The sequence below is a fragment of the Henckelia pumila genome, chromosome 3, assembly GCF_033568475.1.
Source record: "Henckelia pumila isolate YLH828 chromosome 3, ASM3356847v2, whole genome shotgun sequence".
NCBI lineage: Eukaryota > Viridiplantae > Streptophyta > Magnoliopsida > Lamiales > Gesneriaceae > Henckelia > Henckelia pumila.
The window spans coordinates 36,801,501-36,904,315 of record NC_133122.1 but is presented as its reverse complement, the minus strand read 5'-3'; the positions used below and the strand labels follow the sequence as shown (position 1 = coordinate 36,904,315).

At 36.6% G+C, this 102,815-nt stretch overlaps 4 protein-coding genes and 2 pseudogenes across 8 annotated transcripts; 4 read left to right on the top strand and 2 right to left on the bottom strand.

The window, feature by feature from the left end:
- Positions 1-10,631: 10,631 nt before the first annotated feature.
- LOC140888475 (uncharacterized) lies at positions 10,632-12,929 on the top strand. The gene is made up of 5 exons (XM_073296165.1): positions 10,632-10,700; positions 11,343-11,519; positions 11,888-11,986; positions 12,095-12,337; positions 12,492-12,929. The coding sequence occupies exons 1-5, from the start codon at positions 10,632-10,634 to the stop codon at positions 12,927-12,929; spliced, it is 1,026 nt and encodes a 341-aa protein (XP_073152266.1).
- Positions 12,930-13,972: 1,043 nt separating this feature from the next.
- LOC140886155 (phosphatidylinositol N-acetylglucosaminyltransferase subunit A) lies at positions 13,973-18,497 on the top strand. Of its 3 annotated transcripts, none has more exons than XM_073292658.1 (9): positions 13,973-14,145; positions 14,251-14,387; positions 14,715-15,250; positions 16,001-16,155; positions 16,641-16,731; positions 16,889-17,005; positions 17,409-17,512; positions 17,992-18,082; positions 18,171-18,497. In XM_073292658.1, the coding sequence occupies exons 2-9, from the start codon at positions 14,363-14,365 to the stop codon at positions 18,264-18,266; spliced, it is 1,215 nt and encodes a 404-aa protein (XP_073148759.1). In that variant the 5' UTR covers positions 13,973-14,145; positions 14,251-14,362; the 3' UTR covers positions 18,267-18,497. The 3 variants fall into 3 exon arrangements, with proteins under 3 accessions (XP_073148759.1, XP_073148757.1, XP_073148758.1); XM_073292656.1 differs by having other exon boundaries at positions 14,678-15,250; XM_073292657.1 differs by having other exon boundaries at positions 13,973-14,387; positions 14,678-15,250.
- Positions 18,498-21,640: 3,143 nt separating this feature from the next.
- Positions 21,641-24,447, top strand: LOC140886154 (protein DETOXIFICATION 24-like; annotated as a pseudogene).
- An 11,968-nt stretch (positions 24,448-36,415) lies between these two features.
- LOC140888474 (protein DETOXIFICATION 24-like) lies at positions 36,416-73,847 on the top strand (annotated as a pseudogene).
- A 637-nt stretch (positions 73,848-74,484) lies between these two features.
- LOC140892280 (uncharacterized) lies at positions 74,485-87,672 on the bottom strand. Its single transcript, XM_073301122.1, has 8 exons — positions 87,463-87,672; positions 83,605-83,720; positions 81,404-81,651; positions 80,209-80,382; positions 79,970-80,126; positions 79,587-79,726; positions 79,156-79,191; positions 74,485-75,566 (listed from the first exon to the last, which is right to left on the bottom strand). The coding sequence occupies exons 2-8, from the start codon at positions 83,681-83,683 to the stop codon at positions 74,793-74,795; spliced, it is 1,608 nt and encodes a 535-aa protein (XP_073157223.1). The 5' UTR covers positions 83,684-83,720; positions 87,463-87,672; the 3' UTR covers positions 74,485-74,792.
- Positions 87,673-89,051: 1,379 nt separating this feature from the next.
- On the bottom strand, positions 89,052-92,418 carry LOC140892655 (uncharacterized). Of its 3 annotated transcripts, none has more exons than XM_073301602.1 (6): positions 92,157-92,418; positions 91,184-91,354; positions 90,779-91,012; positions 90,397-90,486; positions 89,764-89,883; positions 89,052-89,526 (listed from the first exon to the last, which is right to left on the bottom strand). In XM_073301602.1, the coding sequence occupies exons 1-6, from the start codon at positions 92,346-92,348 to the stop codon at positions 89,485-89,487; spliced, it is 849 nt and encodes a 282-aa protein (XP_073157703.1). In that variant the 5' UTR covers positions 92,349-92,418; the 3' UTR covers positions 89,052-89,484. The 3 variants fall into 3 exon arrangements, 2 of the variants coding, with proteins under 2 accessions (XP_073157703.1, XP_073157704.1); XR_012152875.1 differs by having other exon boundaries at positions 89,502-89,526; positions 89,764-89,901; XM_073301603.1 differs by lacking the exon at positions 90,397-90,486.
- Between the last annotated feature and the right edge of the window lie 10,397 nt (positions 92,419-102,815).

The window sequence follows — 102,815 nt, the reverse complement described above, 5'->3', positions numbered from 1 at the left end:
GTTTGAGATATGATATAAGTAATATAATTTAATAAAAAATAAATAAGAAATGATAGTTAAAATAGTATTGAATTTGATTGATAGATTGTTTGTTTGATTTGATTGATTAAATTTAATATAAAAATGTTAAATGGCTATTTTGTCCTTTTAACAATAAATAAGATAAAAATTATATTATTTATAAGGGGTAATATAGTAATTTGAATTCAATGATTTGATTGATGTGAGATAAATAATTAATTATTTGATTGATATAAAATAAATAGTTAATATATGTATAAATAATATGATGAAAAGAACGTAAGATGAAATGAGATGAATTATACATATATTAGTAATATGATGAAGAGAACGATGCCTTAATTGATAAAATGTAAAATGGTTTCCCTACAAGTATTAATTACATAGCATATATTCTTCAAAACCGATCTGAATCTATATAACTCCAACATGCGTTTTTATGCTACACAAACACGCAACACGTACAGTGAAATACTAATAATGATTAATGTAATATATATGTCACACTCACATCGACTCTAAGCTACACAAGCTAACAAAAATCATTATCTACCAACATGCATGTTATTTTCACCTGCGGGACAAAAAACAACTTGGGATAAAAAAAATTATTTTAAAAATATCGGAATCCATATATTAATTATGCATTTATTTTTAAAAAAAGATTCAAAAATTATAGTGACTCTTACCCGGTTCACCTACTAAACAGAACTTATGCATGCAATAAACTTAATTAAACAGATATCAGAATGAAACTGCGGAAACCATAAATAAAATACAATCCCAAGAAAAGGAATTTGTAATTAATCCAAATAATATACAACCAAATCGAATAGCTGTATAAACCCAAACAACAGTGATAAAACCTAAGCGAAGCTCCAGCTGGCCAGCCACTGACTAGCCCCTCCTGGATACACCCTCCTCGTCCAATCGCAAACCTGCCCCATGGAATAGGGTGTCCAGAAAACACAGAGTACGAGACGTGAGCATAAAACGCTCAGTGCGAGAGTATGAGTATACATGCATGCAAAGTGAACTCCCTATAGACTCGAGGTCAAGGATCAGATAACAGAGACAGACCGGGCCCTGGTATGTAGCACGCTGTGCCGTCGCTTCAGGAGGTGGCTCCCATACCGAGATAACCGTGGATACGCCGGACCCAAATCGATGGAAGTTCATCCACTAACAGGATAGAGTACAACCCTACTAACAGACATCTCGAAAGAGATACAGCAAGATGCAAATGAATGCAGCATAATATCATGGCATATAAATCATGCAGTCACATAATACATGCATACTCAGTCAGGATATCTCGAACAGTACTTTCGTACCTCAATACAGTGCAAGCTCTACCAACTCTAGGTCCACGCCTATAGTCTGCTCTACACTGCCAAATGATACTACTATCATTAAAGTGCTCTAAAAGCCTTAACTAAGCTATTGCATACTCCTAAATATTTATAGGAAGCAAAAGCTATACCTTCGTCCGTCGTTAGCCCTTTGATGTCGATGTCTCCTGAACTTGGGCACAACTCCGCTACGACTACCGAACGCCTTGCCGACCTCCGGACCAAGCCTAAGAAGACTAAAACAGCTCCAAAAGGACTAGAAAGGAAAGAAGAACTCGAAATTGGCAAATGAAAGTGAAGTCTCGGCCTTCTATTTATAGACATCGATCGGAACTTCCGATCCTTGATCGGAACGTCCGAACCTCGATCGGAACGTCCGATCCTGCCATCGGAGCTTTCGAAGATCCTGATCTGCCACGTGTCAAAATATCACTTGTTGACTCCGGATAGGGGTGATCGGAGCTTCCGGTCCTGATCGGAGCTTCCGGTCCTGATCGGAGCTTCCGATCTTGCCACACGTCATGCCTGACGTAATATTGATCGGAGCTTCCGATCCTGATCGGAGCTTCCGATCTCACCTTCGGAGCTTCCGAACTCTACCCAAGTAATTATGATTAATTCCTTAATTACTGATTTGGTTACGGGCTACTACATTCTCCCCCACTTAAGATATTTCGTCCTCGAAATCAGATCTTAAGTACCGAATGCAAATACAGAAATCAGAAACATTCTTTATTCAAATCAAACGTTTACAAAGTTTGCAACTGAATACAACTTTAAAGAATGAAATCAAAACAACTCAGGATGGTCTTTACGCATCCTGTCCTCAAGCTCCCAAGTAGCTTCCTCAGTGCCTCGGCGCTGCCACTGAACTAAAACCAAAGGAATGACTTTGTTCCGTAAAACCTTATCCTTATAATCCAGGATACGAAGAGGTTTCTCAACATAAGTCAAATCCTTGTCTACCTGAACCTCAGACCGCTGCAGAATATGAGATTCATCCGCCACATACCGTCGCAACAGAGATACGTGGAAAAACGTCGTGAATACTGGATAGATGCGGTGGCAAAGCTAGTCGATAAGCCAAATCGCCAATGCTCTCCAAGATCTCAAACGGACCGATAAATCTGGGAGACAACTTGCCCTTAAGGCCAAATCTGAGAATCTTGCGGAAAGGTGACACTCTCAGAAACACTTTCTCCCCGACCTCGAACTGCAAAGGCCTACGCTTGATATTAGCATAGCTGGCCTGACGATCCTGTGCAGTCTTAATCCGTTTCTTGATTTGATCAACAATGTCTATCGCTTGCTGGATAAACTCCGGTCCCTCAGCATGTCTCTCTCCCACTTCTTCCCAGAAGAGTGGAGTACGACAACGTCGCCCATACAACGCCTCAAAAGGTGCCATCCCAATACTAGTGTGATAGCTATTGTTGTAAGCGAACTCGATCAACGGCAAATGATCCTGCCAGGCTGAACCAAAATTCATGACGCACGCTCTAAGCATATCCTCTAACGTACGGATAGTGCGCTCTGACTGACCATCAGTCTCCGGATGATAGGCTGTACTCAAAATGAGAGTAGTACCCATCACACGCTGAACACTCCCCCAGAATCTAGAAGTAAACCTGGGGTCCCGATCACTGACAATGCTCACAGGCACTCCATGAAGTCGGACGATCTCCTGAATGTACATCCGTGCCATGCGATCCACAGAGTACTCTCGGCTATAGGCAATGAAATGCGCTGACTTGGTGAGTCGGTCCACCACAACCCAGATAGCATCACAGTTCTTCGGGGATACCGGCAAATGGGTCACAAAGTCCATAGTGATAAATTCCCATTTCCATTCAGGAATAGGCAGACTGTGAAGCAATCCTCCAGGTCGTCGGTGCTCTGCCTTGACCTGTTGACACACCAAACATCTCGAAACAAACTGATAAACATTGCGTTTCATTCCCTTCCACCAGAAACGAGTACGTAGATCCTTATACATCTTGTTGCTCCCAGGATGAATACTCAACTTAGTGCGATGCGCCTGAGACAAAATCTCCTATCGCAACTCTTCATCCTGCGGAATCACAAGCCTACCAGACAAACACAGAAAGCCATCTGACTGATAATAAAATCCAGACGAGCTACCCTCGTTAGCTAGACGATCTAAACGCTGGGTCTTCGAATCAGACATCTGAGCATCTCGGATCCGCGAATACAAGGCTGGCTCAGATAATATCGCAAACATCTGGATACTCTGCATACCTTTCTTATGCTTGAAGGTAAAACCTGAAGTACAACAGTCACTGATCGCACTAGACATCGAACAAGTCTGAAGTGCGGATAGTCGCACCTTGCGACTCAAAGCATCAACGGTGAGATTAGCAGCTCCCGGATGGTACTTAATCTCGCAATCATAGTCATTAAGCAAGTCCATCCAACGTCTCTGCCTCATGTTCAACTCTGCCTGAGTGAACAAATACTTGAGACTCTTATGGTCGGTGAAGATCTTAAATTTCTCGCCATACAGATAATGACGCCAGATCTTCAAAGCGAACACAATGGCTGCCAATTCCAAATCATGGGCTGGGTAGTTGTCCTCGTGAAGCTTCAGCTGTCTAGAAGCGTATGCGATCACATGCCCATTCTGAGTCAGGACACAACCTAACCCCTGAAGAGAAGCATCCGTGTATACCACATACCCCCCAGATCCTGACGGTAATGCCACCACCGGAGCAGAAGTCAACCTCCGTCGAAGCTCACGGAAATTCTCCTCACACTCGGAGGACCACTCAAAATCCACACCCTTGCGGGTAAGTTGCGTCAACGGTCGAGCTAACTGAGAGAAGTTCAGAATGAAGCGACGATAATACCCTGCTAGACCCAGAAAACTACGGATCTCAGCAACCGTCGTCGGACGCGACCAATTAAGTACCGCTTCAATCTTGCTTGGATCAACAGAAATCCCTTCCCTGGATATGATATGGCCAAGAAAGACCACTCTATCCATCCAGAACTCACACTTGCTCAGCTTGGCGTACAACTGCTCATCTCGAAGAGTCTGTAGTACTAACCGCAAGTGAGAAACATGATCTTCCATATTACGCGAATAAACCAAGATGTCGTCAATGAAGACCACGACAAACTTGTCCAAGTACTCCCTGAAGACACGGTTCATCAAATCCATGAATATAGCCGGCGCATTAGTCAAACCAAATGGCATCACTAGGAAATCGTAATGCCTATAGCGAGTACGTAATGCAGTCTTGGCTACGTCCTGATCACGGACTCTCAACTGATGATACCCAGATCTCAAGTCAATCTTGGAGTAAACTGACGTGCCCTGCAGCTGGTCAAACAAGTCATCATTACGAGGCAACGGATACTTGTTCTTCACAGTGACTCGATTCAGCTGCCGATAGTCAATGCACAGCCGCATCGACCCATCCTTCTTCTTCACGAAGAGAACAGGAGCTCCCCATGGAGATACACTAGGACGAATGTACCCCTTGTCCAAAAGATCCTGTAGCTAATTCTTCAACTCACGCATCTCTGACGGAGCCAGACGATACGGTGCTCTAGAAATAGGTGAAGTACCCGGCATCAACTCTATGCCAAACTCGACTTCCCTAGCAGGAGGAAAACCCGAAATCTCATCAGGAAACACATCTGAAAATTCATCCACAACAAGAATGCTCTCTATGCCAATACTCTCAGCGGACAAATCAACTGCATAGATAAGGTAGCCTTCCCCGCAAGATTCTAGAGCTCGACAGGCTCTCAAAGCTGATACCAAAGGCATCGGGGGTCGCGCTCCCTCACCATAGAAAAACCAACTCTCACACCCTTCCGGATGAAAGCATACTAATATCTGATAGCAGTCCACTGAAGCTCGATAGGTAGTCAACATATCTATTCCCAGAATGCAATCAAAGTCGTCCATCGCCAGGACCATGAGATTCGCCAACAGAATGTTCCCTTCGAACTCTAAAGGGCAACCCATCACTAGACGCTTAGCCAAAGCAGATTGGCCCGTCGGAGTAAAAACAGACATCACTACGTCTAGTGCAATGCATGGTAACTTATGCCTCTTAACAAAACGTGCAGAAATGAAGGAATGAGATGCACCAGTGTCAATAAGTACAAGAGCAGGTATACCATAAAGCAGAAATGTACCTGCGATGACTTTCTCATTCTCCTCCATAGCCTGATCATGTCTCAGGGCAAACACCTGGCCAGAAGCTCGTGGCCTCAAATGAGAACTCCCAGCAGACTGTCCCTGCGACCTCTGCTGTACGGTGGTCTGAGAGCCCGATCCTGAACCAGAACCAGAACCGCCTCCCCCAGACAGTGGACAATCCCTCCGGATATGACCAGTTTCTCCACAACGGAAACAAGCTCCAGAAGCTCTACGACACTTGTCGGATGGATGGTTCTTCCCACAGTGATCACACTTGTCCTTCTTACCGTAACGGACAACACCTCCAGAACCAGAGGAAGAAGAAGATCCAGACTTCTTGAAAGTTTGGGCACGGGGACCCAAAGAACTAGCAGGCCTCGACTGAGGGAAAGACCTATTCCGCCGAATGCTGTCCTCCGCCTGGTGACAACGGCTCACCAAACCCTCGTAGGACATGTCGTCACCAACCGCCACACGGTCATGGATCTCAGGGTTAAGGCCCTGAAGGAACAGATTATACTTCATCTTTGAGCTATCAGCAATCTCGGGGCAATAGGATAACAGATCAAAGAACCTCTGCTGATACTCATCGATAGACATGGCTCCCTGTCGCAGACTCAGTAGCTCGTCCGCCTTCGACTGTCGGAGTGCAGGAGGAAAATACCGCTTTTGGAAAGCTGTGCGGAACTCGGCCCAGGTGGCCACTCCTCTCGCCGCAACAAAAGGTGCAGAAGTAAACCTCCACCACCTGCGCGCACGCCCATCCAGAAGATAGCCAAGGGTCTCCACCTTCTGCTCCTCGGTGCATTGGAAAGTCTGAAAAGTCGTCTCCATGCGGTCTAACCAGTTCTCCGCATCCTCCGGAGACTCACCTCCAACTAAGGGCTTAGGACCCAAAGCTAAGAATCGACGCACAGTGAAACGCTCGTCGTCATGATGACGATGACGCCGTTCTCGACGAGGCTCCCGGTCGACATCACCCCAACGCCCACCAACACTGCCATGAGAACTCCGGTCGTCACGATTTGACATCTACAAAAATACCTCAAGATGAGACTAAATCCCAAGAATTCTTTTGCATGCTCTGATACCATAAATGTAGTGACCCTTACCCGGTTCACCTACTAAACAGAACTTATGCATGCAATAAACTTAATTAAACAGATATCAGAATGAAACTGCGGAAACCATAAATAAAATACAATCCCAAGGAAAGGAATTTGTAATTAATCCAAATAATATACAAACCAAATCGAATAGCTGTATAAACCCAAACAACAGTGATAAAACCTAAGCGAAGCTCCAGCTGGCCAGCCACTGACTAGCCCCTCCTGGATACACCCTCCTCGTCCAATCGCAAACCTGCCCCATGGAATAGGGTGTCCAGAAAACACAGAGTACGAGACGTAAGCATAAAACGCTCAGTGCGAGAGTATGAGTATACATGCATGCAAAGTGAACTCCCTATAGACTCGAGGTTAAGGATCAGATAACAGAGACAGACCGGGCCCTGGTATGTAGCACGCTGTGCCGTCGCTTCAGGAGGTGGCTCCCATACCGAGATAACCGTGGATACGCCGGACCCAAATGGATGGAAGTCCATCCACTAACAGGATAGAGTACAACCCTACTAACAGACATCTCGAAAGAGATACAGCAAGATGCAAATGAATGCAGCATAATATCATGGCATATAAATCATGCAGTCACATAATACATGCATACTCAGTCAGGATATCTCGAACAGTACTTTCGTACCTCAATACAGTGCAAGCTCTACCAACTCTAGGTCCACGCCTATAGTCTGCTCTACACTGCCAAATGATACTACTATCATTAAAGTGCTCTAAAAGCCTTAACTAAGCTATTGCATACTCCTAAATATTTATAGGAAGCAAAAGCTATACCTTTGTCCGTCGTTAGCCCTTTGATGTCGATGCCTCCTGAACTTGGGCACAACTCCGCTACGACTACCGAACGCCTTGCCGACCTCCGGACCAAGCCTAAGAAGACTAAAACAGCTCCAAAAGGACTAGAAAGAAAAGGAGAACTCGAAATTGGCAAATGAAAGTGAAGTCTCGGCCTTCTATTTATAGACATCGATCGGAACTTCCGATCCTTGATCGGAACGTCCGAACCTCGATCGGAACGTCCGATCCTGCCATCGGAGCTTTCGAAGATCCTGATCTGCCACGTGTCAAAATATCACTTGTTGACTCCGGATAGGGGTGATCGGAGCTTCCGGTCCTGATCGGAGCTTCCGATCTTGCCATACGTCATGCCTGACGTAATATTGATCGGAGCTTCCGATCCTGTTCGGAGCTTCCGATCTCACCTTCGGAGCTTCCGAACTCTACCCAAGTAATTATGATTAATTCCTTAATTACTGATTTGGTTACGGGCTACTACAAAAATAGACTTCGAGCCAAACTCGAAAAACATAAATAAAAATTATGCCAATGAAAGCGAATCTCTGTCTAATTAGCCTCGACGAAGAAAGATCCACAAACCACAATCCAAGATAGAAATTTGTAGCCTCCATGCCTAATTACACATTAATTGTGGTCCATTGTAATTTATAATTTAGAGAGTGTTTACAAAAAATTATGTTTTTTTAGAAGTAATTAAACTTATAGATTATAAAAACGTTATGAAAAATCAAAAGTTGGTGGTGTTTGAAAACAAATTAATATAAAAATCTAAAAATCAAAGTTGAGTAGTGTTTGATAAATAAGTTATTAGAGTGATTTTAACACGATTTTTTTATTAGAATCACTTTAGGAGAATCATAATTAACATATGACTAGCTTTTGGATTTTAATTAAATTAAGCATAAGCTAACACATAATTTTGGTTTAAAAAACACACAAAAATAATTTTTTAAGCCAAAATCTAACAATCATTATAAAAAAGTTGATTATTTTATAGATTATAAAAAAGTTAAGAAAAATCAAAAGTTGATAGTGTTTGGAAACAAATGTGAAAATTTAAAAATCAAAGTTGAGTAGTGTTTGATAAATAAATGATTAGAGTGATTTTAACAATGACCTTCTTATTAGAATCACTTTTGGAGAATCATAATCACCACATGACTAGTTTTGGATTTCAATTAAGTTAAGCATAAACTAACACATAATCTAGGTTTAAGAAATACACAAAAATGATTTTTTTAAGCCAAAAACTAACAATCATTTTTTTTAGTGATTGCAAACACTCCCTTAATATTTTTTAGCCAATGCTATTGTTTGGACTTATTTATCACAGAAAATTATTTTTATAGATAACAAATTTATTTTACGAAGATTGTGCTCACGAAATGAAGGCACGCAATTTCTTATAATATCCTGCATAAATGGTTTGATATTATAAAAATAATTTGATATATTTTTACTATTTTATTAAGTGTGCGGTAACCCTATTCTAATTACTTTTGGTGTCATGGTCTGTTTTTCCAATTTTTTCTTTTGACCCCTTCACTTTTCTCTCTCCAACTCACTTATCTCACATTTTCTCTTAACTGCTCACATCCTCTAATTTTTTTATTATATATTTTTTCATCAATTTAAAACTAAATTTCATTCATGACTAATTTTTTTATATTTGAAAATAAATAAATAAACAAGTACTTTAAAATTAATAAATTATTCAATAACAACATTATATTTTATATAATATTTACACACACAATGCGTGTGCTCCGTCATTAGTACTAATTAATCGTGAATGCACGCTGCTTAAGCATAATATTTATTATACAAAATAAAAATTTTATTATAATTTTTAATAATTTATTATTTTATTTTGGATGAACAAATAACATAAATATAGATTTGTAACTATATTGAGTATAAAATAATTTGTATTATTTTAATAGTTATTGATAATTAAAGATATAAAAGTAATATAAATAGAAAATTAAAAAGAGAGCGAAATGTGAGAGAATTTAAAGGGATATTTGTGGTATTTTCAAAAAAACTTCATCAACATATACCACTAAAGGGTTAAACTTTATTTTTATTTTTTGAAAGGAAGGGTTAAACTTTATTAATAGAGTAGTAGATACCTTTCACCTGTAATGTTTCACTATCATAAGAAATCAAATGATGCGATGTAAAATTATTGTTAGTAGAACGTGATACACTCGATCTTACAATCAGAATCAAAGCTAATATCACTTGTTCGATTATTATATATTTCGAAAAGTTTATCAGAAAAAAATTGCCATGGTTCCATAATCTCCCTTACTACGAAAACGATTAATACTTAATTTTTAAATAATTGCATGACTTAAAATATTCCGAGTTATGCTGTTATTAAAAACTATAAGTTTTTGAAAGTCCGTAAAAATGTGACAGATACCGAATTAAAAGCATTTTTGGTGACCAAAGTGCAAATTTGATTTATAGAGTAGCCAGCTGCCAGAGGTAAGCTTAACTGCCGCAACAACAAAACTGTCTCATGGTAACGACACATACTCCATTTCCAAATTCCTTTCTCCTTCGTTTTCTTCTCATTTCTTCGCGATCACAATCAGGGGATTTTCACCTCACTTCAAGGTTTTTCTGCATTTGGGTACGAATCTTTCCCTTTGTTCGTTCAAATACTTGATTTTTATCGTCGCTTGTGACGTCCCTTCTCCGGATTATTACTACCATCGCATGCATTCCTCTGGGTTTCATCGTAAAACGATGGCTTTTCGGCTTGAAGTAGCGCGCAGAAGCGTTCGATCATGCTTTCTTGTTTGTGAATGTGGGTTCTTGGTGGGTTTCGAGGGTGGATTCGATATTTGGAATGATTTTGACATAAAATCACTCGCAGACACACACACACATGACATGACACATCAGTCGTTACTGAAAGTTTATTTTGATTTTTGCGTTCTTCAACCAAAATTGAAAGGAGATTAACGATTCTGAAATAGCGGGAAGAAATGTAGAAGGATGTTATTTATAATATTTTTTTTCCCATTGAGATTCTGTGATACATGGTTAGTTTTGAATGTCTACTGCTTTGAGCAAGCTATCTTTTGATATGTTCAAGATTTATGTATTCTTCAGATAATTTTTGCTGAAAGTTGAAGAAAAATGTCGCTGAAGAAGCTGCGAGCGAGTGGTTCTGAAAAGGCTCTGTCACATGCAGAGGAACAACACAAGGTAAGTGATTCTTTTACGTGTTATAGTGTACGTGGCTGGTTTTCTTCATAAATCTGATGATTCTTGCTTGTTTTCACACCAATGGTTTAGTGGGAATAAAGGTTACTAACTTACTATCTTGATAATAAATCATCGTGAAAATCAACAATGTATGGCGTTGACATGCATGTTTTTTGTTAAGATGACAAAAATGTGCGATTATATTTGAATCCCATTATAATTTTATTTCTTTGATTAAATGGAGTTCACAGACACACCTTTTGATCAGTTCAGTTTCCATTTAAGAGAAGTTGAAGTGCAGATATGATTAGTAAAGAACTTGATTGGGAATTCGATATGGATGATCTCTAAAAAAAAGAAACTGGATCAAGATGGTGTAGATTATTTCGAGTCTAAAGATTAATGAAACTTTATTCGTGAGTCATCATATTCAACCGACGTGTTTGATGCTGTGTACTGTTTTGCAAGTTGAAAACTGAAAAAGCTTCTCTGTTTTTATTTTCTACTGTTTTCAATTTACAAAGTTTTCTAAAAATATTGGGATTTGGTCCTTACTGATATTTTGATCGAGAAATGCTCTGAGATTCATTCATGCTCAGAAGTTTCCTGGAGCTGGTAGATTGATTGCTACTGTGAATGCAGATCAATGAGATTAGGAAAATACTGGGCCCTATTGCAAGCAAAATTCCGATGCAATGTTCTGATGCATCAATATTAAGGTTCCTTGAAGCAAGGAACTGGAATACAAAGAAAGCTAGCAAGATGTTGAAAGAGACCCTGAAGTGGCGTCTGGAGTACAAGCCTGAGAAGATCAAATGGGTACTGCTGCGGCTTACTTCTTCACAATTCAATATCACTTCAATTATACTTGGGTAGTGTTTGGGATTGCTTCTAGAAGACACTTTTGAGCTGTTACTTTTCAAGAAATCCCAAACACTACCTTAGAAAGCTTCCAAATATGGATTAATAACGTTTCAGAGGAGGTCACATTATCGAAAACAAAAATATTATGCTGGATCAAAGTGTGTCTGCTGGATGCTTGGTTAAACTGATACTTTTGCATTAATGTTATCTGCGAGAAGTTTGTTTTTGCTTGTTGTATTCTTGTTCGTGTATCATTTGGTTGAATAATATTTAAGGTTCCTTATTGTACGTGTTGGCGTTCGGAATCATTTTTGTTGATTCAGGAGGATGTTGCTGGTGAAGCTGAGACAGGGAAACTCTACCGAGCCGACTATCTTGATAACTTTGGAAGGACTGTGCTTGTCATGAGACCTGGATTTGAGGTAAAGAATTCTATTAAAAACTATTGTGGTGCTATAGCTTCTATTATATATCCTTCTATAAAGGTCTGCTTATCTTCTTCTTTTGCCATGATATATCCCATATATCAGAATACAAACTCTGTAGAAGGGCAAATCAAGTACTTAGTTTATTGCATGGAAAGTGCCATATTGAGCATTAATGGAGGCGAAGAGCAGATGGTATGGCTAATAGACTTTCGTCGGTGGAGCATGGGTAGCATATCAGTGAAGGTAACTCGAGAAACAGCACGTATATTGCAGGACCGTTACCCTGAAAGGCTTGGCGTTGCCATTCTCTACAATCCACCAAAAGTATTTGAATCCTTTTGGATGGTAAGTTCCAGCATTCTCATCGTGCATGTTTTGTGTTCACATGACATTTGTGTCTGTATCCTGTGTATCTTATCAAGTCTGTTACATGGTTTGTGAAACTGTGGTGAAACACACTTTATTATATGGACTCATTCGTTTTAAATTCAAACTGCAGATGGTGAAACCATTTCTCGAGCATAAGACATACAAGAAAGTAAAGTTTGTGTACTCAGACCAACCTCAGAGTACAAAGATAATGGAATCACTATTCGACAAGAAGAAACTGGAGTCGGCCTTTGGTGGGGATGGCGCGGACGACTTCAATTTCGAAGCTTATGCCAAGCGCATGATCGACGCAGAGAAGCAGAGATCTGATGCCAAGAGTCTTGATGATGCATCACCATCTGATCAAATAAGCATCACTTCTGAATCGCAGCAGTCGGATTTGTTGTCAGACATTGGTTCAGAAGCGTCCGACGAAGACGATCCATCACCATATGACAATGAAGCATTATCTGAGTTGGAAAATCTTGATCAAATGAAAAGTTTGAATATCCAGAGCAAAGATGAGCATGATGATAGCCAAGGAGCACAAACTGAGAAGATGAAGTGATGAAGGTTTCTTGACACAGCACACAACCCGCACCGACGGTATAAACTTTCGTTACTACTTACTCTGCTCGTGCAGGAGGCATAGCTTAGGTCCATCTTTTGTACAAACCATAGTCATAGACAGATGATACAAGATACTTCTGGTTTCCAAGTTTCCCTTTTATAAACGTTGAATACATTTGCCTGATCATGCTCCTTTTGTTCTTCCATCCTTGAGGCCTCAGACTTTGGCTTCTTTTGCACTATCTTCTAGTATCTTGAAGGAAAATTTAACATACCAAAAATGTTGCATAATATGATATTTAAGACTATATACTATAATATATTATATTATTAAAGAAAAATCTCATAAAGTAGTTGATTTTGGCATTTATGGTATGTTTTTCTTCACCTGCCATATTGCTCCAATTTCAGTCAAAAAGAATAATTTTAAGGCTATTTTTTATATATTATTTGGTATTGATAAAATACATTATATAAGCATATTAATTTACTTGGCATTTTACATTTTAAAATAAAATAATTTAATTTTTATCTAACTCAATCAACATTTTTACATATAATATAGTCTTACAAAAAAATATATCTAATTATCTGAAAACATATCAGTTATTTAATAATTTTATATCATTATTTAATTAATTTTAAATTAGGTTGATGACAGCTATTTTGGAAACAGGAATTATGCATTTTAATTTAGGTTGACGTATTCTAACTATATTATTATTATAACATTAAGCTTTTAATTAATTGATAAAACTTAAAAATAAAATTATCGTATCTCTCAACAAAACAAAAATTATCAGGTAATTAATTATTTATATGATCTCCTATTTTTAGCCATCACATATTTCTTTATTACAAAATACAACTCACTTGGTGTAATTGGTGTTCCCCTTATTTTATTTACGAAAATGAAGTTCATATTACATTACCATTTATTTATTTATTTATTATTTTCGTTAAAAAAAACGAATTATACAAATATGCAAATCATACATCGAAAATATTAGTAAATTTGATAAAAACAGGATCACAGTTAGTTTGGGGTATAAACGAATAGAAAATTTTAAAGCTTTAACTAAATATATTTGAGCTCAAGCTCAATTTATAGTTTAAAATTTGTACTCGGATTTGATTATTAAGCTGAGCCGATCGTAACCCCCACAATCGCCGACGACTTCCACCGCCTGGCGGCTCCCACTCTGCGATTTCCAGTTAAACCTGATTTATTTGGCTATTCTTGTTTCAGATTAACTTTCTTTCAGTGCTGTTCTTTTCAATTCTGCATTTACTTTGTTTTCGCTATTTCATTCTTGTAGGTGAACAATCGGATAAAATGGACAAACGTGAAAAGCACAGAATTTTGATGGTGTCTGATTTTTTCTATCCCAACTTTGGTGGCGTTGAGAATCACATCTATTACCTATCTCAATGCTTGATAAAACTTGGCCACAAGGTTGGTAAACTCGTTTGATTTCCAAATTCGTGTGTTTTTTCTTTTCCAGGTTATGATGGTGTTGATTAGGAGTTTTGAAGGGAGCCTACCTTTATAATTCTTGAAATGAAAATGGTTCAAATTTCATGTTTGAGTATATATTTTCTTTTTTGACTAAAATGATATTTCGTCCCTCTATAATCTTAGCAAAATTGCCTGCGGTTGGAAGTTTTGGCTGCTTTTTTTTTTTCCAGATTAGTTGCAAAAATATTATAAACAGTAAGAATATGTAAGCTTTTATTGTTTGCCAGGTGTTTGTTATGACTCATGCTTACAAAAATCGTTCAGGAGTGAGGTATATGACGGGTGGGCTAAAAGTTTATTATGTGCCATGGAGACCATTTCTCATGCAGAATACGTTGCCTACATTTTACGGGACTTTGCCGATTGTGAGAACAATTTTGATACGAGAAAAAATATCTTTGGTCCATGGACATCAAGCCTTTTCAACTCTGTGTCATGAAGCTCTAATGCACGCCCGTACAATGGGGTACAAAGTTGTGTTTACTGATCATTCTTTGTATGGTTTTGCTGACGTGGGAAGTATTCACATGAACAAGGTTTTACAGTTTACCCTAGCAGATGTAAGCCAAGCTATATGTGTTTCTCATACGAGTAAGGAAAATACAGTTTTGAGGTCTGGATTGCCACCTGAAAAGGTTTTTGTAATTCCTAATGCTGTTGATACTGCTGTGTTCAAGCCTGCTCCAAAGCGACTTAGCAGTCATGAAATAGTTATTGTTGTGATCAGTCGATTGGTTTATAGAAAAGGGGCAGATCTACTGGTTGAAGTCATCCCTGAAGTGTGCCGTTTGCATCCCAATGTAAGTATGGTTTCCCGTTTGCCTGTCATGCCTTAGAAAAGCAGTTTTACTCTTCAGATAGTGTTGTTGTATGAATTGTATTTTTAGCATGTCTTGTAGTTGCAGGCTCTGATATGCCGAGGCTATGGCTGTTGAAGGAAATGATTTTAGGCCTTTCCTGATAAAATGCGGCATTGCAAAATCAAACCTTTTTCTGCTCATGAATTGCAAAAATACAATCTTCATTTAACCATCTCTTTTTTCTGCTGTGCTTCCTTACCAATCTTGGCACTACTGAAATTTACCCATCATGAATACGTGAGAGCATATAAATTGCCTATGAATAGCATGACCGTTCATTTGTTTATGAGCTTACATGTGCAAAAGATCCGTAGCATTTCAAGAGTATCGCCGGCATGTTGTGGAAATATTTGGGTTATTCTCACTTAAAGTTGGTGGTTTGATGCAATAAGCAACTATGCTAGCTCCATTAGGTGAGATCTTGGCCATTTTCATGATCTAGTCTTAGCATTCACCCCAAACACCTGTGCATCAAAAGTACCCTTGTTATTTATCATGTAAAAAAACTTCACCAGAAAGTGTTATGCCAAAAGATTTTTTTTTCCCCCTATTTTGTAGTTGTGAAATTCCAGGTTAAACTGGCCCTATTGTTGTTTTGTTTTACACAATCTTGAACTACCGATGGGATAGTGAGTATATGTCTGCGAATGCTCCCTCACGCTGTTCACATCCTTTGTTAATTTTTTTAAGGTTCGGTTTATTATTGGTGGAGATGGACCTAAAAGAGTGCGGTTGGAAGAAATGAGAGAAAAGCACTCTCTTCAAGATAGAGTTGATATGTTAGGTGCTGTCCCACATTCTAAAGTACAGTCAGTTTTAATAACTGGTCATATCTTCTTAAATAGGTATCGTATCTTTTCATGTAGTTAGTTTGACGGCATTGATTTGATACCTTAAAGTATTATTCTATCAGTTTTTTTTTTACTTTAGTTTAGGCTAATTTTGTTGGTCTTGATGTGGATATTCTGGTTCTACAAGCGTCTCTCTCAGTTTGAACCTCTCTAAATTGGCGAAAACTATTGAATGTACCAGGAGTAACTTTGGGACAATATGCAATAATCATGGGTTTACGGGCATGTAATTCTTAGGGTTTTGAAGCAAAGCCATCTTATTGTAGACAAACCATATAATAAATATATAAAATTGTGTCTCTTGTGGTACAAGCTTGACACGATGTTGGGCATTGTTGTGCACATGCTTTTTAACTGTGACAACTTTGAATATTTGATATTTTCCTTGTTTATATTTATGTAAAGATATGAACTTCTTGTACCTTATGATTTATTTATTTAATTATTGAGAACCAATTATATCTTTATTATTTTGACAGTTCCTTAACCGAAGCATTTTGTATAGCCATATTGGAAGCTGCTAGTTGTGGATTATTGACTGTCAGTACACGAGTTGGAGGTGTCCCAGAGGCATGATCACCAGAATTTTTACTTTGGTTGGAAAATTTGATGACATCATACTAATAATGAGTGGAGATGATATATCCAGTTATACAGGATTTTAATATTTTAAGATGTACTTTATTTCAGGTTTCTCCGTTTCTGAGAAGTTGCCCTTGTGTCATAGGTTCTTCCAGGTGATATGGTGGTTCTTGCAGAGCCCGATCCAAGCGATATGGTACTAGCAATCACAAAAGCAATAAACTTACTTCCCCAAATTGATCCACGATCCATGCACAATCGTGTAAGTTCTATGTAGCTAAAACAGAGAGTATCGATATTCTATCGCAGTGATACTACACACTTATATTTTTTTCTCTCATCTAAAAATAAAATAGAGTGGCTTTATGAAAATTTATGAGCTCTAGATATGAAAATTCTTAAACTCATTACTGCATGTGGTGTGAGATATGGGCATGGTGAAACATGTGCATGTATGGGTGTGACCTTTTTATCTCAAGATGTAGGATTAAGTGCTTGATCAAATGTCATCGTATAATCTTCAAGTTCATCGTCTGCCAATTGCCAAATACTGAGGTTGACTTCAATTTTGTGGACAGTCTCGAAGATGTAGTTTTCTATCCAAGTTGTGTCAAACAAATGATAAACAGAACCTTATTAATTTTGTTTAGTTTATTCCTCTGCAGATGAAAAAACTTTATAGTTGGCATGATGTTGCCAGAAGGACGGTGATCGTTTATGAATGTGCTTTGAGATGTTCCAATCAGGATCTCTTGGAACGATTGCCCAGGTATGCTTATCAAGTCTATTACTATGCAGCCTACATATTTATAAAGCAATGCACTTATATTTTCCCATGCGCTCATTCACTGTTTTGTTCTTCTGAGTTTGATCGATCAACTACCCCCCTCCCCCCTTCTTTTATTGAACTGGCAAGGGCTACTTGTTCATGTGAGGTAAAACAACAAATCCTATTTGATTTTAGCTTCTCTGAAGGTGCTAAGTTTCCTTGGTATGAATCAGTGTCCAAAGTTCGTGATGACTTCGTTGGCAATTACTATTCGCGTGGCTATGTTTAAGGTTTTTGGTGGTTGATATTTGTTCATCACAGGGTTGGTGCCTTTTTAAATGACAAAATATTCAATGCTATGTTGTATTTTCTTTTTATTTTCAAGTTCTCTCTCCAAATAAAGTCTTTGTTAAAGTAATAAGGCTTTGAATTACAATAGTTATTGAGAAAGCATCATAACATTTATTTTACATTGTTAGGTACCTTTCTTGTGGTTATTGGGCAGGAAAGCTCTTTTGTTTGGTGATGATAATTGATTATTTGTTTTGGCTTCTGTTGAAGCTGTGGCAGGTATATATTTATGTGGTGTATCTTCAGTATTTCCACTATTCCTCGATTTATTTGTTTATGTTAACTTTCACTGTCAATATCTATGTAGGCTGATGAGGACATAGAGGTTGCACCTGATGTTCATCTAACCAGTCCCCAGCATGGAGAAGAAATGTGGGATTCTATCGAAGGTGGGAGTTCGTAGTAATATACAGATTCATTGGTTCACCACACGATTATCTGCACTCTATTCTGCGAATCTTTTACTGTTTTGGATTAATTTTAGCATTGTATCAATCCTCGACGCTCGCCATGTTTTATCATGTCTGATGTTGTGACAAAAGTATTGTTGAAGAATTTTTAGGGTCTGTTGTAAATTGGTGAATTATGCTTGTTCGTTACTCGGTTTAATGTCGTCTTGGACAGTTGATGCAATTTTTCGTACGGTAATTTATAATTCAGTCCCCAAATTTAAACATAAATCGGTGATCAGTCCATGTCAGAAAAAACTTTGTTTAAACTTCCTGGGCCCACATGTTTTGTTTCGGATGAAATTTGGTACAAAACATGAAAAATATGGTACAAGTACATGATATTTGAGTATCGACTGTTTCAAATCTTGGTACTAATTTATGATTTCTGAGTACTCAAATATGTAAGCAAATATTGATATAATGACACATTTGTTTTTTTAGATGACAATCGATACAAAATATTAGAAATACGGTACTAATATATGAGATTTTGGGTATCAAATGTGTTAGATCTAGTATAAATACATGATTTTTGAGTACTAAGAAAATATTGATATTAATAACACATTTATCTTATTTGGATGGAAATCGGTACAAAACATTGAAAATATGCTACTCATATGTGATATTTGAGTACCCAATGTGTTAGATCTGATACCAATATATGATTTTTGAGTTCTCAAACATATGTTGCAAGTTCATATTAATAAAGATATTTAGATTTTATACTCAAAATTTTATTTTTTGTACTCGATCTTGAACAATTAGTGCTCAAATATCATGTACTTGTACCATATTTTCAATGTTTTGTACTCAATTTTATCGAAGAAAAATAATGTGGGCTCAGGGAGTGCAAACAAAATTTTTTTTCTGACAAGAGACTGATTCTTAATTTGACTTTGGGTTTAGGGACTGAACACCAATTCACCCTTTTTCGTATTGTATCCTTGGCATTCATTACTTGTCAGCATAAAAAATGAAGCGACCAAGGGCTCGTTTGCTTTCAGTGAAGTTTTTAAAAAATAAGTGCTTTTTTAAATTGGAAGTAAAAACTGAAATACTTTTGTGTTTGGATAAATATATTGAAAGCACTTTTTTAAAGTTGAGTTTTAAAAAAAACATTTGAAAAACTATAAATATGGGCTTTTAAAAAACACTTATTTTAGCTTAAATAAGTGCTTTTAAAAACACTTAAAATTTATCCCAACATATTTGAGTTAATAAAAGCATTTTTTTTAAAAAATATATATATATATTTTAATTGTCTACTGAAACCAAACGGGTGTTTGGCTCTAAGGCTGCAACCGAGTTGAGTTGCTCATGGGTTATGGAGTGGAAACTCAACTTTATTTTTGGATCAATCTTGTTCATATTTAAAATAAAAAGTAATTTTTTTTATGGATGACTTAAATAGGAGATTCATATCATAAAATTAAATCATGAAACCGTCTCACAACATTTCTTGTGTATCATTTATTGAATCTGGTGAATGTGAGTATTATAAATGTTCCGAAAAGCTTGGCATAAGAATTAAATAATGTTTGTATTTTTCTGATACATTACATATTTCACAGCCTATTTTTTTAGGGATGACAATGAGTCGAGTATGGGTAGGATATCGTGTCTCTATCCTCATACCCATTTATTAAATTCATACCCACACCCATACCCATCGGATATTCAATTTCATCCACATCCCCGTACCCGTCGGAGGATCGGATATCCATACCCTACCCATATCCCCATTTATTGTATCTACTCCATAAAAATATTTTTTTTTCAAATTTGAATTATTTTGATAAAATTATACTTGTTTACTAGATTTTTATACCAAATTTTTAAGACAACAATAAAAAAAAATGAAACATAGAAGAAAATCTACAATCTAAGAATTATATAAAAAATAAAACTCCTAAAAAATAGCATTAGTTTTATACTAATAATTTTCATTGTTCCATCTAACACTAACATAATTCAACAAAAAAATTAAATTAGAATTTATTTAATATAAATTAATATGTGTATGTATGTGTGTATATATATATATATATATATATATATATATATAATCGGGTGTCGGGTCGGGTATGGATAAGAATTACTATATCCTCCTCCATCTTTATATACGAGATTCTCATACCCATTTACCTATTTATTTAATCAGATCCAAAAAATGCATCCATACCCTTTTCTATTCGAGTCGGGTATCGAATTCTCTATCGGGTTAGGAGGAAATGACATGTTGGCGCCAACCCCCTAATATGACATTGAACTTGTTTCGCATCTCTTTAGTGGTAGGCTGTGAGGAGTCAGCGTCATCCCTACTCTTTTTCGTAAATGAAACGTACATGTTGGACGAGTAATTGACTAATCAAAAGCATGAAAATATAAAGTCCCTGTCTCGTTATGTCTATAGCTTTTGTCTTGTGTCTTTATGTCTTCGTCTTATTACCTACAAGTAAGGTTGTCATCGGAACCCTGATCTTTTATTCTTAAAATATGACTGGTTTAGTAATAAATGCAAAATGAAAGAAAGTGACAATATTTTTTAAACATACTTTTTGAAACGTTTTGCAGTTTTCTTTCCATAAAAAAATTAATTTGTGCACGTCATTTTATTCGAAAATATGGTTGGCATCAGACACAGGATCCAATAATTAGAGTCTCCCTCCGTCTCATATCAATAAAAAAATTGTTTGTTTTTACATATATTAAAAAAGTGTTTGAAAAAGTAAATTTTAGAAATAAATTTTTAATTTTACTTTTATTTAATGAAAATTTTAATAGAATAAAATAATTTTACAAATAGTTAATGATATTTATTTAATAGGGGTAAATTGGTAAAAAGATAGGAGAAATAAAAATAAATATGGAAACTAGACTATATATTTAGGACAGATGAAAAAAAAACGTAGCCTAAATGAGTGGAACGGATGAAGTATAATAAATTATATATTATTACCCAAAAAATGTAATAAATTATATATTATCCCCGTCTCTTTATAAGAGTCACATTTCTTGTTCCAAATATACAATCCAATTTTCATATTTAGTATTATTTTATCTCCTTTTTTTTTTAATCAATATACCCTCATGCATTAAAATCAAGGTAAAATGGGAATTGTTTTTCAAAAAAATTTACTTTTTCAGTAACTTTATTAATCTATGTGAAAAATATAAAACAACCTTGAATATATTGTATGTATGGAGTGTAGTATATATATAAAACAAAAAAGCCATTATTTTTGTACTGTTACAAGAAGTTGTTCCCTATAATTAAGGAGGTGTACTGTTGAGCTTTGAGTGTGAAAAGGATAGACTTTGGTGGATTAAGTAAAAAAAACGTAGCAAAAAATCTTGGGGCATATGCATCCATGTAAATGACCAATTATTTATCATACCAAAGAATGAAATGTTTTTTATCAATAGAAAAAACTTTAGTTCAAGACAAAATCCCAAGAACAAAATTTGATTTCATTGTTTGCAAAGCCATGGATAGCAATAACGACATACAAGAAAATCTTCTTGTTCCAACAGAAGAACAAAAGGGCCACCCATTAAGGAGAAGAATATGTGAAGAATGCAAGAAAATATGGAGGGTTGCATTGCCAAGTGTTATTTCAAGAGTTACTTCCTTTGGCACCATTGTTGTCACGCAATCCTTCGTTGGACATATAAGTTCCGTTGATCTTGCTGGTTATGCACTCTCTCAAAGCTTGACCCTTCGATTTGCTACTGGGATTGTGGTAATTTTTCATGCCTCATACATTATTTAATGCGTGCTTTGTGTATATATTGGTTTCTCTTTGTTGTTGATTATTTAAAGAAGATGCATGCTTTGAGGTTTATATATGCGGAGCCTACTGATGCAAAGGGTTGTGCTTCACTGCGTGTGTTATATATCCCCGGTGGAGCATAGTCTCATCCCTAACAAAGTACTCAAGAGTTGCAGTTTACTACTATGCAGTTAGGAATGGCGAGTGCAACCGAAACGCTTTGCGGGCAGGCCTACGGAGCCAAACAATACCACATGATGGGCATTTTCTTGCAAAGATCATGGCTAGTCAATCTCGTAACAGTGACAATCCTACTCCCCTTCTTCATATTTGGAACTCCCATATTCAATCTCCTCGGCGAGCAACCAGACATTGCGAAATCTGCGGGATACATCTCCATTTGGTTCATCCCTTTTATCTATAGCAGCGTTTTCTCAACGACCATCCAAATGTATCTGCAAGCGCAGCAGAAAAACATGGTCATTGCTTGGCTCTCGCCTACGCAATTCGCGATCCATGTTTTCTTGTCGTGGCTTTTCGTGTATGTTCTTGAATATGGGATCAATGGGGCAATGGGTGCACTATGCATTTCTTCCTGGTTTTTGGTTTTCGGAGAATTTGTGTACGTTTTTGGTGGATGGTGTCAACATACATGGAAGGGGTTCACCGTCGCTGCATTGAAAGATGTGTTGCCTGTTGTGAAGCTTTCGGCCTCGTCTGGCCTCATGATCTGGTACCTTTAATTGCTGTGAATGAAATCTGATGATTTGTTGAATAGGCATTATGATTTATTTAACTAAAGATGTTCATAGGTAAAAGCTAGTTAAAATCTTGTTCATGTTATTATGTTGTTAGGCTTTATGTGACAAATTTATCACCAACTTATAATTTCCTTGTGAAAAATTGTTTGATCGTAGCTTGGAGTTGTGGTACTATGCCATCCTAGTCTTGTTGGCTGGATATATGAAAAATGCAGAGGTTTCCATATCTGCCTTCTCTATTTGGTAAGCAATCCTCCACGCCAAAACGAGCTTGCCTTATGGTTTTCGGTCTTGATTTCGAGTCTATATACTTACTTGTGACAAAATATTCAAGATGACTAGCTAACTCATGGGAATAAAAATTTTTCAGCCTTAATGTCTCAGCTTGGGAGTTCATGATAAACCTTGGAATTATGGGCGCCGCGATGTAAGTGACTCGTACGTTTACTTTCAAAAACAAATCGCCTACCCCAAGAGGGGCACATGCATGATCTGTTGAGGGGGTGATTATTATTTCTGCTCTTCTCCTGTTAGCTAGGTAAATGCATTGCATTGCTTCTTGACAAATAGCCGTTTCTTGTCAGCGTGCGTGTTGCGAATGAACTAGGAAGAGGAGATGCAAAAGCCGCGAAATTTTCGATAAAAGTGGTGATGATCACCTCATTTCTCGTAGGGGTGTTCTTTTGGATCCTTTGCTTGGTGTTTGGTGATAAACTCGGCTACTTGTTCATGGATGACGATGACGTTGCTCGAGGCGTATCTGATCTTCACATATTTCTTGCTTTCTCAGTGCTGCTCAATAGCATTTTCTCAGTGCTCTCGGGCAAGTTCTCTCCACTTTTCTATATATATACTATGCATTTAATATTTTTGAAAACCAAGAATAGGCATGCATATTTTTTTCTGTCATGTTGTATCACTATATTCTGTAAGGACATCAGGTGTGGCAATAGGAGCAGGTTGGCAAACAAAGGTTGCACTAATCAATCTTATTTGCTTCTATGTGATTGGCTTGACCATTGGAGCTGTGCTTGGATATGTGCTTCATTTTGAAGTCAAGGTAAGAATTATAACACATCAATTTCAAGGATTCATTTCCATGTTTTCGAGTCGACGGTGAAAATGCGTTGACGTTGCACTAGACACGTCAATAATGTTTGGTGTCACGTCATCATTTTCCGGCGTCACATCAACTACGCAAAAATTATTAAAATCGAAAAAAATACAAATAGTGAAATAATTTGGTGATTTTGAAGGGTGTATGGATTGGAATGATGAGTGGAGTTGTGACTCAAACGTTGGCACTAGGCTTCATGACATGGAGAACTGATTGGGATGAAATGGTAATTTTAATTATAAATTTTTTTACTAAAAATTATAAATAATGGTAAATAGTTTATTTATTAAAGTTGACGATGATTTAATGCATGGCAGGTATGTATCACTTCAGCTCGTCTCAAAAGATGGTACATGAAATCTTCAGATGAGCAAAGTTTGGATCAGTAGTAGTCTTCGATCCTCTTCAAATTAATATTACTGTTCCGAAAAGATCAATTACATATTATTTGTATAATTACTCGAAATGAAAATCATCACTTTAATTAAGATCTTATAATATATATATAGATAAATTAATTTATATTGCTAAACTAATTTTTTTAAAATAAAATATTAAATACGCACAATATTTTGTAATATAATAATTAAATAAATGACTTTAATTGATGACCTCACAGATTAGACTTTTTTTTGTGTAAGACTTGTTAAAATTTAAATAATAAAATCCATCTCAAATTGGTGCCAAAAGCCTCCGAAAATGGGAACCGAAATAATATCTAAGCAGTTCGAATCGATCAGGTTCCAATGAAAGGTGAAATCGAAACCAGTGTTTACCGGCCGCGTGATCGAACCGGTCTACCTGAAAAAAACGATCCAACCGGTCGGACCGTTTTAACCAGACGGTCGAACCGAAAAATCGTTTATATAATTTAATATAATAAATAATATATTTTAAATTTTAAAAACTCAAAAATTATATAAATAGACAAAAAATATATATTTAACATATTTTGAAAACTAAATAAACATTTAAATATATTCAAAATATATTATAAATTATTTAAATAATAAATTATTTAATTTTTAAAAAAACAATAATTATTAAAATAATTTTTTAAATGAAGTAAAAATTCTAAATAATAATGTATATATATATATAAATAATAAATTTAAAGTTTTAAAAATAAAAAATCTTAAATTTTCAAAAAAAAATAAAAAAAATTCGAAAAACCGGTCCAACCGGTTGAACCGGTTTTCCCGTTCTTGACCGGTCCAACCGGTTCTTGATTATTTTGACCGTTTGGACCGGTTTTCCGGTTTTTAGAGTCGGTCCGAACCGGAGAACCGACCGGTTCCCGGTCGAAACGGTCGAACCGGCCGGTCCGGTTCCAAAAACATTGATCGAAACCATTAGGGGTGGCAAAAATTCCCGAAATCCCGGCCCTTCCCGATTCCCATCCCATTTCCGTCCCGAAAAAATTTCAACCCGAAATTTTCTCGACCCGAACTTTCGGGATTTTTCTCATCCCGAATAATATCGGGAGCTGGATCGGGAATAAAACCTTATCCTGACGGGATTTCCGACCTGTCCCGAAATAATATAATAATATATTTTATTAATAACTTTATAATATAATAAGCTAAATATTATTAGATTTCAACTCATATAACACTTAATTGTGGACTTAATTCGCATAATTTTTATTGTTGTGACGATCAAATTGTAAAATCACGAAATGTCATTTTATTTTTGTGTATTTTTTTAAAAAAATTAAATTAATAATTTAATTAATCCATATTTATAATTATCTAATTAGAACAAATATGCAGAACAAAACTCAAGAGATTAATTTGAGAATCTATTTAACAAAATTTATTTAGTAATTGTATCCGAACATTTTATTAATAATTATCCGGTACATTTTTTCTCTTAACAAAACTTTGAAACATTATCTGGAATATTTTAATATTATATGTTTTAAGTTGAATATTTATTTTTATTTATAACTATAAGTTTTTAAATAGTATATTTAATAAGATTATCACATTTTTTTTATTTTTTGAACAAAATCTTGAACATAAAAAAAAATTCGGGATTTTCTCTCCCTTCCCGACGGGATCCCGAACATTCGGATCCCGAGTAGTCGGGTCCCGAAATATTTCGGGTACGAGATCGGGAGAAAAAAAAGTTTTCCGATTCTTTTCGGAACGAGAGTTGGGTAGGGGGTTTACGGAACGGGTCTCAACCCTATTCCACCCCTAGAAACCATGATCTCCTAGATTTTATTTTATTATTATTTTATGTTTCAATTTTTTTTGTTTCTCTTTTAAATGATTTGTTTTTTTAATAATCCATCTTCTATTTTTTTATCAATTATGTAGTAAATATATTTATTATTGGATTACAGAATATAAAACTTATTTTAATAAATAATTCAATATTTGTAGTTTATATTTATTATTTAAATAATTTAAAAATATTCTTCATTAATATTGATATAATTATTATATGAAATAATTTTAAATATGAAATTTATATAATTCATATTTAATTAAGGGCAGGCATCCCCAACTTGCCCTTTCAAGATCATAGTTGAGTCCTCTACTTTCCAAAGTGATGTGACGTTGCTCTCACTGGGGTTTTTTTTTTTTTTTTTTTTACAAATAAAAATAAAAGCGAGACATCGAGTTGTTTGGTTTAAAAAGTCAAAAAAGAAAAAAAAATAAAAAAAAATGTTTTTATTGATTCAAAAGAGTTTCATAGATTTGAAGTGCTTTTAAAAATATTTAAGAGGGTGTTTGTTTAAACTTATTAAAAATAGCTTATAAGCTCTATACTTAAGAGGATGTTTGGTTAAACTTATTAAAAACAGCTTATAAGCTTTATGAGCTTATAAGCTATTTTAGGAGCTTATAAGCTGTTAGATCTTATTTTAAAAATAAGTTGTTAAAGTGTTTGGATGAACTTAATTTAAACAACTTAAAAATGTTGATGTGTTTGGTATTATAAGATCTTTTTATTGTGAAAATTACCAAAAGGGTATAATACTATTAATGTAATATGAATAGTTATATATATATATATATATATATATATATAGAGTTCTTTTATGGTGCCCAACAGTATATGTCCACTTCATGCCCACCATGTACAAGTCAACTCATCTATTGTACTGGTCAACTCATATATTGTACATGGTGGGCATGAAGTGGACATATAGTGTTGGGCATCATAAAAGAACTATATATATATATATATATATATATATATATATATATATAAATGTGTTTTATATTTAATTTAGAGAAACTGGAAAATTAAATTAAAATTGTAATGTATCATTAATTTTTCATATAAAAATTGTAGTTTTTTTTTTAGAATTTTAGTTAAGTATTACTCAATAATACGTTGAATTTTTTTAAAAAAAATCCTAAGAAAAAAATATAGAAAAATTTAGAACAAAAACTTGATTTCAATAACAAGCAAAGTGATAAACCAATCAATATATATTTTGAAAACAACCAAGTGGCAATATCAAGCACAAGATCAACTAATTAAATTAAAAACATAAAAAATCCCAATCATTAAAATTATCGTCCACTTCTTGAAATTTTCATAGCAATTGAATCACGCACTGCCATCCAATATGTATTGCCAAGAATATCTTCATTCTACAGCGTAGAGTTTGCAGTAGAAATATTACGTTCAGTAGATGATTGATAATTTTCATACTCAGCTATTCGGAATGCCTCATCCAAAATATTTTTCTTTCTTATATAATTGTGAATGGCCATTGTGTCCAGCACAATTTCTCTTTGAGTATCAATATGATAATAAGGCATATCAGCCAAAATATTCCATCTTTCTTTCCAAACTCCAAATGTACGTTCAACGCAATTCCTACAAGAAGAGTGATAGAAGTTGAATTTATCCTTCAAATTTCTTGGTGCACGTAGTTGCAAGGTCCTAGCTCGACGAAAGTTTTCAAGATGATACCTTATATTTTCACCTTTATACGGACCCATATATCTTGGCATATGTGAATATCAAACATCAACCAAGTAGTATTTTTTTCCTTTAGGGTGAGGAAAATTAAGTTTTGGTCTACGAATAGCTTCTCCAAATATCCTACTATCATGAGCCGCTCCTTCCCATCCAGCCCAGACAAATGTAAAACACATGTTAAAGTCTACAACTGCTAGAATATTTTGTGAGGGAAAACCTTTGCGTCCAATGTATGTGATTGCTTTTCCTTGTGGTAATCGTGCCTTAACATGTGTGCCATCAATTGCTACGATCGATGCAATCCTATTAATTATTTAAAAACAAACACTTTAATATACTACAAATACTAAATAATTTTAATACATGAACATGTGATGTTTATTTGGTTAAATACGTCAAAAAATGATTTGTATCGTTGATGTTGAGGCATGTGGTATCCTTTGCCATCATTATACTCCGGATGAGGTTTAATTATATCTTCAGCTAGCTTCCCAACAACCTTCAGAACTCTATGAAAATGTCTTGAAATGGTTTCACCTGAATGATTAAATATCTCTTGCAGTAACCTATTATCTGTACCATGAGCACAAGTCATCAAAAAAATCCCTACCTCCTCATAGATAGACATTCCCCTAGTAGGGATCAGATCATACTTTTGGGTCAACTCATGACATAAATCCAAAAATACATGTTTTGTCAGACGAAAGGCTTGATAACACCTTATTACATGCCCATTTAATACTTCCTCTATGAATTTATTACCCGTTCGCTCAGATGTACGACATGGAACTTTATCAATATATGTCTCAAAATATGTTAAAATGCCAACTGCTGTTATTTTGCATATAATTAACTGTTCTAGATTGTCGTTGATTCCATCTCCATCTTCAATTTGTTCCTCCTCACAAAATGTATTTGAATCATTTAAAGCACAATGTCGAACATCCCAAGGCTCCATTAAACTATAAAAATCATGCAAGAAAACATGTATGAGATATCAAAACAAAGAAAAAATATTTTTGATTAAGAGGGTGTTTGAGAGAGCTTAAAAGCTCTTTCAAACAGTTTATAAGCTGTTTTAGAGCTTTTAAGCTTTCAAATTTCGTTTGGAAATTTTTTTTTTAAAACAGCTTATAAGCTGTCAAAATAAGCTGTTTGACAGCTTATAAATTGTTTTTAAAAAAGTAAGGGAGGTACTTTTTTCAAAAAGATCTTATTTTAATATTCTATCTCTCTAAAATATCCTTGACAATTTTCATAAATCTTCATCATATCCTCCACTCATTAAATATTAAATATTATTTTTTTAAAAAAATTACAAATCACATAAATTTTTATAAAATAAAATATTAAAATAATTTTATATTTTAATATAGATTTATTCTAAAAATATTTTTGTATATGTATAACTCGGAACATTATTTTCATATAATTATATCTTTTTTGGTAATTTTGACAATAGAAAGATCTTATAATACCAAACATATCAACAAATTTAAGTTGTTTAAAATAAGTTTACCCAAACACTTTAACAGCTTATTTTTAAAATAAGTTCTAACAGCTTATAAGATCTTAAAACAGCTTTTAAGCTCTAGGAGCTTATAAGCTCTTTTTAATAAGTTTAGCCAAACATCCTCTAACTTCAATAAAATATTATATCATGTTTTCCAGTCAAATAACATTAAAATAAACAAAAAAAAGATTAAATTCGTAGCAAAACAACTAATAAAGTCGCAAAACTAGAAAACAAATCATCAACGTGCTTTTTAAAAGTTCATATTTATAGCTTTTTAAATATTTTTTTTATAACTCACCTTTAAAAAAATGTTTTCAATCTATTTATCTAAACACAAAATTACTTCACATTTTACTTAAAAAAATGATTTTAAAAATCAACTTAAAAAACATTTATTTTTAAAAAAACTTTAAAAAGCAAACGGGCTCGTCGTGGCGCTCTCATTCTGTTTATACTTAACTTTAGTCTTGTCTCTTTCATGTCTTTTCTTGGAAATTAAGCATTTCGGAAATAAAATGAAATAAAACGACAATTTTTTTAATAAATTTTTTGAAACATTTTGGATGTATATTTTCTTGAAAAAATAATTTATGTATGTGATCATCAAAGTGTTCAACTACAGTTTGGTTCGGGTTTGGATAAAAATTCGAACCAAACCTTAACGGTTCTACAAAATTTCATACCAAAACATAAGTATTAAGGAACAAACCAAGGATTTGGTTTGGTTTGGAATATCAATTTTAAGTTTTGCATTTTCATACCTAATTAGTGCATGATTTAATACTATTAATTTGTGACGCCAATATGTTCATATTGGCCAAAATACATGTGTAGCTAATTGGAGCTCTCATTGCTAAAAAAAATCTAATAAATCCCTCGACAAAGAAGTTACAAATAACACGTAGATCAAGTATATACGTAGGTCTATCGTTGAATTTATGTGACAAAATTTTGTATTTTTTTATCTTTCTTTTATGTTATCAATTAATACAACAAAATTACACAAAAACTCTTTTATGCGACGCATATTTTATCTGACCTCATGATGAAAAATTATTAGTTTTCACTCCAAATTTTGACCCATGTCACGGATGCGGTCTCACGCAGACGTACTCATAAAATATTACTGATTTTTTTTTATGTTTGGTTGATTGACATCGAGTTTTTAGTTTCATTGGCATTCACTACAAGAAAAACTCCTAAAGACAACATTTTTTTTCAGTTGTTATAGTCTAGTTAAACATGTTGTAGAATCCTATGTTATAAAAATAATCAGCTTAACGACAACATTTTTTAAATGTTGTCTTTTCAGATACGACAATATTTTTATAACGTTTTATAAATATTGTCTATTTGCGCGGTAGACAACATACACACAACATTTTTAAACTGTTGTTTTTAAGAGTGATAGACAGCAGGTTTGCAACATTTTAAAATTGTTGTTGTTTAGCGTGATAGACAACATTGTGACAACAAATTAAAACCATTGTCTTTGAATAAGATATAAAATTATTTGACAACAAAAAAAAATGTTGTCTTTTTAATTAGAATTACAACATTTTAAAACTGTTGTGTTTGGCCTTTTTATATTATTTTGAAAATGTGATCTTATATAATTAATCAATTTATAAACTATTACTTACACCATGTTTAATTAATTAAAAATATAAATAATTGAGCTAATTACAACACTTAAAACTATAGATAAATAAACCTTATGAAAACCATCAATTCAAAATTCATGAAAGTAAATTGATTAATTAAGAACACATGAAATTGAAATCCAAAATAAATATTTATCATAGCTAAACTAGTCACAATATAATCTACCAACAAAAAAACATAAAGTATGTAGTCATAATCCACAAACTCTTGTCACGTCTTTACAAAACTCAAAAGTACACCTATAAATATGACCTAGTGCGCGCAGATGAATTTCAAAACATGTTGGTAGCTTGTTTGATCTAATTTTTATGTCATTACAATTGCCTGCGAAAACAAACATCAGCCATAATTGTTGAAGTGATGTTAGTTTGTTAATAATACATAAATTATAAAAATATTCATTTTGAAGCAACCCCGAAAAATAATGCACATCTTGCATGTAAAAGATATTGATGAATACAAATCCTCCACATGATCCTTCACATAATAATAAACTCCAGCTTCAGATCGTAACATTTTGGGAGATTAAGAAAAGAAGTTTCAACAGACAACCAACCAACAAGACCTGTTAATTTTGTGTATTACATAGAAACTAATTCAACTTCAAAAAACTAAACACACTTCAAAATTGGACACCAGAGAGAAATATCACAAGCAATCTTCATGACACTTTTATAGATTATCCCAGCTGCAATTGAAAATAAAACAAACAAGACTCAACATCAGGAAAAGATCTCACAAATCATGGGTAATTGGAATTGAAACTGTTAGGATGCCAATGACAGAGGACTTATATAATTTACAAATGCATCCAAAATACAAGCCACCAATTTTAAATTTATAAATAATTCCAAACATGAAATACAAAAAATACATGTATATGCATAAAACCAAATTTCACAAACCAAAGGGCCTCAAAACAGCAATATTACCTCAACAGTAAACTCAAAGCATATACCAAATCATATCGATTGCATAAATTAAGAATGTATAATCACAATAAAAAACAAGAGGCTCTGAATGTACATACCTAGTCGTAAATATGATCTTGAATGCATTCGGCTAGCTTAGACTGTACCTCAAGAACATGTCGAACATGTAGATGTTTCAAATATTCAAGTTCAAAGAATATGGATTTTTTTTTCCAACAAGTTTTTCCATCCAGGATATAAAGGTTTCTCGACATCTTCAAGTAGCTTATTGAACCGGTTTGGATTCTCAGCACAACTATCGTATACAGCTTGTACCATATCTATAGGTTCATCGTCACAAGATTTTTGTTCATCTTGCCCAACTCGATCATTATAATTTATTTACCCTGTAGTAGATCTTTCCTCATGCCATATCCATGTATGATATGTCAAGTCTATACCATTGACATACAAGTGTGCCCTTATAGTTTCAACATTTTTCTTCTTTAGATTACCACATCTTGCACATGGGCAAGGTATGACATCAGGATTTTTGGCGTTTTTCAGCGCAAACTTCAAGAAAGACTCTACTTCAACATCATATTCTTTTGATAATCTATGCTTTGACATCCACTCTTTATCCATTCTTGGTACAACTACTCAGCCAACAATGAACAAAATCCCCTTCAAAACAGTTTTAAAAATATAAAAAAAAACTTCTTAATGCAACCTCAAGTTCGAAATAATAATAAAACAGACATAATCAATTTAACTAGCAACTTCATTATTCCTTATAGTGAATCATTGTAATATCATATATATATATACATATATATATATATATATATATATATATATATATATATATGATTGATTTAACATGTAATATAATACGATAATCACGACATGCATAAAACAAACCAGCTGCATAATTTTAAAATTTTGAAAATATTTTAGTATCATATATCTCTAAATTTTTTGACAAAAAAAGGCTGAAAAAAAAAAAATTGGACAATAAAAAATGCTAAAATTTGCATCCCTCTGCCAAGAAAGTAGAAAAATAAAGATAAATAACAATAATTAACATGCAGATAAAAAAAATTAATATCTCAAGCAACTTGATACAGTAAATCACAATTAAAATCACAACTTGGTACATTCAAAAAGCTAATGTAAATGATAAAGCACATCTGGAAGGAGAAAATACTCGATCAATATCCTATTGCACAACTGTATATTTATATACACAATAAAGAGATTTTAGGACTAGGGAGCACAAGCGCACTTTAACCTCTATGCATGGATTCCTGGATTTATTGGAGATTACAGAAGTGATGCAGTATTTAGCATATCACCAGGTTTTTGAATGTATTGTTCACCACTTAGCATTAACTATTTGTACATGAAATATTTACTACATACTTTTGATCACTAAAATATACCACTTCTTTTATTTTTTTTCCCATTCTTTTTAAAAATAAAATAAAAACTCAAAATTTACTTGATGGAAAAAAATGACATCACAATACGTCAACTTCTTCTCAAAACTACTAACAAAATAAAATATAATGAATAACATCTAAACATAAAATTCATATAAAAAATAATTCCAACATTTATATACTTTAAATATAAATCTAGTATAATGTTAACATTTTATATGCACTGTATAAATCTAGTTTGGATATTTAAAACAAAATTGTCCACAAAAAAATCAGGTCTTATTTTGTTTTTGTTTGCATATCCACTGCCACATTAAAAATTTAAAACCAACTATTTTTAAAAATTATATATATCATGAGCCTCACTATCAAATCACATTATTCACACCCCCATTTCCCACTCTCGTTTCAAAAATTAATCAGGTTCTTAATTTTGAACCATGAACTCAAAAAAATCATCACATGAATAAACCTTTCATGAGAGGCGTTCTAATTGTACCAACTCTTATTAAAAATTTGAAGAGATTTGGAATCTTATTTTGGTGTTGTAATCTGTTTTTTAATTTTTTTTTATACTTGTTGACAATGAATTTTCATTTTAATTGTATATCTCCCATTTTATTTTATTTTAGTTTTTCAGTAAAAGTGAATTTTTTTTTTATCCATAAAGCCTATGTGTCTTTTCCACCATTTTTTATAATTAATGAACTACAGAGGGCTTAAAATATTGTTAAGAAATCTTTTGGAGGCATTTTTTAGGGCCAAAAAAGATAATAATAAAGTGTCATGTGTCCCTTTCTTTCGAAAAGTCAAATAAAAATTTGTAAAGATTTTTCATGTCATGTTTAAGGGTATAATAAAGTTCATGAATTAAGCCAATAACTGAAGGAAAGATAGGCTTTTTTTATATAACCATGAGCAAAACTAAACTTAGGAAAATAAGAAAAAAAAAACACATAGGCATGAAGAACGAATTTTGACAACGATACCATACCTTAGTTACAGTTAACATTCTGCTGAGAAAAAATGGAGAAATGACTTCTACTGATCGGCATTCTCCTTTTACCTGAGATAACATAGATAAATAAATCCAACTATAAACTCAGAAATTCCAAAAATACTCGTCCGATTAAAAATCCAAACCTTGACAAAAATCTGTTTGGGCGAACGCATTAATCCTAGCATATTAATCGCATAAATTTGTTTACACCAAAATAAGAACCTAAAAAACTGCTCCTATACTCCGAATCCATGAAAATTCTAACATCTAAACTATATATTGTTAAATATTTTACCTTCGAGTTTCAAGAATGACGCGGAGCTAGGAAAGGGAGTAAGTGTAGTTGAGAAGAAACTAAAAGCAGGGAAGAGGATCTCGAAGGAGGGCGCCGCCGCGGTCACCGCCGCCGCCGCCGAAGATGCTGGAGAGAAGATCGAAGAAAAGGAGGAAGAAACGTTGTGAGAAATTGGGGCTTTAGGTTTACGGTTGTGTTTTTTTATTTGAGCTTCACTTTTTTTTTTAGTGGTCTGTACAAACGTTTGGATATGGTGAGGTTTTAATATTACTTATTTATATAAAATTATTTTAATTAAAAAAATTATTTTAATTAAAAGACATCATTTTTTTACAACAATTTTTTAAAAATGTTGTCTTTAATTTCAAAAAACACTCTCATTAACAACATTATATAAAAACTGTTGTAGGTTGTATAAAAAATGTTGTCGTAGCTAAAAAAAAGGTAAAAGACAACATTTTTTAAAATATTGTTGTCTTTGATACTAAAAAACGATCAACAAAAACATTTTTTAATAAAAATGTTGTCGAAAGGTGGAAGACAACAGTTTTCCCTTAAAAATGTTGTCGATTGACTGTTGTGAATTGATGATTTTCTTGTAGTGATTATGTAGGTGTGACGCCCGGGGCTGAGGAGGCAGGGAGTGATCGCCGGTGCCAAGAGGTTGCACGGACAATGAGCGGCTCCTGGTAGGCTTCTAAGCGGAGGGAGACATGAATGAACCGATCCCGTGCCGGAATGAGAGGGGATTCTGAGACTGTGTAGGTATGGGACTACATGGTTGAGGAGGGCTTAAAAGATTTCATATGTACTATTCATATCAAGAAGGTGCATCTTCTTTTCGGAAGCTCATCACATAAGAACTCCAAAGTTAAACGTGCTTGGCTTGGGGAAATTATAGGATGGGTGACCCCCTGGAAAGTTTTTCAGGGTGCGTGTGAGTGAGGACATAAGCACGCTGAAAAGACCCGTCTTGATACAGTGGGGCGTTACAAATGGTATCAGAGCCGACCTCTCTTAGTACGGTATGGTTCGGGGACGAACCAAGCGGAAGCTGGTGGGCATGTGACGCCCTGGGCTGAGGAGGCAGAGAGTGATCGCCGGTGCCAAGAGGTTGCACGGACAATGAGCGGCTCCTGGTAGACTTCTAAGCGGAGGGAGACATGAATGAACCGATCCCGTGCCGGAATGAGAGGGGATTCTGAGACTGTGTAGGTATGGGATTACATGATTGAGAAGGGCTTAAAAGATTTCATATGTACTATTCATATCAAAACGGTGCATCTTCTTTTCGGAAGCTCATCACATAAGAACTCCAAAGTTAAGCGTGCTTGGCTTGGGGCAATTATAGGATGGGTGACCCCCTGGGAAATTTTCCAGGGTTCATGTGAGTGAGGATATAAGTACGCTGAAAAGATCCGTCTTGATACAGTGGGGCGTTACAGTAGGAGTCAAGGGACCATTGTATATATTCTTTGAAAATTTCTCCATCACCATTTTATTTGAATTGACAAGGGTCGGTCCACACTGTCATCAAGAGTTGGAAGCTTTCAATATCGCTCATTAATGACCATAATTCCTCGTATCAGAGCATGAAAATGTTCTTGAGTAGAAGAAACTTTACTTCAAGACAAAATCCCAAGAAAATATCAGTGTAGATTAATTGATTTCATTGTTGCAAAGCCATGGATAGCAATAGCATACAAGAAAATCTTCTTGTTTCAACAGAAGAACAAAAGGGCCATCCATTAAAGAGGAGAATATGTGAAGAATCTAAGAAATTATGGAGGGTTGCATTGCCAAGTATTATTTCAAGAGTTACTTCCTTTGGCACCATTGTTGTCACGCAATCCTTTGTTGGACATATAAGCTCGGTCGATCTTGCTGGTTATGCACTTGTTCAAACCTTGACCGTAAGATTTGTTAATGGGACTATGGTAATTTTTCAAGCTTCGAATTGTTTCATATGTGCTTTGTGTGTGATTTGATCAGTTTGTTGTTTAGACAAAATATTGGCTTCTTTTTGTTGATGATTATCTAAAGTAGATGATTGGAGGTCTCATTTTTGGGTTAGGCTGATGGGAACTTATGTAATGATGCATCACAATTCACAAACAATTTCTCTTCCTAATGTAAAACGTCCCGGATTCCATGATTATCCTTAACGTACCAAACACGAGTGTTTATTATTTGTGCTTATGTCCTTACTAAAACACACCTGAAGAAATTTTCTCAAGGGTCGCCCATCTATAATTGCTCTAGGTCGAGCACACTTAACTTTGAAGTTTTTATGTGATTAACTCTCGAAAAGAAGATACACAATGTTGATATAAACAGTACGTATCAAATCTTTTAAGAACTCTTTGATCGTATAGTCTCATTATTTCACAGTCTTGGAATCAGTCTTATTTCGGCGTGGGATCGGTTCATGATTCATGTCTCTTTCGCCTAAATGTCTGCCAAGAGCCAAATACTTGATAGTACTTAGGCGCCTTTTGGTTCGTTGGTTCAAGTCTATGATCGTTATCTAGATAAAATCGTAGTGTCCTGGTTCATGACATTTGTATTATGCATGCTAGCTCTAGATAATGGGGTCCCAACATAGTGGTTGTTGTAGATTGTTTGGGATAAACATTTTTGAGTTTTTTCTTCACAAAATTTTCAAATTTATGAAAGAAAAGTTAAAAAATGCTTCCTAAATGCAATCTCAAACACTACCTAAGACTAACAATTATGACTACTGATTCAGCTAATGTCTTTACTACTCTAGTATGCCAAATATATATCCAAGCATGATTTTGAACCCCAAGCATGCATCTACAGAACTTTTTCTTACTTATGGTGCATACATGTAGGTAGGGGTGGGCATAATTTGGTTAAAACCAAAAAAATCGGCCGAACCGCAAAATTTGGTTTTTCGGTCGATTTCGGTTTTAAAATGTATGAAAACCGGTTTTTCGGTTCGTTTTTTCGATTTTATGCCCCGAAAAAGCGAAAAAACCGAACCGGCCGAATTTTGATTAAAATAAGAAATTTATGGATATTGACCATTGGGCTTGACAAATGAGCCTTTTTTTTATCACTTCTATGCTTTTTTCTTACAAGATTTAAGCCTATTTTAATTAAATATGGTTTTTATGGAACTTAATAGTCGCTTTATTATTTTAATTGAAGTCCATATTGTAAATTTTAATGGAATAATTTATGTTTTATAGTTATTAGTTCTCTATTATGTATTACATGCATCAAGTGAGATATCATTTTAGTTCTTAAATTTTTTTTAGTATTAACCTTTTTATATTTTGGTTTTCATTTTAGTTTTAAATCCATAATTATTTTAAACAATTCATAATTTTCGGTTAAGTCGATGCCACCCACAGGGTAGTGCCCTGTGGGTGGCGTGACAAATTTTGATTGGTTAAAATCAGTGGGTCCTACGTGGGGCCCACTAATTTTAACCAATCATGGGGTTACACGTCACCTGCAAGATAGTACCCTGCGGGAGGCATGAACAAAACCATAATTTTCTTTGTCCCTAAACTAATATTTGTAGTCGTGCAAAATAAATTTAATTCATTACATAAACCGTATAAAACCGACCAAAAAAATCGGACCGTATCACAAAAAAATCGGACCAAACCGTAATAAAATGGTTCGATTTCGGACCAAAGGTTTTGAAAACCAAAACCGAAAAACCGAACCGTAATAGAGTAAAACCGAACCAAAAACCGACCGATATCCACCCCTACATGTAGGGATGACAATGGATCAACCCGACCCTACATTAAACTCGCTCCGACGAAGCGGATCCGGGGCGGGACTCGGGTTTGGCCAAATCTGCCCCGGATCCGTCCCGCCAAAATATATGTATATACATGTATATAATAAATATAAAATATATATGCAATATTAATAATATATGATTATATTATTATACTAAATAATTAATATTTTATCCATAATTTGAGTATGTAATATTATTGCATTGAAATGAATTTATTTTATTATGATAGGTTTAGTATAAAAATATATCATTATAATTTTTTTTGGTTAATGATTATTAATTAATTATAAGTTGATAAATTTTAACTAGTGAGAATATTTTTTTTGTCTTAAATATTATCAATATATATTTTAAATTAAATTTAACGATATTTGTTAATTTTTAAACTTTAAATTTTTTAATTTAATAAATTTAAAATTATTTAATTTCTGGCGGATCCAATGGGTCTAGACCGGATTGTACCCGTCGGGTTCGCGGAGCGGGTCCCGGGTTTAGCCAAACCCGCCCCGTTGCGATCCCTACCTACTTGTACTACTAACTTTTATGAAAGTTTCAAGAAAGAGACAAGAATTACATTACCGACTCTAGGTGAGTATGTTACACCGAGAGATGTACTCCCGGTGATTTTGCATAAGATGTTCGTACGAACATCTCATGTAAAATAAAAAATTTCTGATGGACCCCATATTTTTGTTCTACGGTGAGATGTTCGCGCAAACATCTTATGCAAAAACAAAAAAAGAGTGTACTTATTCCGGTGTGGCATGGAGTCATGGACTCACATCACTGACTCTTTCACTCCCTGCTGTACAACCTCGACAAGCTCCTAACAAAAGTTTGGCAGGACTTCCATGCCAAAAGAACTAAAAGGCTTTGCTCGAGCTGAAACTTAAGAGCTAGCTAATGTCCACAGACCACAGCAAGCACCATGGGATCCTTTAGTGCTTAAAATGGGGCTTCGAAACCCTTTCCAGAATATATATGATGTTAGAAAAGAATTTGTATACTTAAGAACTAAAAACAAGTGCATTAGGTATAGGTCGGATTTTTCGTTCCAACATCCGGCTGCATATAATGTAACATTTAAGCTGATGGTAGTATTTTTATCTTTTTCCTCGATCGTTGTATTCATGACCTTAATCTAGCATATGATGTACTATTAAGTACATCCTCAATATTGAGCCGATGATAGACTTTTCCCTCAATATTACCCATCGTTCATCGGTTCTCAATAAGACCGTCAATCCTAAACACCAATCCATGTTTTTTAGTTTGATACGGAATGGGATTTGTCTTAAAATGCCATGCACAGTGCAATGCGGGGATGCTTAAAATGTTTTGAACAGTTATTTCTCATCAGCTTCAATCAATCAAATCTGTAATGGGGTGATAGATGTAAGATAGTTGTTTATAGAGCTCTTTGTGCCTAGATTGTGAGAAGAAGTAAAGTTAATATTTATATAACAAACGGAAGCATTGTCCTTTCTCCTTTGCAGCTAGGAATGTCGAGTGCAACCGAAACACTTTGTGGCCAAGCCTATGGAGCGAAACAATACCACATGATGGGCATTTTCTTGCAAAGGTCATGGCTGGTCGATCTCGTTACACTTACAATCTTACTCCCCTTCTTCATATTTGGAACTACCATATTCAATATCCTAGGTGAGCAACTGGACATCGCAAAATCTGCAGGATACATCTCCATTTGGTTCATTCCTTTTATCTATAGCATCATGTTTGCAACGACCATCCAAATGTTGTTATGGATTTTACCGAAGCGAACATGACGATAATAGAAATTGCGGAATAAAATAATCAACAAGAACACCAAAGATTTACGTGGTTCACCCAATATAGGCTACGTCCACGGAGCTGCTGCAAATCTTTATTACCGGATAAATATTACAAGAGTATACAAAACACTATATCTCTCCACACCCAAGCCTCGAGTATTACCGAGAAAATATTTCTCTAGCTCACACAAGAGATCACCGAAAAAAACAACTCTTTTTTTTCTTCTTTTTATTTTCTTCTCTAATGTCAATACAAAAGAGAATAATGAGATACAATAACTGAAATAAGGGAGCTCTATTTATAGGAGGTCTTCTCATTCAGTTTTGATAATCTTCCGATGTGGGATTTTAATATGGGCCTCACCCTTAACAATTCTCCCACTTGAAGACTTGATTTCAATCATGGCTTCACACAGTCAATGCAGCAGCTCATGCCTCCTCGCTTATACTTGCAATCCAACTGAAGTCGAACATAACTTCAGTTTGTCAGTGGTCACCGCCTTTGTGAACATATCAGCTGGATTTTTACTTCCAGGAATCTTTTCAAGCATCAAGATTCCATCTTCCAAAACTGATCTGATGAAATGGTATCGAACCTGTATATGCTTCGTCCTAGCATGATAAACAGGATTCTTTGCCAAATGAATAGCACTCTAACTGTCACAGTGTAATGTGCTATCCTCAAGCTTCTGACCCAATTCCTCAAGGAATGATCTCAACCAAATCATCTCTTTGCTCGCTTCCGTGACTGCAACGTACTCAGCTTCACTAGTCAAAAGTGCAACAATCTTTTGCAACTTGGACACCCAACTTACTGCCGTACCACCTAATGTGAACACATATCCAGTAGTACTCTTTCTGCCATCTAGGTCACCACCCATGTCGGCATCGACATATCCTTGTAAGTCCTGATTAGTCCTCTTGAAGCATAGAGATAAACCAGCAGTGCCTTTCAAGTATCTGAGAATCCACTTCACTGCTTCCCAGTGTTGTTTTCCCGGATTGCTCATAAACCTGCTCACAACTCCCAATGCATGTGTTATGTCTGGTCTGGTGCACACCATTGCATACATGAGGCTTCCGATAGCAGAGGCATAAGGGATCTTATTCATATAAGCATGCTCCTACTCCGTCGATGGTGATTGAGCTTTGGTTAGTTTAAAGTGACTAGCCAAAGGAGTACTCACAGTTTTAGCTTCATCCATGTTAAATCTGTTAAGCACCTTTTTTACGTACTCTGCCTGAGATAACTTCAAGACTCCGTTCACCCGATCTCTTGAGATCCTCATTCCAAGGATTTGCTTTGCAGCACCCAAATCCTTCATTGCAAATTCTTTTGATAATTATCTCTTGAGCTTATCAATCTCCTCCAGACAAGATCCTGCTATCAACATGTCATCCACATATAGCAGTAGAATGATATAAGAACCATCAATCTTTTTCACATAACAACAGTGATCTGCCTGGCACCTCAGGAAACCGTTGTTATTCATGAATCCATCAAACTTCTTGTACCAATGTCTTGGAGCTTGTTTGAGACCGTACAAGCTCTTCTGAAGTTTGCATACCATTTTCTCCTTCCCTCGTACTTCAAATCCCTGTAGCTGCTTCATATAAATTTCTTCATCCAAGTCACCATGAAGAAACGCCGTCTTTACATCCAACTGCTCCAAATGTAAGTCTTCCTTATCCACTAGTCCAAGTACTGTTCTGATAGTGGTTAACTTAACCACTGGAGAGAAAATCTCGGTGTAATCAACTCCTTCTCCTTGTTGGAAGCCTTTTACAACATGTCTTGCCTTGTACCATTTGATGCCATCAACTTCTTCTTTGATCCGGTACACCCACTTATTGTGTAATGCCTTCTTGCCTTCCGGAAGTTCCGTCAACTTCCACGTCTGATTGGATGACAGTGAATCCATCTCATCTTCCATGGCTAACTCCCACTTGGTTGAATCATCATTTTGCATCGCTTCATCAAAGGTCTATGGTTCACCTTTATCTGTCAGCAAAATATAATGAAGTGTAGGGGAGTACTTATCAGGTGGTCTTATTGTTCTCAAAGATCTCCTCAGTTCAATCACCGGAGTTTGTGGATCAGCTTTTTGTGCAGTTTTTTCTTCCTGGTAACTATCCTTTGACTCATTCATAGGAATATCTATCAATGGCACTTCATTTGTCTTCTTAACTTCAGGACATTTATCTCCAGCTGGAATGTCTGATTTGTCCTTGTACAAAACTTGCTCATTGAAAATGACATCTCTGCTCCGAATGATCTTTCGATTTTGGTCATCCCAGAACCGATAACCAAACTCATTATCTCCATAACCAATAAAAAAACATTTCTTTGATTTCAGATCAAGTTTCGTTCTGCTAGCTGAACCGATGTGAACATATGAGAGACAACCAAACACTTTCAAGAACGAAAGGTTTACTCCTTTGCCGCTCCAGACCTCCTCTGGTATTCTGCAATCAAGTGGTACCAAAGGTCCTTTGTTGATCAGATGCGCTGCAGTGTTAACTGTATCAGCCCAAAATGATTTCGGCAGTCCAGCGTGCAATCTCATGCTCCTGGCTCGCTCATTCAGGGTCCTGTTCATCCTCTTAGCTATACCATTCTGTTGAGGTGTACCAGGAATGGTTTTCTCCATCTTGATCCCGTCTTGTGCACAATACTTCTTGAACTCAAAATCTTCATATTCTCCTCCGTTATCAGACCGTAAACACTTCACCTTCAAGTTGGTCTCATTCTCCACCATGACTTTCCACTTCTTAAATATTTCGTAAAATCAGATTTATTTTTCAAAAAATAAACCCAAACTTTCCTGCTCGAATCATCGATAAATATGACATAATATCGTGAGCCGCCAAGGGATGTCACAGGAGATGGCCCCCACATGTCAGTATGAACCAACTCCAATTTTGATGCTTTTGGTTCCCTACCGCCTTTCGAAAAGCTCACTCTTTTCTGTTTTCCAAGAACACAACTTTCACACAGTTTGTGTTCGATAGTTTTTAACTCCGATAGTTTCCCTTTTGATATTAGCATCTTCATTCCCTTCTCACTCATATGTCCAAGTCTACAGTGTCATAGACTTGAGTTAGCTCCAACATCCACAGCTGCTAACATTTCTCTGCAACTAAAAGTCAAATAAAGAGTTCCAGTTTTTGTTCCTCGAGCAACAATCATGGCTCCTTTGCTCACTTTCCAAGAGCCATCACCAAAGGTCACTTTATGGCCTTCATCATCAAGTTTTCCTACTGAGATCAGATTTCGGGTCAACTTTGGTACATGCCTCACTTTGTTGAGCTTCCAGATAGATCCGTTTGATATTTTCAAACTGACATCACCCATGCCAGCTATTTCCAAAGGTTTTCCATCAGCCAGGAAAACTTTTTTGGAATTACCAACAGTGTAATTATTGAATAGCTCATGATCACCAGTGGTATGAAACGAAGCTCCCAAATCCATAACCCAAGAATCAACCGGGCTTTCCATGGATAGTACTAAGGCATCATGTACATTCTCAGTAACAACATTTGCATTATTCTTGGGTGATTTGCAGTCCTTTTTCATGTGACCAATTTCACCACAGCTCCAGCACTTCAATTTCTTTTCAAATGTATTTTTGTCTTTTCCAGTTCTTGATTTGGATCTGCCACGCCATCGGTTAGAACCTTTTTCTCTACTCCTGCCCCTACTTCTGTTTTCGAGATTTAGGGCAGATATCAATGATGTTGCTTCTCCCAAATCCATCCTGCGAACTTCTTCACCAAGGATTCGATCTCTGATATCATTAAATTGTAACTTTCCTTTTCCAGCAGAATTGCTAACCGCTGCCTGCATCGGCTCCCAAACATTTGGTAAAGACGCCAAAAGAATAAGTGCTTGAATCTCATCATCAAATTTGATTTCAACCGATATTAGCTGGGAAACAATCATGTTGAATTCATTTATGTGTGCCGCCACCGAAGCACCTTCCTCCATCTTCAAGTTGAATAACTTTTTTCATGAGAAACACTTTATTATTTGCTGATGGCTTCTCGTACATGTCCGAAAAAATGGACATCATCTCCTTCGTAGTTTTTGCCTCCGCCACGTTGTGTGCCACGTTTTTTGTTAGGGTCAATCGTATTACCCCTAACACCTGTCGATCAAGGAGCTCCCACTCATCATCCTCCATCTTTTCTGGCTTCATCCCGGATAAAGGTTGATGTAGCTTCTTGCTATACAAATAATCTTTAATCTGTAACCGCCAGAACGTGAAATCAGTACCGTCGAACTTATTGATTCCAGGTCCCGATCCATCATTTCCGGCCATCGCTTCTCCTACCTTAATAAAATTTAAAAAAATCTTTTTTGATGTGGAAAATTAGACAAAGTTGCAACCACAGAGCATACTCAGAATTTTAAGAAATTTTTCACCAAGACTCCCGAACACCGTAACAGCTCTGATACCTGTTGTTATGGATTATACCGAAGTGAACATGACGATAATAGAAATTGCGGAATAAAATAATCAACAAGAACACCAAAGATTTACGTGGTTCACCCAATATAGGCTACGTCCACGGAGCTGCTGCAAATCTTTATTATCGGATAAATATTACAAGTGTATACAAAACACTATATCTCTCCACACCCAAGCCTCGAGTATTACCGAGAAAATATTTCTCTAGCTCACACAAGAGATCATCGAAAAAAAAACAACTCTTTTTTTTTCTTCTCTTTATTTTCTTCTTTAATGTCAATACAAAAGAGAAGAATGAGATACAATAACTGAAATAAGGGAGCTCTATTTATAGGAGGCCTTCTCATTCAGTTTTGATAATCTTCCGATGTGGGATTTTAATATGGGCCTCACCCTTAACAAATGTATCTGCAAGAACAACAGAAAAACATGGTCATTGCTTGGCTCTCGGTCACACAATTCATGATCCATGTTGTTTTATCGTGGCTTTTCGTGTATGTTCTTGAATATGGGATCAATGGGGCAATGTGTGCACTATTCATTTCTTCCTGGTTTTTAGTTTTGGGAGAATTTGTGTACATTTTTTGTTGAAGTATGCTTCTATCAGATTGAATGGGAATAGAGAAGAGATCGGATCGAATAGTACAGATCAGATGAGCTCGATGATCAGATGAGTTCATGGCCAGATCGTATACTGGGATCAGATCGATGTGATAGTCAGACGAGTCTGTTGGAACACGCGTTCTCTGATCACACGGATGTGATACCCGGAGCAGCAAAAGTTTAAAAATTTTATTTTTCGATATGGAACGATTCCATATCGTGGGTATCAAATCCAAACGATTAAAATCTTGCAAGTAAAAATAAAAAATCACAATTAAATATTTTTACCTCTTCAAGCAATGGCTTGATTATGGACTCCAACAGAATTTAATCTGCTCTTCTTATAAATCCCGGGAATCGATGACTTGCTCGATCAATCTCCGGAATCAGGTCCACGAATAGAAAATAAAAACCCTCTGATTGATTGCACTAGAAATCAATCAGATGTTTATCGTAGAGAATAAACAGATTTGATCTGTCAATTCAGAAAGTGACTTTTCAAAAAAATCACTGACCGAATTTTCTCAAAAGGGGGATAGGAGAATTCGAAAATTCCCCTAGAATAATATGTAGTATTTTCGAAAATCACAAAGTGGAATTGTTATGTATTTTCGAAACCTACACATATATATATATATATAATTTCTAGACTGGATTAAGTTATAATTGTATTAGGATACTAACTCCTTAGGGCCCACAATCCATAACTTAAGCCCAACAAGCCAAGCCCGTTATTATAGAAATTAATATAAAATTCATCATGACTCCGATTGATAAACCGATTTCATCAATGTGCACAAAAACCATTTCTGCACCTTTTAAAGTCAAGATAATTTTTCTGAATCCCAATTCAGTGATTTCCAAAAATGTTCATCCCTATGTCATTTTAGGAAATTTCACTCCCTTTAGTTAAGAAGTCCAACTTCTCTTTCGTTAAATTTAACTCTTTAAATTTAACTATCTCAACGGGGTTTAGTAATCTATTACTTGTGTGACCCTCAATGATTCAGGGATACAGCTAGCCGTGGGCTCACAACTCCTTGTGACTCGGAACAACGATTTCCGACTTACCCAACGAATCATGATAAGAGCGTCTAGCAATATCGCCCCATGATTCCCTAGGTATCAGTGATAGTGCCTACAAGAACCAGTAAGTTTTGGTTAGCGTACAGTACAGTCCCTTCATCCATATATCCCGATCGAATCAACAACCATTGGTACATCGAGAGTCGTTCGAGATTCGATAACTATGCAACGCATCTTGAAGATCAAATAGTGACATCGCATGTGCTACTAAGAAACCAAGTAACCTAAATCACATCGATTACTCTGGCCAGAGATTTGTCACACTAATATCTCCTCAGATCGCATAGGATATCCACACTCGCAAGCGTGTGGTGGATCCTTGACAACAAAGCATCGATTCCTATATGTGTCGTAACTGTACCCAATCCCGACACCTGATGACCCCTTAGAGTCGGTAAATGAGTCAAAGTATAGTACTAGCATATAGAGTCTCAATGATGTTTCAAGTAGTAAGGACTAATGGTATGCAACCAAAACTGCGGACTTATCCACTCAAATAATAATAACCACTTGGAAAGTCCGAATAGGGTAGTTCGATCATTCATCATATGAATATCCATTTGCATGCTTTGAACATCTCCATGTTCATTACCAATAAAACGTGGTACTTGGCATCACAAATGCTAGTCTCAATCTCGAGCGATCCTTATCCTTATTAGCGGATGACTCAATTGACTAGGAACTATTTAGAATATACAGTGATTATAAGATGTGTTTCATAATAGTGATCTCTCTTTATTCACTATCTCATCTTACTTACACTATAGTATATTCAAGGTCTTTATCAAAACAACAATAGTATATCACAATATAACAATATGAAGAAAGATAAAGAAAATGTCATTAATGAATGTAAATTATATTAAACAAAGATTGTTTATACATAGAGTCATAAAAGCCCTTAGCCATAAGTTGGCTAACCGGGCACCCACTCTTTCAATCTCCCACTTGACCTAAAGCCAACTAGTCATACTACGTAATCTCATTGCTTCGCGATGTTTGTCAAACAATGGTCCTGGCAAGGGCTTAGTAAGTGGTCAGCGATATTGTCTGTAGAGGCCACTCTCTCGACAGTGATGTCTCCTCTTTCCACAATCTCCCGGATGATGTGGTATTTTCTCAGTACGTGTTTGGATCTTTGATGAGAACTTGGTTCCTTTGCCTGAGAAATGGCACCAGTGTTGTCGCAGTACACCGAAACTGGACCAACAGCTTCAGGAATGACACCCAACTCTTGGATGAAATTCCTCATCCAAACGACCTCTTTAGCAGCAGCTGATGTTGCAATGTATTCTGCCTCAGTGGTGGAATCCGCTGTGGTGTCTTGATTGAAACTTTTCCAAGAGACAGCACTGTCATTGAGCATGAATACAAATCCAGAGGTTGACTTCGAGTCATCCACGTCGCTTTGGAAGCTAGAGTCGGTATAGCCTTCCAATTTCAATTCTCTTCCTCCATAAACCATGAATATATTCTTAGTCCTTCTCAAGTACTTAAGAATATCCTTCACGGCTTTCCAATGCATTTGACCGGGGTTGTCCTGATATCTGCTCGTGACACTCAGAGCAAAGGCTACATCCGGTCTGGTAGATATCATCCCATACATAATACTACCTATGGCTGACGCATATGGTATGTGTGTCATTTTCTCTATCTCTTCGTCAGTCTTGGGACACATAGACTTGGATAGAGAAACTCCATGACACATAGGTAGATGTCCTCTCTTGGACTCATCCATTGAAAGCCTTTTCAATATAGTGTCGATGTAGGTTGCTTGAGTGAGTCCTATTATTCTCTTAGATCTATCTCTATAGATCTGTATCCTTAGAATATAGGAGGCCTCACCCAAATCCTTCATTGAGAATCTACCTGATAACCATATCTTTGTTGAATGCAACATCCCTACATAATTCCCAATGAGTAGGATGTCATCAACATAAAGCACTAAGAACGTCACCGCATTCTTAATTACTTTCTTGTACACGCATGGTTCCTCCGGGTTTTTGATGAAACCAAAGTCCTTTATTGTTTCATCAAATTTCTAGTTCCAACTTCTTGATGCTTGTTTGAGACCATATATTGATCTCTGAAGCTTGCATACCTTATGCTCGCTTCCCATAGATGTGAATCCCTCGGGCTGCATCATATAGATCTCTTCCTTAATGTTTCCATTAAGAAATGCAGTCTTCACATCCATTTGCCATATCTCATAGTCATACCATACTGCTATGGAAATAAGGATTCTTATGGACTTGAACATTGCAACTGGTGAAAAGGTTTCATCATAGTCAACTCCTTGTCTTTGAGTATAACCTTTTGCGACCAATCATGCCTTGTAGGTCAATACCTTACCATCAGGCCCAAGTTTTCTCTTGTAGATCCATTTACACCCTATTGGAACTATTCCATCGGGAGGATCTACTAAAGACCAAACTTGGTTTGTATGCATCGAATCTATTTCCGACTGCATATCATCAAGCCATAAATTCAAATCCGCATCAGAAATTGCTTTCTTGAAGTTTCTTGGATCACATCCAATGTCGGGTTCACTTTGATCCCCTTCAAGAAGAAGACCATATCGAATAGGAGGTCTAGAAGTCCTCTCGGATCTTCTAGGAATAGGCGTGCCAATCAATGGTTCCTGAGGTGTAGGATTGTTATTTTGTATCTCGGGTTCTTCTCGAATTTCTTCGAGTTCCATCATCTCGCCTTTCTTATCAATTAAGAACTCCTTCTCCATGAAGGTGGCATTCCTCGAAACAAACACTTTTGTTTTATTAGGATGATAGAAATAATATCCGATTGAATTTTTCGGATATCCTACAAAATAATATAAGGTGAAACGACTATCCAACTTATCTCCCACTATCTGCTTCACGTAAGCAGGACATCCCCAAATCTTTAAGTACGAATACTTAGGAGCTTTGACATTCCATAACTCGTATGGACTTTTATCCACTACTTTAGTGTGGACATTGTTCAACAACAATACAGCCGTTTCAAGCGCATATCCCCAAAACGAAGGTGGGATCTCAGTGAAGCTCATCATGGATCGAACCATGTCCAACAAAGTTCGATTTCGACGCTCCGAAACACCATTGAGCTGAGGTGTCATAGGAGGATTCCACTGAGAGAGAATCCCATTCTCTTTTAGATAGTCCAAAAACTCGGTACTTAAGTATTCTCCACCTCGATCCGATCGAAGTGCTTTAATATTTTTTCCTAATTTGTTCTCTACTTCAGCCTTGAATTCTTTGAACTTTTCAAATGCTTCAGACTTATATTTCATCAAATATAAATACCCATACCTACAAAAATCATCAGTAAAGGTAATGAAGTAGGTGTGTTCAAATTTAGTACCAATACTAAATGGACCACAAACATCTGTATGGATAAAATCCAACAGATTTTGACTACGCTCAGGTTTTTCTTTAAAAGGATATTTAGTCATTTTTCCTTTTAGGCAGGACTCACAAGTAGGTAGAGAGTTAATATCAGACATATCAAACATGCCATCTCCCACTAGCTTGTTCATCCTCCTTGAGGAAATGTGACCTAGCCTAGCATGCCAAAGGTTTGCTGGGTTTTGACTATCGTTTTTTCTTTTATTTGTGGTTACCGGTTTATCAACATAATTAATTGGAACGTCTTTTAATTTTAAGTTATATAGATCGTTTTCAAGTTGTCCATTTCCAATTAAACATTCATTCTTGTAAATTGCAAATCTCATTCACAAAATTGCAAGAAAAACCATCTCTATCAAGCATAGAAACAGAAATAATGTTTTTAATCAAATCTGGCACAAATAAAATATCTCTTAAAAGTAACATAAAATCGTTCTGCAAAACTAAATAAACGTCTCCCAGTGCTTTGGCTTCAACTCTGGAACCATTTTCGAGCCTCAGCTGGGTCTCACCCATCCTAAGCTTACGATTTCTTGTCTTCACCTGCAAATCATTGCAAATGTGAGATCCACATCCGGTATCCAATACCCAAGAAGTAGTATTAAGTGAAACATTTATTTCAATGTAAAACATACTCTTTGCAGTTTGCAACTGCTCGAGGTATTCCTTGCAGTTACGTTTCCAATGATCGGATTTCTTGCAGTGATGGCAAACATCTCCAGATATGTTCACATTTGAAGCTTTTGTCTTGCCCTTCTTCTTTGGTACAATTTTATTGGGTGGGGCAGAACGTTTCTTACTCTTTCCACTTGGCCCCTTCTTGGAGTAAGAAGAAGAGCCAACCAAGAGTACCGGTTTTTCCTTCTTTAATGTGGCCTCATAAGACACAGGCATATTGCCCATCTCTTCAAGGGTGTCCTCTATCTTGTTCATATTTAAGTTCACCACAAATCCGTCAAATGACGAAGGAAGTGAAAGAAGCAATAAGTCCGTATTCAATTCATGCTCCAATGTCAAATCGAGTGTTACCAACTTCTCAATTAGCCCAATCATGTGTACCCCATGCTCACTGACAGAAGTCCCATCTCGCATGCGGCATGTCATGAGCTCTTTGACGGTGGCATACCTCTCCGACCTTGACTGAGCTCCAAAAAGTTCCTTGAGGTGCATGTGTATGTCAGCAGCATTCACGGCATCCTCAAATCGCCTCTGGAGTTTATCAGACATTGAAGCTTGCATATAACATTTAGCCTTGATATCATGGTCCCACCATTGATCAAGTTTTGCCAATTATTCCGGACTTATATTAGCCGGTGATTCCTTTGGAGGATTCTTTTCTAACACGTAGAAAATTTTCTCCGAGTTTAGAACAATCTTTAATTTACGGAACCATTCCGTATAGTTTGCGCCAGTCAATTTGTTTTGTTCGAGAATTGACTATAGTGGATTGTGCGAATTCATTGTAATGAAATACTGAAAAGAAACAGACAATAATCAGTGATTGTTTAATTAATTTACTAAGACATAAAATATGGCGAGATTTAATTTTATGAATTTCACTCCCACTATTTTAACGATTTCACTACCCTCTAGTGAAAATGGGAAACTTGTTTTCTTAGAGGGAACATGGAGTCCAATTGACAAACTATAGTCCCGAATAATATCAACCAACCATAATTTTCAAAAGGTAGAGCCCAATTGCTTCCAAAGCAATCCCCATGTTTTTTTACCTCATGTCCAATAAGGGCCCAATAATATGACGCCGTTTATTGTGACATGTCAAGATAACCCATCAATATTAAGTTGTGATGAACGGTCGCCATGTGGATCCCCAATAATATGAGCCAATCCCATAGGAGTTCCACCCAACTTACAACTTGTGTCGATCCAATGTACAACTTTCCGACGAACAGGCCCCCCCAATAATATGAGCCAGACCGTGCCCGCGGGTAGCATCTCATACATTGATCGTTGATGGAAGGTAGGAACATTTAAACAATATTTAAATTCCCTTTATTTATCTTGATATCAATTTTAAATATATTTAAAATGAGGGATTTTTAATTTTGAAAACTGTCTCATCATTTAGTATTTGTATGCTGGCGGAATTCATGCAATTTAGTTCTAAACATGCATACAACAATAATATCAAATATTATATAAAGGATGATCGATCCCAATCACTAATCGACCCGTGGTTGCCAATCACGAGTCTAAGTCCAATCCTAGGTGATATGCAAGTATGCAATGCAATCCTATTACATTGAGCTTCCAATTTCTTTTGGTCTTTATTGTCTGTCGGGCCCACCTTTGTCTTCAAATCTTTATCTCCCACTAAATCTAATAAATTTACAATAAATTTCGATGACAAGTAGGGGATACATATTTAAGGGTGGGAACGGGCCATAAACCAGGCCCACTTTTTATTACAAATGACAATTCAAATTGGGCTATAAACCAAGCTCATTAATAAAACCCAACAACAATAAAACCAAATGTAAATAACCTAACATACACCTACAAAATTGGTCATGGCAATCGATCATCCAATTATCCAATAATTAATTCAATAATTAAATAATTGGATAACATGCAATGACATCATATTTAAAAAGATAAAATCAAATTTTATCTTATCCTTTCATAAGATCATATCTTATCATCAATTGTACCAAAATAATTAATTTTATAAAATCTAATTTAACGGATAAAATTTATAAATTTTCCAAAAATTCAAATTTATCCAAAAATCAATTTTAAAAATTTCGGACTCAAACAATTTGATCCGATGCCTCGTGGACCAATCAAAAACAATTTTTGATCGAACCAAAAACTAAAATTTCAAAAAAAATCCAAAAAATCAAATTTTAATTTTCCGAGCTGCCCGGAACGTTCCTGGGCAGCTCCGCCCCCACGTGGGGCAGGGCAGCCCCACGTGGGGCTTGGGCAGCCCTTCGCTGCCCATGGGCAGCGTCGACGCTGCCCTGGGCAGCGATCATGGGTTGCGTCGTGCGCTGCCCTGGGCAGCGATCTTGGGCACCGCTCCGGGCAGCAACCATCGGTGCCCGTGTTGCCCTTAATTCCTTCAAATTTAATTTTAAAAATTTTTTGTTTTGTTTCAAAAGCCGAGGCTTAAAATTTTTTGTACAATCGATTAATTTTAATCGTTTGATCAAAGTACAACCTGTCTCTGATACCACTGTTGGAACACGCGTTCTCTGATCACACGGATGTGATACCCGGAGCAGCGAAAGTTTAAAAATTTTATTTTTTGATATGGAACGATTCCATATCGTGGGTATCAAATCCAAACGATTAAAATCTTGCAAGTAAAAATAAAAAATCACAATTAAATATTTTTACCTCTTCAAGCAATGGCTTGATTATGGACTCCAACATAATTTAATCTGCTCTTCTTGTAAATCCCGGGAACCGATGACTTGCTCGATCAATCTCCGGAATCAGGTCCACGAATAGAAAACAGAAACCCTCTGATTGATTGCACTAGAAAACAATCAGATGTTTAACGTAGAGAATAAACAGATTTGATCTGTCAATTCAGAAAGTGACTTTTCAAAAAAATCACAGACCGAATTTTCTCAAAAGGAAAAGAGGAGAATTCGAAAATTCCCCTAGAATAATATGTAGTATTTTCGAAAATCACAAAGTGGAATTGTTATGTATTTTCGAAACCTACACATATATATATATATATAATTTCTAGACTGGATTAAGTTATAATTGTATTAGGATACTAACTCTTTAGTTAAGAAGTCCAACTTCTCTTTTGTAAAATTTAACTCTTTAAATTTAACTATCTCAACGGGGTTTAGTAATCTATTACTTGTGTGACCCTCAATGGTTCAGGGATACAGCTAGCCGTGGGCTCACAACTCCTTGTGACTCGGAACAACGATTTCCGACTTACCCAACGAATCATGGTAAGAGCGTCTAGCAATATCGCCCCATGATTCCCTAGGTATCAGTGATAGTGCCTACAAGAACCAGTAAGTTTTGGTTAGCGTACAGTACAGTCCCTTCATCCATATATCCCGATCGAATCAACAACCATTGGTACATCGAGAGTCGTTCGAGATTCGATAACTATGCAACGCATCTTGAAGATCAAATAGTGACATCGCATGTGCTACTAAGAAACCAAGTAACCTAAATCACATCGATTACTCTGGCCAGAGATTTGTCACACTAATATCTCCTCAGATCGCATAGGATATCCACACTCGCAAGCGTGTGGTGGATCCTTGACAACAAAGCATCGACTCCCATATGTGTCGTAACTGTACCCAATCCCAACACCTGATGACCCCTTAGAGTCGGTAAACGAGTCAAAGTACAGTACTAGCATATAGAGTCTCAATGATGTTTCAAGTAGTAAGGACTAATGGTGTACAACCAAAACCGCGGACTTATCCACTCAAATAATAATAACCACTTGGAAAGTCCGAATAGGGTAGTTCGATCATTCATCATATGAATATCCATTTGCATGCTTTGAACATCTCCATGTTCATTACCAATAAAACGTGGTACTTGGCATCACAAATGCTAGTCTCAATCTCAAGTAATCATTATCCTTATTAGCGGACGGCTCAATTGACTAGGAGCTGTTTAGAATATACAGTGACTATAAGATGTGTTTCATAATAGTGATCTCTCTTTATTCACTATCTCATCTTACTTACACTATAGTATATTCAAGGTCTTTATCAAAACAACAATAGTATATCACAATATAACAATATGAAGAAAGATAAAGAAAATGCCATTAATGAATGTAAATTATATTAAACAAAGATTTTTATACATAGAGTCATAAAAGCCCTTAGCCACAAGTTGGCTAACCGTGCACCCACTCTTTCAGAGTCTTCGGATGAGTTCATGCAGATAGATTGCTCGAGTATTGTGACTTGGTTAGAAGTTAGATGAAGTGTCCAAGAAGCTATACGCTTGCAGGCAGATCGATACAGATCGAAATACACGGGGAGATCAAACTGATGAATGAAGACTGATAAGTGTGTTTAGTATGCATTAGTTTATAGCATTTCATGTTTAGTTTGCATACATTTAAGTGATTTTCGTAAGTTTTGTTAGCATTTTATGTTATGTGTTTGATTTGGGTTCACCTGGTTGAATTTTGTAGGAAATGAAAGAAAATTTGGGATTTCTGTGCATCCAAGCCGCGCGCGCGCGAGAAAGAGTCTCGCGCGTGCGCAGAAGGAAAATTCAGAGGTTTCCAGGGCAAGGTGCGCGCGGGCGAGCTCATGTCCCGCGCGCGCGCCGAAGAAAATTCCAGAGAATCTCGAGAGGAAGCGCGCGCGCGCGAGCTCTTTCCTCGCACGCGCGCGAGGCATTTGAAGTCACTGTTATTTTAAGCTCTGCGCGCGCGAGACTGCTTAGGCGCGCGCGCGCGTGTCCGTGACCTAGTTTTCGAATTTAATATTATTTTGAAGGAATTTTATTGGGCGCGGTCATATATATAGACTTTTGGATCTTTTTGGAGGAGGAAAAAAGCTTGCGGCGGCTAGGGAGCAAAGTTCTTCAGATTTTCTTTTATTCTAGTATTTTTTTACTTTATGTTTTAAAACTTGGATTATTGAATCATGTTTATTAGTGAGTAGTTTCTCTTTTTCGATCAAGGCCACGTGATTGGGCTAGACAATTTATGTAGAAAACTCGTTTGTTTATTTGAGATTTTTAGACTTGACTTGATTTTATTAATTATCGAATTTATATTTGTCTTACAAATTTCTTGGCCAGTTATTTGTTTACTTGTTAATCGATTCCAAGTCGACAGAGGAGGTCTCGATTTTGATCACTTCGATAATCAACATAGTGTAAAACTGACTAGAAATAGAATTCGGTTTCATTATGCGGTTTAGGTTTTTACTGAATTTTCACAGCAATTTATGCATTCAAATTTGATTAGAATTACGAAAGATTAGTTCATCAATATTTGAATAGGTTTGATTTTTCTAGAAATAGTCCTTCGAACGAATTAGGAAAATTCCCGTGAATTAAGATTAAGTCTGATATCTTAGATTGACTTCTTGTTACACGAATTGTCTGGTACCTACGTGTATCCTTGATCGAAGTTTTTCCCAAATTTGAATTAATCCAATTTTTTTCTGCTGCGTTTTTATTTAATTTAATTTTATTTGCAATTTTATTTGTTAGTTAAAAATAGGAAATCATCTTTTTATTTAGTCTAGATTAGGTAGAAAAAAATATATTTTGGTAATCATTTTTTATACAGTCCCTGTGGGTTCGAAACTTGGACATTTGTCCACTATATTATTACTTGACCTGGTACGCTTGCCAGTTGAATTTATTCACACCGATTAAAGTGGTCAAGTTTTTGGCGCCGTTGCCGGGGACTGTTTTTGATATCAAAATTTTTATTTCACTTGAGATTAGACATTACTTACTTTCTTAAAATTCTGACCTTAATTTCTTGGTGATCTTCAGGTACCTTCTGTTGTGTATGCATAAAACTCGATCAAAGATATTACTACCACTTTATTTGGAGATCGAGCGCACACTTAGCAGGATCCGAAAAGCTAAGAAATCTTTCAATCTTGAACTAGAGTCAGAATCTGAATCTGAAGTAGAGATGGCAGACAACCGTACTGTATGGGATATTATCCGCCCGCCAACTGAAGGTTATGGATCTAGCATAGTTCGCCCCGCTGTTGAGGCGAACAATTTCGAGCTGAAGCCCTCTACTATTCAGCTGATTCAATTGCAAGCTAGATTCGGGGGGTTCATCTGTAGAAGACCCTTACGCTCATCTGGAGCGTTTTCTGTCGATCTGCGACACGTTCAAGGTGAATGGGGTATCATCTGATGGAGTGCGACTGCGGTTATTCCCATTCTCTCTACAAGGAGAAGCTGCTGAATGGCTAGATGATCTGCCTGCTGGCTCTATTACTACATGGGATCAACTTGTTCAGATCTTTCTGAATAAATATTTTCCGCCCACAAAGATGGCAAAACTGTTCTCTGATATCATATCATTCAGGCAGAAGGAAGCTGAATCGTTAAACGCTGCTTGGACTCGATTCGAAAAGATGTTGAGGATGTGTCCTCAACATAATCTCACTCAAAGCCAGCAGACTCAGACTTTTTACAATGGGGCTGATCAATCTGTTCGCTCCATGTTAGATGCTGCTGCCAATGGAAGCCTATTCAGAAAGACACCGGCAGAGGCATGGGAAATTATAGGAAATATGGCTGAGAGCAACATTGGATGGCCAGATGCTAAAAAATAAAGGAAAGCTGGAGTTCTTGAAGTCGATGCACTAACATCACTTAATGCCAAGATCGATGCACTTACCCATCAGATGACAGTTATGCAGACATCTTCAGCCAATCATGTGCAAGTCCAACAGCCTGACGAACAACAAGTATTTGAAGTTGATGCAGCGAACTTTATGGGAAATCAAGGGAGACAGCAGTACAATCCATACAGCAACACTTACAATCCTGGCTGGAAAAACCATCCAAACTTCGCTTGGAAATCTGCAGATCCTACAGCTAACACATCGAAGCCAGTAGAGAAGAAGCCCTCTTTTGAAGAAATTATGATGAAATATGTAGCTGGTACTGAGACCCGTCTACAGAATCAAGAGGCAATGTTACAAAAATTAGAGACACAGATGAGTCAGATAGCTACACAGCTATCAACTAGGCCAACAGGATCGTTGCCTAGCAATACTGAGAGGAATCCAAAGGATGTCAATGCTATTCTGGCGGTAACTAGATCGCAAGCAGATACTGATGCAAAGAATACTGAGGATGAAGAAGCAAGTGACCTAGTCAAGGAAAAAGAGCTGGATGAAGCACCAAAGCAGGCAGACTCCACGCCTACAGGCAAGAAAGGTAAGTCTTCTCACTCATCTATTATTGAGAAGATTGACTTGAGTAAACTTCCCTTCCCCCAGAGAGCAAACCAAATGCAATTGGATAATCAATTTGCAAAATTCTTAGAGATTTTCAAAAAGCTTCATATTAATATTCCCTTTGCAGACGCTTTAGCTCAAATGCCTAGTTATGCAAAATTTTTAAAAGAGATTTTGTCTAACAAAAGAAAACTTGTGGATTTTGAAACTGTTAAGTTGTCGGAAGAGTGTTCTGCCATTTTACAAAATAAACTCCCTCCGAAACTTAAGGATCCCGGTAGCTTTTCAATTCCATGCACTATTGGAAAATCATTTTTTAATAAGGCTTTATGTGATCTAGGTGCAAGTATAAATCTTATGCCTTATTCATGTTTTGAAAAGCTAGGAATTGGTGAAGTTAAGCCAACTACTATTTCCCTACAATTAGCTGATAGATCTATAAAATATCCAAGGGAAATTGCAGAGGATGTGTTGGTTAAGGTTGATAAGTTTATATTTCCAGTAGATTTTGTTGTGCTTGATATGGAAGAGGATCGTGAGATACCTCTTATTTTGGGTAGACCATTTTTAGCCACTGGAAAAGCTTTGATTGATGTGCATAAGGGAGAATTGATATTGCGTATGAATGATGAGAAAATAATTTTTAATGTTTTTCATGGCATTCGATATCCTGCAGACAATTCTGACTGTTTCAGAATTGATGTTACTGATGATTTGGTTGAGTGTTCTATGCAGGAACAGTTGTCGGTGGATCCATTAGAAATATGTTTGACAGGTACAACTGATGAAGAACAGGTTAGTGAGGAAGTTCATGAAGTAGCACGGTATTTGGATTGGAGTCTACCCTTCGACAGACTCATCAATACCAAGATGGGAGAGCTCAACCATACTCCAAAACCGCTGAAGCCATCCATCGAAGAGCCCCCTATTCTTGAACTTAAACCACTTCCATCTCATTTGAAGTATTTGTATGTATTAAAGAACGATAAACTGCCAATAATTTGTTCATCTTCTTTGACAGGTTGCGAGGAGGAAAAGTTGCTGCGTGTGATCCGAGAGCACATAAGATCTATAGGTTGGAGTTTGGCCGATCTTAAGGGTATTAGTCCAACCATGTGCATGCACAAAATCTTGATGGAGGTGGAACATAAGACATCGACTTAACCACAGAGGCGACTTAACCCAGCAATGCAAGAGGTAGTGAAAAAGGAGGTAATCAAGCTCCTTGATGCAGGTATTATCTACCCTATATCTGATAGTGAATGGGTGAGTCCAACTCAAGTAGTGCCTAAAAAGGGAGGGATGACTGTAATTAAAAATTCCAACAATGAATTGATTCCTACAAGAACTGTTACGGGGTAGCGGGTTTGCATAAATTATAGGAAATTGAATGATGCCACCCGTAAGGATCACTTCCCCCTTCCCTTTATTGATCAGATGGTTGAGCGACTTGCAGGGCATGCGTTTTATTGTTTTTTGGATGGTTATTCCGGATATATGCAAATTCCTATAGCACCTGAGGACCAACACAAAACCACTTTTACTTGTCCCTATGGTACTTTTGCATATAAACGGATGCCATTTGGGTTGTGTAATGCCCCTGCCACTTTTCAGCGATGTATGATGGCTATTTTTCATGATATGGTTGAAAAGTTCATAGAAGTGTTTATGGATGATTTCTCTGTGGTAGGATCATCTTTTGATGCATGTTTGTTTAATCTGAAAAAAGTGTTGCAGAGATGTGAGGAGAGTAATTTGGTATTGAATTGGGAAAAATGCCACTTCATGGTAAAAGAGGGCATTGTTTTAGGCCATAAGGTGTCTGAGTTAGGTGTGGAAGTGGACAGAGCAAAACTTGAAGTAATTGAAAAACTTCCACCTCCCGCAAATTTGAAGGGCATTAGGAGTTTTCTTGGGCATGCTGGTTTCTATAAGAGATTTATCAAAGATTTTTCTTCTATTGCTAAACCCCTGACTAATCTGTTAATCAAAGAGGTGCCTTTTAATTTTTCCGCTGAGTGCTTGCAGGCTTTTAAAATTTTGAAGGAGAGATTAACAACTGCACCGGTGATAGTAGCACCTGATTGGAATCTGCCGTTTGAGTTGATGTGTGACGCCAGTGACACCGCATTGGGAGCCGTGCTTGGACAAAAGAGGGACAAGGAACTTTATGTGATTTACTACGCCAGTATCACCCTGTCAGCCGCCCAACTGAATTACGCGACTACTGAAAAAGAGCTTCTCGCAGTCGTATTCGCCTTGGATAAGTTCAGATCTTATTTGGTGGGGAGTAAAGTCATAGTTCACACGGATCACTCGGCCTTGAAGTATTTGATGAGCAAAAAGGATGCTAAACCCAGGTTAATTCGTTGGGTTTTACTATTGCAAGAATTTGATTTAAAAATTGTTGACAGGAAAGGAGCTGAAAATCAAGTTGCGGACCACCTTTCTCGTTTGGAAAATCAAGGTGCTGAAACGCAGGTGATCCATGATGATTTTCCAGATGAGCAGTTGTTTGAGGTATCCAACCTACCATGGTATGCAGATATCGTTAACTATCTATCAAGTAAGTTTATTCCCGCGCATTTAACTTATCAACAGAAGAAGAAATTGTTCTCTGACTTGAAATATTTTTTGTGGGAAGACCCGTTTTTGTTTAAGATTTGTGCAGATGGTATCATTCATAGGTGTATTCCAGCAGAAGAGGTAAGATCTATACTTTCACACTGTCACACAGGTCCGACTGGAGGTCACTTCGGTGCGGGTCGTACCGCCGCCAAAGTACTTCAGTCGGGATTTTATTGGCCTTCATTATTTAAGGATGCTTTTACCTATGTGATTGCTTGTGATTCTTGTCAGAAGGTTGGTAATATCTCTAGGAGACATGAGATGTCCCTCAATAATATTCTTGCATGTGAAGTTTTTGATGTGTGGGGTATAGATTTTATGGGACCGTTTCCTGTGTCTGAAGGGAACAAGTATATTTTGGTTGCGGTCGATTATGTGTCTAAGTGGGTTGAAGCACTATCTTGTAGGACGAATGACTCTAAGGTGGTTATAAAATTTTTCAAAAAATTCATATTTTCTAGATATGGTACCCCTAGAGCCATAATTAGTGATGGAGGAACCCACTTTTGTAACCAGCAATTTGAGAAGCTTTTGACAAAATATGGGGTTACTCACAAGGTGGCAACACCTTATCATCCTCAGACTAGTGGGCAAGTTGAAATTTCTAATAGAGAATTGAAAAGAATTTTGGAGAAAACTGTGAATGCGAACAGGAAAGAGTGGTCAAATAAATTAGATGACGCGTTATGGGCCTATCGAACTGCTTTTAAAACACCTATAGGAACTTCTCCATTTAGGTTGTTATATGGTAAAGCATGTCATCTTCCTGTTGAACTTGAACATAGAGCACTATGGGCTACTAAATTTCTGAATTTTGATGTGCAGGCTACAGGTGAAGAACGGTTACTACAATTGAATGAACTTGAAGAGCTCAGGTTGGAGGCCTATGAAAATGCCAGAATCTACAATGAAAAGACCAAGAAGTGGCATGATCAGCGCATTGTCCCACGTGAATTCGAGGTAGGCCAAGATGTTTTATTATATAACTCACGCTTAAAGCTCATGCCAGGAAAGCTTCGTTCGAGATGGTCAGGACCGTATACTATCAAGCAAGTGATGCCGTATGGTACGGTAGAAATTTTTAGTCCGGCCACAGGAGCATTCAAAGTTAACGGACATAGGATAAAAATTTATCGAGGTGGTATCGTGGATCAGACACAGACCTCCGTCGACTTGCAAGACCCGACAAATTAAAGAGGGAGGTAGAGTCGGGCTATAGACTATAAATTTAGCGCTGGCTGGGAGGCAACCCAGTGTTTTAATTTTATTTATTTATTTATTTTTGTTTTGGTATTTTTAAGTGGTGTTATTATTCTTGCAAGGTAGAGATTCTGCAATTTTGTACTGCGCACGCGCGAGCCCTGTCTCGCGCGCGCACAGGCTCGTGCTCCAGAGAACTCTGAAGGAATAACGCGCGCGCGCGCAAGTCAAGCGGTCAGAGACTAATATTGAAGTCTCGCGCGCGCGAGAGGCGCAGACGAAAACAAATCGAGAATTCTTATTTTCTCTCCCACTTTCTTCTCCTTCTATTCTTCTTCTTCTCTCCAATAAAACCTAAATCCCCAAATCTTTCTTCTCTAATTTCTCCATTGAATCTTAACATTATTAATCTTACATTGCAGATTTGTGGAGTTTATTATCGCGCTCAAGTTTAGGCCAGGAAATTTCTAAGGGAATCATTCATTTGTGCACTCTTCTTTACATCACCGCCGCCGGCTGCCTCTGCTCTGGCCGACCACCACCATGCCTGCCAAAAGATTCCGTTCATTCGGCCCTATCGTCCCTAGCTCCTCATCCTCCGCTCAATTATCCAACAAGTTCGTCTCTTTGGAAGCCCAAGAAAGGTACGAACATGCTCGACTAAATCGAAATCCTATCGCTGAGCGGGGTATAACTATGGATTGTAATGAATTTGTTGCCTTGGGGATTATCAAGAGGAAATGGACCCTGTTTTGCAAAGAACCCGAACCAGCCATTATTCCGGTGGTTCGGGAATTTTATGCGAATGCCCCTGCCCGCGAGGATTCGAAAGCTGTTGTTAGGGGAAGACTTGTATCGTTTGATGCAGAATCATTGAATAGGCTGTTTGATACCCCCGTAGTGGATGATAGTCAATTTAGAAGTTTTAAGGCGAACCCAGATTATCCTTTGATGTTGAGAGAGATGTGTCATGCGGGTGTTCGTTGGCACGACCCCCTCCGGGTCACTCATTTCCCGGAGCGTTTTCTAAAAATTGAGCCGGCATTGTGGTATGCATTCATTGCCCGACGCCTTTTACCCGTGCTACACACCGTTGACGTGCAAGCCGATAGGGCTATTCTTGTTTATGCTATTATGAAGAGGTGGCCGGTTGATGTAGGCACTATTGTCCACGATTCCATTCAGTATTCGATGCGGAATCCGATGGTGGGCCTCTACTTCCCCCACACCATCATAGCCTTATGTCACCAGGAGGGCGTTCCGATAAGTCCCGATAAGGAGTGGCTCCCGGCATTCAAAACCGTCGATGAGAAGCTTGCTACTTCAAAGCAAGCAAAGCGAAATTTGGAATTCTATGGCAGTCAGCCGCATGTCGGGAGTTCTTCTAGCAGTCAAAGACCGCCTCAGCTCACCCCTCCTCGTCGTACTGCACAGGACATGGCTATTGAGAGCTCGGCTTTTGATCACTATGCCATGAGTTATTTTCAGGCTTTTTCCACTCATTTACATAATGTGGAAGACATTATGCGCAGCATGGCGACACAATTGGGACTTGATACATCAGGTTTTCGTGCGGCACCGCAATATCCACCTCCATTCCCGTTCCAGTCTTCCGTCCCTTCCCAGTATGCTCCGCCAGCCCCACAGGACGCTTATGTTCCACAGCCTCCTCCAGAATACGAGGAGAATCCTGATGCTTTTGCACAACAGTAGACCAGGGGAGTCCCTTTTGCATTGTGCTTTCTGTTTTGCATTGCATATGTTCGTTGTCTTTTAGTTGTTTTTGTGTTTGTGTATCTCTGCAGCATTGTGGACAATGCTTTATTTAAGTTTGGGGGTGTTGTTTAGTTTTTATTTTTGTGTTTAGTGGCATTCTGTTTGCATTCATTATGTCGTTAGTTGCATCTAATTCGTAAACATAGCATTTCATTTTGTAGTCAAGAAAGAATTGGATAGCATGGCCAATGATGCAACTTTTGGATACCTGTCTGACCAATTTGAACTGGTGAAACCAAATAGATAAATGATCTCTGATAGACTCTGTCACCTGTGCTAGAATCTGAGTTTGAAAAATGCAAACATATAGATGATTGAGGCGTTGTTGAAATTTTTTGGGCCTAATTTTTCTTTCAATTAATTATCTCTAGTGCCCTTTTTGAGCCTACACTTATATGAGTACTTGAGGTACATTTCCTGGTATTTGTGAAGATCATCATTCCTTGTTGATGATTTTTGAGTCTATGCACTGATTGAATTTGTATAAGTTGATGGTGAATTGAAACTTGTCTAGAACTAGTTCGAACACTCTTTGAGGTGCAATACGGGCAAAACTGTGATTAGGGATGATTTAGGCAATTTTTCTTTGAATCGTTTGAGCCTTTCAAGCTACCCATTAATACATTCTATCCCTAGTACCTTATTTGAGCTTTAATGAAATCGAATGGCATGCGTGAAAACGTGTGATAGACCCCCATTCGTCATTTTTTTCATGACCCGCTTTCACTACCAATTACGAGCTTAAACACTAATTCCCACCTTGACAGGAGTAAATTGCATGTTTGAATGATATATCCTCCGGAATTTGAATGTGAAAAGTGGAATTATGTGGAAAAAAAAAAGTGATAGCGTGGGTTAAAAAGGGAAATCTGGGAATGTGAGAATCAATGGTATGATGAAGTGATTTGGAATGAGAAAAGAAGAAGGAGGTGAAAAATAATATCGTAGTCATAATTTACTCCTTGCTTTGAATTTGTATCCTTCATTTGTAGCCATAAGCCAGGCCTAACATTATAAGCCTATTAAGACCTCTTGACCGAGTCACAGTTGCCCAATATACTAGTGGAGAAGAGTTGTTAGAATTTAGCATATGGATTGTTGATAGACACTATTGATGAATATGAATTTTTAATCAAAACACGCACACACTATTTTTTTTTTGTATTAAGCTAATTGTGAGTGTGTCTTTACCTTCTTTTTGATCCCCTTGCTACCTTAAGAAGTCCTTTTGATATATGAATGTATGGATTGAATTTGGAAGAAGGCCCTTGGAACATGAGTTGAAGAGATTATAAGTTTATGCGGTGAACTAGTTTATTTATAAACTTTTATGTGTTAGTAGGTTTGATGAGATTGGATTTTTAAAGTTTTTTTTTTTTCTTGCAGAGGCCATAGCTCCATAGTAGTTCTTGATTCTTGTTGTGTGTTTGTGTAGTCTTGCTCGAGGGCGAGCAAGGTTTAAGTTTGGGGGTGTTGATAAGTGTGTTTAGTATGCATTAGTTTATAGCATTTCATGTTTAGTTTGCATACATTTAAGTGATTTTCGTAAGTTTTGTTAGCATTTTATGTTATGTGTTTGATTTGGGTTCACCTGGTTGAATTTTGTAGGAAATGAAAGAAAATTTGGGATTTCTATGCATCCAAGTCGCGCGCGCGCGAGAAAGAGTCTCGCGCGTGCGCAGAATGAAAAGTCAGAGGTATCCAGGGCGAGGCGCGCGCGGGCGAGCTCATGTCCCGCGCGCGCGCCGAAGAAAATTCCAGAGAATCTCGAGAGGAAGCGCGCGCGCGCGATCTCTTTCCTCGCACGCACGCGAGGCATTTGAAGTCACTGTTATTTTAAGCTGCGCGCGCGCGAGACTGCTTAGGCGCGCGCGCGCGTGTCCATGACCTAGTTTTCGAATTTAATATTATTTTGAAGGAATTTTATTGGGCGCGGTCATATATATAGACTTTTGGATCTTTTTGGAGGAGGAAAAAAGCTTGCGGCGGCTAGGGAGCAAAGTTCTTCAGATTTTCTTTTATTCTAGTATTTTTTTACTTTATGTTTTAAAACTTGGATTATTGAATCATGTTTATTAGTGAGTAGTTTCTCTTTTTCGATCAAGGCCACGTGATTGGGCCAGACAATTTATGTAGAAAACTCGTTTGTTTATTTGAGATTTTTAGACTTGACTTGATTTTATTAATTATCGAATTTATATTTGTCTTACAAATTTCTTGGCCAGTTATTTGTTTACTTGTTAATCGATTCCAAGTCGACAGAGGAGGTCTCGATTTTGATCACTTCGATAATCAACATAGTGTAAAACTGACTAGAAATAGAATTCGGTTTCATTATGCGGTTTAGGTTTTTACTGAATTTTCACAGCAATTTATGCATTCAAATTTGATTAGAATTACGAAAGATTAGTTCATCAATATTTGAATAGGTTTGATTGTTCTAGAAATAGTCCTTCGAACGAATTAGGAAAATTCCCGTGAATTAAGATTAAGTCTGATATCTTAGATTGACTTCTTGTTACACGAATTGTCTGGTACCTACGTGTATCCTTGATCGAAGTTTTTCCCAAATTTGAATTAATCCAATTTTTTTCTGCTACGTTTTTATTTAATTTAATTTTATTTGCAATTTTATTTGTTAGTTAAAAATCGGAAATCATCTTTTTATTTAGTCTAGATTAGGTAGAAATAAATATATTTTGGTAATCATTTTTTATACAGTCTCTGTGGGTTCAACACTTGGACATTTATCTACTATATTATTACTTGACCTGGTACGCTTGCCAGTTGAATTTATTCACACCGATTAAAGTGGTCAAAGACTTATCGAGCTGGACCATGTTGACTTTATAATTGGTTCATAAGTTACTGTTGACCTAAAGCCCAAGATGAAAGTCGGTCTAATTCTCTATATAAGCAGATGGAAGCTGGCCGCAATGAGAAGAACAGAAAATCAAATTCTTCAGAATATATTGAGAGAAGAAAATAGATATTTCGGAGGAGAGAAACAAGCGAAGATTGTGACGGGAAGAATTCAAGTATCAAAAGCTTGAATTGAGTTTGTATCTAGCTTGAGAGTTTTTCGTTGTCCATCTCTGTAATAAGCTCTGTTCTTGAGCTTGGATTGTTCTGTTGGTGATTAATAAAAGTGTGTGTGTTGCTCTTTCGTGGACGTAGGCAAATCTTTGCCGAACCACGTAAATACTTGCGTCGTTTAATCACTTTTGCGTGAGTTGGTTGATTGATCTGTGTGCATTGGTTTTATCTGCTTTCTAAGATTATTGTTCTTATCTGTGTGTTTCGTTTGCTTGGTGAATTCTCGATTTTCAAATTTCGGTTTGATTCCTAACAAGTGGCGCCGTCTGTGGGAAACCAAGCAAAGATGGTGGGATCAATGAAGTTTGATATTGAGAAGTTTACGGACAAGAACGATTTCTCGCTCTGGAGGATTAAGATGTGTGCAATCCTGATACAACAAGGATTGGTGGAGGCTCTTAAGAAGAAGGAGGAGATGTCCGATGAGATAAAGAACAAGGATGAATTGCTCGAGAAAGCACACAGTGCAATTATTCTCTGTCTGGGAGATAGACCTCTTTGGGAGGTGGCCAGAGATGAATCTGCTGCGGTAGTGTGGCTCAAACTCGAAAATTTATACATGACAAAATCCCTGGATAATCGTCTGTACATGAAACAGAGATTGTATTCCTTTGTGATTAAGGATGAGAAGAACCTTGAAGACCAGATCGAAGAATTCACCAAGATATTGGATGACTTGAAGAATATTGAAGTAAAGCTTGAGGATGAAGATCGAGCTTTGATACTTCTGAATGCTCTTCCTAAAGCATATGAAAATTTCAGGGATGCTTTGCTATATGGAAGAGAACAGACGATAACATTGGAAGAAGTTATGTCTGTTATTCAATCCAAGGAACTTCAGAGAAAATCGAACACAAACACTGAATCACATGGAGAAGGTCTTACGGTGAGGGGCAGAAGTGATAAGAGGACATCAAGTGGGAAATACAGGCCAAAGTCCAGATCAAAGATTCAAGGAAGATACCAGAACAGAAACTTGGGTAATATGAAGTGCTATGCCTGTCAGAAGGTTGGACATCTGCGAAGAGATTGTCCTGAAAGGAAAGGGAAGCAACAGGAAAAACTCAAGGATGATGGTACTCTGGCCATAGCTACAGATGGATATGACTCAGCAGAAGTATTGGTGGTTTTTAAAGGTGATCAGAACCACGAGTGGATACTAGATTTAGGATGCTCCTTTCACATGTGTCCTATAAGATCTTGGTTTGAAAAATTGGAGGAATCAGATCAGGGCATGGTACTGTTGGGGAATAATCAATAATGAAGGATAAAGGGCTCTGGAAATATCAGAATAAGGATGCATGATGGGATCGACAGAGTACTCACCAAGGTGAGGTATGTGCCCGAGTTGAAGAAAAACTTGATATCATTGGGAACGCTTGATGCTCAGGGATATTCATTCAAATCAGGAGCAGGCAGTATCTCAGTGTCAAAAGGATATCTTGTTGTGATGAAGGCTGTCAAAAGGAACCTCCTGTATGTACTACAAGGTGATACGATTATTGGAAGTACAGCAAGTATTCAGGAACAGCAAGACAGAACCAAGCTATGACATCTGAGGCTTGGACATGTAAGTGAGAAGGGATTACATGAGCTGTCTAAACAGGGTCTGTTAGGTGGAGATAAGATCGAATCACTTGAGCTGTGTGATATTTGTGCTCTTGGGAAATCTAAAAGAGTATCGTTTGGTCAAGAAAGTCACACATTTGAGCAACCATTGGCCTACATTCATTCAGATCTATGGGGTCCTTCTCGGACAGAAACTCATGGTGGAGGCAGATACTTCATGTCTTTGATAGATGATTACTCAAGGAGAGTATGGATATTCATCTTAAAGACTAAGGATGAAGCTTATGACAAGTTCAGAGAATGGCTGCTGGCAGTTGAGAACAAGAGTGATCGAAAAGTGAAACACCTGAGAACAGATAATGGGCTGGAATACTTATCAGATAAGTTTGTCAAGCTATGCAAGGAGAAAGGCATTACCAGACACATAACAGTGGCAGGAATGCCACAGCAAAATGGCCTGGCAGAGAGAATGAACAGAACTCTTCTGGAAAGGGTCAGATGTATGTTGATCAATGCTTCAGATGTATGTTGATCAATGCTTCTCTTCCTAAGTCCTTCTGGGAAGAAGCATTATCTACTGCGTGCTATTTGGTCAATAGGTGTCCATCCAGTGCGATTGGTTTCAAGACACCAATGGAAAAGTGGAGTGGAACACCAGCAGACTACTCAAACTTGAGGGTATTCGGATGTCTTGCATATGCTCATCTGAAACAGGACAAGTTGGAAGCAAGGGCAGTCATATGTATATTCATTGGGTATCCGGATGGTGTGAAGGGTTATAAGGTTTGGAACCTGGAATCAAGAGGTCCAAAGTGCTTCAACACCAGGGATGTGAAGTTTGATGAATCCAAACTGGGATATAAAATGAATACAGATGGAAAGGACAGTCAGATCAGTGTGAATGATAAACTACCAATGAGGTGGAGTCTTCTGTGCCAGATGAAGAGGCAGATGAGATGCAAGATGACGATATGACAGCGAGTGATCCAAAATAGGACTTAAGAACTTATAATCTTGCAAGGGACAGAACCAGAAGGGAGATCAGAGCTCCTAAGAGGTTTGGTGAAGCTTATCTGGCTTGGTATGCACTGACAGTAGCTGAGGAGGTGGAGTATTCAGAGCCAAATACTTATGATGAAGCTATGGCGAGTAAACAAAAAAACAAGTGGATTGAAGCTATGAATGAAGAGATGAACTCACTTGAGAAGAATCAAACCTGGAAGCTAGTAGACAAACCGAAGCATCAAAAGACAATAGGATGCAAGTGGATCTATAAACAGAAGGAAGGAACTCCTGGTACAGATCAGATCAAGTATAAAGCAAGATTGGTTGCAAAGGGTTTTGGTCAAGTAGAAGGGATAGATTTTAATAAGGTCTATTCTCAGTGGTCAAACATTGTTCCATTCGGATTATGTTAGCACTGGTGAACCAGCTCAACTTGGAGCTTGAGCAGATGGATGTGAAAACTGCGTTTCTACACGGTGACCTGGAAGAAACCATTTATATGGAACAACCAAAGGGCTTCATACATCAGAAAACCCAGAACAAAGTCTGCTTACTGAGAAAATCATTGTATGGGCTAAAGCAGAGTCCTAAGCAGTGGAACAAGAGGTTTGATGAGTTCATGATTGGTATTGGTTTTGTGAGAAGCCAATATGATAGATGTGTCTATCTGAAGAAGGATGAAAGGCAGATTATCTTGTACCTACTGATTTACGTTGATGATATCTTGATCGCAAGTAAAAGTAGGACAGAGATATCATCCTTAAAACAACAGCTCAACACAGAGTTTAAGATGAAAGATCTGGGTGAAGCGAAGAGAATTCTGGGCATGGACATAGTGAGAAACAGGAAAAGACAGGAGATTCATCTGAGTCAGAAGAACTATTTGAAGAAGGTTGTTATGCGGTATAATATGAATCATGCAAAATCTGTCTTGACCCCTCTGGGACAGCATTTGAAGCTATCTGCGAATCAGTCACTGAATGTGAGGAAGACAAGATGAATATGGCTGGTATTCCATATGCTAGTGGAGTGGGGAGTCTCATTTATGGAATGGTGTGTAGTAGGCCTGATCTGGCATACGCAATCAGTGTAGTGTCAAGATTTATGGCTAATCCGGGAACATATCATTGGGAAACTTTGAAGTGGATTCTTCGATATCTCATAAACACAACTGGGCTGGGATTGAAGTTTGAGAAACAGCAAGATGGGATTGATCCGGTATTTGGATATGTGGATTCAGATTTTGCTGGGAACTTAGACAGGAGAAAGTCGTTGACTAGTTATGTGTTCACCTTTTATGGCACAGCGATCACCTGGAAGTCTAATTTACCGTCAGTGGTTGCTCTTTCTACCACTGAGGCAGAATTCATAGCTGTGACTAAGGCCATAAAGGAAGGATTGTGGTTAAAAGGGATGATAGCGGAGTTGGGTGTAAAACAAGATCAAGTTGTAGTACACTGTGACAATCAAAGTGCAATACACTTGACGAAACACCAAGTCTATCATGAACGATCGAAACACATAGACGTGAAAATGCATTTCATGAGAGATGTAATTGAAAAAGGAGATGTGATCCTTGTGAAGATAGCATCAGAAGAAAACCCTGCAGATGCTATGACTAAGTCACTGCCGTATGCTAAGTTCAAGAAATGTTTGGACTTAGTTAATGCGGTGATTGGAAATTAGCCAAGGCGGCTAGGATGGAGAGCAGCATTCCTTCTGAAAGAATCAAGGTGGAGATTGTTGAAGTATGCTTCTATCAGATTGAATGGGAATAGAGAAGAGATCGGATCGAATAGTACAGATCAGATGAGCTCGGTGATCAGATGAGTTCATGGCCAGATCGTATACTGGGATCAGATCGATGTGATGGTCAGACGAGTCTTCGGATGAGTTCATGCAGATAGATTGCTCGAGTATTGTGACTTGGTTAGAAGTCAGATGAAGTGTCCAAGAAGCTATACGCTTGCAGGCAGATCGATGCAGATCGAAATACAAGGGCAGATCAAACTGATGAATGAAGACTTATCGGGCTGGACCATGTTGACTTTATAATTGGGTCATAAGTTACTGTTGACCTAAATCCCAAGATGAAAGTCGGTCTAATTCTCTATATAAGCAGATGGAAGCTGGCCGCAACGAGAAGAACAGAAAATCAAATTCTTCAGAATATATTGAGAGAAGAAAATAGAGATTTTGGAGGAGAGAAACAAGCGAAGATTGTGACGGGAAGAATTCAAGTATCAAAATCTTGAATTGAGTCTGTATCTAGCTTGAGAGTTTTTTGTTGTCCATCTCTGTAATAAGCTCTGTTCTTGAGCTTGGATTGTTCTGTTGGTGATTAATAAAATTGTGTGTGTTGCTCTCCCGTGGACGTAGGCAAATCTTTGCCGAACCACGTAAATACTTGCGTCGTTTAATCGCTTTCGCGTGAGTTGGTTGATTGATCTGTGTGCGTTGGTTTTATCTGATTTCTAAGATTATTGTTCTTATCTGTGTGTTTCGTTTGCTTGGTGAATTCTCGATCTTTAAATTTCGGATTGATTCCTAACATTTTTGGTGGATGGTGTCAAGACACATGGAAGGGGTTAAGTGTTGCTGCACTGAGAGATGTGTGTTGCTTGTTGTGAAGCTTTCAGCGTCGTCCGGCCTCACGATCTGGTAAAGCAAAACTCTGTTTATCTTCTTCTAATTCGTGTGATGTTGTTTGATTGACACATTTGATTGTTGCGACTAAAATCCAATAATTAATTGGTGCACAAGATTAACTATATACCTATAGATATTCATAGGTAAATGCTAAAATCTTATTCATGTTGTTACTTCAATTGTTATGTTTTATGTGACAAAAAGTTATCAACTTATTTTCTTGTGCAAATGGTCTGATATATCATACATAGCTTGGAGTTGTGGTACTTTGCCATCCTAGTCTTGTTGGCTGGATATATGAAAAATGCAACTGTCGCCATATCCGCCTTCTCTATTTGGTAAGTAATCCTCCACGCCAAAACAAGTTTGCTTCACCGTTTTCGGCCTTGATTTCAAGTCATATCATTGCATACTTGTCAGAAAAATAACCAAGATCACTAACTCATGATAAGACAATTTTCAGCCTTAATATCACTGCTTGGGAGTTCATGATCAGTCTAGGAATGATGGGTGCTTCAATGTACGTTAGTTTTTTTACTTAGATAAAAAAAATCACTCAAACGAGTCTGTGCTGCCTAAAGGCATCTTGATAGGTATCAGTTCTTTTTTCTTCTCTTTTTTTTTCTCAACAGCATGCGAGTTGCGAATGAACTAGGAAGGGGAGATGCTAAAGCCACTAGATTTTCAATAAAAGTGGTGATGATCACCTCATTTCTTATAGGTATGTTCTTTTGGATCCTTTGCTTAGTGTTTGGTGATAAACTCGGATACTTGTTCACGGACGAAGACGACGTTGCTCAGGGCGTATCGGACCTTCACATACTGCTTGCTTTCTCAGTGTTGCTCAATGGCATTTACCCAGTCCTCTCTGGTAAGTGTTCTACATATGTTATATTCATCTTTTTATTTTTAAGAAAACGAAATTACATACCCCTAACAGGAAACATAAGCATCGTACCTCGAAAATTCGGAGAATGCGTATGTTCTTTCTGTCATATTTGATCAGTACTCTTTCCACCATTTATATCAGGTGTGGCGATAGGAGCAGGTTTGCAAACAAAGGTTGCACTTATCAATCTTATTTGCTACTATTTGATTGGCTTGCCCATTGGAGCTGTGCTTGGATATGTGCTTCATTTTCAAGTCAAGGTAATAAGAACAATTTTCAAAGTCATTAGGATTATATGCATTCATCTTTCCTATATTTAATGTATTATATGTAATGTATGAGACATTTATACTAACTGATTTGTTCTAGTCAGTCAATGTAACACCAATGACAAATTAGTGAATTACATATTTAGCGGTTTAGTCTATGCTACCCCATTCGGGCAGTGTAATGTATGAGACATTTATACTAACTGATGTGTTCTAGTCAGTCAATGTAACACCAATGACAAATTAGTGAATTACATATTTAGCGGTTTAGTTTATGCTACCCCATTCGGGCAGTGCCCGAATGGGGATCCAACGGCCGCATTTTTTTGCATTTGAGATGTTCACATGAACATCTCAAATGCAAAAAAAATGGATCCTTGGATGCAGCACATGGGCACTATAGACTAAACCTTATTTAGCAAACACTCATTCATTTCGAAATCAAAATTAGGCTTTTTGTACTATCTATCTTTCTGATAAGATTCATTATCATTTCTAATTTAAAAATTATAGTAACCGCGCGCTTATCAACTTCTTTTCATCTCATATATTTCGTTACTCCTTGTATTCCTCAATTTTTTTTACGTAATTTTTATTTATTATGTTACGCATATATCGTGTGTGCCTTCGATCGTTAATAATTATAACAGATGACTTTTAGTGATATGGAATTATAAAATTATTTGATGATTTTGAAGGGCATATGGGTTGGAATGATGAGTGGAGTTGTGACTCAAATGTTGGCACTAGGCTTCATGACATGGAAAACTGATTGGGATGAAATGGTAACTTTAATTTTAATTTCTACTTGAAAATAATGGTAAATAATTTGTTTACTAAAGTTGATGTATGATTAAATGGCAGGTATCTATAAGACTATAACTACAGCTCGTCCCATAAAATGGTACATGAAAACTTCAGATGAAGAAGATAAGCAAAATTTGGATCAGTGCTCTTGATCGGGCGCAAGCTATCACATTGATATTTCGAATAAAAATTTTCAGCTGTATAAAATTTCTAGTTTTATCCTCTTGAAATCGCACAAAGTTCTTTGTTGATTTTGCCTACTATAAATAGTAAACTTGATTCTGGCCAATAAAGTTCTAATATTCAAGAAAAACTGGAGGTAAGTTTAATCTCCGAAAATACTAATTGTTATTTAAAAATTATACTTTCATTTTATTTATTTTTTTGAATCATATTATACTTTCAAATTTTAAGTGAACGAAAAATTTTCAAAAATGTTTCAAAAGAATCTTATTCGAACACATTTTTTAAGAACATTTTTAAAATGATTATCCAAACGGAGCCAAAATCTTTCATATTTAAATTTTGTCCACTGCAAATAATAAACTTGATGAACCTCACAATCCGAGGATTTGCATGCAATTTCCGTAGGATAGCATCACAACCACCACTATGTAAACTGAACATATGTGGAGTTTAAATAAATTGCATAGTATTAAAAAATAATTAAGATTTGAATGAGGTATGATCGTTAAATGGAAAATTTGAGTAACTTGTTCTTATAAATTTTTGCCACCATATTATATTTACCAAAATTAATTTAAAAATAATAATAATAAACACAGTCAATAAAGCAATAATGGTATGTGCAGAGAGAAGAATTAGTTTGACTCGGTGTTTACATAAACCACAATAAGCCTAAGTCCAAAAGCAACACATTGCCCAGTTACAGACTATAATAGTTAAACACTACAAATTCTACATGATGTTTACATTTGCCAAAAGTACCACATTTCCTGGTTAAAAACATACCCATCTTGACAACACAATGTGTACTAAAGGATATCGAAAGAAACATTATACTTCCTATGCCATTAATGACTTCTATAAATGTACAAAAATGACAAGGGGGGAATCCTTACCTTACCATTACCTACTCACTGCTTGTGTACGGGAGGGGTCGTCGGCTGATGGCTATGAGCATAGAACCCAACGGCTGGTGGCCTGAAGTATCCACCATTTGCAGGTGGCTGCTGCTGTGACTGAGCCTGTTGGTTCTGCAGCTGGGGTGGAAGGCCTGGCCTGGTGTACGCAGCAGCAGCGTTTGAAGACAATTGTGCAGGAAGTATGTTGCTGGCACCATAGTTGAATGGCAGCCCCATCATTGTAGACTGCATTAACGGATTCCCGGATACATTAGCAGGAAGTGCGAGTGGTGGCGGAGCTGGAGGTGGTGGAAGGAATGGAGCTTGTAATGGGTTCAACTGGGACACAGACTGAACGCCTAACGACTGAACGGATGGCATATTAGTTGATGCTTGCTGCGTAGTAGGAAAATAGGCTGAATTATTTCCCTCCGGATTGGTCAAACCTGGAAAAGGAATGGGTGTATCTAACTTGGGCCTCTTCAACCCGCTGCTTTTTGATGCTGCCTCTTCCGCTACGAAAGAGGAGAGAACAGATGTAAACATCAGGGCAGAAGATGAGGAAGCGGTAAGTTTTGCAGCAACCGCAGCTGCCGTCAACTTCTGCGACTCCTCCTTGTCGATGGAGTTCACAAAAGACGTCAAAGGATTGGAAGGTGGAGGCGCGGGGAGATTGTTTATTGTCAGACTGGGAGAAAATATGGATTGGTTCACAGCTGGTGCCGAGGAGGGTGATGCGAGCTGCAGTTTTATATTCGCTGCTTTCTCAATATGACCCCGAGCAGCCTGCATGTTGCATAAAGAGTTAAACCCTTCTATCCCATCATGTCATCGTGCACCAATACATAAAAACAAAGTACCGAAACTAGATAGTTCACAATTTTGTATGTAAATGTATGCTTGAAGTCTAGAGTTCGGGGAAGCAGAGATCAGCTTCCGAAACTTGAATCAGTCATAACAGATTAAACTATAGGGTGGTGTATCAGTCATCAAAACCTAGAACACAATATGTTAAGAAAGAAATGCATAACCTGCAAAAAGCTTGATGGCTTGATGAGAAAGGAGTGGAGTACAAATTAATTATGGATGAAAACGAAGAGTAAATCAGGCAAATCAAATTGTCGGAATCTTGTGTATACACTGTATTTATAGCAACAGCGTCATTTGCGATATCTTCGGGTACAAACTGATGACGAAGGCATCATAGATACCGTCATTCTATATCGTTAGGTTTCCACAAAAATGAATTTATAAGGCTCCAATGCACGGAATCTTACATCCAACTACCGCTAAAAGAACTCCAAGTTAGGGAAGAAGATTAGGAATGCTGAGGAACAAAATGGTCCATGATGCTATACCATTGTATCTCCTCCAAACTTTCTGCTAATTGGCCTACCATTTGTTGTGATACCATTCTCCGGAACAATCATTTAGGACACCCAATTTTCAATTCCCAAAGCAATTTATCTAACGTGATCCGTGAATAACGTTTCTTCGATCTTTTCATATGAATTAAGGGTGCACTCACAAAACCTAAAATAGATAGCCAATTTACAATTCTTGATCTTGAACGATGTTTCATCTTGTTCCTGGCAATACATGAGATGCCCTAGTCCCAACTAAAGTTTCAAACCAATCACGATCTAGTAAGTTCATAACTTTTATTGATCTTAATCATGTATACGGGGTTTACTTGTTAAAGCCAAAAAAATTTAGACAACTCTTTTTCCAAAAATTTCAGAAAGAGTAACAAATGTGTTTCAACCATTTTTTCATATGCTCTGCATTGATAAGAGAAGATAGCTTGCTACACATGAACTAAAATATTATCTACTAATGATGGCATAACTTATCAAAGTTTTTGTGCTTATACTAGTCGGAAGCGAAAATTTCCATTTTCTCAAAAATTGTGCCCAATGTAAAAATACATTCACGCTCATGCCATGGAGCAGGCCCAAGGCAATGACCATGCACACGCCTTGATCTAACACATATTTTTTTACTCTACGTATAGGCAATATTTTATTTGGTTTTAACCAATTTTATGGTTACATCTACAATGCATACATAAATATACCTCGACTTCATTTTCAAATTTGGCACAGAAGCCAACCTACAACCAAAACCCATGGCAGGGACGCGTAGGGAGTTGCATTTTACATTCTCTTAAGCATTTACAACGACTTCCCTTTTATACAACTTAAAATTAATTCTATCATTTCTTTTCAATTTATCATTTTATTGCACTTTTTCAAACTTAATTTGGTATTCTGAATGATATTTTGATCTTATGAAAAATGTCTCATTAAGTATTTTGGTTGTTTATAAATATGTGTAGCTTGTTTGAATAATGGATTAATTGATATATGTAGTAGTTCTATCAATTTTTCTCTGAGTCTCCATCACCTTTGAAAGGAGCATGCCTTGGGCTCCAAAACCTTGTGGCTCCTTGCACTTTTAATAACTATGCTCTCCACAAAGTGATCCAAAAGTGATTAAAAATATAGGTTCATGAATATTGGGCAAAGTCCATATAGGTAGAAAACCTGTATGAGCATATTGCCCCAAGAATAGAGGAACTCGGTCACCGGAAGAAGTAACAAACGCGCAATTGTATCCAAGAGCAGCGCAAAGACCGATTTCAAGACTGTCAAATGGTATATGTAGGGTAAGTTGGGTAAGATAACTGGAAAAACTTCGTAGAAAATCCAACAGAATTCTTGTGTGTTAATCAGCCATTAGTATGACCAATAATCCCACTTAGTCCAGTGAATTCTTTTGTGTTAATCAGCCATTAGTATCGCCCATAATATCACTTACTATAACAGGACCAAGCACATAAAAATTGATCTTCCCTTTATTATGGATAAAATTGGGAAAAAGCGATCAAGGTACTCCTCACCCCAACAAGTCTTCATGCTGCACGGATCTAACAAGGTACTACTTGGATCTCTCATCCAACAAGATTTCTGGTCAAATATCTAAAGGTTCTGCTCACAAAATGCAACTATCAAATTTTCATTCAACAATCTATTAGGCAAACCACAGAATTACCGACGTTCAAATCAAGAAATAGCCTCCTATGCAAGAAATACAGACCTATGTGGAAAACCAAGAAAGAAACTTTGCACAGTTCAACACTCTTAATCCCACCAAGTATTACATCAAACTCATGACGTCCAGCGCTAACAGCCAAATGGCAGATAACAGACATCAAGACATGCCACATTCTCCACGAACAACTCTGTCTAAGCTCAAAACCAACCATGAAACACATAAAACAGGTGGTAGCAGGTATCCGTGGCTGGATACTTAGCCAGACATGGAATTATTGCAATGGTGTTACACATCATATACCAAGGGGAAAGAAATAAAAGCAGAACCAAAGAAAACTCGATCTCAACAGGTATCAATGTATACCACTAATAACAAAAGAGCCATGAAATCATACCATTTGGCCTTGATGGGCCACTACAAATGGTGAGGAAACATAAGCAATCATCTACCTAAAATAGGCAAAAATTGATTTTAAGGCCTAAAATCACATCGCAATCAGTAAAATGGCTTGCGCTGTGGCACACTGACAATTTTCTATTAGGGTTTAAACAGAAGGAGCCTAATCAATTTAATTTTAGAAGCTTTCAGTACCAATTAGGCAATTACCAAGTAAATGGTGTACCGAATCTGTTTACGGGTCAGCTTCGACGCAGAAACCCTAACTTAAGAGAGAAACTATCAATATGCACATTTTTAATGATTTTATTTTTTAAAAACAAAAGCTGATCACTTGTTTTGTATATAATAGTCAGAATGAGCTTTTTTATTTTGTGCAAGCAGAATAAAATACATAACAGCTAAATTTTCTAGCTTCTGTATTTTTTTAAGCATTTTTTCAAAAGAAATTCTCGATCCAAACATCTTGGAGAACTTCACCATCCAAACGCCACTCTTAAGCCAGCTCGAGGAGCGGGCATAAATGTTGAATTATTCATATTCATGTGAAAATATTATACCAGTGATTTGCTTCCTCAGAGGGTTTGATTAGATTGTTTCAATATTTATTTTAGCTTAGATTTTTTACTTCCATCTCAGTTTCCTTGTACGAATGCTTTTAAAACTCTCTTTTTTGGTATATACACATTCTTATTATACGATGTGGACAAAATACAAATCATTAGTTAATTCCCATAATATATTTTTTCAACAAAGATGGGTTACCTATATGTGGTTTAGCATTTTGGAAACCAGCTATCTAGAAACATTCGTAGATTAATATTCATGGTAAAAACCAGTGTGTTGTGAGTGTCCACACCAGAGTAAACAAAAGAACGTGTGTGACTGTGTAGAGAAGGATAGTGATGGAGATTGATCCTACTTGTAACTCGCTCCGAATCAGCTCCAGCTTTGACTCCTGGAAAGTTATGATGTGTCAGGACATGAAAATGCAGAGTCAAAATTGCATTAGTAACATTCTCACTCACCTATGATTTGAAATCTATACAAGGATTGGGAATTTCCTAAGTTGTAACAATAGTCATACAATCAAGTAACATTTCCAGGCATTAGTTCATTGTACAGTACTACAGTTATTTTGGAAAGATTTCAACTTATTATTTAACTCATTCTATCCTATTAGACATCTCCAAATTCAGATACATACTATCTTAAAAAATATATAAGATTTTCCATATCCATGCATAAAATTAATAGGTTGTTGATTAGCACTGAACATTACGACACATAAATATGCGTCCAACAACAACCAAATAAACTGCAGAGAGGATTTCTCCCAAAGTAAAAGCATACCTGATCCTGCAGAGCTCCTCTAAGCTGGGAAACCAAAGCCACTCTGATTGTTTCACATTTTTCAAGCTGGCTAACACATTGGTGAAGCATGTTCTCCTGTTTCTCCATGTTATCCATAACAACAGAACCCTGAACATCTCCTGAAGACGAAATTAAAATACATCAGAAAGTTTATAAACTAACTGCATCTAGCATCTATTGACTTGGATATTTTCACAACATTCATACATCGTCATAGAATCAGAAAAAAGAATCTATAACACTCCTAAAAAGTTAATAGCGTGCTTGATGCACTCATGGAGTCACCATAATAGAAAACCACAACCAAGGTATAATCATTACAAACAGCAAGCAAATTCAGAGGAAACTAACTATGGTCAAACCTTGAGAAGGAGCATTCACAGCATCGATCTCGATTTCTTGTACGCTAGAAATAGCACTTCGGCATTTGTTTAAGGCAGCATCTTCATTGGCAACCTCATCATGTACCAAATGAAATGAGGTTAAAATTTTCTCCGGCATGCCTCCAACAGCCAATTTCTGGAATCAGCAAAAAGAAGAATATCTTAAGAATAAACCTAACAAAAAATGCCAATTAAAACCCAAAACAAAGTCTACTTACAATTCTCAAAGACTGGGCATCTCTCTTCATAACTTTGATAGGATTTGAATTCTTGCCACTGCTGATTAGAGAAGGATTCTTTCCGGTGTTGAGTGGAGGATTCTTTCCTAGCAGTTCATTTCTGAGATTCTGACCCTTAGATCCAAATACTTTTCTTTCTTCCCAAATGTCAACCTGATATAAAGAGCATCCCCAAAAATTCGGGAGGAAAGAGAACACAAAATATTAGTAATTAAGAAGGCGAGAACAAATAGAAGAGCAATAATAATACAACAAAAGGCGTATCCATATAGCCTACAGAAATTTGGCCCTTGTAGCCAACCAACCAAGTGGTGTAATGGTGGGAGTGATTATAAGAAAGAAACAGTATGCAACATGGCATAAAGCTGCACAAAAGAGAGGAATGAAAATTGCTCTGGAACACCAGGAAATAAGGATAACTGGGTCAAATTGTAGTCTCAAAGCAGCAACGAAATAACAGAAATCCTGATGTTTGACAAATAATGAGGTAAAACCGTTGCCTCCCAGAAAAAAATTATCAAACATAAACTGATTAAGTACCCTTATGTCATCAACCAGATAGATAGATGCCACATCTACAGAAGACGTGAAAAAATAATTGTTGAAATTTTTTGGCAGCAGTCAAATTCAAATTAAATGTAACTTGACAAGATAATTTGATAAAAATTCTACCACTAATATGCAGGACAAAGCTCACTAGATAAAATAGGTACTCTCCCATCCTCAGAATGCCCGTAGCAAACAATATAATATAATTTATCAGTCATCCATCATGCTTGTACTTTAGCAAATCTTAAGAACAATTAGAGTTCAAAAACATGTAAAAGAAGTTCAACAAAGAAGCAAACAAATTATATCCATGAGGATCCAAAGACAAGACTCGCTCCTGTAGTATTTACAGAGAGAATGTAAGACAAGAATCCACTCCTTCAGAAAAATAAAAAAGGGAGGAGAAGTTAAAACATTGCCATGAAAATAATGGAAAGAGTATATTACATAGTATCAACCCAACACAAGCAACGCTTACACAAGCATAGGCAGAGAACGAGAAGCCATGCAATGGACGAGGGCACTGGTTGGTTATGCTTCAGTAGGAGGTTATGCAATTATTTTCGTGCTCAGATAGAAGGAAAGAAAAGTATTAGTGGAATAAGAAAGGTTGTTGATGAAATACCAGCCGAGTGGCAGCTTTTCTGCAATTTTCATCACCACTATCATAAACACCCCTGAGAGCTGATGGCAGGATCTTCCAAAATTCATTCACAAATTCACTGCCCTTGCGCCTGCTATTTTGCAGGATGTCGTTAGCCAAGTACAAGAAAGATACCCGCTGATCCTGTTGTGCAGATTGAAATAGCCTATCCCATGTTTCAACAACATGCTTGGCCTTCTTCCGGTGAGATATGCACCACCGAGACAAAGCTGATTGGATGTTAAAGAAACTGCATCGTACTCTGAAATTTTTGAATGATCATATGCGACAAAATATCTTCAGATACATATTCAACTTTCACATTACAATCACTAAAATATCTCACAAGCATAAACAAGAAAATTGTTTTTTAGTTTACACTGTCATGTATCCTGTCATGGTAGGGGAGGACTGCATTCCCAGAAAATCATCAGAAAATATGTATAGTATACAAGAAAACTTAGTCCATTGAATAAATGGAATTTCTCAATGATTTCTAACCTAACCTAACCTATAAGGGAAAGTAAAGAAAACTGAGTATATTGAAAAAATTACATCAAAGATAATAATCTACCGATCATTATAAAATACTCCTGTAAAATCTACAGCCATAAATCAAAAAATATCTCCGATTGCAAAATACAAATCAAGATATGCACCACTAATCACACACATTTCTGAGGGATTTTATTGTCGATATCAACCAAAATTATACAAAATGAAGAAGAAAAAAGATTTTTTTCCGCAACATCTACAATGCTTGAGACACCCAATCCATTGTGTCTCATGCTGATCTTATTCAGGCCACAAGAAAAACTTGAGCAACTTACATATTTTTTTTAAAAAAAATATTTTTAAGCAACTTGATTGGGTTGGGTAATCAAAATAACACAATCCAGTGCCAAAATCCAGGTGAAATGAAAACCACCCAACAAGAAATCCCTCCCATTTCTTTCTAATCCAGAACCAACGCAGCACACAATGAAAAAACAAACCAAGGAGAAAAACTCAACATTGATAGAGATGTAATTTCATGTTTACTCTCATATATCTCTAAAATGCATCTTTATTTAACAATGACAGTAAATTTCAGAATTAAAACAATGACAGTAAATTTCAGAATTAAAACAATGACAGTAAATTTCAGAATTAAAACAATGGTTTCAAGAACTGTGCGAGTTGCATGACCCATAATCATTTGATAAGTAACGCCGTCGACCTATATTGAATTTTGGAAAGAAAAATTTGGCATTTTTTTTTCTCCAAATGCTGAGATGCTGCAGTGCGCAATCTCGAAGAGTACCACCATTTGATGATAACCTACCAAAGACACGGTATAACAAAAACCAAAGCATCCCAGGAAAGAACAGAAACTGTGGAGGCTTTAAAAAAATCTCTGTTATGAAATCAGAAGGTCTGAGATATAGCTATTATCAGTTAGGGAACTAAGATTGTTCTCAAAATAATTGGCTTCCTCATAACTATGATTGTATTAGCTTAGCCTTCATGAGAATCAATTAGCATCCTCGTAGCACCGAATAACTCGTCCAATCAGTAAATATACCAATAATTAACTCGGTTGCTTAGGTATGACCACTATACAAAATTACCGATATAACCCTAATAAGTTATCTATACTTTACATCACTGTTGGACATTAAAAACAAATGACAATGTTTCACTTTCCTCGCGCACTATTATATTCAATTCCTTTTGAAACTATTTCGAATTTCATAAACCAAATATAACAATTACTTTTTATACAGCTTATTAAGTAACACGACAGAAACATGTGTCTCAAGATAAAAAGAATTTGTAAAATTCGATCCTTCTATTGGTAATGGCATATAGTTCAAAACACAAGATAGATATGAATAATATACAAAAGTATATTAACCCTCACACACCCACCTTTAAAGCCCTCCAACACGTCAAATTCCTTCCAACAGGGTAAATGGAATAACATAGGTGATAGGAGTAGAAAAATGGGTAAATATTCCCTGAAGAAGAAGCATGTACATGCATGAAATGAAGGATTTTCTGCATCACTCAAGCAACAAGAAAAATAGCATGCATGATGATACAATCCTCTTCAGAAAATTAATGTCAACTAAGTCGGGTGACACTACAACTTCCAAATTAAAAAGTAAATGAATGACTACTGCCTCCTAAAGAAAGGATACATTCTATGCTTTGTTGAGAACTATTTAGTTTAGACAGTTTCTCTGACAATGACTTCTCATCAAAAGTTTCATCAGCCATCCTTCTGTTTGCTGAACTTACTTACCCCCAAAAATGCCTGCAATAGTACATATGAATTTAAACCACATAGGAAAAGAAAATAAAGAGGAGGATTCAGGGATGAGGTTAGGAGGAAGATTAAAGCTTTCTTCTGATGGAATGGTTAGTAGAAGAAGATACAAAAATGTACCACTAAGAGATAGAAGTGATAAACAATTTAAATTTAAAGCAATCTATAGTTCCACATAGAAAATAATCATTTACAGAAAATCCAAGCTTAAAAATAGTAATCCAAGCAGTTAATTAACCCCAGAACCAAAGTCAACTTTGTAAGGCTATACAATCTATAGGAATAGTGACTTAATATTTTCATCTCAGAGATTTTCGTTCAGTGAGTAGAACCAGTGCATAAGACCATTTGAAAATGCATGTACGCCCAGACAATTTATTTGACAGTTACAGAAATGGATTGATTAATCACCTCCTAAGTTCCCTGCAAAGGACACATTTCCAATGTACTAACTAGTTGAATTCTTCATTCAAAAAAAAAACTAGCTGAATTCAATTGGACAACCAGACTGCTAGTCAAACTGGCTGTATCTTTTACAGCACCAATGAGTTTGAATTCCCATGATGAGGAAAGAAGTTCATGTCATAAGGGTACCATGAAATAGAGGTGAATAGTTGATCGACAAGATTCCAATTAGGTGTGGATAGTTGATGGATCAGCATGACAAGTTTGTGGGATGCCAGTAGATCGCTCGGAGAGGCTTAGGACAAATAGTGGTAGGAAAAAATAGGCAGCCTTCAGTTGCCTTCCATGGCCAGAGTAGGTAGATAAATATCTGATCAAGGTCACAGCCAAATGTCAAGTGCCCAGCAACCTTACATTTAGCCAAACACAGGAATCAGGATGCTCGCAAAAGAAAGAGGCTCGGTGGTCGGTATTGCTGGCTAAGGCAGAGTGGCAGACATCCAAGGACCAACACCAAAGCTGTGTAGGAAGTCAAAGGTAAGGGTAACTTGCATACAGAAAGCCAAACGGATAACGATGGACCTAAAGAGATGGTCCATATTTTCAGGTAACCGGTTGGTTCTTATCAGCGGAAAATTCAAGTGATGAAAACCGAATTGATTTCTTCCCACAATTTAATACCATGAGTCGAGGAAGATGAGAAAAGAAGGCTGCACATGTTGGTAGACGTAGATCCCACTATATCTTACCGACGTAGATCCCACTATATCTGACCAGCCAATCAATCTTGTTCATACCAACCTTGTTTAAATCAAATCCAATCTAACCCTTCCCGTTTACCACCTCGACTGATGCCACAAATCTTAAATATTTCATGAGAAGTGTACTTGTAGACTAGTACACCACATGTGGACTCTATAACTAGTTTGCGATGGAAATTCTCCAAATCTTGTTCTATCACCAAGACACTTGAATTATAAATGGCAAAAATCACGAAAAGAAAATCATGTGATTATAAATATCTTTCGGTTCTTAAATATACATCGGTGCACGTGATGGGGATATAAACAATAACAAAAACTATAGAAGGCCCATTTCGTTAGTTTTATAGATTCTGCACCTAGATTTGATTGTGCTCAATATTTATTGACATGAACCACATCAAAGATCTAGGAGTTAGCCAATGACAGACTAATCAGAAATCTGGGAAAACACACGATCTAAATTGCTTATCTGCAACTCAAATCAGAGAGTCAATAATCGGAAATCCTAAAAAATGAAAAAATGTAACCCATTTTGCCTCCTTGTCGATAATAAGGACCAAATTAGGGCTAAAATCAAATTCCTGGCACCTATTTTGAACTCATCCGCACAGCACTCCGTCAATGCAAAAAAAAAAAAATATTTAATGACCAAATAGCAAAAGAATGAAATAAAGCGAATTCTTTTTTACCACTATTCCGGATAAGATTTTGGGATATTACTATAGCGTCAGTGAGAGGCAGCTTGCTTAAGATGAAGGTTTCTGCAGGTGAATTGGGGGTGACGGCAAAAATAAAGTGAGAAAGGACAAACCCTAGTTTAGATTCATTTCTCCAACTATGTCCCACGTCATATAAAAATAAAATCAAACACCAGTATCTCATTTTCATTCTTTTTAGTCAAAATATTCAAATTCATTTTTAAATATTAGTAATTAATTTCATTTATAATGACAATTTTATTTCCTCAAAACAAAACCAAACATAAATTTATTTTCTCAAAATATTTCCCCAATAATTTTCACACAACTCTCCTAAAAGTAAAACAATACCAAGCAAGCCCAAAATCTTCAAGAAAGTAAAATCAAAACTTCACTGGCTAACGGTATGCCCTGTCATAAATGGACGTGTGCGGTCAATTTCAATTTAGAACTTTAACCTCCGCAAGACACAAGTATAAAAAATAAAAATAAGCACATCTACATTTCACAATGTATCAGCTACGAAGCAAAAATACTGATTTGGTCAACAAGATGATCACCATTTTATCAGCATTAAATAAGTTCTCATTTGAAACATGCTAAAAAATATGCAATCTATCGAGACCAAGATGTAACTTTCAAAAATAAAAGAGAAATCAACAAGCAAGTGAATTGGATTGAGAAAAACGACTATCAAGCATCCCTGTTAAAACATTATTTGATATTGTAGTTTGTCAAGTTACAGAAACAAGTTATCAAATTAATTATTTGTAATAAAAAATTGAATGTTTAAATAAGCACATGTACTAGGAGTCTAGGACAATTATTACTACCACTGGCCATTTTTAATCTCTAGTCTTGAATCTGAAGGCCGTATTCTCCCAGCCGTGAATCTCAAAAAATAGTTATTGGGAATTGATACTAAAAATTCATCACAGTCGTGTACTTGTGTATTTTTGGAGTTAATATATTTTGCATAAATCGTGATTCATACATCTAAACAAAAATTATTAGAGTTTGATATTTACAAGAAATCAAACAGAAAATTAGAATGATAACTAATTAAGCTTTTCTACCACTCCACATCACACAGATAAAATATGATGGCATTATTCATGGTAATAACTGAAACCCAATTAAAGAAGACAAGATACCAAACGTTGAAATCTGAAAGCATCCAACGTGACTTGAAATTTCAAATTACACGAATGATTGAATTCTCATTTGAGAACAAAAATTTTCTCTAATTTGCATGGATTCTCAATCCCACCAAAAATGGCTAAGAATTCATGGGCTTCATAAATACACACTAATTTTCAGACATTTCACATGCTGGTGTTCATAAGATATATTTACTGATGCATTCACATAAGTATACATGTTCATGTATGTACTACACATAACAGCATAAAAACAAGATACCAACATATACAGTCAACACATGTATATAGTTGTAAAAACCAGTTTACCTCGAGTTCACTCTTTAACGACCAAGCCCATTACCCAAAGAACTCAGTTCAGAAAAAACATCAAAAATAAATAAATAAATAAATAACAAATAACCAAAAACAAAAAAAGCAAATCTTGAGGCCAAAAAGTACAAAAAATTTACTAGCTCATGTCCACATATTGGACCGAGCTCGAAGTCCTTGGAACCAAACCTCCAAAAATTTTAAAAGGACGATGTTATATTCTTTTGCATGCGCATATAAAATCCATAAGACCACCGAAAAATCTAAGACAGATGGCCAAAGGCTGCCCCGACAAACCCCCTCTCCCTCCGCCGCTGTCACCGCAAAACAATACTGCAAGATATTTAAGCAAAAACTTAAATTTCACGCAAATTAGGAAAATATGGGGTACCTGAATGTAGAAGCACTTCCATTACAGCATATTTTTCCCAAAAGAACAACAAATCTGAAATGAAAACGGAAAGAATGGTAAAGTTGATGTGGGATTACGGGTCGAATCGTATTTATCCGCAATAGGGATTGCGTACAGGGCTTTTGGGATTACAGAGATTGCAAAAACCCTTGAGAAAGAAGAGGGTCAGACGAAAGAGGTGGATGAAGGTCAAAATAATAAATAAATGGAAATTGAGGGGGCAAAACGGACAAGAGAAAATATTTATTGTTCTAATAATAATATAAAATACAATATTGATTTTTTGAACATGAAATAAGAAATGTTTTATCAAAAAATAAATAGATATATATATATATATAAAATTGGAATTAATAATTGCTCTTGTAAATGAACAATCAACATTAAACTTTAGTTATTTAACGATTTAAAATATTTGAGTTACTATAGTTTTTTATAAAGCAGTAAACATCAATCTTATTTTAAATATGTTAAATTCTTTTTTTTTTAATGGAGTGGAACCAACTTAATAAACAAAATACTGATTGCATCAGAAGTGGATTTATACTTTGAGAATTTGTTTTGGCTTGAAAATATCTTAAATTGAAGATGATGGATCTGAAAATTGCCCCAACAAATTTGAGTGAATTTGTATATAATAATAATAATAATAATAATAATAATAATAATAATAATAATAATAAATTGAATATAAATCCATTGAACCATTCCATCTTAAGTCCTAACATAGTATCGGTTCTTAAGGAATGACTTTCAAAAAGAAGTCAGGAAAATGGTCGTTTATCATATTAGGACAAGTCATCTTAGAACATGTTCCATAACACACAATCCTACAATTTGTTTCAATATTAATCATTATTAAAAATAGGAATGCTTTCAAAACTAAAAAGTTAAAACATATAAAATTGTTCCTCCGTGATTTAACCAAAATATACAATTATCAGAAGTATGTCTTCAAAACTCGGCCATTTAACCGTAAAAAAATAAATAAATAAATAACTCGACCATTTTGATCTTAAAAAAGACGAAGACTGAACCTTATGTTACTGTAGGGATTTGGTATAGAACATTCGATAGGACTGTAACAAATTTTTAGTAGTATACATTGTTATGCAACTTTGATATTATTGTCACATGATTATTTATGTGATATATTTTCTTTTATGACATGGAAATCAATAACTGTTGGTTACGGTTTGATGTACGCTGGATAAATCTCCGGTCAAGACAATATTCTGCAAACCACGTGAGCAAACTCTGTGCAGTCCAAGAAAATGTTGTTAGAAAAAATCAAACACCTAACCACTGACCAAATGTTTGCCTACTTCATCAACTTGAACATCTTATTGAGGACGACAACACCACACGCATTCAAGCATAAATTAGGCTAGGGAGGAGGGCTTTGACATTTAACATTCAAAAAGGTTTGCAACAAAAGTTTGTTTTGCGCAACTCTAAAGATCTGGCCAAAATTAATCATATCATATCATAATTAATCGATCAATTATATCTTAAATTAAATATTTGTTAATTTAAACTGAATAATAGAGGCAAAAGTCAATAAAACGTCGAGGCACCTGAGTAATAGATATTTAAACATCAATGATAAGTCATGACCATTTACACATTAGCTTGGGTTTATGTATTAAAAATAATTTATACATAGGTGACCTTATTTTGGTAAACCTCCTATGAGGCTATAAATACATTATCCTATCATTCGAGCATTAGTAGCTGGTGGTAAATAATTCCATTGCTGCTAAATATGACGATGCAAGCGATTGCTGCCTTAAAAATTCAAGGCACGGTCTCTCGGGACATCACCAGTGACACCCGAATAAAGGGTCTCAAGCGATGTTGAGACCCGTCAAGGCAAAAAGAAGACGACTCTACACAGAAAGGCTGCTGGAGATGGTGAGTAATATTCATCTTGACACCGAGCGACAACACAAGAGTACTAACAAAAATGCAAGATGTACGTATTACTGGAAAACTGATTGGCTATCGCCGTTGTTTCTTCTGCAACGAAGAAGAGAGTCCTTCCTGAACCAAAACAAAATATATATACATTACAAAACTGCAAAAACTAGCAATTGTCATGATGAGGATACCATAACAAAAAACACCATTTTGGGCTCAGTGACATAACTCATAAGGAATAACCAGCAGCTTTATAGGAGAAACAGAACTATACTACAGGCACAAAGGTTTCCCTTGCAGGGTCCTATCATTGTGATGTGATAAACATGAAAGACACAAAACAGAGAATACTTCACTTACAAATCGTGATAATTGTTCATTGATGTAAGTCAATGATCTCAGCACTGCCTCAAGTGTGTCTTTTGTGAGTTGAAACTTGACTTCCGTGTCCGTTGGAGGAGACTTGTTACAATCTTGCAGCTATCACATAAGAAGGAACTGGAATCAAGAAAAGGAACATGGTATGACAACTGTACAGAGAACCAGAGACGCACTTCCTGATGCATGTTTATTAAAAAAATGGAAAATATATTGAGAAACATTTACGAAAAAAATGTCCATATTCAGTCAACCTAATGATTCTTTCATAAAAATATAAAAGTTGAATGTATCCATCAATTGCATATGGTAGAGGATAATAACAATTACTACGAAGAACTTTATATCAAAGATAACCGAAAAAATTTCATATGAAACTTCAATATGCAACCTTAGCAGAGTGTAAATGATAGAAGGTGGTAATTTCCAATTGTCGTGTAATTTCATATTCATTGATGCACCCATTAGGCTACTCATTATTCACTTATTCTTTCTTCCCATATATTTTGTTTACATTCCAAATTTTATGCAACTAGCTGAAATCAGTTTTCACACTCTGGATGTCTCGGTCGATCGAATGGAGCACAATCGTAGAAGTTTCTTAAATTCGAATACCTTAAGCGTAATAATAGCCACTCGGCTCTCTGGCACCGCATTCTTATTCTCTACAGTCCATGTCACGGACTTTAGTTGGGGAAAAGTTCCCTGCAACAAGTTTATACATCAACACAAGTTAGCAGCATAGCTTTCTCCAGAAGAAAGAAAACTTTTATTAAAGTTGATCATTTCCGTGGATTCTGGAGTGGAAATTCAGTGAATGATCAGAAAACAACATAAGACAGAAATAAGCATGTTACTTTAATATTATACACTAATGGACAACAGACCAGATTACAGAGGCAGCATGAATAAATGTCAAAACATCTCGATGAATCGACAAAAAGGTGGTAAAGGGTGGGGAAGATAATTTTATTTCATAAGGGATAAAATAGCATACCACAGTGTCACCTGGGAACGCGTCGTTCTGAAGAGTTAACATCGACGGAAAACTTAACACGTTTCTTTCAGCAGCAATCGAATTATGGCCTCCAAAATTATGACTGCTGAATTGAGTAATAGGATATTGTCGTGGCAATAATGACCCAGAAACCTCGGTAAAGGAAAACGATGGGGAGGGCATCGGAAGGCCAGCATTGAGCTGATATGAGAATCTGGTCTTTCCGAATAAACGCTGCCAGAGAAGCATAAAACTCTTACAATCAAAGATGATAACAAAAATATGTGCAGCACATCATCTCTCATAATATGTTTGCAAAAATCACATGCGTCAAAGAAATTTCTACAATTCATTAGCATAGACAGGATACCGTATTCTTTGAAATCAAGAAGAAAGATTAATTACCTCTTCTTGGGACAGCTCTTCCTTCCACTGACTCTGATGTTTCTGCAATGTTACAAGCAGAATGCTTTGCATTTCCAGTGTCATATCAGGTGGAAGCAGCTTCAAGATGTAATTACCACCAAAACTCTCGTTCAAATACTTCATAAGAAGAGAACGAAGGCATGCCAGCACCTATAATCAACACCTAAATGCATGTCAAAATTTAATCAGAGATTCAGAATCTACAAGAACACTAACATCACAAATTGAACAGTCTCAGCTAACCCTTAATGAAGTAGAGATCTACTCTGTAATGAGTGGATTGGACGGACAGGACAAACTATTCAAGACAATGCATGCAAAGCATGCCAGGTAATTATTTACAATTACATAAAAATTCCTATGAGTTTGTCTCATGGTTCTGATTAAACAGATTTCTAAACCCAACCCAGTTCATAAAAAGAATATTAGTTTTTATTTCAAAAGTACTACTTTCACGTCTACACCTATCACAAGATACCTATTCAAGCAAATTTTTGTCCTATATGGTGCCGCTAAAACTGTACTAAGTTTAGCTTGTACTAAGTGAGATATCTTTGACTTTAGTTCGTGCGCGAGGCCAGTAAAGAACATGCATACAACAGAGAATCAAACCGAAAACATGATCACATTACACTTTGTTCAAACCATGTAGTTTCAAACAAAATCTCAAACTCCGGGTTAACAGATGTAATCTTGGATGGAACACAAGGTATAACATACCAGCTATATTTTAAGGGAAAGCCCTTTAAAGTAACCACCTTTTTTTTCATCTCACTTAAAGTTTCTTGGTTTGCCATACTCTTCCATACTTTTTTAGTGATTGATTTGGATTTTTTTTAGTCTAAAAAACAGTAATAAATTATGTATAGTAGCAAGTGAAAACCGGTAAAAAAAAAAAAAAAAAAAAAAAAAAAACACAAGATTTACCGCGAAGGGAGCAATAATTACTCACGGGATCGAGGTCGGTGAGAATGGGTAGTCTGAGAAGGGACTGGAGGGAAGACTTTTGTGGAGCGGAAAGACCAGTTTTGCGGGTCTGCCATAGCATTTCGAGCAAGTTTTCAAGCTCTTCCGCAGACTTCAAGCCCACCAACTTGTGCAGATGCCGGTACAAAGTGGCATCCTCCATTATTGTTTGCTGCATTTCATCTGTCTGTGGCCGATCGCCCACATGAATGAAACGCGTTACAGCTCCACAGAATCGATCGCCCGAGATTTTAATGAACAATACAAAAATAACTCTGAAATTTTGCGATAAAAATCTTTTTTTTTTTTGACGTGTTAAAAAAATGTTCTTTTGAGAAAATAAAATTTAATTTCTGAATTTTACTGGATTTAAATAGTTCGACCAAAGTCCTGCTCACCTTCATTTTTCTTGTTTTAGGAAAAAAAAAATTAAAAAAATTTAAGTTTGATCCATAAAAATTATATGATAAAAAAAATTATTGTTATTTTAAAAAATGTTTGCGATCACTAGCAAAAAAGTTATGCTTAGATTTTGGCTTAAAAAAATCACTTTTGTGTGTTTCTTTATACTCAAATATGTGCTAGCCTATACTTAACTTAATTGAAATCCAAAAGCTAGTTACATGTTGATTATGATTCTCCAAAAGTTATTCTAATAAAAAGATCAATGTTAAAATCACTCTAATCACTTATTTATCAAACACTACCCAACTTTGATTTTTAGATTTTCACATTTGTTTTCAAAAACCACCAACTTTTGATTTTTCTTAACTTTTTTTTAATCTATAAATTTAATCATTTCTACAAAAGCATAATCTTTTGCAAAAACTTCCTAAATAAAGTTTCATAAAATCAATTAGTAGTTATTTAGTTGAAATCTTGCTTTAAAACAAATTAAAATGATCTTACCCGTGTGGTTAATGCTAGCAATTAATATTGGTAGGGATGCAGTGCCGAACCTGAGATTTTGAGGTCTGAGGCGAGCATCAAAAATGGTGCCCTCAAAGCTTAATATTCATATAGAAATAATAGTTTTTGTATATGAATTTTAGAAATAAAATTTAGAAAAAATAAATTATCAAAAACTGTTGAAGTATGCTTTTATCAGATTGAATAAGAATAGAGAAGAGATCAGATCAAATAGTGCAAATAAGATGAGTTCAGTGATCAGATGAATTCATGGTCCAGATCGAATACTGGGATCAGATCGAAGTAATGGTCAGATGAGTCTTCGGATGAGTTCATGCAGATCGATTGCTCGAGTACTGTGACTTGGTTAAAAGTTAGATGAAGTGTCCGAGAAGCTATAAGCTTGAAGGTAGATCAAAGCAGATCGAAGTACAAGAGCAGATCAGACTGATGGATGAAGGCTTATCGGATTGGACCATGTTGACTTTATAATTGGGCCGTAAGTTGCTGTTGACCTAAAGCCCAAGATGAAAGTCGGTTTATTTCTCTATAAAAGCATATGGAAGCTGGCCGCAATGAACATAACAGAAAATCAAATTTTTCAGAATATATTGGAAGAGAAGAATGGGAGATTTTGGAAGAGAGAAACTAAGAGAAGATTGTGACGGGAAGAATTCAAGTATAAAATCTTGAACTATCTCTGTAATAAGCTTTGGTTATTGAGCTTGGATTTGTTTTGTTGGTGATTAATAAAGTGGTTGTGCTGCTATCCCGTGGACGTAGGCAAATTCCTTGCCGAACCACGTAAATACTTGTGTTATTTATTTGCTTTCGCGTGAGTTGGTGCTTTGATCTGTGTGCGTTGGGATTGTGTTCTTGTTTGTTTTTCTGGTAATTCTCAAACATCAAAACTCTTCTGGATTGATTCCTAACAAGTGGCGCCGTCTGTGGAAAACTAAGCAAAGATAGTGGCATCAATGAAGTTCGATATTGAGAAGTTTACGGGCAAGAGCGATTTCTCGCTCTGGAGAATTAAGATGCGGGCAATCCTGATACAACAAGGATTGGTGGAAGCTCTTAAGAAGAAGGAGGAGATGTCCGATGAGATAAAGAACAAGGATGAATTGCTCAAGAAAGCACACAGTGCAATTATTCTTTATCTGGGTGATAGACCTCTTCGGGAGGTGGCCAGAGAAGAATCTGAAGCGGCGGTGTGGCTTAAACTCAAAAATTTATACATGATGAAATCACTGGCTAACCGTCTGTACATGAAACAGAGGTTGTATTCCTTTGTGATAAAGGATGAGAAGAACCTTGAAGACCAGATCGAAGAATTCACCAAGATATTGGATGACTTGGAGAATATTGAAGTAAAGCTTGAGGATGAAGATCGGGCTTTGATACTTCTGAATGCTCTTCCAAAAGCATATGAAAATTTCAGATATGCTTTGCTTTATGGAAGAGAACAGACAATAACCTTGGAAGAATTTATGTCTGTTATTCAATCCAAGGAACTTCAGAGAAAGTCAAACATAAACACTGAATCACATGGAGAAGGTCTTACGGTGAGGGGCGGGAGTGATAGGAGGACACCCAATGGGAAATACAGGCCAAAAATCCAGATCGAAGAGTCAAGGAAGATACCAGAACAGAAATTTGGGTAATATGAAGTGTTATGCATGTCAAAAGGTTGGGCATCTAAGAAGAGATTGTCCAGAAAGAAAAGTGAAGCAATAAAAAAAACCCAAGGAAGATGGTACTCTGGCCATAGCTTCAGATGGATATGACTCAGCAGAAGTATTGGTGGTTTCTAAAGGTGATCAAAACCACGAATGGATACTAGATTCAGGATGCTCCTTTCACATGTATCCCATAAGATCTTGGTTTGAAAATTTGGAAGAATCAGATCAGGGCATGGTACTGTTGGAAAATAATCAATCATGCAGGATAAAGGGCTCTGGAAATATCAGAATAAGGATGCATGATGGGATTGACAGAGTACTCACTAAGGTTAGGTATGTGCCCGAGTTGAAGAAAAACTTGATATCATTGGGAATACTTGATGCTCAGGGATATTCATTTAAATCAGGAGCAGGAAGTATCTCAGTGTCAAAAGGATCTCTGGTTTTTATGAAGGCTGTCAAAAAGAACCTCCTATATGTACTACAAGGTGAAACGATTATTGAAAGTACAGCAAGTATTCAGGAACAACAAGACATAACCAAGCTATGGCATCTTAGGCTTGGACATGTAAGTGAGAAGGGATTACATGAGCTGTCTAAACAGGGTTTGTTAGGTGGAGATAAGATCGAATCACTGGAGTTGTGTGATAGTTGTGCTCTTGGAAAATCAAAAAAAGTATCGTTTGGTCAAGGAAGTCACACAACTGAGCAACCATTGGCCTACATTCATTCAGATATATGGGGTCCTTCTCGGACAGAAACTCATGGTGGAGACAGGTACTTCATGTCTTTGATAGATTATTACTCAAGGAGAGTATGGATATTCATCTTAAAGACTAAGGATGAAGCTTATGACAAGTTCAAAGAATGGCTGCTGGCAGTTGAGAACAAGAGTGATCGAAGACTTAAACACCTGAGAACAGATAATGGGCTGGAATACTTATCAGATAAGTTTGTGAAGTTATGTAAGGAGAACGCCATTACCATACACAGAACAGTGGTAGGAACACCACAGCAGAATGACCTGGCAGAGAGAATGAACAGAACTCTTTTGGAAAGGGTCAGATGTATGTTGATCAATGCTTCTCTTCCTAAGTCCTTCTGGAGAGAAGCATTATCTATTGTGTGCTATTTGGTCAATAGATGTCCATCCAGTGTGATTGGTTTCAAGACACCAATGGAAAAGTGGAGTGGAACACCTGCAGACTATTCAAACTTGAGGGTATTCGGATGTCTAACATATGCTCATCTGAAACAGAACAAGTTGGAAGCAAGGACAGTCAGATGTATATTCATTGGGTATCCGAATGGTGTGAAGGGTTATAAGGTTTGGAACCTGGAGTCAAGAGGTCCAAAGTGCTTCAACACCAGGGATGTGAAGTTTGATGAATTCAAACTGAGATATAAAATGAATACAGATAGAAAGGACAGTCAGATTAGTGTGAATGATAAACTACCGATTGAGGTGGAGTCTTCTTTGCCAGATGAAGGGTCAGATGAGATGCAAGATGATAATGTGACAGCAAGAGATCAAACCAAAGATTTGATTAGTTATAATCTTGCAAGGGACAGAACCTGTAGTGACCCTTACCCGGATCACCTACTAAACAGAACTTAGGCATGCAATTAACTTAATAAAACAGATATCAGAATAAAACTGCGGAAATCAATAACAAAATACAATCCCAAGTAAAGGAATCTGTAATTATCCAATAATATACAACCAAATCGAATAGCTGTATAAACCCAAACAACAGTAATAAAGCCTAGACGAAGCTCCAGCTGGCCAACCACTGACTAGCCCCTCCTGGATCCACCCTCCTCGTCCAATCGCAAACCTGCCCCATGGAATAGGGTGTCCAGAAAAATACAGAGTACGAGACGTGAGCATAAAATGCTCAGTGCGAGAGTATGAGTATACATGCATGCAAAGTGAACTCCCTATAGACTCGAGGTCAAGGATCAGATAACAGAGACAGACCGGGCCCTGGTATGTAGCACGCTGTGCCGTCGCTTCAGGAGGTGGCTCCCATACCGAGATAACCGTGGAAACACCGGACCCAAATCGATGGAAGTCCATCCACTAACAGGATAGGGTACAACCCTACTAACAGACATCTCGAAGGAGATACAGCAAGATGCAAATGAATGCAGCATAATATCATGGCATATAAATCATGCAGTCACATAATACATGCATACTCAGTCAGGGTATCTCGAACAGTACTTTCGTACCTCAAATACCAGGTAGGCACTACCAGCTCTAAGCCCAAGCCTAAAGTCCGCCTACACAGCGAAATGATACTACTATCATTACAGTGCTCTAAAAGCCTTAACTAAGCTATTGCATACTCCTAAATATTTATAGGAAGCAAAAGCTATACCTTCGTCCGTCGTTAGCCCTTTGATGTCGATGCCTCCAGAACTTGGGCACAACTCCGCTACGACTATCGAACGCCTCTCCGACCTCCGGACCAAGCCTAAGAAGACTAGAACAGCTCGAATATGACTAGAAATAGAGAGAAAATCCGGAATTGGCAAGAGAAATGAAGTCTCGGCCTTCTATTTATAGACAACGATCGGAGCCTCCGATCCTCGATCGGAACGTCCGAACCTCGATCGGAACGTTCGATCCTGCCATCGGAGCTTCCGAAGATCCTGATCTGCCACGTGTCAAAATATCACTTGTTGACTCCGGATAGGGGTGATCGGAGCCTCCGGTCCTGATCGGAGCTTCCGATCCCGCCACACGTCATGGATGACGTAATATCATCGGTGCCTCCGATCCTCATCGGAGCTTCCGATCCCGATCGGAGCTTCCGATCGTCCCTTCGGAGCTTCCGATCCGTCCGATGCCTAATTGAATTAATTAGCATTAATCCTTTAATTACTCAATTAGGGTTCGGGCTACTACAGAACCAGAAGGGAGATCAGAGCTCCTAAGAGGTTTGTTGAAGCTGATCTGGCTTGGTATGCACTTACAGTATCTGAGGAGGTGGAGTATTCAGAGCCGAATAATTATGATGAAGCTATGGCGAGTAAACATAAAAACAAGTGGATGGAAGCTATGAATGAAGAGATGAACTCACTTGAAAAGAATCAAACCTGGACACTAGTAGACAGACCGAAGCATCAGAAAACATTGGGATGCAAGTGGATCTATAAACAGAAATAAGGAACTCCTGGTACAGATCAGATCAAGTATAAAGCAAGATTGTTTGCAAAGGGTTTTGGTCAAGTAGAAGGGATAGATTTTAATGAGGTATATTCTCCAGTGGTAAAACATTGTTCCATTTGGATTATGTTAGCACTGGTGAACCAGCTCGATTTGGAGCTTGAGCAGATGGATGTGAAAACTGCGTTTCTACACGGTGACCTGGAAGAAACCATTTATATGGAACAACCTAAGGGCTTCATACATCAGAAAACACAGAACAAGGTCTGCTTACTGAGAAAATCATTGTATGGGTTGAAGCAGAGTCCGAGACAGTGGAACATGAGGTTTGATGAGTTCATTATTGGTATTGGCTTTCTGAGAAGCCAATATGACAGATGTGTCTATCTGAAGAAGGAGAAGGGCGGGTTATCTTGTATCTACTGATTTAAGTTGATGATATATTGATTGCAAGTAAAAGTAGGACAGAGATATCATCCTTGAAACAACAGCTCAACTCAGAATTTGAGATGAAAGATCTGGGAGAAGCGAAGAAGATTTTGGGCATGGACATAATGAGAAACAGAAAAAGACAGGAGATTCATCTGAGTCAGAAGAACTACTTGAAGAAGGTTGTTCTGAGGTATAACATGAATCAAGAAAAATCTGTCTTGACCCATATGGACAGCATTTGAAGCTATCTGCGAATCAGTCACCTAAAAGTGGGGAGGACAAGATGAAGATGACTGGTATTCCATATGCTAGTGGAGTGGGGAGTCTCATATATGGAATGGTGTGTAGTAGGTCTGATCTGGCATAAGCAATCAGTGTAGTGTCAAGATTTATGGATAATCCGGGAACAATCATTGGGAAGCTCTGAAATGGATTCTCCGATATCTCATAAACACAACTGGGTTGGGGTTGAAGTTTGAAAACAACAAGATGGAATTGATCCGGTAGTTGGATGTGTGGATTTAGATTTTGTTGGGAACTTAGACACGAGAAAGTCATTGACTGGATATGTGTTCACCTTTTATGGCACAAAAATCACCTGGAAGTCAAATTTACAGTCAGTGGTTGCCCTTTCTACCACTGAGGCATAATTCATAGCTGTTACTGAGGCCATAAAAGAAGGATTGTGGTTAAAAGGGATGATAGCGGAGCTTGGTGTAAAACAAGATCAAGTTGTAGTACACTTTGACAATCAAAGTTGCAATACACTTGACAAAACACCAAGTCTATCATAAACGATCGAAACACATAGATGTGAAGATGCATTTCGTCAGAGATATAATTGAAAAAAGAGATGTGATCCTTATGAAGATATCATCAGAAGAAAACCCTGCATATGTTATGACGAAGTCACTGCCGTATGATAAGTTCAAGAAATGTTTGGACTTAGTTAATGCGATGATTGGAAATTAGCCAAGGAGACTAGGATGAGAGCTACATTCAACCTGAAAGAATCAAGGTGGAGATTGTTGAAGTATGCTTCTATCAGATTGAAAGATTGAGATGAGATCAGATCAAATAGTGCAAATCAAATGAGTTCAGTGATCAGATGAATTCATAGTCTAGATCGAATACTGGGATCAGATCGAAGTAATGGTCAGATGGGTCTTCGGATGAGTTCGTGCAGATCGATTGTTCGAGTACTGTGACTTGGTTAGAAGTCAGATGAAGTGTCCGAGAAGCTATAAGATTGAAGGCAGATCAAAGCAGATCAAAGTACAAGAACAGATCAGACTGATGAATGAAGGCTTATTGGGTTGGACCATGTTGACTTTATAATTGGGTCGTAAGTTGCTGTTGACCTAAAGCCAAAGATAAAAGTCGGTTTATTTCTCTATAAAAGCAGATGGAAGCTGGCCGCAATGAACATAACAGAAAATTAAATTCTTCAGAATATATTGGAAGAGAAGAAGGAGAGATTTCGGAAGAGAGAAACTAAGCGAAGATTGTGACGGGAAGAATTCAAGTATAAAATCTTGAATTGAGTCTGTATCTAGCTTGAGAGTTTATCTTAGTCTATCTCTGCAATAAGCTTTGGTTATTGAGCTTGGATTTGTTCTGTTGGTGATTAATAAAGTGGTTGTGTTGCTCTCCGTGGATGTAGACAAATTCCTTGCCGAACCACGTAAATACTTGTGTTATTTATTTGCTTTCGCGTGAGTTGGTGCTTTGATCTGTGTGCGTTGGGATTGTGTTCTTGTTTGTTTGTCTGGTAATTCTCAAATATCAAAACTCTTCTGGATTGATTCCTAACAAAAACAATATGTTATAAGCAAATACTGAAAAAACAAAGAAGATCTAAACAAAATATAAATTCATGTTCCAAATGACATCGTCCAAAATATAAAATTGAAGGGGCAATCAATCAATGAACATAGAAATCAACAAAGTGATTTTCTATGAATTAAAAAAAATAAATAAATTTAATAATTGTAAACATTACGGTGATTGAAATCATACGCACTCTAATGACTAATGATTCACCAACAAATACATTAAAAGAAATAGTGAGAAACATACACAGTTCACGGCTTTATGCTAGGTGGTGCTTGTTGCGATGGGTGGTCCGTGGTTGGGCAATAGCACTGAACGACGGATCCGGTGATATCCCGGACCACGTTCAATGCCACCAGAACGCTTGATTCTTGAAGCACAGAGAATCGGCCCTCCACTATTGCCTCCATATCGGCGTCGATGCTCTCCTCTATGTGTTTGTTTTTTATTCTCGCTTCTGAATTCTGATGAGTTTGTTTGGATGCCTAAAAAATAGAATTTAGAATTGAATTTGGAATTTGAATTGTATTTAGATTTTAAATTCATGGAATTCAAATTCCATTTTGGTGTTTGGAAAAAAGTTAAAATACATATTGAAATTTAATAGCATAATTTTTTTTTTTGGAGACTAGCATAAATTTTAGGAAAGTGATATTTTGTAAAAAAAAAAAAAATGTTAGGAAAACTTAAATTTATAACTAAAGTTTACAAATTTATTATTAGAAATAATTTTATTATTTTTATAAATCTAAATCCCATGAAATCTCATGAAATGCGACCAATTCTGTAAGGATTTCACTTAGTTAAATGAAATATCATGAAATCCCATCAAATACCAATCCAGTTTTAAAATTTTATTTTGCCAAACACCAAAACAGTATTTTTAAATCCAAATCCCACCAAATTCAGTCCACCAAACATAGTGGATGTATTCTTGGTAAAAAATAAAGGATTGCATGATGTTGCCCGTTGGGACTTTGGAAAAAAAGAGGGCTTATCAAATTTATGGGCTTATTTAAAATGAGATGGCTATCATATTAATGATTTTTTTTTTTAGATTTTGGTTCCCCAAAATTTGTTGGGTTTGAGGCACTTGTCACATTTATTACATTAAAGGTCAGGGCCTGTAGGGATGTAATAGAGTCAAGCTGAGCTGAACTCTTGGAAGTTTGGGTTTGGTTCGTTTATAATCGAGCCGAACTCGAGCTTTATTTAACGAATATATTCATGGCTCACAGACTTATTTGAGCTTTTATCGAGCTGAACAAATCTAATAAATATAACTTATAAATTTAAATATTCATTAGATTTATTACAAATTACATTTTATATTTAGAGAAAAATATAATATTCTTATTAAAATTCGTAATTTAATTCTAATAATAGATTTTTATATATTAAAACTATTATTTTTTCATTTTACAGCTGACTCACGAGCCTACTATAAACATGTTCTCGAGCTAACGAGCCGAATATCGTAAAGCTCGAACTTGATTTGTTTATCTTAACGAGTCACATTAAACCAACTCAAACGAGCTTTTATCGAATCGAGATTCAAATAGCTCACAAACAGCTTGGACGCTTGGTTCACTTATATTATATAACAATTGGTTAATTCATTAGTTTTAAATTGAGAGGAAAGAGATTGTTAAATACTTTAAATTAAATATAAAATAAATTATATTAAATATTATGCTTGGAAAATAACTGGTTTTTTTAAAATTTTATATTTTTAGGGGTTCGTTTGAGCTAGACCTGGCCAAAGGCCGGTTTTGACCCGGAACCGGCCCGTGGTTAATGGGCCGGTTAACCAGGTCAACGGGTCCAACCCGAAACCGGGACCGGACCCGCAAATATCCGGTTCGATCCCGGTTTTTTATTTAAAAAATCGGCAACACGGCGGGTTGGACAATTGGCGCCCACATGGACGCCCAGATGATCCAATGACCATAATCTTGTGGTCATTCAACGGCCACGGCCGACCCGCAGGACCCGTCGGGTCAACCGGTTTTTTTTAAAAAAAATTAGTTTTTTATCTATAAATACCCCCAAGTACCCTTTCATTTTATTAACACAATTTTCTCTCCATTCTCAATTCCTTCTAATCTCTTGAATTATAAAAAAATATCAAGTTTCGATTATTGGTTTATTGTCAATTGTTGATTTATTTTCATATTTATACAATTACAAATGTCTAGAGCGGGATCAAGTCGTAAGGGGTGACAAAGGAAAAGGAAAGGAAAAGAGCATCATACCACCCGAGGTCAAGTATCCTCAATTCAATGTCGATGGATTTGATCTTGAATATTCCGATGATGAAATTCAAGAAATTCGACAAGAGGCGCAACAAAGACAACAAGATGAACAACCACCACGTCATCATGCAAGTCAAGAAAGTATGAACGATCCGGCGGCCTCTCAAAGACAAACTCGAGCGGTGCCTCGCCCGACATCCGATATCTTCACCAAACATTTTCGAGAAGGTGGCGCTTCCCTCCGGTGATTTTCAAGCCAAATGCAAATATTGTTCAAAATGTTACAAATTTAAACAAGAAGGTGGTTATGGAACTTTGACGCGGCATATCAAGAAAAATCATCCGGTGGAAATTGGGAT

Excerpts from the sequence above, each read along its gene's own strand:
- LOC140888475 (XM_073296165.1), top strand. The coding sequence starts at position 10,632 with ATGTCGCTGAAGAAGCTGCGAGCGAGTGGTTCTGAAAAGGCTCTGTCA. Across the intron at positions 11,987-12,094 it reads TCATGAGACCTGGATTTGAG|AATACAAACTCTGTAGAAGG; the intron begins GTAAAGAATTCT and ends CCCATATATCAG. Across the intron at positions 12,338-12,491 it reads TATTTGAATCCTTTTGGATG|ATGGTGAAACCATTTCTCGA; the intron begins GTAAGTTCCAGC and ends TTCAAACTGCAG.
- LOC140886155 (XM_073292656.1), top strand. The coding sequence starts at position 14,268 with ATGGACAAACGTGAAAAGCACAGAATTTTGATGGTGTCTGATTTTTTC. Across the intron at positions 16,156-16,640 it reads GGTCATATCTTCTTAAATAG|TTCCTTAACCGAAGCATTTT; the intron begins GTATCGTATCTT and ends TTATTTTGACAG. Across the intron at positions 18,083-18,170 it reads TTCTGTTGAAGCTGTGGCAG|GCTGATGAGGACATAGAGGT; the intron begins GTATATATTTAT and ends ATATCTATGTAG.
- LOC140892280 (XM_073301122.1), bottom strand. The coding sequence starts at position 83,683 with ATGGCTGATGAAACTTTTGATGAGAAGTCATTGTCAGAGAAACTGTCT. Across the intron at positions 81,652-83,604 it reads TTCTCAACAAAGCATAGAAT|CTTTGTCTCGGTGGTGCATA; the intron begins GTATCCTTTCTT and ends ACATCCAATCAG. Across the intron at positions 80,127-80,208 it reads ATGCCCAGTCTTTGAGAATT|AAATTGGCTGTTGGAGGCAT; the intron begins GTAAGTAGACTT and ends TGCTGATTCCAG.
- LOC140892655 (XM_073301602.1), bottom strand. The coding sequence starts at position 92,348 with ATGCAGCAAACAATAATGGAGGATGCCACTTTGTACCGGCATCTGCAC. Across the intron at positions 91,013-91,183 it reads AAGAGCTGTCCCAAGAAGAG|CGTTTATTCGGAAAGACCAG; the intron begins GTAATTAATCTT and ends CTTCTCTGGCAG. Across the intron at positions 90,487-90,778 it reads CGTTCCCAGGTGACACTGTG|GGAACTTTTCCCCAACTAAA; the intron begins GTATGCTATTTT and ends AACTTGTTGCAG.